At 41.4% G+C, this 129,133-nt stretch overlaps 1 protein-coding gene across 1 annotated transcript; it reads right to left on the bottom strand.

The window, feature by feature from the left end:
* Nucleotides 1–7,580: 7,580 nt before the first annotated feature.
* TMEM131L (transmembrane 131 like) lies at nucleotides 7,581–88,835 on the bottom strand. Its single transcript, XM_030816253.1, has 31 exons — nucleotides 88,768–88,835; nucleotides 87,570–87,686; nucleotides 86,296–86,406; nucleotides 63,855–63,932; nucleotides 63,196–63,349; nucleotides 61,534–61,592; nucleotides 61,110–61,218; nucleotides 59,851–59,944; nucleotides 59,176–59,329; nucleotides 58,408–58,578; nucleotides 56,970–57,039; nucleotides 55,785–55,902; nucleotides 53,619–53,760; nucleotides 52,227–52,336; nucleotides 50,953–51,025; nucleotides 48,477–48,604; nucleotides 46,128–46,270; nucleotides 42,498–42,684; nucleotides 42,109–42,294; nucleotides 41,377–41,526; nucleotides 40,399–41,027; nucleotides 32,465–32,613; nucleotides 23,678–23,802; nucleotides 22,709–22,875; nucleotides 21,484–21,669; nucleotides 18,317–18,395; nucleotides 16,886–16,968; nucleotides 11,742–11,862; nucleotides 10,311–10,399; nucleotides 8,721–8,860; nucleotides 7,581–7,991 (listed from the first exon to the last, which is right to left on the bottom strand). The coding sequence occupies exons 2-31, from the start codon at nucleotides 87,672–87,674 to the stop codon at nucleotides 7,716–7,718; spliced, it is 4,386 nt and encodes a 1,461-aa protein (XP_030672113.1). The 5' UTR covers nucleotides 87,675–87,686; nucleotides 88,768–88,835; the 3' UTR covers nucleotides 7,581–7,715.
* Nucleotides 88,836–129,133: the final 40,298 nt, after the last annotated feature.

Genomic DNA, 129,133 nt, shown 5'->3' with positions numbered 1-129,133 from the left:
AATCCTGCCTGTCATTCTTTATATTCAGGAAATACTAAAGTAAGAAAAGTGATTTTTTTTTTTTTTTTTTTTTTTTTTTTTTTTTTTTTTTTTTTGAGATGGAGTCTCACTCTGTCACCCAGGCTGGAGTGCAGTGGCGCAATCTCGGCTAACTGCAACCTCCACCTTCTGGGTTCAAGCAATTCTCCTGCTTCAGCTTCCCGAGTAGCTGGGATTACAGGCATGCACCACCACAGCCAGCTAAGTTTTGTATTGTAGTACAGATGAGGTTTCACTATGTTGTCCAGGAGGGTCTCGAACTCCTGACCTCAAGTGATCTGCCTGCCTCAGCCTCCCAAAGTGCTGGAATTACAAGCGTGAGCCACCATGCCTGGTTGATTAACTTTTAATAGACCATGCATTTAGGTTAATTATTTCTCTGGTTAAAAGCACTCCACAAAAATAGAGTTAGAAATAAATTTTAAAAGGAGGTGTATTTCTTTTTCTTGTTTGATAATATTTTATTGATTATAATGTTTTCTTGATTTTTGCTTGTCTTTTATATAGAATAAACAGTTTAGCTTGGACTTGTGTAATAACATAATAAAATGTAAAAATTGATGCTATTAAAGGGCTTAAACAATAAAATGATGGAAAGTAGTAGGTAGATTCTGCATAAGAAGCCTATCCACAGCTCTGAATAGCTGAGGAAGTCTACAGGACTTTTCCTATGTTCATATTAATCACTAGGGGGCAACATAGACTCTACCTTTAATAATCACATATCAGTCAGATTGTGCATACAGGAAGTGAAAGCAGAGACACGAGTGGAAGAAGTCAGGAAGATAAAAGCTGTAACTAAAATCATCAGTTAATTTTGTGAACTGCATGAAACCATCAGTAACCAGTTATTTTAGTAGGAAAACCTACTGAGTAAAGTCTTAGGAGCTTTCTCTTTTTATTTTTTATTTATATTTTTGGAGAGACAAAGTCTCCCTATGTTGCCCAGGCTGGTCTCCAACTCCTGGCCTCAAGCAATCCTCCCACCTCACCCTCTCAAGTAAAAGATTTTTCACTTAATTTTTGAAGAAAATCAAGTAAACATGATCATTGTGCTCTGAAAGTCATGCACAGAATCACGTAGCGCATTAAAAAGTCATGAAAAATGGAATCCTTTTTTTTTTTTTATCAAGCACACGTATCAATTACACGTCAGTACAATCACTTTTTTTCTGTCCAGAGTGCCCAGTCAATGTGGCCTTGTTTTGGTTTCCTTTTTTTTTTTTTTTTTTTTTTTTTTAAGAGACAGGGTCTCTTTGTTGCCCAGGCTGGTCTCAAACTCCTGGCCTCAAGTTATCCTCCCACCATGGCCTCCCAAAGCACTGGAATTATAGGTGTGAGCTACCGCACAGCCAGTTTTGTTCTTTACATCGTATAATATACATGACATGAGTCATGTCATCCTTGCTCAGCTTCAAAAAACATGAAGGAAGCTTCCAAATGGGGAAAGAGCCAGCAATGGAGGGAAAATAAAACACTTTAGGAATTGTTTTTGATTTTCATACTTACTAGTAAATTTTTAAAAATATGTTTATATCTACACAATGTTTTTGTTGTATGTGTTTTAATTATTAAATGCTATAAATCTCTTTTGGGAGAAAGTTAAAATAATGAATGTATTTTAAAAAAACACTAATACCTAATTGTTGTGCATATCTTTTGCTATTTTCCTGAGAAGTTACTTCCTAGAAGTTCTTCAGGTGCACGACATATATGGCCAACCAACCAATTTATAATCCCATCCCACGATGTATAAAAGTACCTGCCTCACTTGCCCCCACCAGTCCTGAGGCCCAGTTTTATATTTTTCCTGTTGTTTCATGTTCTTTCATTTAAATTGACCATAGCAATTTTATGGAACAATAATGTTACTGAAACACCAGTTCAGTCTAGGCCCCGTTGCTCACCAAACAGAGAGGCAATCACTGAGATGACAAGCGTTGCCGGGGAAGAAGGGTTTATTACATTACAGGTGATGTCAGCCGAAGAGGCAGAAGCCAAACCTCCAATCCGTTCCTTCCCCAGGCCTAAAGTTAAGGATTTATACAGCAGGGAAGGAAAACAGGCGGGGCAAGGGAGCAGACGGTTGAATGAGGAGTCTAGTGTCTCATTGTAACCACTGTGGGGAAATGGGAATTAGAGAGGGGTAAGGAAGAGGAGGCGGTCAGCAGGCAGCAGGTGCGTTTCATTGTAAGTTCTCAAGCTTCAGTTTTATGGGCACCCCGCTTGTGGGAAAATTTGGTCAGTTTCAATAAGACTAGTCAATTAGGGGTGCTATGTGCCAAACGCCATCTGAAACGCTAATTCATTAAACTTCACAACTGCATGAGATATGTTGCTATTATCATCCCCGTTTTACAGAGGAGGAAACTGAGGCACGGAGAGGTTAAGCATGTGGTGAAGCTCGAGTTAGAATCCAGGCAGCCTGGCCCCAAAGAATATGCTGTTTAACGGAGCCTCTACTAAAATGGAAAGTTCTAGAAACCAGCAGAGGTTTTTCTCCGCTGCCTCCTTTATTACTCAGGTGGTTCTCATTTCCCCCAGCATGCGCATAATCCAGTGTGTAATAATCATCACGTGGATGTCTATACATGGTGACTGGTGTGTGAAAGTTCACACTGTAAGGACTGTAGTCCTGTCTTTGCCTGTGGTACTTTGTCTCCCAACCATAGGATAATTGAAATACTCTCTAGTAATTAAAACTCACTTCTGGCCTGGCAAGGTGGCTCACGCCTGTAATCCCAACACTCTGAGAGGCTGAGGAGGGCAGATCACTTGAGCCCAGGAGTTCAAGACCAGCCCGGCAACATGGCAAAACCCCATCTCTACAAAAAACACAAAAATAAAAAATTAGCCGGACATGATGGCTTGCACCTGTAGTCCCAGCTACTTGGGAGGCTGAGATGGGAAGATCACTTAAGCCCAGGAGTTGGAGGCTGCAGTGAGCCATGATCACACCACTACGCTCTATCCTGGGCAACAGAGTGAGACTCTGTCTCAGAAAAAAAGACTCGTTTCTTTAACCAGTAGGTAATTGTATCCTTCCCCATACTTTTTCCTTCACATACACACTACTGTACACCAGATACCACCATGAGTACTAGAGACAACACTCAGACAAGCAGGCAAGGCTGTATTAGTTGTGATACTGCAACACAGATCCCCAACAGCAGTTCAAACAAGACAATCTGTTTCTCTTCCATTTCACAGTCCCCGGGGCAGGAGTCCAGGGTTTAGAATGGCAGGGGCCTCTCTGGTTTAGGAGGCCCAGGCACTTACCTTGTTGCTCTTCTATAACCTGGAGCAGGGGTCAGCAAACTTTCTGTAAAGGGCCAGAGAGTAATTATTTTAGGCTGTGTCTGCCAAAACTCTGTATTTGCAGGTAACTGTTTGTGTTCTAATACGATTTTATTCAAAAAGCAGGCCACAGGCCATAATCTGCTGATCCTTCCCCTATAGCAGCGCTCCTTAGGCTTTGATGTGCATACAAATCACCTGAGGAACTTGCCGAAATGAGAATTCAGGTGCAGTAAATCTGCATTTCTAACAAGCCCTGGGATGAAGTCAAAGCAGTGGGCAGACCACTCTTTTAGCAAGGCCCTAATGTGCTGTCCTCATCAGCACCCAATCTATTTCTCCCAGTGGATAGGGGGAAAGGGAAGGGAACACCCCTTCCTTAGAGTTGACCTATCACTTCTGCTCACATGCAACGCAGTCCCACCTGGGTACAGGGGAGGCAGAAAAATCCAGTCTGCAAGTTGAGAAGCAGGCACGCAGCTAAAGCGTCTCTTCCCATCATGAAACCCACCTGCTCACATTCTTGTCCAGACACATTCCAAAGGGCGAAGCGTTCCTGCTCCAGTTCATGCTTAGACCTCAGCTTAAGCCTTGGTTCCCGGCCCCTAGCAGTCTCCTACCGCCAGCTTCACATCCCCTCCAGCAACTGCCCTTTGCAGCTCGCCTTTACGGTTGGCCACCTCTGCATCCATCTCACCTTCTATCCTCTGTTCCACTTACTCCAGCTGGGCTGGCTGCAAGGACACCAGCCACGACACCACCCCAGCATGCACACCCTCTCCTTGTCCACGTGACTCAGTCTGTGGCACCGACACACGTGACCTCTCCCTCCCCTTCATGGCTTCTGCTCCCTCATCAGCGAGCCTTCTTCCTAACTCCCACAGCTGCCTCTCCTGCCCCACCTCTCAACACTGGGCCCCCAGATGCTCCTCCCCAGGAGGCTCCCTCCCACCCTCACTTTAGACACTGTCAACAGACCAAAGGCACCCCATTGATGTCTCCAGCCCGGAACTTCACAGAGCTTCAGGTTTGTAGGTGGACTGCCTGACTGCCTATCCACATGGATATGTTGGGCCTTTCACACGGAACATGTCCAGCCACAATTCTCCATCCCCTACCTCCCACCAGATCCTCCCCAGAGGAGCTTCCTTTCAGTGCAAGACCCAGGTCTCAAGGCCCAACCAGGATTTGCCTTCCTACTTCCCCTCAACCCCACTCCGCCAGCCCGAATGTGCGCATATAACAAGCCCACCCTCCATCATCTCCACTGTTGCAGCTGACCTTGGTTTCCTGTTACGTTACTCCTGAACTCCCAGAATCCTTTCTCCACTCAACTGCCAGCTGACTTTCAAAAAAATTAAGTCAGATAACGTTCTTTCTCACTTAAAAAGCTCCAATGGGCTGGGCTCGATAGCTCACACCTGTAATCCCAGCACTTTGAGAGGCCAAGGCAGGCTGATCGCTTGAGGCCAGGTGTTCAAGACCAGCCTGAACAACTTGGTGAAACCCAGTCTCTTAGCTGGGCATGGTTGGTGCACACCTGTAGTCCCAGCTACTCTCAGGGTCTGAGGTGGAAAGATCGTTTGAGCCCAGGAGCTCAAGGATGCGGTAAGCCATGATTGTGCCACTGCACTCCAGCCTGGGTGACAGTGTGAGATCCTGTCTCACAAAATAAAAAATGCTCCGATGGCTCCTAATTGCACTTTGAGTAAAACCCGTCCTCTTTTTGGTGGCTATAAGGCTTTATAAAGGTGGCCTCTGCCTGCCTGTTCAGCCTCACCTCCTTCCACTGTGGCCTCCTGCCTCAGGACCTTTGCACTTGCTGTTTGCTCTGCAGGGAAGATTTGCCCAGGGATCGTGGCGCACTGGCTTTTTTTTTTTTTTTTTTTGAGATTGTCTTGCTCTGTCGCCCAGGGTGGAGTGCAGTGTTGCTGTTTCGGCTCACTGCAACATCTGCCTCCTGGGTTCAAGCAATCCTCCTGCCTCAGCCTCCCGAGTAGCTGGGATTACAGGCGCCCGCCACCACACCCAGCTGATTTCTGTATTTTTAGTAGAGAAGCGGTTTGGTTTCACTATGTTGGCCAGGCTGGTCTCAAACTCCTGACCTCAGGTGATCCGTGTGCCTTCCCCTCCCCAAAGTGCTGGGATTACAAGTGTGAACCACCATGCCTGGCCTCTGGCTTTCTTTTTATTCAAGTTTTACCTCAAATGTACCTCTTCACAAACTTTCCCCAACCACTCAGAAGGACCGGCTGCCGCCTCCCCCAGTTCATCACATCACCATTTCATTGCTCTCACAGTACACATCAGTATCTGAAATATTGTTTGAACCTTTTCCTCCCTAACCTTCCCGGAATGTGACCCGGCAGCAGGACCGTGTCTGTCTTGCTCTCTGCTGTATCCAAGGTCCCGGGGACAGCTCCTAGGAGGTACCCAGTAAATGTTTTTCAATAAAAAAAACTTCCAGTTTCCATATTATTTTAGTCTTAGGGCTAAAGATAATATTCCAATAAAAGTGAGGATTTGTGTTTTCCTTTGTATATATAGTGCAATAAAATCTTATTTTGCTTTCTCATATTTTCCTGATAGGGAAATGAGGATTGATGAAAGTAGAAAAATAAATTAGAACAATAGCACCGAAGCAGAATAACATCTAATGTCTCACTCTCTCTAGCAGGGAGACATCACCACCATTCATCCGCAGAACTTCGTATTAATATTATCTCAAACATGCTGTGCACCCATCAAGTGGTAACTCCCTGTTCCCTCCTCCCCTAGCCCCTGCCAACCACTGTTCTTTGTCTCTGAATTTGACTTTAGATCCCTCACAGAAGTGGGATCATATATTTGTCCTTTTGTGTCTGGCTTATTACAGTTACATAATGTTTTCAAGGTTCATCCATAGCCTAGCATTTATCAGAATTTCATTCTCTTTTAGGGCAGAACGGTACTCCTTTGTATGGACACATTACACTTTGTTCATTATGTGTTAATGGATATCTGGGCTGTTTCCACCTTTTGCCTATTGTGAATAACGCTGCCATCAACCTGGGTGTGAAAATATCTGTCTAATCCTTGCTTTCAATTCTTTTGGCTACATGCCTAGAACGTAATTATTTTTAATGTTATTCAATACTGGGGGTGGGGGAGGGGAGTGTCTTGGGTCTTTCTAGAGGCGGTGCATGCCTAGAGGCTCTCCGTGCAGAAGGGCAGCCCCAAGCTTACAAGACACTTGTCTCAGGCCTCTACACAACCCCAGCAAAGAGAAATAAACTCAAAGAAAGCAAACCCTGCATTCCACTCACAAATCACGCCTACTGAATTTCTAATATAAAGACAAAACAAAATGTAAAAATAACTTTTTATTAAAAGTTAAAAACATATTCAAAGTTTACACATGCAAATAGATAACTCCACCATAATACGGACTTCTAAGATCAATGACAAGCAGATACAAACTGGTCTGGAAAACATGCATCAGCCACCTAACCCCCCCTAAGTTCCTATACTCAGGGTTAGCCTGCTCACTGGGAGGGAAACCACACACTTACCAGAATGTTCCTGCTGCTGTCATTGCCCCCAAGGACTGGCCTGACAGAGGAACAGCCCTTGCCTAAGTGGGATGGAGAGAACAGTTCTAGGGCTCTCTGCTTCATCCCAGCAACACACCAGGACTGGAAAGAACCCCCCGCTGCACCCCTAAGCAAAGTCCACCCAAGCAAGCAACTTGTTAAGCTGGGCTTTCCAGCAGTTTTCAACTGCTGAGCAACTTCATTTTTTGAAAGCTCCCCAGATGGTTGTGATGCTCAGGAGGAGGAAAACCATAGCAGCCATTTCTTGCTCAACTCCTACCTTCTTAGAAGTCTCCCTTGTTCAGGAGTTCGAGAGCAGCCTGACCAACATGGTGAAACCCCGTCTCTACTGAAAATCTCTATTAACTGGACGTGGTGGCGCACGCGTGCCTGTAATCCCAGCTACTCATGAGGCTGAGGCAGGAGAATTGCTTGAACCCAGGAGGCAGAGGTTGCAGTGAGCCAAGATCGCACCATGCACTCCAGCATGGGCAACAGAGCGAGACTCTGTCTCAAAAAAAAAAAAAAAAAAAAAAAAGAGACGTCTCCCGTGTTCAGATTTAAAACATTTGGCATGCCTGACACACTTCTTGACTTTTGAAAGTTCTGACATATGGATGCTTTGTTTTTACCACTGATTTATGAAGAGTTAAAAAAAATGCAGCACCCAGATTTCATTAAAAAATTTATTTTCATATAAAAGTGCCAAAATATCCACCAATGTCATAATCTATCTCAATAACCAGTTTACACTAGTAATCAAAACACAAGCCTCTTTATTCACATTGTTTAAAAATCCAATAATTTTCACACATTCCCACAGTAACTCGAGTCTCTAGACAGTGGGAAATTTGCATTCCTATTTGCTGTGGTAGTCCATATGTCCAGGTTCATATAGGCGCGAAATGGGTTGAACCCTGGGTAGTATTCCTTGCACACGACCGCTTGGTTTTCCATGTGGGTCGAATGTTCCGTGGTGGGGTTGATGGGGCAGCAATTTTCATACACATCGCTTTGCGGGGCCCAGATGGAACCAAAAAGTCCAGACATTGGAGACAAGCTTCGGGTGCTTGTGAGGTAGGGCTGAAGTATAAATGAGGAAGGAAAAATGAGTTAAAAAAAGAAAAAAGCCTTAGAAAGGTGAATACACATCAGCGAATACTACAATGGTATCAAGTTACTTGGAAGTTATTAGACTACTCTCAATTTAAATCTAGGTTGCTTTAACTCCATTTTTTCTCAAAGGCAGGATTGTGAAATCCTCATCTAATGGAATGAACTTATTCGCAACCTGGGGAAGAACCCACAGGCCAAATACCCTTTATCTGGAAAAAAACAAAAACAAGTGTCAAGCGGATGTGAAAGGAGAAGCCATCGGGGTTCTGAGCAGGGAGGGTGTGCTCACAGGCAGGGAGCTCTGGGACCCTGACCACCCACTGATCTTCCTGGGACTTTCATCTCAATTCAGTGAAGTAAAGATCAGTGAGTCCACATAAAGACAGCTGTGTCGCACAGAGGGCTGGCCCATGTTCAGTTTTATCTACAAAAGACCATTGCCTGGTGTGTTTGCGGATGTTTTTTCATTTGGGGTGGCCAGAATGTCAATGTCTGCAAGACCCCACCCATCTGATTATTGCATGTCAGTTTCCTTCACAGGGCGGCCAGCCCTGGCTTCTGTGATCTAAAAGAAGCAAGCCAGGCTTTGGCTGGTCCAAACCCAACGCTAAAGCTAGTTGAGACCAGGATTAAGGAAGCACTGGAAACAATTCAGAGCCACCCAGGGGTTCACAGCACAGGATGGGCAACACTGACCGGAGAGCTGATGAAACTGGCATGTCCCCAGGCAGCAGGCATGTTGGGTGGGGTGCTCCAGGTAGACTGAGAGTTGTGATCAATAAAGTCTGTCTGAACATCTGCAGGACAGGGGAAGCCATTGGCATAGTTCATGTTTTCTACAAAGAATGGGAGAATATCATCATAGGTAAACATTTTCATTGAGAACTGAATTCTCACTCTCAGGCAAAAAAGCTTTCAAGGCCTCACTATGCTGACAAGTTACAGACATAAATACTTGGTCCGTGTGGACCAGGAGAGTCGTTGCAACATCATTCTCAAGATTAAAACTGTTTATCAGACACACAACCTGGGAAGCCCTCAATGTGGAAGGTCTTCCTCCTGGCTTGTTTTTCTCTATTTGATCACTTGATGGGAATCTTTCTATTACACAAAATACATTAAACTACTACTAGAGATCTAAATAGTGCCAACGTTCTTGCCAGTCTTTAAAATGTTTTTATTACCTGTCATGCCAACCTTAGCCACCTACACATATATCATATGGGCTGATACAGCAATCTAAAACCAAGGACTCCTTAGATATCATTAAGAACATAATGAACACAGACCCTCACAATCATAAGAAAATTCCCAAAGCACCCCCTTGTGGTTAGCATGGAGCAATGCATGTATCAAAATCCAGATAAGAATGATACATCCCATCCCTGAAAGGGCGGCTCTAGTATAAGAAACCATGATCCGGTCGGGCGTGGTGGCTCACGCTTGTAATCCCAGCACTTTGGGAGGCCGAGGCGGGCGGATCACGAGGTCAGGAGATGGAGACCACGGTGAAACCCCGTCTCTACTAAAAATACAAAAAATTAGCCGGGCGTGGTGGCGGGTGCCTGTAGTCCCAGCTACTCGGAGAGGCTGAGGCAGGAGAATGGCGTGAACCCAGGAGGCGGAGCTTGCAGTGAGCCGAGATCGCGCCACTGCACTCCAGCCTGGGCGACAGAGCGAGACTCCGTCTCAAAAAAAAAAAAAAGAAACCATGATCCAACAGTAGTGCACAATAGAGCATTTTCCAGTTGACCAGGGAAATCCCATAGCTCTCATTTTTTTATTATTACAGATGCTTGAGCCCAAGCATCTGCAATGTTCCACAATTTCCCCTTCAAGCTCCTTTCCTTCCTTCTGCAGCACCACCCAAGGGCAGAGAAGTTAAGGACATAATAGGAAGCAGGCCAATGTTTCTATTTCACATGGGACTTGACTGCCTAAAAAGAACAAGAAGCAGCTAAAGCCCCAGCCTCCCAACGGATAACCAACAATGTTACATCTACATGGATCCAAATGACCTAGTTCTACCTAACTGGAAGGACTAAATGGATTAGGGTTATTTTTGAAGCCCCCAGACACCCAAAATTGAGGGCTTTTTGAGGGTCATATAAAATTATATATGGCATCAGTGCACAACTGGATCCACATGAAGCCATTCGGCAGCTACTGCAAGCTCATTCTCAAAGTCTGCTCGCTGTTAAAAGGATTCTTCTTAGTCCACACACTTCCTGCTTTGACCTTCTAAGAATAAAAGAATGGCGTTGGGATTGTCTGAAGAGCCCTTACCTTCTGGAAAGGCATTGTAATCGTTCAATTCCAATGGACAGTATGCGCTGGAAAACTGGCCTTCGCATGTTGCACTCCAATCAATGAAACTGCCACAAAAAACAAGCGGTCTAATCAGAAACAGGATGTCAAGACATCAAGTAAAGAAAATGAAAAAGGACTTTACTGCCTAGCATTCTAATCACTGTGAATCCCCCAATTTTGGAAAATAAAAGATGTACTTTCTCAAGTCACAGGATCAAAGGCTTACTAAATGCTGATCACTAATGACATGCCATCTGCAGGATGGATGGCTGGACTAGGAGCACACTTGTTTTTAACTATGCTTGTTAAGTCTAACTAGAGACAGAATAGAGAGCCGTGGCTTTATCAGCACTGTGAAAGAACAGCTGGAATACCTTTAAGTGTCTTTGTGCACATCTGAAGGACTTAAACATGTTCTATTAAAAACGTCCACTCAGAGCAAGACTTGCATTCATCTTAGAGAAGTCATAACTACAAAGACTATACTTCATTATACTTTGATCCCTATTGCAACCTAGATTCTTATAGAAATGAGGTAGGAAATACTGTTGTAATAAGCTGAACCAAGAAAACCGTCAAATGGATTCTGTGATTAAATATCTAACATTTTCTTAAGACTCCCTAATTGAATGACATATTAATGTCAAATAGCAAATTTGAGAAACTGCCATTGTGTAACTATTTTTCAATACTCAAATTATTTGATCTTTTAAAACTTTAAATTTGGGCCAGGTGTAGTGGCTCATGCCTATAATACGAGCACTTTGGGAGGTCAAGGCAGGAGGATAGCTTGAGACCAAGAGTTCAAGACCAGCCTAGGCAACAAAGAAAGAGCCTATCTCTACAAAAAAAAAAAAAAAAAAAATTAAAAATTAGCCCAGCACAGTGGCACACACCTGTAGTCCTAGTTACTTGAGAGGCTGAGGCAGGAGAATCACTTGAACCCAGGAGTTCAAGGCTGCAGTGAGCTATAATTGCACCACTGCGCTCCAGCCTGGGTGACAGAGCAAGACTCTGTCTCTAAAAAATAAACAAACAAACAAATACAATGTTAAATGTGTTCAAGAATAATGCCACAGAAAAATGAACAGCTTTGCTCTGCCAGGAGTTAGGAATTATGAGTGTTTTTTTTTCAAATCTGCCTCTAATATATGAAAAAATCGTCTTTTCAATTTTTTAAAAATAATGACACTGTCACCAGCTTTATTTCTTTTATTTCATGTTTCTCTCAATGCCTGGTTTAGTCCCAATGCAACTCTAAAAGGCAGAAGGAAACACACAGCTAAAGTACACCGAGGAAAAAGCCTAGCCCTCATTTTTGTAAGGAAACCCTAAGAAACTGAACTCAAATTCCAACTGCAAGGCCTTAGACTAAGCAAGGCACCAATCAGAGAAGTGAAGCTGTACCTATTATGAACCGGGGCTGGCTCCTGAATCACACAAGGCATGCCGTTCTCCAGGGTGCAGTTTAAGCTGCTTGTCACACACACCGGCGGAGTGGGCCACAGGTCTCCAGGTGAGTAAAGACCTACGGAAGAGAACAAGGCCTGAGTCCACCCTATCCTCACCTGGCCCTCATCCTACCCTTCCTGCACCTGCTCTTCCCTCCAGAAAACACATGCTGACTGACTCCTTTCGGGATATAATTTCAGGATATAATTCTGAAATACAGCATATTGTTTGGACCGTTTCTTCAGATGGTGTCCGATTGTCTCTTGACCTGGATGACAAGATGAGACTCACATAACAAATATCTGAGGAACTACTTTCTGCAAGGCCCCATTAGAGATACTGAGGATACAGCAGTGAACAAGCTACATTCAAGTGAGCAAAGATAAACAACAGTCAAAGTGTAGCATGGCAGATAATGTACGTGCCATGATGGCAAATACAGCTTTTTTTTTTTGGGGGGGGGGGGGTGGTCTCACTCTGTCGCCCAGGCTGGAGTGCAGTGGTGGCATCTTGGCTCACTGCAACCTCTACCTCCCAGGTTCAAGTGATTCTCATGCCTCAGCCTCCCAGGTAACTGGGACTATAGGCACACACCGCCATGCCCAGCTAATTTTTGTATTTTTAGTAGAGATAGGGTTTCACCATGTTGGCCAGGCTGGTCTCAAACTCCTGGCCTCAACTGATCCGCCCGCCTCGGCCTCCCAAAGTGTTGGGATTACAGGCGTGAGCCACCGCGCTTGGCCAAATACAATGATTTAAGATAGGATGGTCAAAGGCCTCACTGAGAAAACAGCTCCTCAAAGACGTGACTGACATGAGGAAGTGGGCCCAGTGGGTACAGGGAAGCCCATTCCAGGCAGCAGAAACAGTACCACAAAAGCCCTGAAGCAAGGTGTGCCTGGGGAGTTCAAACAGCAAGGATACCAGTGTAGCCAGGAAGGAGAGGGGAAAGCGGAAGAGTAGGGGATGAGGCTACAGAGAGTGGATTGGGAGCAGAGAAGACAGAGCCTGTGGGCCCCTTGAAGAATTCAGGCATTTACTTTGAAGCTACTGGAAGGTTTTGAGCAGAGTGACTTCTTGGACACAAGTCTCTAGGGATCTCTCCCATTTCTGCCAGAGGCACTGGCAACCTTTCTCCTGGACTATCTTTTCATAGATGTTTGCTAAGCAAAAGCCTTGGAACACAGTGTCTCTTTCTGGAGCAAAGGGCAGGCATGCTTGTTGCCTATTATAAAAGCTTTGGGGTTTTAAAGCTCAGGGTTCTTCTCCTGTAGCACAACCCACTGTGTGTGGCATCCATCTAGGGCTGAGTCACCCCCATATTAGATATTCTGTGATTAAATATCCCCATGGGGCTCAGGGGAACTCATGCAAAGAGGCTGGTGCTCATGCAGTGGGCTTGCCCCAGCTATATTTCAGCTTTATGTGGAAAAATGGCAGCTACCCCTCTAGGGAAACTTTATCCCCCACTCTGCACCTGAAGTGAAGTTGCTGGCTCAGTGGGCCCTCAATTCCCAGGGCCTCCCTTAAATGCCTGGGCCTGGCTCGCTGATGGCTGGGTCAGGCTGAAATCAGACAGCATCTACTGGGAGGCTGCAGCTGTCCCACCTCAATGCCCACCATGCATAACTGAAAAGGAACACAGCCATTTTCATCAGTGGTCAGAACCCAAAGCGGTTCTCACAGCTCTGGCTAATTCTGCCCTGATGAACCTTGCTAGGTGTAAACAACTCTTAGGCTATTGCCAATGGCTTAGGTGCTTGGTCTGCCACTTGGGAAGCAACAGATGGGCAGATTAAAGACATTGTTCTCTGGGACTCTGAAATGTGAAAATGGATCTTGGCTTCTGATTAAACCTTACAGCCACTCAAGATAGAGGTCCTTGGTAAGGGTATGTTCTCCACGGAGACCAGATGGAATCAAGATACTGATCAGGTCTGCACCACCCAGGCTGCCATTGTTGTTGCCTGGGTGCATCATTGCCCCAGACACGGCAACACCTCCAGCATCACACAACAGGCACAAAGTACGCTTCCTGGAAGGATAACTGGTTCATGCACATCCTATGGGCAGTAATCACTAGGAGGGAGCTGCCCAGTTAGAAACAGCTGGTATGGAATTTGCTGATATTAGCTGAAGTGATCAAAGACAGCACCTGGTCCCTGGAAGGCATTTGGATCAGCCTCAACTCACTGGCCGTGGTTGTTACAGATGACAGAATGGCTCCAGATGTTCTCCTTGCAGGCCAAGGTGCAGTCTATGCAATCACTAACACATCCTGCTGTACCTGGAGTAATGCCTCTGGCCAAGTGGAGAGATCAATACAGAAACTTAAAGAGAAAGCCATCTGGCTCTCTAAGGCAGACCCTGGTGGTCTGTGGGATTTGTTCGGCTTGTTGGGTCTGAGACAGGGGCATGGCTGAGGTCAGTACTGCAAAGTGGCCTCATCCTGCTGCGTAGGCTCCTGTGGACAGCCGCTGTTAATAAATGTATGAGACAGACAAAGCAGATTTGGTTCCACCTTCCCTAGGTCTGATTAAGAATTGCCTATGGAATGATGTACGCATGTGAAAATCTACCAGAAGCCAAGGCTACATAGAAATAAGGGGTGCGTATGTTGTGAGACAATTCTCCCTGGGTCTTTCAGGTTTCTGTGCTTCTTACGAGAAGCAGCACTGGCTCCTTTACTCTGATCTATCTTTCCCAGGGTATTTGTTATGCAAAGTCTCAGAAGGAAGAGTGTCTCCCTTTGGGGCAAGGCACAAGTTTGCTTCAAGTCCAGCACAATAGCATGAATGTCTCCTGCATATACATTTGGGAGTTGTCTGGGTCAAAGAAAGACTCAGACCTTTGAAGGCGGATGCGATCACCAAGAAAGTGTGCACAGACAGAGAAGAGCAGAGCACCACAGCCTGCTCTCTGGAGGGCTCCAGGGTCATGAGGTGGAGAGATGGGGAGAAGCTGGGTCAGGAACCTAAGGTCTACCAGCCAGAACAGAACGTCTAGTGTCTGTCACAGGTCAATATGGGGACTGAAAAGACTTAACCAAGCACTCAGCAATGTGCAAATCACCAGGGACCCCGACAGCACAGTTTCAAAAGAGCAATGGTGGCAAAAGCCAGATTACAGGGGTTTCCAGGGAGGACAGGAGGAGAGGAATTTGAATGGGCAACTCAGATAATTCTTCTGAGGAGTCTCCTAACGACAGGGGCAGAGAAACAGAGCAGCCACTGAAGAAGGCAGTCAAGAGAGAGCTTTGGCTACTGTTGAATTTCTAATGACAGAAGTATTATAGTAGATTTGTGTGCTGATGAGAATGACCCATTAGAGAAAAACTGATGATGCAGGAGGTAAATCTGCAGTAATACCCTTGGAGAGAAGGGTTGCACTGACAATTCTTCAGGCTGCAACAGGAAAGAGGCAGAGAATGGCATGACATGGTGGGCAGGTGGAGAGGGCAGTGGGAGCTTGCTGAAGGCCTCTAACCACTTCTCTCTCTTCCAGTAAAGTAAGAAGCAAGATCAAGTAAAAGAATGAGGCAGGAGGCATTGGAACTGTGGTGACAGAGGGGCAGGGTGGGAGGACACAGGCACTATGTGAAGTGGGTGGTGGGGAATCCACAGAGGCAGCTGGCATGGGGAATGCTGCTCTCCAGCTTCACTGGCCTGCACAGGGGCAGGTGGAGCAGGTGGGGCACTGGGCAAAACCATGGCTGGGGCTTTGCAATAAAGCAATAAAGGGAAAGGAGTCGGGGAAATGACCGTAACAATGGATCAAGCCATTTCAGCTGGGCAGGAAGGAAAACACAGCTGTGAGGGAGATGAGGGAGTACAAAGGTGATGGGCCCACAGCTTTGCAGGCAACAGACTGCAGACAAGATGTACTCTGTCAGTGGAGCCGAGGTAAAGGCACTTGAAGTACACACACAGACCTGGGTTAGAACACCAAACCACACGTAAATCTCCAATTGCCAGCAAAGCAGAATGGCACATGCCGAAGGGTAGATGCTCTGACAGTTTTTATTTTTCCACACCATTAAAATCCTACCTTTCTCTCACAGAAAAAAAGGCAGTACCATCTAAACTGCCCCCACATCTTGCCTGTGCAAACTATGGATTATTTAATTTTAGACTTTTTTAATTGAAAACACTTATTTTACTGGACTAGTCACTAGATTCACTATTTCTGTTGATAACTGGACAAGTCCAAAATTTATCCAAGGAACAACATAAAGTATTTCACTTTCATGGGTTAAAATTCTCCAATGTGCAGAGCAGCTTTTAAATCCAGTGTTAAATTCTACGACCAAAAGCAAGTATGTATATTAAAGACACAGAGAATAAAAATCAGGTTTATCCTGCCACAATTCCTGACCCACGTTAGGCAAGAAAGAAGCCCTAGAATCCAACAGGAAAGAAAAGACAAAGAGAGGCAGAAGAGGAGGAAAAGAGATGAAAAATGAGGGAGGACTGGAGTTCACCTCCCATCAGAGCCCCCAGGCAGGAGAGGTTTCCTTCCCACCCATTCCTACTTCCATGCACCCAGGCAACTGCCTTCCCCGCAGGCAGAAGGTCTCAGCACTGATGTCTGAGCAAGGAGGGTCCCCAAGGCTGCTGAGGCTGAATTAATAGGCTTCTAAGACAAAGTGAGTTGGGGAGGAAGGGAAGCAGGCCAGGGAAAGTGGTAAGCAGGTGAGGTGCTGCACCCTCAGCCTAGGCACACTCCCCAATCAGCCTCCTTCCCTTGGGCCACGCATCTACCTTCTGTCCTTTTCTGTCATCTCTGACTAGGGAAGGTGAACTAAATGCATCAGGAGTCTGCTGTGAGGGGCCTGGGATTATTCCAGGACATAGGGCATCTGTGCCTCAGCTGTAGGGAGGGGGCTCAGTATTGATGCACAAGGTCAGCTGGGGCCCCGATGATGCCCATCCACAGAGTAGGTGCCTTCCTGATGTATGAACGTGTGGCTTGGAGAAGGGGCTGGTGGGGAAACGGCCCTGTCCCACCCCGCCTGCTCTGTCTTCTCAAACTCATCAGCCAGAAATACAGATAGCACAGAACCCTTGGCTGATGTCTGCAGCAAGAGGGATGCATCTCACCTTTATCTTCTTCAACACCTGTAGGCCCGGCAGGAAGGCTGGGACAGGAAGGCTCTGCGTATTGTGGGAGACTATTCACAGTCCTGTGGGGAAGAGGGCAAAGGAGGAACGACTCATTTTGTCTGCACAAGGAAATACTGATATTGTATAACCACGTCTGATTGAGTTTTCACTCAACTGAAGTCTTCCCCAAGAAACATACAGATATAAAGGATGTAAAGTTACACAGCCAGAAAAGAATTGAGGAATATTAAATTCCCAAATCTAGCAAAGTCTTGTCATAACCAACAACAAAAAATTAACTAACATAACTATGAGGTAACCTGTGGTTTTAAATCTACCCATCAGGTAGATTTTCAGACAGGTAGCCCCCTGTCTGTATTTCCAGGTAGTTCACCTTCCCTAGTCAGAGATGACAGACAAGTACAGAAGGTAGATGCGTGGCCCAAGGGAAGGAGGCTGACTGGGGAGTGTGCCTAGGCTAGCAGTTAGCAGCAATTCTTACTCCTTTGTTGACAACCTACCCCCAATAAACCCATGAAGAGCTTTCCTGTGCACTAGTCAAGTTTCCTTCCTCACAGACTCACCCACTTAACTGCATCCTCTGTCTTCTTACCAAGAGGGAGGCACCTAAGAAACCAAGTTCATTTCGAACTCTCCTCCTTCTTACCCACCCTCCTCTTCTCTCACTCAATAAAACATACTTGTTTATTTTGTCCAGTGCTGCAGAAATCATCATAGGGCAGAACTGGAAACATGCATCTACTAGGTTCTTGCAAAATTTCTTCAATTATCAATGCTCAATTTCAAGGCCTAGCGAAGGGTAAATGATTCCCATCTTTATAATAACTACTGCTTCCTCCTTCTACATTCAGAAATAAGGTGTTCTTTTCTGAGACAGGATCTCGCTCTGCTACCCAGGCTAGAGTATAGTGGTGTGATCATAGCTCATTGCAGCCTTGATCTCCTGGGATCAAGTGATCCTCCCGCCTTAGCCTCAGCGAGTAGCTGGAAATACAGACGTGTGCCACTATGCCTAATGGAAAAAGAAAAAAAGAAATTCTTTTTAGAGATGGGGTTTATGTTACCCAGACTGGTCTTGAACTCCTGGACTCAAGAGATCCTCCCACCCTGGCCTCCCAAAGTGCTAGGATTACAGGTGTGAACCACCATGGCTGGCCTCAGAAATTAGGTATTTTCTAACGTGGCTACCTGTCTGAAAAAAACAGCGATACCTGAGCCTCTCCCACATGAACCATGTTTACTTGCACCACTCCTGAATTATTAATAAAATCAGATTTTACTTTCCTGCATCTTTAAAAAGTTTTCATATTTTAACCTGCAGAACCAAGTACAAAGAAGAAACACTTTAATTGGTAGAAAAAGCAGTACACGAAACATACTGTAAAAGCTGGAAAATAAAAAACTTACATGGGATTGCAGATGTTATGAGAAAGATTCAAGGAGATGGGAGCTTCAGAAGGAAAATCATTTTGTGAAACGCTGTCTCCTGCATTGAAAGAAACACATTATCACAAGTTTTAAAAAGTACACGTCAACTGTATATTCAGTATTAAAATGCATAGGTTATTAATATCATTAACGCATGACTGATTTTTCACTTTAAACTGATATTCTCACATTCAATTTTTAATTAAACATTAAACATGAATCGTGCAATTATACTACAATTATGAACATTTAGGTATATTTCTTTACAATCTCTTTTTGTTGTTGTTGTTGTTGTTTTTTGTTTTGTTTTGTTTTTTTGAGACAGAGTCTCACTCTGTCGCCCAGGCTGGGCGTAATGGTGCGATCTCGGCTCACTGCAACTTCCACCTCCCGGGTTCAATCGATTCTCCTGCCTCAGCTTCCCGAGTAGCTGGGATTACAGCCGTGCACCACCATGCCCAGCTAATTTTTGTATTTTTAATAGAGATGAGGTTTCGCCATGTTGACCAAGGTGGTCTTGAACTCCTGACCTCAGGTGATCCACCCGCCTCGGCCTCCCAAAGTTCTTTACAATCTCCTTTATGTGTGTGTATATGTATAAAATTGGAATCATATTTCACATATACATTGTCTTTTGTTTTTTTATGCCATTTATTACACTGGGGACATTTTCCTGCTATTATAATAACCTTCAAACACAACTTAAAGACTGCATACTATGCTACGGTACAGCAATACCATTAATAATTTTCATCTTTCTACTAATGTTAGCCTTTCCCTCAAGCAAAAGACACACTTACAGTTTTTCTTAACTAATGTACCGCCCTTTTTTTTGTTGTTGAGACAGAGTCTCGCTTTGTCACCCAGGCTGGAGTGCAGTGGCGATCTCGGCTCACTGCAATCTCCGCCTCCTGCCTCAGCCTCCCAGTGGCTGTAACTACAGGCGCTCGTCACCACGCCCAGCTGATTTTTGAACTTTTAGTAGAGATGGGGTTTTGCTATGTTGGCCAGCTAGTCTTGAACTCCTGACCTCAAGTGATCTGTCTGCTTGGGCCTCCCAAAGTGCTGGGATTGCAGGTGTGAGCCACCGCGCCCAGCCTCCATTTTTAAAATCCCACACTGGAATCATCAGGCAAACCTTCAGTCTTCTGTGGTAGATGCACATGCACAGAACGTATCAGTGCTGTGAACATTTTACGGGGGGCCATTAAGACAACAATGTCTAAAAAGGCTGAGCGAGACAAGATAGGGAAAACTGAAAACGTGGAGAACTGCTGAGTGGAATCGCATACATGCGGGCACTTCTAGGTTTTCACAGCTGCTACTGTACTAGTCCCTCAGACAAGACTTTAAGGTCTCACTGCTGGTGGGAGAGAGAAGAAATAGTACAGCTTGAAGGCTGCTGAAGGAAATTCTCTATGGCTTGTGTTCATCGCGTAGAACAGCCCATGAGGAGAATAGGAGATGAGGTGGGAAGTGCACTGGGATTTACGGGAAGAAGCCCCGGGTTCAAGCCTGAGCTACTGACTGCATGGTGTCAAAGGATCCGGGCATCCTCTCTGAGGCTGAGTCTTCACATGACAGTGAGAACAGGGACACCTGCCCTGCCCTTCTCACGGGGCGTGTGGGCACGCATGAGCATGCTTGACAAATGCAAGGTGCCATACAAACAGGAACTGCACAATCTCACCACCCTTTCTTTTTACTAAAGTTAAAAGTTTACTATGTTGAAAACAACAGTTAAAAGGAATGGAACTACATCTTCATATAGATGTAAAGGTAAAAATAACAATGGTGAGTGGGCCGGGCGCACTGGCTCACGCCTGTAATCCCAGCACTTTGGGAGGCCAAGGCAGGCAGATCACTTGAGGCCAGGAGTTAGAGACCAGCCTGGGCAACATGATGAAACCCCGTCTCTACTAACAATACAAAAATTAGACGGGGTGGTGGCACATGCCTGTAACCTCAGCTACTCAGGAGGCTGAGGCACGAGAATCGCTTAAAACCGAGAGGCGGAGGTTGCAGTGAGCCGAGATCCCACCACTGCACTCCAGCCCGGGTGACAGAGCAACTCCCTCTCAAAAAAAATAAATACTTAAAAAAAAAAAAAAAAAACCTGAGCGAAAAAGAGCAAGACGCAGAAGGCTACACTGAAGTATGATTTCATTTATGTGAGTTAAAGACTAACAGTCAATATTTTGTTGATGGATATATGAATGTGTAAAATTTAAAATGGACTAAAAGTACCCAGACCAAATTCATGATAGTAAACAGTGATTCTCTTGGGAAGGGAGAAGTGAACAGATGATTTAAAAAAAAAAAAAAGCAAATATGGTAAAATTAAGAGTTGTTAGTTCTGGGTAACTGAAACACAGATGCTTCTTTGACCTATCCTACATCATTAACTTTCTCAAACTTTCTCAAAAATAAGGGACAGCCAATGTTCACAGCAGCATTATTCGAACAAACCAAAAGGTGAAAGTTATCACCCAAGTGTCTGTACATACAATGGAGTATTACCCAGCAATAAAAGGGAAGGAAATGCCGACACATGCTACGATGTTTTTGAACACTGAAGACATTATGCTAACTGAAATGATCCAGTCACAAAAAGAAAACCATACTGTGTGATTCCACTCATGTAAGATACCCAGAGTAAGCAAATTTATAGACACAGAAAGTAGAAGAGGGGTGAGCAGGGGTTACAGGGAGGGAGCCATGCAGAGTTACTGTTTCATGGGTATAGCATTTCAGTTTTGCAAGATAAAAAATTCTGGAGATGGACAGTTGTGATGGTTGTGCAATGTGATGCACTCAGTGCCATAGAAGTCCACACCTAAGAAACATCACAATGGTAAATGCTGTGTCATTAAGAATGTACAAATGACAAACTAAATGCAGAAGTTCTCTGAACTATTTCCAAGACAGACACTAATAAACAATGATGATGATTATGACAAGGATGGAGGGAAGGAGGAGGGAGGAAAGAAAAAGAAAGTGAGTGAAGTCCAAAGCAAAGGTCAAGGCCACTGTCCCATCTGTCCTCTGCACTCCTGAAGGCAGATCGAGACTGTGTGGACTGGGTCCGTGGGAGGGCAGAGGGAAGGGGCACTGACAGTGTGCCTGGGGCTCTGCTCAGGACTCACCGGCAGGCAGGAAGTGCTGGGCGTCCACCATGGGCTTCTTATCCCCGTCGGAGCTGCTGGTGCTGCTCCAGCTCCCCCAGCTGCCCCGGCTGGCACGCACGCTGCCAGAGGAGCTCCCACAGTCAGAGCTGGAATCAGAGCAGAACTTGTCCACACATTTCTTCTCAGGCTTCTGGTAGTAACCCTCTGGAGGAAGAGTGAGAGGAGTCATGTTTCTCTGAAACAACTATCAACCTCATGCATTTCTAACAGGAGAGAGGTGACAGGAGGAGGAGGGCCAGGTTCACCTTCAGCTACCTCTGCTCATCTAGCAAGAAAGGAGGAGTTCATGGAAACTAATGGTTGCACTTTGAGAAATAATAGGGGACAGGCTGTCTACTCTGCCTATGGCAGGAGCAATTAGGGGTTAAGAGGGCCAACACCAACTATATAAGCATGATCTAATAATGATTCTAGAAATAACAAATAACTTATATCAAGAAGACTGAAGCTACTATTGCACCGGAGATTCACAGTGATTTTCCCCCTCTAATAAGATATCCACTAAGAGTTTCAAAATATTGATATGTGGATGGGAAGACTCTTCAGTAAAACCAAAAGCAACACACGTGTGTCAAGGGAATGAAAAAGAGAGGGTAGAGACAGAAACCAGCTAAGTGTGCTGGCCTGTGTCGGGACATGGGGCATGTGTCTGGAGAAAGTGGGTGTTGGTTGGGAGGGTTGCAACCCCCACCACCCCATACCCCACATGTACTGCCCTAGCCCCAACTATCCTGTATCAGACCCTGGACTCAGCACTGGGTGTCCCTCTACCTATCACTCCCAGGGACACTGCCCAGCAGGCCTTGCGTGGGGCAGCAGCCTGGCTCTGCAGAACTGCTGGATTCAAGTACGGGGGTAGCACTATCTCACTTGGCTACTCCCCCCTTTCACCAAAGGGGACCTGTCTGCAGCAAGCAAGCATCATTCCTTCAGCAATACGCCTGAGGATAGTTACGACCGGCCAGACTGGAGGGCTGGGGGGCAGCACTAGAGGCCTACTGAGATTCAACTGAATCTTAGTTTTCTGGTCTCACCCTGAAAGCTTTCCACTGGGGCTTTAGTTATTAGCTAAGTTGCCTGTGGAGATAAAATCACTGAGGTGTCATTTCTCTTATTAGATACTTCGTTGAGGAAACAAAAATTCCCACAGAAGCACCATTTGTAGCTCAGTATCATTACATACCTGCCTCTCTCTGGGCAGCAGGTAAACTGCTTGCAATTTCGGCATCTGCTTTACAAACCTCCCTAGTGCTTTCCTGTATACACCAGCTTCTTACGTTGATGTCACTGCTCAGCTCAGACCTCTCAAAGTCACTGCACACAAGCTTCAGGTCACTCTGTTCAGGAGGCCTGGAAAAGCCACACACACACACAAAACCACATCTGTATTTTATCATGTACACATGCAGACTTCCTTTCCATGAGACTTACTAGAGGTGAAAATACGAATCTGGGACAATAGCAGTCCTCCTCACTTTGGGTCTGGTAGAAGAGTATGATGAGCAGAAAGGGATACCAGTAAGAAAAAGATTTTGTCAGGGAAATTAAGTGTCTCAAAGAAGCAAGGTTTCCAAGGCAGAGTGCCATACTGCCTGGGTTCGAATTCTGGATCTGTCCCTTACCAGCTTGTCAAACCACATAGTGTGTGGGTACCTCACTTCCTGCAGCTGTAAGAACCTACCTTCCGCAGGACTGAAGCAAGGGTGACCTGAGGGGTAACTATTCTGTTTCATTATTATGACCCCAGATAGCGCAGGTGGGTCAGTGGCTGAACAGGGAACAGCAGAGGCCTGCCTGTGCCCCACGGTTTTCTCTAGTTCCTGCTCCACAAATGCCCCTGCCTCTCATAAGCAGAAAGAAGGTCTCCACACGGAGGGATGGCTTATGCTTTTCCCCTAAAAACTACCATATCTGTTAGCATTTCATAAAGGAAAGATACAAAATGGTCACTTTCAGGTATTTTTAACAAAATAAAAACATAATAGGAAAATGTTAATTTTACAAATGTATTTTAATCTTAAGATATAAACATCTACACTCTCATATTATCGGTATCTAATATCACCGAAATAAGTTTAAAAGTTAATAGCCAAATGCAAAATTATAAAGTGAAAAATAGATCAAAATATTACAGATAGTAAGAATTACGCACCTTGAGACTGGAGCAACACCCCTTTTCTTGTTCTTTCTACATGTTCGACTTTTACTCCAATTTAAATTTTGTAAATTTCCTTCTCTTTTCTCCTGAAGCTTTTTCTTCCTATAAGGATCTTCTTGCTAAAGAGAAAGTAAATGTTTAATGGTTTAAACTAAATATGAATAAGAACATGTTTAAACGTCTGAAGACCAACTCCATCTGAATTCAGAATGTCCCAGTGCTGTTGAAAACTGAGAAGTGTGTTTCTCAGCCTCTAGTTTGTTTTCATTTCCCCTCTTGCTCTACTTCCCTCAAGCTCCACAGAAAAAGAAGAAAAAAGAATTGTTGCCTATAAAATTCCTAAGAGGCTAAAAAGGAAAAACATCTGCTAGCCATTTATGACCAGCTTGCTGTTAACTTTGCAACAATAAATCCCCCAACCTTCACCTGTTAATTTGGTATGTGCAACTCACATAAATTACTGTACTATGAAGAAAAATTAGGTAAAAACTCGACTTAGAATCAAGTTGTGTCTTTACGTTTTTGTTTATAGGCGAACTTTAGGAGAACAGCCAAATCTCTATAGAATGCTCCAAACTAGTATAAGCTTCTTGGGTAAATAGGCAAGAATATGCTTGATGTTTTAAAAATGTGGTTCTGAAAAGCATCAGCATGAGATGCATAAACATTACATATATATATATGTATTAAATAAGTATAGTTTCCTCAGTTGGAGCCTTTTCCTCTTTTCAATGTCAGGTATGGTCTATTAACAGACCCAGCGGGAGAGGGATTCCCTTTGCCCTTTCAAACTATGAAGTAGCTCAAGTCTTTAACATATTCTAAAACTTATTATTCCCCTTCCTTCCACATGTTCCCTCTTCAAGCAGAGACACTCTCAGTGGGTAGGCGGTGGTGGGAGCTCACACACTGAGACCCAAGGGCTTAAAAGACACATCTCTTCAGTGTGTTAGGTCCTTTCAGGAGGAAGATATATCTTCTCCAGGCACCTCACAGAGGCAAATCCCCTAGATCCAGAAGAGTCCCCTTCCTACCGACTGAAGGATTCACGCTTCATGGAAAGCAAAGATTGGCTCATTTTGCCTTCTCTTTCAGAAGGTTGGCCCAGCAATCACAGCAGGAATTGTGAAGTTGAAACATACACTCAACTAACACGAGTAACTTGGAAGGAGGAAAAGAAAAGGTTTTAGGTAACCTGCAATACCTACAAGTTCTATGTCTGAGATATTAGAACCCTTATGCATCTATTAAAGCAATGTGCACACCACAGTAAATAAAAACTAGAAGCGAAATGGGATTTTTAACTGTGTAGGCAGTGGGATTATGACATTTTTTATTTCTCCTTTTTACACCTTTGTTTCCCCCAATAAGTATGTATTAACCTTTTTCTGATTCTGAAGGTATTTTAAAAACCTGAGAAGTTAAACATACAAAGCCCTATTGTACAGGACCTTATGCTAATTGCTTAAGTTTGAAGTTAAACTGAAGGACATGCAGACTCGGGATTTAATGTTAAACAGACATGCACCACATTTCTTCATGTATTGTTCCTTTGTGTATTTCTAACTTGGTGGGGAGGTTTCCCACCCCCGTCCACTCAAGGGCCAACAAAGGCTTGTCAACACAGCAAGTACTTGAGCCTATCCATCCCTCCAGGGTCAGGTACAAATAAAAAATCAGTCTCTCAGTGGGGTCTGAGACAGCATGAGCTGGTAAGCAGTCACTGATACTTGGCTGCCTTTCTCAAATCCGTCTGGTTGGAACTGTCATCCTGTGCAAGCAAAAGGGTGAGTACATTCAGGACTACTGAGAGGCGGGACTCGGAGACCAGAAGCATCAAAGAGTTCTCCGTGAGTATGACAAAGAAAAGGGGAATGCAGGACAAGCTAGATTCAGAGGCGTGAGACGTATCCCAGAAAGAGTGGCAGGGAGCACCTTCTGAAGCACTGGGCAGTGAGGAGGAATGTGGCTGAGAGAGAACAGGCCTGCAATGGAGACAGCAGGTGGAAAAGGGAGGGAAATTGAGCCAGAGCACACAGCAACTTGTCAAGAAATCCACGGAAGAGTAAAGCACCACCTGGCTGCTTTCTGGTACAGAAGATCCCAGAGAGAGAAGGACAGGACTAACCAGGAAACTGAAGAGTCACATGGAACGGCAATTAGGAGCACATCTCGGAGGCTAAACTGCCTAGTTTCAATCTCGTGCCTTGATTACCAGCTGTGTAACCTTGGGCAAGTTACTTAGCCTCCCTGCCTCAGTTTCCCGAGTCATCCTCAAAGCATTGTGTGGACTAAATTACCTAGCATCTCATAAGCCATTTAAATGAGACTTAGTTATTGTCATCATTATTATTGGGTTATTTGGAGGTTTTTTTGGTGGGGGTTTTTTTTTTTTTTGAGACAGGGTCTTGCTCTGTTGCTCAGGCTAGAGTGCATTGAGGCAATCATTGTTCACTGCTGCCTCAACCTCCCAGGCTCAAGCAACCGCCTACCTCAGCCTCCTGAGTAGCTGACACTACAGGCAAGTGCCACCATGCCCAGCTATTTTATTTTTTATTTTCTGCAGAGATGGGGTCTTGCTGTGTTGCCCAGACTGGTCTTGAACTCCTGGGCTCAAGAGATTCTCCTGCGTCAGCTGAACTATTTGAACTAGTTACGTTTACTGATCTCTCTGATAGAGGTGATGATTTAACAGATGGCAGTGTGGAGAAAGAGTTCCTAAGCTTTACTAAAAGCAAAGGAAGAAATCGAAGAAGAGAAATCACAAACTTACTGCACAAAGCCATTCTTAAAGCCACTGTGTATAAGTAAAATCAAATAAGCAATAACTAAGTTTGCTTAGTTTCTTAGCAAACTAAGAAAAAACTCTGATATACGATATTTGATACAGTTGATATCTTTAACACAGAAAGTGTTCTTACAGAGAATAAAATATTCAAAAGAAAAATGGGCAAAGGACATGAAATACAAATTCATGAAAGAAATATAAAAGCAAAAAAAAAAAAAACCAGGAAGAGCTCTTCCAAAATATTTCATCATAAAATAATGTTTTTAGAAAAGGTGAATTATAGACTACCTTGTGTCTCCTCTTTCCATTTTGGTTTTAGAAAACACAAATGTGTTTATGATGCATAAGCACTAGGAAACGGCTGGGAAAGCAGGATCCTGTTCACTGTGTCTGCCTCCGAAGTGTGGAAGCAGAACTAGGTTAGACTTTTACCTCTACATTTCCAGAATTTCTTTTCAGTGGTAGCATTTTGGATGGATAGTTTTTTGTGTGTTTTTCAGCCTTCTACAAAAAATGAAGGAAAATGCTCACCTTTCCATAGTAAGAAAACCAAAACACAACTGCTCACCTATCACACTAAGATTTTGCAAACAATTTTTGCCGCACAGAGAATGAAAGTAGCATTCTCAGAAATGACATGTGAACAAATCGGTACCAACTTTCTGGAAAGCAATCTGTCAGCACACATAGGAACTTTACACAGTTGATCCCTGTATTAGTCCGTTTTCATGCTGCTGATAAAGACATACCTGAGACTGGGCAATTTACAAAAGAAAGGTTTACTGGACTCACAGTTCCATGTGGCTAGGGGAGGCCTCACAATCATGGCAGAAGGTGAAAGGCAGGTCTCACATGGCAGCAGACAAGAGAAGGGAGCTTGTGCAGGGAAACTTCCATTTTTAAAATCATCAGATCTCGTGAGACTTACTATCATGAGAACAGCACATGAAAATCCCACCCCCATAATTCAACCACCTCCCATAGGGTTCCTCTCATGACATGTGGGAATTGTAGGAGTTACAACTCAAGATGAGATTTGGGTAGGGACACATCCAAACCATATCAATACCCTTTCATTCTATTTTTTGACATCTATAACAAAGACTTACCAGGTACACAGGTAAGAGGAACAAAATTGTTCATCACAGACTTATTTATGAAAGTAAAAAGTTGGAAACAATCTTAATGTCCAACTGCAGGAGAATGGTTTAAATTACGGCACAGTTAAATGATGAAATGTTATGTAACCACTGAAAACAAAGCTCCCTATTTAATTTTTATAGAAAATTTAGTTATAATCTTATGGCAAAGCTACAGACAATAATAATTATCTTAACTATTTTAAGATAATAGTTTTTAAAAATCTGCATAGAAAAGAATAAAAAATGTTAAAAGTGGTTTATTCTGGATAGATCTTTTTCTACCTTATTCTTTATGCTTCTATAATAATCATGAATTACTTTTCTAAGGGAAAAAAGTCTGCTTAAAAGAAAATAAAAAGCCAAAGCTAGGGTTAAAATTTAGTGTGTGGATTCCAAACCTGGGCTTCAACCTTCCTTGCCAATAAATCCAGAGGAATGTTCCACATGTATTATATAGACAGATTTATACAATTTTGTAAGCTGCAAAATTAGGCTCTAAGAATGTGCAAGAAAAACAAACACTGGGCACTGCACTTGGGAATGTACTTATTGAGAATGATTTTCACGAAATGAACAATGAAATGGAAAGTGTTAATACACTCACAGGATTTTAAAGAACAGTTCTACAAAACAAGGAGTGAGTTACAGACACAGGAAAGAAATGACAAACCACTGCCCCCAAATCTGCACCAGAGAATCCACCTTGGTTGACTTGGTTGGGAACAACCTTGGGCCACAAAGTACAGCCTATGCCATCCACATCCCTCAGATGGGCATGTCTCCTGTGAACTGAATGCCACCATGAGATGCAGATGTCTGTCCTACACAGGTTTACAGACCAAACAAGGAGGGAAGGTCTTATACAACCACAGAGATCGACAGCAAGAACCGCTTTGAGCTCTAGGGACAGAGGTAAACAGCAAGACCCATGCCCTCAGGGATCTAATGGTAAAGACACACAGAGAAGAAAATAACTTGAAGAAATTAAGAAAACTGCCATAACCAAGGGCACAACTAAGCCTAGCACAGACAGCCAGGAAGACTGCAGTGCTGGGAGGAGAGTTTGAAATAGGCGATGGCACCCACGCATGTGGCAGGTGGAGGCCAGTGGCAGCACCATTATTCCTTAGGGCCATCTTAGGTTGAAGGGACCTTGGGATAATCCATTCCAGCCTCTCCTCCCAGCACACAAGGCTATGTATCTGCTGGAGTCAGTGCATGGCAGCATCAGTTTCTATTTCATTGCAGGGCAACAGGTAAGACTCCAAAGCTCATATCAAAAAGATGTTTTTTGTTTTTTTTTTGAGACGGAGTCTCGCTCTGTCAACCCAGGCTGGAGTGCAGTGGCGCGATCTCGGCTCACTGCAAGCTCCGCCTCCCGGGTTCACGCTATTCTCCTGCCTCAGCCTCTCCGAGTAGCTGGGACTACGGGCACCCGCCACCACACCCGGCTAATTTTTTTTTTTTTTTTGTATTTTTAGTAGAGACGGGGTTTCACTGTGGTCTCGATCTCCTGACCTCGTGATCTGCCTGCCTCGGCCTCCCAAAGTGCTGGGATTACAAGCGTGAGCCACCGCGCCCGGCCTCAAAAGGATGTTAAGTTCAACTCCTAACTCATTCATTCCCACCTATCCCAAATTCAATGACTATTTCTGTTCCTGAAAGTGTGCCCTACCCTCACACCTTTAGGCCTAGCTTTTTGTATACTTGCTATACCTGCACCCTCAGCCAGTCTGCAAATTCAACACTGCCTCCTCCCCAAAGTTTGAACTCGAGGCCCTCGTCTTTTCTCTGTGCATACCTCACAGACTCCATGTCCAACCACCACATGGGTAACCCCCAAATCTCAAGCTCCAGGCCTAACTTGCTGCCGAAGCTCTAGTTCCCCACCTCCAGCCAAGTTAATACTCAAGTACACTACACATCTCACTTCAATGTTCAGCCATCCCTTTCTGTTGGTAGCAATCATTATTATACCTATCACTTTGAGACTTACTGCTTGTCAATACTTTGTAAGTGCTGCCATTCTAAAGCAATTCTCATATTAGCCCATTTAATCTTCACACCTCTTTGAGGTAGGTATACAATTATCATCCTTATTTTGCAGATGGAGAAAAATGCAATGTTAAGTAACTAACCGAATATTATAGAATGAATACATGACGATGCAGATTCAAACCCAGAAGAAGCCTGGCTGTAAAGTGCATGCTCTTAACATGATAACAACGTTGCTTTGACAGACATAAAAATGAGATCATCACCTCCATCAGAATTCCCCATTCTAGTCACCCAGGCTTGGAACCTTGGAGCTATCTTTGGTAAATGGCAATGTGAAAAAATGACTCCTCTCCTGTATGCATTTAGTGCTAAGAAGTCCTGATGGTTTTCTCTTCTAAAATGTCTCTTACCTACTTTCCTACCCTTTACTCCTGCTTAAATGTAAGCCTTGATTACATCATAACAAAGAGTAACAGCCTCTTTGTTAGAAAAGAGCTGGTATCCATTTCTTCCCTCTCAAATTCAATTTCCAAAACATTGAGAATGATCTTCCAATAATGTCTTATATTCACATTCATTCAAGCATTTATTCAACTACACTGGTTCTACATAACAGGCATCCTGACAGTCTTTATAAAACTGAATTGAACAATATCCAATTATTACCTTCAGGAAGATCACAGCCCAAAGGTTGCTTTCAATTTGTTAACCACTGTCCACCACCACCCCCCCCGCCCCCCACCAACTCAGAAACCTTCAATAGCTCCCCAAAATCTGCAGAAAGGTCCCAAAGCAGTAATCCTCAGGCCAAATCCTCCAAAACAACTTTTTGTTTGGACAAATATGCTTTTAACAAATTTGATTCTGAAATTCCTTAGCTGGCAACAATTCTTCAGTTCTCTACAGATACCACCACCTTCCTATTGCTTTCACTTAGCCTATGTCACCATTTGTGCTTCCCATCAAGACCTAGGGAAGAAGGTCTGAACTTTCAATCAGCATTCAATGGCCTTCCGACCTAGGAGGACTCTGACCTCTCCCTCCCATTACTTCCCCAAAGGTAGCTTCTTCCCAGTCAGATGGCTCCGACTGCACCCAATTATGCCTCAATGGTTCCTCCACCTGCGGGGCTCAGGGCTGCCCGCTGCCCATCTTCCCTTCTCTGTTCTTCCACATGCTACCTGCACAAGTTTCCACCTCCTCTAGGAGCTTTCCACGGCACCCTGGCCTACACAGACTTTTCAATCTCTGAAGTCCCCTCTACTATGAATCTTGGTGTTTGGTTACACAGAAACCTCTTGTCTTTCCAAACAGACTGTAAATTCGTAGTTCGGACTGCTTGCAACATACTTATATCATTTCCACTTTATTTGAATCAAAAAATTCATGTTTGTTATAAAGTTTTAATGAAAGAGAAGAAAATAAAGAAGGAAAAAGAAATAATCCAAAATCCCACTACTCAGAAATAACTAGGGTCTCCCATTAATTATTTTGCAAACCTCATTTGTGAGTATTTTTCTATGAGCCTACACGCATGAAAGAAGGGCAGTACAGATAATGGGAATAATTTATAACACTAGGAATATATATAATTTTTAACTAAAAATGTAAGGGTCAATTTTATATGAATTTAACATAAGAAAAATAAACCAAAGTAGAACCAAGGGAACTGCCACGTTTCGAATAATTATTTCTTCAAGACATGCGATATTAATTCCTTAAAGATCTCTCTAAGGTTAGGAAAAAGACTGTAAAAATATTTTCTTAAGTTATCACCCTTTTAAACTACACGTTTCATGTTTTCATAGTACTGGCCCTCTACTGAGATTAAGATTAAAATTTATTTTCACCTACCTCTCAATCCCACCTCCTGGTTTTTGCAGATTATATTACTATTTTTACTTGTTAAAATTTCAATTTTCCAGTCTGTTCTGTGGATATAATTGCCAAATTTTTAAGTCTTCGTTCTGGATACAAAATGGATTGAAACTTCAACAAGAGACCTCTATTATGCCTTCTTCCATCTGAGTGTTTATTTGTACTTCTATCTTGCTTGGCTAAATTTCATTAACTTGATTTTACAATAACAGCTTATGATTTCATTTGTATTTAAGGATGTCTGCCTGTTGCCTTTGTACTTGAGTATTAACTTGGCTGGATGCAATATTCTTTGTTTATATTTCCATTCTCTCAACGATACTGCTCCACTGTTTCCTGGTGTTAGATGTTCCTATCGAAAAGTCTGAGGCAAGCTTAAGTTTGTACTTCTTGATTTTTCTGTCTTTGCACAACTCTTCATGTTTGAAGTTCAGTTAATTTAACTAAGTGCCTACGCCCATTATGATGTATCAATTTTTCCTGTTGTACACATTGTGCCCTTTTGATCTACAAATTTAGTTCTTCCCTCATATCAGGAAAATTTTCTCCTATTATATCATGAATACTTTTCTCATCTTTTAGACAGAAGATGATAACAGATATGGGGACAAAGACAGACAAAAAGCAATACAACTCAGCAAGAGTATGCCCTAAAATATAGATGTTCAGTAATAATGGATAGACGGAATATGTTAGTCAAGTTCTACTCTGCCATCATTACCTAGGAATGACCCATTTGCTTAAGAACAGATTCTCTTCAGAGTAAAAGCTATCTGGTTTCTCTAAAAATTACTATAGTAACATCTATATAATTAGAAGGCAAATAAAATTCTCTGAACACACACACATCAAACTCACTAGTTATTAATATGGATTCAAATGCAGTGAAACATATGAAATATACATATTCACTTAATACAAAGTCCTAAAAATGGATTTTGTTCTTTTTAATAGGCAAGAAAAAAAAATACAGACCTCTACGAAAAGTATGTCCTGTTTCTCAGAACACATGTCTTCTCTAGATGTTTTGTGAATCTTCTTTTCTGAAGAAGGCTTTGTGTCCACCTTCTTCAAAGTTTCACAATGATCTACTTCATTCTTGACAGGTACTTGCTGGTTATTCCCTTTAATAAACAAAAACAATTCAATTTCTAGCTAATAGTTTCCACTCACATTCCCCATCTTCTTTCCTACACCAAACATCTAATTTGACTTCATTAATTTATTATGAAGTTAAATTAAATTTAGCAATGTTTTTAACATCCATGATGCTCTAGAAATTTATTTTGTTCATAGATGAAAGTATACTTATATTAAGAGTTCTACAAAAAAGTCTTTAAAAGAGGTCAAGGAAAAAAGTTGGGGGGGGGACACCAATATTCACAGCATCATTATTCATAATAACCAGAAGGTGGGAAAATGCCAAGTGTCCATTGACGGATAAATGGATAAACAAAATATGGTATATACATACAACAGAATACCATTCAGCATGACTCATTGCACAACAATGTGAAATACTTAAGACTACTGAACTGTATGGTTAAGATGGTCAAGATTTTTTTTTTTTTTTTTTCAAAAAAGGAATGAAAGTCTGGCACATGCTACAACATGGATGAACCTTGAAGACATCATGCTAAGTGAATTTAGCCAGATATGAAAGGACAAATGTTTTATGATTCCACCCATGAGGGACCTAGAGTAATCGAATTCATAGAGACAGAAAGTAGACTGGTGGTTACCAGGGGCTGGGGACAGGAGATAATGGGTATTTATTATGTAATGGGTGCAGATTTACTGTCTGAGATGATTAAAACTTCTGGAAGTGGAAAAGGATATGGACAGTGGTGATGGTTGCACAACAATGTAAATGTACTTAACGCCACTGCATTTGATAATTTAAAATGGTTAAAGTAAGTTTTCTGTGATGTATATTTTATATATACATGTTTTTAAGCTGGCGAAGAGGGAGAGAAGGATAAAGACTTGGATTCTGGTCACGACAGCCACTGATCAGTTTTACAGTCAAAGTTAAGTCTCTTAAGCTGCCTGTGCCTTAGTTTTCTTATTTATAAAATGAATACTACCCCAGCTTCCTTGCCTCTCTTGTTTGACAGTTACAAAGATGAAAACAGAACAGATACAAATGTAAAGCATCCCCACCAAAGGACACACGACTGTTTCATGGAAGGTCCTCCCTGCTACAGTGAATGCCCACCCTGCCCGTGTGGAGCAGCCAATCAGCAGAGGAGCCAACAGCTGATTAATCAGATGGCAAAAGTGGGTGCTGGGAGGAACCTTTTCTGAAAATATGTTTTCTTCCATATTTCTTTTAAGTGATTTCATAAGTATACTTCTTCTATCTCTTATCCCACAATAAAGGCAAATGAACTTCAACCCCACAATAACCGGCCTGTTTTCTAATTTGAAACGATGCATTTCAGTACCTTTTTCTTTTTTCTTGAACTAAGAATCCCTAACGATACCTCTGAAATCTGAGAAGTCTAGACGACCATAGGGCAGAGCAAATATTTCCCAGCAAAGCAGGCTGCAGGCTCTGGTAGGATGGACACCTAACCAGATTATCAGCAGAGGCTCCAATCCAGCCCTTCTGTGGGACTTGAGGCAGGGAAGGTCTCTCACCCACAGAAGGAAAGGAACAGTCAAGTCCCCTCTGACTCTGAAATTCTGAGGCTACAAATTAAACTCACTCAAAGCAAGATACATAAAGTTTTCAAATAACACTTACCAGGTAAACATACTTTTATTTGGTTAACAGAAAATTATATAAATATTATGTAACCATAAAAATGCCAGGCAAGCAAATGGCACACACCTTGTAAAGTAATGCAGGCTTTTATGGTTTAAGTACAACCAGGACATATTAGGTCTTATACTTTCAGAAAAAGGGGCTCTATCCCAAAATTAAGGTTATATTCTCCAAATGTCACAAAATGAATACAGAAAATAAATCCTTTGGCCAGACTCATTACATAAATAAAATAAAGCATCACGGCATGTTTTTAATGCTTTTGGCTGTGATGGAAATACAATGGCCAAAGTCAGATCCAGAGACAAAGCTGATCACTATCAACTGCTTCCTTTAATAACTGGGAATAACTTAGAGTTAGTGAAGAATCTGAATCAAAGGCTACTAAGGCTATTTCCCAGGAATTTCTGTCTCTATAGGACAGTCAACTATTTGCCTAGAGGGTTTAGATCGACTTCATTTAGAGGACTGCTGGGACACAACTTTCAGATCCCTTTCAAACCTGTGCATTTCTGAACCAAGAGCATCTAACAGCAGCCCTGTGGAATCATCATTACCCTCCATTTCCTACCTCATCAAAATTAAAAGTCATTCTTTAGCAGAGATCACCTTTGAAATTTAATTCCTTCTAAAACACAAACTGGCAGTTAGATATCCACAAAGGAAAACATCAAGCACTGTGAAACAGTAAAGCAGACAGCCAAAAGCAAGGCAGGCAGGGTCCGTACCAGAAAAAGAAAGCATAAGAAGAATATCCCTTTGGATTCTGGAAGCCATAAGTATGAAATACAATACAGATATTTGCCCCCAAAAATTAGGTGCCATTAATCTCCTGGTGTCCTAATTTCTGAGAAAATGGATTTCCTTAAGTTTTCTTCAGGCCAAGAATATAGTACTAAAAGTATTAGTCATCGAAGTTTCTTAGGAAGGATCCAAATTTAATAGCCAGTACAAAACCATCCCCAAAAAGTAATAATGTGCAGACTTTTAGAAAATTAGTAATGCCTTCTGTGGGGCCAAGAATCAGGACAAACAATAAAATGAATGTTAACAACAAGTTCTGCAGTGACTCTGAGAAATTCTAACATGAAAGTATCCAAGAATATGGGATACCAAATACATACGTCATTTACAAATGGGGTCAATCCATGCAATATGGTTTGGTTCTGTGTCCCCACCCAAATCTCATGTCGAATTGTAATCTTCAGTGTTGGAGGAGGGGCCTGGTGGGAGGTGATTGGATCATGGGGGCGGACTTCTCCCTGGCTTTTCTCATGATAGTGAGAGAGTTCTCATGAGATTTAGTTGTTTAAAAGTGTGTAGCACTTCCCCCTTCACTCTCTCTTCTTCCTGTTCCACCACGCAAGATGTGCTTGCTTCCCCTTCACCCCTCCACCATAACCGTGTTTCCTGAGGTCTCCCCAGAAGCAGAAGCCTGTACAGCCCACAGAACTGTGAGCCAATTAAACCTCTTTATAAATTATCCAGTCTCTGGTATTTCTTTATGGCAGTGAAAAACAGCCTAATACACCAGGTCATCCTATTAAGTGTGCAACTTCCCCATGACCTCACTGAGTAAGAGTGTTTGTGCCACAGTTAAAAATCAAAAACAAATGGAAAGAACACTAATAATAATAAAGTGGGCAGGAGAAGACGTTGGGAGGTGAATATGTTAATGCCCTTCACGGTGGTAATGGTTTCACGATGTATAGTTATTCCCAAACTCATCAAGATGCATACATTAAGTATGTACAGCTTTATAGGTCAATAATTCCTTTAAAAAGTGGTTAAGAAACAGAAACAAACGGAAGAACGAGAAACAAGTGATTTCCTCAGTAACCTGCTTAAAGTTGTACTGTCTCGAATCTAATCACAATCACGTGGTCTGTTTTGAATAAACCATTAAATCTTCATTTCAAGTTAATAGTATCTATAAGTAAATGGGAACATTTTTTGAATTTCTGCAAATACCAATAATTTCAGAAAGGTGAGGAATCTAATTCAGTGAAAACTTTCAGGTACTGTTAAGCTCAAGGCTTAAGCTATTATCAAATTTTCAGGTAGAAAGCCGTGAAACAGTTTGCCCACTATTTCTCCTTGGTAGTGCTGCGGCCAACCATAGCTTGTCTCTAGCCATAATTCTAAATCTACATTATTTTGATCAGACAGTGAAAATGGTTACAAACATTTAGAAAGAACAATATTCACAAGATCATTTACATTACACATAAAGCCCCACTCTTGTCAGATGACCAAGAGGTTCTGGAATGTGTAACAAATGTTTGACAAGTTTAACTGTTTGATAGTTGTTTGACAAGTTGATGCCAAAAAACAAGTGTAGAAAAACAGAGCCTTAAAGAATGTCAGCAGACTTTATTGAGAATTTTAATTAATTATTTACTACAGGCCTCTCCAAAGCAGGTAGGGGAAATGGAGTAGAAAAGGGATAGACCCTTTTTTTTTTTTCATTTTTTGTTTTTGCTTTTATTTTTGAGACAGGGTCTCACTCACTGCCCAGGCTGGAGTGCAGTGGCACAATCACGGCTCACTGCAGCCTTGACCTCCTGGACTCAAGTGATTCTCCCACCTCAGCCTCCCAAGTAGCTGGGACCACAGGCCCATGCTCATGTACCACCATGCCTGGCTACATTTGGCTACTATATATATATAAATATATATTTCTTTTGGTAGAGATGGGGTTTCACCAGGTTGCCTAGGCTGGTCTGGAACTCCTGGGCTCAAGTGATCTGCCCACGACGGCCTCCCAAATAAGACACATTTTCTTATTTGTGTCTTATTCTTATATTTATACTTACAAAATATTCTGTTTCTCGATGACAAGTATGTAGTCAAAGCCATTCATACATACCGTAGAACATTTTCTTCTCACACAATAAGCTACACCTGGGGGTGGGGGCGGGGGTGGGGGTCGGGGGGAAGCCTCAGAATAGAAGGCAGATTCTTCAGATGCCTCCAGGAGTTCTGATAGGTTAGGAAAATCACCTAAGGTATTCTTAAGAGGCAGGACTGTCCCTGCCTTTCCCTTTTTCTCTTTAAAGGCAATCTTATGACTAGAATGGTTTCTACAGACCATTTGTATACTTTGGGAGAAATGGCTAAAATGTGGCAAACACGCTGAGTGAGTTCCCATTCTGCTGGAATCCTAACTGCCAGTCACACAGGAGACAACGTGACTGGCACTTAGGATTCTCAGCTATCAGGCAGGTTGAGCCCAGCTCAAAGACCAAGCTGTTTTCTTCAGATTCTAGAAAAGATCTTACAATGGAAACAGCACACATTTCACAAAGTAAAATACTTTTCAAAACTAGCAAAGAACTAATGCTCAAAGCTGGAAGAAACACTTGAAGGTTCTCATATATATGGTTTTCTCATTCTCAAGTATTCTTTGCACTTGTGACTTACCTGTCGATTATACGCCTGTTTATCATTTGCCAAGTTATTGCAACGCTTTCCTCTGAAATTCAACAGAGCCCCAAACCCTTAATATTACTAAAAAAAACTCCAAACCCTCCCTTCAGACTATAATTATCTTTCCCTAGATTTCTCAGTCCTTTCTTATTTTTAATATTTTAAATTCTTGAACAATTCTAAATTGTACATGTATAGCAGGCAATTTATTCACTTTTTAACATCTCTGATATTTTCCTAGGAAAGTGCTATGAACATACAACAGTCAGAACAAAGTGCATCTCCATGAACAAACTTCCCTGGGAGGAATCTCCTGCTAACATATTACTTCTGTAGACAAGTAGAGGACTGTGAATTAGCACCTCTGAATTTGCTGGTCTGAACATGGTGGAAAGCAAAAGTTCTTTCCTCAGCTCTTATTTGATCTGATCAACAATCACTCTGTTACCACTTAACATGCTGCTGATCCAGCCAAACAGTATTTTTAAATTCTCGCAGTGAAAGATTTGTTGCCATTTAAAACATTATAAGCAAACCAGTAATCTGTACAGGAAGGAAAGATTCTGGGCAGGTTTACCATCTACAATAATACAGGCAAACCCTATGTTTCCAGACTCCCATATTAAATTTACTCATGCTTATTAAAGTGTTACTACCTGCTAATCTTGGCTCAGCTATTGGCACTGAATGTCAAGTACTGGACAGGAGGATCCTGAAGAAGAATTCAAATCCTCTGACCTACTCTGACACTACATTTCTCATTCATGCCTTTATATTTCAACTGCTTTAAAGTATTAAGGTATAGAAGGTCCCTCCCATCCATCTACCAGTCCCTCCCATCCATCTACCACACTGCCACGGGCATTGCATCTTGTAGGCACGTATCTCTTGTGGGCACAAGGGATCACAGAAGAAGCACTTCTGGAGGGAGGATTCCTTCAAACAACTCTAATTTCAATTGTGTGCAAAGTCATCCTATGTCAAAGACTGTGCCCAAGCCTAAAAGACTCACATAACAGGGGAAATGTGCAAGAGGGCTCACTCCATAATTCACCTTTTCACAAATGTTTTGTATTCTAGGCCCCAGAGAGTGTCTGGGAGAGAAACAGAATAAGACACCCAATCACCCCATCATAATACATCCACAGACAAGGTATGCCATGGTTTGATTTGAAGATCTGGGTGAACTGCATTACCAGGGGGCATACGCACATGCCAGGTGGAGGAGACACAGGGCACAGTGTCCACCCTGCAGACATTAGTCCACTTCAGGCGTGCGCACTACTGCCAGGGGAAATGGTACAAACGGGTTGGACTAAATGCACCAAGAATGCAAGTGTGCAGCTGCCTAGACCACGTTCCCCTCAGAGGACTCCAACTTTCTTTTAAATTAGAAATGTCCTTACACAGAACATTTAAAATTCAGTTTAGGATTTTCACCAAATGCATAAAGCTCATCAGAAGTAGTCAATCCATAACACTTCTGTACCTCTTCTCCGATATTAAGAAGTGAAAAAGATGAAGTTATATTTAGATGCTTCAAATAAGACAAAAGGTGACTGAGTTTTCCAGATTAAAAATTGTCAAAAATCTGACCACAGGCCGGGAGCAGTGGCTCACGCTTGTAATCCCAGCATTTTAGGAGGCCAAGGCAGGCAGATTGCTTGAGCTTAGCCTGGCTAACATGGTGAAACCCCACCTCTACAAAAAAATACAAAAATTAGTTGGACATGATGGCATGTGCCCGTAAGTCCCAGCTACTCGGGAGGCTGGGATGGGAAAATGGCTTGAGCCCAGGAGGTGGAGGTTGCAGTGAGCCAAGATTGCGCCACTGCACTCCAACCTGGGTGATAGAGCCAGACCTTATTTCAAACAAAACAAAACAAATCTGACTATAACAGGTACAGAAATATGTATATTAAAATGGTCAGGGTGGACAAAAAAAAGAAAATAAATAAGCACAGGCCCTTATGCTAGAGGCCAAAGGGATCTATTAAAGGATAATGGCAATTCTCAACGGAGGTCATCCTCCTAGTCTACTTTGGCTTGTATTTTCCTTAACTGTTTTTGCTACATGAGAACATCTGTCTTCTTTTAAAAAGGAATACAATGAGAGAAGAACCAGGGCCAAGCAACCTGAGATGGTGGCAGCTGTTAAATAAAACAGCTGAAGTTTTGTTCAGTCAGAAACATTTCATGGGCTGATTAATTTTTACAAATAGTCTGAAAATCTGAGTTAAAAAATAATAATTTAGGCCAGGTTCAGTGGCTCACACCTGTAATCCCAGCTACTCGGGAGACTGAGGCAAGAGAATCACTTGAACCCAGGAGGCGGAGGTTACAGTGAGCCAAGATCACACCACTGCACTCCAGCCTGGACGACAGAGCAAGATTCCATCTCAAATAAATAAATAAGCAAATAAATAAAATTAGAAAAAGGTGTCCATGTCATCCCAACAAGAAAATATGATATTCATGGTCTTCTAAACTTACGTGCTAAAACTTAAACCTCTTAGTCACATTTTAAAAACCTGAGGTCTTGTCTTGAACTTTTCATTTTATTTGTCTTTTTTCAACATTTAAACCTTTGCTAAAACTAAAAAACTCAGCATCCACAATCAAAACTAACGGTCACAGGTGAAAACAAATTTCATTAAAAACAGACTGGGGACAAACAGGAGAGAATTATCAAAGGGGATGAAAAGATTACCATTATTTTTCCTGGAAATTTCTGGCAAGTCTGGCTGGTGGTACTGAGGTGAGTTTCTTGGTAAATGGTTTTCAGGTAGTTTCTTGGAGGTCTTCAGTGGACAGAGCTCCCGTTCCTTGAACTCGGCTGTGTTCTCTGAAGTTTTAATGTCAGTTTCCTTAGGAAACATACATGTTTGTATTCCCTCCTTCATATTACATTCTGAAGAAGGATTATTGAAAATAATTGTGTTTTTCAGTGTGTTTTCTTCTTTATTCAGTAAGTTTTTGGGAAGGGTTAAACTCTTCTGCAGGTTGACATTTATGCCACTTGCATATTTGAGGCTGATCCAGTTCTCACCCATGGCATCAGTGCAAATGTCCTCTTTAGCAGCAGGCAGTGAGCTGCCCAGGGGTGAAGTCTGTTTTTCCTCAGTAGTCGTGCTGGTGCTGCTGGCCACAGCTGTGCTGGTTTTGTGTTTACTGTAATACACTGAGCATTTGTGCTTCTTCTGAGAATGACCATAGGTGGCTGGGCTCCTCTTTGCAGCATTCTGGATCCTGCTTTGGGGAGTGTTCACTGGAAGGCAGTTCTTCCCCCTGCCTTTATCAGAGGGGCCATATGTATCGAGAAAGTTCTTGCAATTGCTTCTGAATTTAAGAAGAAAAACATTTAGCATAGAGGCAAATCAAATCAAACGCTACTTCTCCGCTTCCATATCCATGAGAAAAGGGTAGCAATCAGTACTGAGTGTAACTTCTACCTTCCCTTCTTCTAAAGCTCCAAGAGTTTTCTGCCAATGAGAATACCCATCAACTAAGTCCTTGCATGGAGACTATCTCATAGTAATAATGGGGCAGCTGTTCACATAATGACTTAAAATTTTATGAAAGCAAATGTGGAATCAAAATTTATATTTACTTAAAATTAAATCAGAAATGAGTAATATCAAAAGTGAGAAACCGCCCCCGCTCCCAACCACACTATAAGAATTCTTACTTGTAAGAATGGGGGCTGATTACATCCATAGGACCATTGTTCTGCTGTGAAGAGGAGCTAGCATTTTGCCTCTGTCTTGTTTTCATGAATTCCATGAGAATGTACTGTGCTTGTTGGAAGGCTATTAAAATCACACCCAACAGGGACAAACTGAGGAAGAAAGCAACAAGGTTCAGTATCGCATGGTTCTGACTGGCATTCAAAAGACTAGTTTCATTACAGAAGAGTAGGGAATTATTTACAAAAAACATCTGAAGATGCAGTATTAAAATTCCCTAAGATTTATGACATAATTTCTGATGTTCCTTAAAGATTAAAAACACACACAAAAGTTACCAAAATTGTGCATATTTATAAATTTGACATTATAATTCCATTTTTATGAAATCACTCAAAAAAGGTCATTCCAGTCTCCCAATCTCAAATCATCACTGCATGAGCTAACACGAGTAATTAACATTCATATCATCCACCATGACTGCCTATGAACATACTATATATGGAGCACAACTGTCTATGATACTTCTAGGTCCTATGACTCTCTTACGATTAGTTTACTATAACCTTAAAGTGTACCAGTGAATATTTCATGTATGTCACAGTTCTCGAAGCAATAACAATTCCACTCAATTCATATATTTTGACTACACTCGGTCAGTTTACGTTTTCACACAACTTGCCTGGATGACTTCTCTACTCAGTGAGAGAACAAGGGAGACGGTAGTGGTTTACCTGACAAAGAAGACCGTGAGCCTCCAAAATGACTCCTCCCAGCTGGGTCCTGGAACCACGTCTGCACACAAGGGCAACAGGTGATGAGGGAGAGTCACATTGAGAGTGAAGCGAAATTCCAGGTCCGCTGCGGTTACAAGACTAAGGTCCCGAATTACCCAGGAAGAGGTAAAGTCTGGAGTGAACCTGAAAATAAAAGAGTCATCTTTATGAACTTTTAATCGTTTTAATTTTAGCCACAAGGCAAAATAATGACAACATGTCTTACTCCTACAAAAGAAATATTTACATTAAAACAACACAAGATGTCTTAACAATGGAAAAAGTTTTCCTCCTCACATTGTTAAATGCACCACAAAACTGAAATCACGTTAAAGCCCAATGCTTACACAATGCTGATATCGCGGGATGTGTTTGGGTCCAGGGAAAACTGATGACAATCCAGCACCTCAAATCCATAACCTTGGCAGTTATAACCATTAATTTTCAGAGACGAAACAGTTATAGGAAGAGGTCCAATATTCTCAACTTTAAAGTTCTTTGTAATAGATAAAATTTGCTTGCTGTCTTTCAGTTCTAATGGGAACCAAAAAAAGATATTTAGTATATGTGAACTATAAAATTTATTTAAAATAATTTATTGGATCAATATTTATTGAATAAACCAAACCATGATCTACATTACTAAAATGTGAAAAAAAATCCAACATAAGCTCAAAGTATGATTTCTACCTAATTTCTAGAACAATTATAGATTCTGTTCTAGGATACAACAGAGATACTTAAGTAGGCAAGACTTTTCTTACATGAAATGCTCTACCAAGACACAAAAAGTAACCAAAATCTCTTCTTTGGTCCTTTACTTGTTAAAGGTTAAGGTTAAAAGTTGGTTCTTCTCAAAAGTCAAATAGTTTGATTTACTATAAGCCACCATATGCCCCATGCCCTGTAATTTTCACTCACATTGAACCAGGCACCAGTTAAGAGGATGTATAAGTGCTTCTCTATAAATCCATCACAGCTGCTAGAAACAGTTCAAACATGTGCTATACTATTACGAGAACACATTTTATACTGAGTTTGAAAAAAGAAAGGTTATGACAATTTTTAAATATCCTTGCGAATTTATAACACGCAAGCTATCCCATATAAGGACTAATAGTTTATCTGGTTCTACAGGTGTTTGTTTGTTTTAGAGACAGGGTCTTACTCTGTTGCCCAGGCTAGAGTGTAGTGGTGAGATCATAGCTCACTGCAGCCTTGAACTCCTGGACTCCAGCAATCCTCTGAACTCAGCTTCCCAAGTAGTTAGTACTACAGGCACACTCTACCACAGCCAGGTAATTGTTTAATTTTTTGTAGAGATGGGGTCTCACTGTGCTGCCCAGGCTGGCCTTGAACTCCTGGGCTCAAGCAATCCTCCAACCTCAGAAACCTAAAATGCTGGGATTACAAGGCATGAGCTATGGCAACAGGTCTGGTTCTATAGTTTTTATATTACTTCTTAATTCTATCATTCAAAGTCAACTCTAAATAACTGAATGAATAAATGGAATAATAAATATCGTAAAGAAGAATTCTGAATGTAAAATTACTAACAAATCTTTTTTTTTTTTTTTTTTTGAGACAGTCTTGCTCTGTCACCCAGGCTGGAGTGCAGTGATACAATCTCAGCTCACTGCAACCTCTACCTTCCAGTTTCAAGCAATTCTCTTGCCTCAGCCTCCCAAGTAGCTGGGATTACAGGCATGCGCCACCACGCCCAGCTGATTTTGTATTTTTAGTAGAGACAGGGCTTCACCATGTTGGCCAGGCTGGCCTCAAACTCCTGGTCACAAGTGATCTGTCCGCCTCAGCCTCCTGAAGTGCTGGGATTATAGGCATGAGCCACCATGCCTGGCCTCTAACAAATCTTTTCAAACTCAGTGCCCATTTAGTATAGTTTTCTAAAACAAACAAACAAACAAAAATCTACTCAGACATTAAAATAGTCCTACAAATTATCCAATGGTTTCACCAGTCAGGTTTCTCTGTAGAAAACAGTTACACTAAAATGCTTTCTGTGTTTTTATAAAATTAAAAATAGTAATAGGAAAATAAGAATTTACTAAAAGCATATTACATTGTTTATTTCTGTTTCAGTTCCTGAGGAAGTTGCTGAAACTAACATAAGTAGTTTAAAAGCATTTCGTTTAAATACATGCATAATTTTAAAATTTTCTAGTGCAACATGTTAATGTATTTCTAAATCTGCACTGTCTGATACAGTAGCCATTAGACACATGCAGCTATTTAAACTTAACTAAAATAAATTTTAAATTAACTTCATCAGTCACACCAGTTATTTTTTTGATTTTTTTTTTTCTGAGACAGGGTCTCACTCTGTCACCCATGCTGGAGTGCAGTGGCATGATCGTAGCTCACTGCAGACCATATCTCCTGGGCTCAATCAATCCTCCCACCTCTGCCTCCTGACTAACTGGCACTACAGGCATCTGCCACCATGCCTAGCTAATTTTCTCTTATTCTTAGCAGAGATGAGGTCTTGCTTTGTTGCCCAGGTTGGTCTCAAATTTCTGAGCTCAAGAAATCTTTCCACCTTGGACTCCCAAAGTGCTGGGATTATAGGCGTGAGCCACCACACCCAGCAACTAGTTATTTTTAAAGATTTATTTTTTTTTCTTTTTTCTTTTTTGAGACAAAGTCTTCACTCTTGTCATCCAGGCTGGAGTACACTGGCACGATCTTGGCTCACTGCAACCTCCGCCTCCTGGGTTCAAGCGATTCTCCTGCCTCAGCCTCCTAAGCGACACCACGCCTGGCTAATTTTTGTATTTTTAGTAGAGAAGGGGTTTCACCATGCTGGCCAGGCTGGTCTTGAACTCCTGACCTCAGGTGATCCACCTGCCTCAGCCTCCCATAGTGCTGGGGTTACAGGTGTAAGCCACCGTGCCCAGCCATTTTAAAAGACTTCTTAACCACATGTGGCTAGTGGCTGTCTTGGAGGACACAGATACAGACTATTTTCATCATCACAAAAAGTGCTTATTGGTTAGCACACTTTTGATGTTTTCTCCAGTCATCATTTCAGTGGTTTTCTGTGATTAGGTAACTGACAGTCAAATTAACTGCTTCACGTATTTATTTTAAATATTTTAACACTACTCTGATAATTTAGCAATTACACAATCTTTTTTCCCTGTGTATCTTTTTTGTTTGTTTTAGAGAGGGGGTCTTGCTGTTTTGCTCAGGTTGGCCTAAAACTCCTGAGCTCAAGTGATTTTTCCACCCTAGCCTCTTGAGTAGCTGGGACTACAGGTGCTGATATGGTTTGGATCTGCGTCCTCACCAAAATCTCATGTTCAATTCTAATCCCCAGTGTTGGAGGTGGGACCTGATGGGAGGTCAATGGATCATGGGGGTGGTCTCTCATGGTTTAGCACCCTCCCCCGACTCCCGCAATGCTGTCACTGTGATAGTGAGTTATTGTGAGATCTGGTTGTTTAAAAGTGTGTGACACCTCCTCCCCTCTCGTGCTCCTGCTTTAGCTATGTAAGATGTGCCTGCTTTCCCTTCATCATCTATCATAATTGTAAGTTTCCTGAGGCTTCCTCAGAAGCTGAGCGGATGCCAGCATCATGCTTCCTATACAACCTGCAGAGCCATGAGCCAATTAAAACTCTTTTGTTCATAAATTACCCAGTTTCAGGAATTTCTTTACAGTAATATGAGAACAGACTAATAAAGGCCTGCACCACCATCTAACTTATGTCTATTATCTAAGTTGAGTTAAATATCTAAAGATACTACTCTAATCCAGGGGAATCAATGCATATATGTATATATGCTCAAATGTTTGCCTGATTTAATTATTTGCATCAATACAATGAATTTACTATAAATTTTTAGAATTTAAAAATTTAAAATTTTAGAATTTAAAATTTAGAATTTACAGAATCCTTTCACTCTCAGCTTTAATGCCAACCTCCCCTGTCAGAGTGCCACGCATATGAACTCACGTCTACGGCAGTCCATCAGCGTGGACTCAGGCACCTTAAATCGGAGTGAGCCTCCTGCACCAGGAAGTCTTCCACCCACTTTTAATAACTCTCTTGCTCCAAATCCTTCCACGCCAATCATGTCAATAACAGTCAAGTTATTCCTGTAGTGAAAGGAAATACAAATAAAAAGGCATTATATGGAGTCACAAGGTACAATGTACTTGAATTTAAATATTCCCAGTTATCAAGAATATTTTTAAACTTTTTTGAAGTTTTAAAAAAGAAAATCAATTTAAATGGTGTGATATCTTCTTCCATCTCACAGAATAAGGGTGCAGCCACAGGCAAGAAAAGCTACCACTGCCAAGTACCAAAGTGAGCTGACTGCAGCAAGAACATGCAAACAATGATGACCCCCTTCCAACCACAGCCCACACATGTAGCCTCATATATTTTTCTAATAACTAGAAACCAGGATAGTGATCAGACATTCGAGAAAAAAAAACTGAAGAAATAAACTGGGGGACACAGACAAACACTAACAAATTTAGACAAAATGATAAAACTTATTTACAGGGTGAATTAAGGTGTTTTCAGAGTAATCGTAAGAAATTCTGCCTTAGGGATGATACTAGACATAAAATTCTACTGTTTCTTTGGAAGTGAAGATTTAAAATATCACCCCATAAATAACATGTATCTAGTCAGGTTTATACCAAATAGTAATTCAGACTAGCATGTGTCTTTTCATTAGTTGAAATTCCAGGACAAAAAGGTGGAAATGATTTTTATTTTTTTTAATTTTTATTTATTTACTTAGGAGATAGGATGTTGCTCTGCCACCCAGGCTGGAGTGCAGTGGCATGATCACGGCTCACTGCAGCCTCAACCTCCCAGGCTCACACAATCCTCCTACCTCAGCCTCCCAAGTAGCTGGGACAACAGGCAAGCATCACCATGCCCAGCTAATACTTTGTATTTTTGTAGGGACGAGGTTTCACCACATTGCCCAGGCTGGTCTCGAACTCCTGGGCTCAGGTGATCTGTCCACCTCAGCCTCCCCAAGTGCTGAGATTACAGGCATAAGCCACTACAACTGGCCTGGAAATGATTTTCAAATGATGCATATTGGAGTGAAAGCCACTCCTCATAATGTAAATACTATAGAAGCAGCAAGATAATTCATTTTACTTTTGTAATTATATAGAATACACTGAAATAGCTTTAAATCTTTAAAGGATTAAAAAGCCTTTATTAACCATTTAAAAACCTTTAAGTGATGGGGCAATAGATGACTGATGTTATTTACAGGACAGAAACCACCAAAAGTAAATTAGTTTCTACAAAAAAATTTAGACTTTCTTTTCAAGCCTGAGATAGTTCAACCTGGGATGAAATAGTTTGTCTCTGCACTTCCTAGGACCTTAGTTCTTCAACGAAGAGTCAGTTTAAATGAAACATTAAATAAAAAAAAATTAATTAAAAAAAGAAAAAAATTAATAAACAGAAAAAAAGAAACACTAAGTCAACAGGGCATTAAGTATTTTTAGTTAAAATGCTTAATGAATAAACTCTTAAGAACTTTAACTTTTTTTAGTATCATTCATTTGCAGAAGAACAAACTTATATATTAAAGAAAATTCTGAATAATAAATTTTTTGCCAGGTGATCTGATACTACAAGTTTTGAAAAAATAACTCAAATGTCATTTATTAAAAATTAAATTTGTGTTGGACTTCTCACTAATGCAGAGAGCTTCAAGATACATCTGTATTTACTGTAAATTTTTAAAAGACTCTCAAGACTACCTAAAGACGAAAACAATTTAAAAATAAAACACATTAAGCATGCTTAAATCAGTCAGCAGTAACTCATTTCAAAGGAAGAAAAGGAATAAAAAGAGCCAATGGGCTCAATGAAACACGTTTTCTATCATCCTTTGGGCTACTGAGAATTCCACGAGCAAAAAAGAGATGAAAGTGATATAAGTTTGTTCAAATACTAAAGACTGAAAATATCTACAGTAGTCCTTTAAGGATCTCTCTATGCTAAGGACAGAGGAGTAGATCTGCGTGAGTGTGTCCTGCCTTTTGAGACAGCACTGGACGAGAAGCTGTGTGGAAAGCACTACCTCTCCTGGAGACATGCACGCACACTCCCTATTGGAGAAGAGAGGAGACTGAGGCCCTAGGGATTACATGTCAAGCCTCCAGTGACCTCTTTCTCAGCTTCCACTTCTTCCCACCCTGCAACACAGCCTTCATCCTGAAGGTCTGACTGAGAAGTGAATGTCAACTATCAGCTAAAGAGATTTACACAGACCAGTCAGCGAGAAAGAAACAGATTCTACAACAGGAACACACCTACCGGATTAGTATGAGTGAGGTAACTTTTCCATAGTCAGCGGGTGTGAAAACTACACCAACTCTTTTCATTTCCAAAGGCTGCAGATGTAAGTGGAGGATGCCAAACCTGGATTCCTCAGAATGCATACCCTGCAAATTAACAAATTAAACAATGTCATACTCCTAGAAAGCAAGCTTCCATTGTCATTAAGTGCATCCTAGAGTTTAAACATGATTGCTTTTCTTTTAATGTCCAGATTAGATCATCCTAATCAACCTGTTTGAACTTGCTTATCCTGAGAGTTCACTCCAATAAACAGCTTCTGAGCCATAGCTAAGAAATATAGGCAGAGACTACAAGACAACCTGACACAGATGCTGGAGAGGGGATTTGCTTCTTAGTTTGAATGGAAGTTGGGGCCAGAAGCTTTCTACACAAAGATGCTTTGAATGGAAAACATCAATCAGAAAACAGACCCAACAGCCTCTGCTTGAATGCTAGAGCAATCTGACAAGACCACTCACTCACCATTGGACAACCCAAAGATCTCTTTATATAAATTCTTTATACTGAATTTAAGTTTATATAGAAATCATCTTTATTATATTTAGTATCTCCAGTCAGAAGAAAGATCTTTCTTTATTCACATCTTCCTCTATTTTCTCCAAGATGTCTTTTTTTTTTTTTTTTTGGCATAAAACTTGTGCTCTAAGTTTAGTATCCAACGTCTAATTCTTTTTATCTTTTTGGTAAGTGGACTTTCCCTCTTTCCACTGCTTTTTCTAGCTCCATCTCACTAAAAACAATGCAATGCACAATTTCTTAGAGCTAATATATAATCCTGAAGAATATTATTTCACTTTGTTTTTAACTTTTATCTTTCAGTTATTGCTAGTGTTACCCATGCCATCTGAAAAAAAAGAATAGTAATAGTATTTGATTATTCGATTCATTTTTATTAGAATTATAAACTCCATGAAGGAAGAAACCCTGCTTTACACACATAATATGAATACTGAATTTAAAAGCTGCTGACTTTTGTGTTAAACTATAGTAAAAACAGCACCTCTATTAAATGGTTCTTATATGCCAGGCACTGACATTTTTAGGGTATATAAAAAATTCCAATGCTCTTAACCCAAGGAACTATATTTCTAAAAGCAAATCAGCAAAATCAAAATGCAGGAAGCCTTTCTTTACATGATGAAGAATTCTAATAACAATTTTGAGTTAAATTTTAACTCAGTGTTTTCCAGGCGCTGATATTAACTATTCTTTTTGTCAATGTAATTAATTAACAATAGTAATAATTTCTCGTATCCCAAAATGTATAATATTTCTTGGGAAAAATAGGTGCATCATTTGTTCACATCTAAATAGAATATTTAGATTTAAAATAAATGGGTATTATTTTTGGAATTTCAAGCTATACATGATTCAATACCAGTGAGGCAAGATATCATTTAGCATTTTGGACTAACTATCTTGAATAGCCTTGAAGACCTCCTGGTGGAGAAAATGAGAGGGAGAGAGAGGGGCAGCCTCACTAACAAGAATAAGACCACACCTGGGTGCAAGGCTTCACCACTCCCCCCAACCCTCGCCCAATGCCGCCTCAACACTTAAAGAAAGGAGAGTCTGTGGTAATGGGTTATCTGTGGTCTTCCTCCTTCTGTTATTGAAAGTAATCTAGAGCCAACAGTATATTTTTGGAGGGATAAAGATAAAGAAAGAAGAAAGTACCCAAGGCGCTTAAATATAGTGTAGTAAAAATAGAGTTATCTGCATATGTGAGTTTACATGTGTATGTATGTATTTTTTGTCAACAGATGCTCCACTTTTGAACTGATCTCAAACACAGAATACCTGTAAGGCCAACATTCAGCTGTATACAAATAGCCATGGAATGACTGAGTGGAAACTGAGAAGTAAGGCTGTCAAGTCCCCAGGCAAATAGCATCTTCACCATATGACATGTTTACTCCTACTCCGAAGTATTTGGGCAAGACCTCATGATTGCCCACAGGCTTAAGAATTTTAGAGTAGTCCTTTTTTATAGATAAGGTAAACATCACAAAAATTGGGTGACTTGCTAAAAATAGGAAAACAGTTTAGTAAGAGAAGATTTTTTTAAATGTATTTGTTTTTCCTTATCTTGCCCTAAAAAAGAATTTGAGGGCCAAGGAATCTTAAGAGAATTATAAATTCTGGGGTCTCAAGTTTCATGGTTTTCTACAAAGCTCTGTTAAACTGTTATTTCTTTACTCACATGATTCTAAATCATCAAATTAAAATGATTTAGAGCTAACATAAACCCAGCTCCTACTGCACTAGTTAACTGGAAAAATCTGCTATGTATTGTTAATGCCTAGAGAATCAAAATAAAAGAGCCATATACAGTACATAAAAGACATTTTAAACATAAATCAATGAGGCCCATATGCCCATGTGTCTAGTTTGTCGGCATTCTTTTTTCTGTTTTAGGATAACATCCTACCAGGTAAGGGCAAGCTTTGGTGAGCTGGAATTCACCAGTTGTGAAATTAATCATCTGCATATCAGTGCCAAACCTATAAGGAAAAAAGCAAGTGTTTAAAACAGCACTCACATCTGCCAGTAAAGAAAGATTTAATAAGTGTGTGCACATATATACATTTATACATAGGTGAGTATGTGTTTGTGCAAACACATACACACAAAATTCATCCCATCCTGTCACCACTGTGTCCCAGCTCCATCCCACATTCCCGCACCCGTATCTGCCATATTGTCAGTGATCAATAAATATTGTTAAATAAATGACTTTGGCATCACAGGATATAAGGAAGCATATGGTGACAGAAGCTCTAAATATAAAGCAATTTTTTGGAAAAAAAAGTGACTCTCAACCAAAGGCAATTTTATCCCACGGGATACACTGGGCAACGTCTGGAGACATTTTTGGTTGTCACAGCTGGGGAGAACTGGCATCTAGTGGGTAGAAGCCAGGAATGCTGCTAAACATCCTTCAACACACAAGATGGCCCCTCCCACCCCCACCAAACAGAATGGTAGAATCACCTGGTCCAAAATATCAATACTGTGAAAGCTGAGAAACCCTGGGATAAGGGTGGATCTTACTAAACGAGAAGCTGGAAACATTCTAAGTAAAACTGTGATTGTGTAAAAATAAGATATAACAGACATGAACCAATTATCATCTCTTCCTGTTTAATGCTAGACAAGAATATACATTCAGCCCTTCACATGTGCAGGTTCCATACCTGGAGGTTCAACCAACCACAGGTGGAGAACCCTCAAATAAGGAGGGCCAATTTTTCCATCAATGGTTTTAAAGGACTTGAACATCCTTGAGATTTTAGTATCCGAGGGGGTCCTGCGACTAATTCCCCTGCAGATATGGAGGGCCAATTGGACTAAAACACTAAACTTATTTATGCTGCCCAGAAATCACCATGATTGTGAGTCTAAATGTTAGGAGTATATGTGAAAAAACATCATGATAAAGGTTCCCTAGCTAAAGAAAAGGATGTTCTGTTGCTTAGTGGACTTCGCATAGTAACACTGAAGATGCCACATAACACACAGAGCCAGGTAGTTCCATCAAATCACATGTACCAAGGGGCAGGATGCCCAAGGTCCATGAGCTAATGGGTTAATACTGTGTCCACATCCACACACAGGTCCTGGTTGAAAAAGTGTAGGACATTCAGTAATTCTAAGTCTTCCCAGTACTTCCCAAACTGCCTCTCAGAAAAAAAGTCTTCATACCATCTGTGGAGCAGGTGCACTAGGGCTTCGGGTTTAGGGTACAAAGAGAGAGGCAGGAGCTGCAAGGAGACCGGCCAAGAGGATGGGTTCTGCACCACAAAGTACTTGACCTAGGTGTGAGGAAAGAAAAGTTAAAACCCCAAGAGAGACACAGCATCCCTCCTGAGATATTCTGGCCAAAAAAGCATAACCTGATCATGAGGAGACATCACGTTAACTCCAATCAAGAAACATCATAGGAAATAAATGGGCAGCACGCTTCAAAAATATCTATGTCATAAAAGGCAAAGAACAGCTGGGGAAGATTAAAGGAGACTAAAAAGACCTGCCAATGAAATGAGAAATCCTGGACTGGATTCTGAACCAGAAAAAAAAAAAATGCTGGAAAGTATGACAGTGGGATATCTGAAAACACTTGATCTACATATACTGTATATATGTAGTATATATACATATATACTGTATATATTTACTGTAGATTAAATAACAGCATCATGATTGTTGCATTTTCTGATTTTGATCATTATACTATGGTTCAGAAAAAAGCCCTCGTTCTTAAATAATTCACACTGCAAGTTAGAGGTAGAGGGTGTAACGTCTGACACTCAGATGGCTCACAAAGATACATGTATGCAGAAGGAGAATGTTCAAGCAAGTGTGGCAAACATTAAAAATTGATGAATCTTTGCAAAAAGATTCTTCTCTTTTTGCAAGCTCCTGATTTTCTTTTTGGGAGCTCCTGATATACTACTCTTGAAACTTTTCTCTAAGTTGAAATCATTTAAAAATAAAAAGTTAAAAAACAGCCTGAGGATGTCATCCCTAAGAAAATCTATGAGCACCTGATACGTCATACATTGTAATTCATGTCACATGTGGTATAGAGTTCTTAGCCATGAGACTTATGAGACATAAATGGAAGTCTGCTGGAGGCACCTCCTTCCCTTTGCCCAGTCTTCCCGCCACTGGAGCTGGACGAGAGAGGCACAGACAAGCACCGAAGTCAACACGCTAAGGATGGACAGTAGACAGGGAGAGGAGCCTCAGTCCCTGATGGCATCACAGAGAGCACAACCTGACTCACTCTGGACTTCTCCCCTTCGAGCTTCTTGTTATAAAATGACTCCTAATTAAGCCAGTCAAGATTTTCTCTGCTGTTTGCAGTTGAGTACTTTCTCAACTGACACATTTATGGAGGGCACACTCAATTCAAAGTCTATTTGTTTCCTGCATTTTCAGTCTGTTTAGAGTTTTACTGCTCAACTAGTTCTTTTGACATCGCCTTAATTTTGGCTTTGAAACAGTAACTCAAGGTGGACATAATCTGGTACTTTGAAAACCCAAGCACTGGGGAGTCACTGTCAAAGAAATGAAAAGACACAATGTCCTCACCACGCTGCTCCTAAGGGCAGTTGCGCTGAAGTTTAACACGAGGCCAGGCTCTGCGATCAAACGAGGCAAAAAGAAAACAAAGGATTCTGACTCCTTGGATTTCTTCAAGTGAGCAAATCGAGTTGTTCCCAAAACATTCCTCCTGTTTAATTGATAAACAAACTATTATGAAAAATATTTTGATATTTAAAAATTTAATATTTAATAATTTTGTTATTTAGCGAAATCACTAAATACTACTCCCACTTAAAGGAAAAGGGCTCTTGGGGAAATGGTTTATTCTAGGTCTGGGGATGGGAAAGTACAAGATTGATCCTGGAAGGCCCTCTTTTACTAGAAAGCAAGGAAGCACTCAAACAACAACAGGAACATGTCAAAGGGCCAGCCGAAGGGCTCCTACCAGCCAAATTTGGAACAATTTATCATCAAAAATAACAGTGATGGTAAGAGAGTACAACACTGCAACTAAAGAATCAGAGTGATGCTTAAAAGCAAGAGAAACACTTTTTTAGAAAAAAAAAAATCTGCCAATAAATGTAGAATGAACAAAATAATCAGAAACATCATTTTACAGCCATTAGTCTAACAATTGATTCTGGCAAGGATTACCAATAGATACTAAAACCATGGGATAAAACATCCTTAGGGAACAAGGCATTTATACGGTAATTTATCAAATTATCACAGCACAGATTTATTAACTACACAAGGAAAAAGGTATGTACAATGGAGTTCTGTCACTCATCACCTAAACCAAGCGACTCAATTCAGCAATGCCAATAATGGAACAAACTGACATTTACGTACCTCCTGATGTGATGAAATAATACAGACACAAGTTCAACCAGATAACTCATATTCTTGCCAAAAACATTTAACCAGAACATGAACTTGAGGAAACAATCAGAAAAATCCAGAGTGTGGAATGTTTTATAGAACAACTGGCCCGAACTTTTAAAAAGTATCAACATGATGAAAGATGATGAAAGGTAGGAACACTAGTCTAATGAAAACTAAGAAAACAAGACAACCAAATGCAATGCATGGCCTTTAAATGGATTCTGGGTTAAAAGATAAAGAAAAAAGCAGCTATAATGAACACTACTGGATCAACTAGGGAAAATTTTAACACAGACTGTATATTAAACAATCTAATTATATGAATGTCAAGTTTGTTGGGTATGCAATGGTAGTATAGTTATATAAGAAAATATTCTCTTTAGGAAATAATTTCCTTATAAAGTATTGAGAATTGAAATATGACATCTACAGCTCACTTTTGATGACTCGGCAAAAAGTCTGTGCGTGTGTGTGTGTGTACACAGAGAGAGAAATAAAGCAAAAGTGATAAAATGTGAACATCTGGTGAACAAAATCTAGATGAGGAATGTTTGCGAATTCACTGCACTATCCTCAACTTCTGAGGTTTGAAATTTGTCAAAATTAAAAGCTGGAGAGAAGTATCAATCACTGGAAACTAAGGACTGTAATGTCAATAAAATACTGTGTGCAGTCGTTGGCCCTTATGCACAGTTTTGCTTTCCAAAGTTTCAGTTACCTGTGGTCAACTGGGGTCTGAAAATATTAAGTGAAAAATTCCAGAAATAATTCATAACTTTTATATTACACACAGTACTGAGTAGCATGATGAAAGTTCAAGCCGCCCCATTCCATCTTGTCTGGGACATGCGAATCATCCCTCCGCCCAGCATATCCACACTGGATCCACTACCTGCCTGCTAGTCACTTAGTAGCCATCTCAGTCATCAGGTCAACTGTCCTGGCATCACAGTGCTTTTGTTCAAGTAGCCCTTATTTGACTTAACAATGGCTTTAAGGTGCAAGAAGAGTGATGCTGACAATTCAGATATGCCAAAGAGAAGCCAAAAAGTGCTTCATTTTACCCAAAAAGGTGAACGTTGTCGACTCAACAGAAAAAAATTGTATGCTGAGACTGCTAAGATTTACAGTAAAAATGAATCTTCTATTTGTGAAATTACGATGAAGGAAAAATAAATTCATGCATAGTATATAGGGTTTGCTACAGTTTCAGGCATCCACGGTGGGGTGAGGGGGGGTCTTAGAATGTGTCCCCACAGGTAAGGAGGGACTACTGTAACAGTGTCTCCCCAACACCGAACAAAAAAGAAGACAGTGGAGACGTACTTGCAGACGTCACCATTTTTATATTTCTTCCATCTTTCATACAATTTATTTGCAAGTTCAGAATCCACATTCCAGGTAGACTGATCCAGAGAAAGGCTCTCATTCCAATTAGGATTTCCTAAAAGTTAAATCAGATTCCATATTTAGATTTACAGAAAACATAATTCGATTAGTAAATAATGCCAAGGGCTGAATATTAAACTTCTTAAACTGAGAGGACTGTAGAGTTAATAAATGCCACCTCTGTCTCTGCTGCTTATTTATTAAAAGTCCCTCTAACTCAATGGCAAATGATATCAAATTAAACAAACATGTCATAAAACAAAACTAAATCGAATTATGTAAAGGTAATAACGTAAAAGACACATGGCTCATGAATACAGCCTGAAACAAAATTATACTTGGAACATGTTTAACAGCTTTAAATCTAAAATGCGAAACTCCTTCCACACACATGCTAATCATCAACGAGTCTTCCAGGTCACTATCTAGAGTGCTGAGGGAAAACAGTAGTTCTTGAAAGGGGGCACAGACCAGGAGCCGATCCTAGAGAAAATGCATGTTTATAACTGGTCTATTGTTCACCTCATTCTACCAACAGATTTGTTCTGTCTTGCTAAGGAGGGTATCAGGAAGGAGAGGTGGGAATCTTTAAAAAAAAAAAAAAATCTATACTTTAAAACTCTCCCTAAATATCTCTATAAATCAAAAGACAAAAAAAAAAAAAAACTCAAAACAAGAAACAGCTTGTACATCAATACTAAGGCCCTTCAGTCTCAAATCACAACTAGCACCCTCTGCAAGATGTTTACGCTCCTATAACTTAAGTCCTCAAATACAATTCCAAGTTATTTTTCCTAACTTCTAGTCAGTTCTTTTATAAAAGAATCAGAATCTTCCAGTTTTTCCTATGGGTGCTATGATGATCAAACAATGTTATTTGAAAAAAAAAAATCCCTTGCAGAAGTATAAACTACTAGATAATAAAGGGGCATTATTTACAGTACCCCAGGTGTTTCTGGAGGGTTCTTAACAATTTTAAGTCATTCTGTTAATGATCATCCTCTCTACAGAATATGATGCCTTTATAGAACTAATTATTGCATTGACAAACGCTAATTTTCCTCACTACTTCCCATCCCCCAAACTAGAGTTCTACAGAAAGCCTAAGGGCAAAATACTTACCTGCTTTTGATTTTCCCATGAAATAATGCATGCCACAATGTGCTATCACTTCAAAACCCAGACTCCCTTCCTAGATTGAAAAGTAATATATGAATAACTTAAAACACAGCACTAAACATAAAAATCCTAATGCACTAAAATTCAAAGCAGACATTGGCCTGCACCTCAGTTGAACTTCCCTTTAACCACAAGCCAAAAAATTACTTTCTAATTGTTAAGGAATTTTCAGAGAAATCTGAACTGTCTCTCCCTAGGAGGGTCACTGAGTAGATTCTGCAGGCACAATAATCAATGACAATAATGACCCTTGGGCCCACAAGACACCAAACTGCCATCGGAATTAAAGATTATGATCACATGGCTGCACTGAAGCCTGGGCAACAGAGTGCGACCCTAACTGTAAAAAAAAAATTAAAAATTAAAAAAAAAAAAAGATTAAATTGGTCTCAGGACACTCTCAGTGGTCAGAAGTTTTGTTTTTTTTTAACTGAACTCTAATCCTCTGGGAAACAGTATGCCAATCTATAACAACTCCTAGCTATTCAGGACATTTAATTTCCCATTTCCTACAGCTATACCTGAAACCTGCCTGCTCCTCCCACACTCTGCTGATATGCATCTCTTGAATAGAAAAAAAATTTCTAAGAAACCACCCCTGCTCAAAATATGGATAAATGGAATTAACCTTACATTGTTTAATTTTAGAATTCCTATCTGCACGCTTACAGCTAGTTAGCATGAGGCATTTCTAACTATGAAAGATCCACACTACAAGTGAGAAAAAAAATAAAGATGGTTGCATGAATGTTGCATAGAAAAATCAGAACCCAGAGTTATACAAAATAGCTTGGAGAAAAAAGAAGCAAAAATAATAACCAAATGAAAAGAAATAAATATTAAAGAAAAAAAGAGACATATTTAAGACGATCTAAATTAAATATAATTTACCCAGATTTTAGAAAACATTTTCTTAATGGTGAATCTTTTCAGGCTTTATACTCAGCCCACTAAGGAAATTCAAGGATTACGAGCAACTAAGAGTCACTTAGAAGAGATCCAAATAAAGCATTTAACAATTTAATTTATTAAGTCATTGCAAGTATGTACTAAAAGCCAACCTGTGTTTTCTACAGCAAACACATACTCGTTGCTCTACAAATTTTGGAAAAGAATGAAAATGACATCTATTAACCTATTGGTCATGCCTTATTTCATTCAAGAACTTCAAATTACTTTATAAAAAAGAAAACTCTTTCCAAATAAAGATTTCTACGTCTGAACAATTTATCATCCAAGATTGGCCTGGTAATACCCTTCAGTTTCTTAGCCTTAAAGAACATGAGCTTAACCCAGTTAATAAAACTCAAGCACTAAAGGTTAATAAAAAGCAACAGTAATTAAGAAAACTGTAACACACATATAGGACTGTAGAAAATACCTTGGTTGGTGCTGAATAAATCTGTAGAGGTATTGCAAAAATGGCACCTATGTTTGTAGTCAAAAATACATTGGTGAATAGATTTATGGCAATGTCTTTAACAGCAAGTTTCAAAGAAAATATATTCCAACAGCCTGGAGGTAGAAATAAAGGGCCAGTGAAATTCAGAATCTAAAAAGAAAAGAAGCAAGAGAAATTACTTTTCCTAACACTAATTATGATTAAAATCATTATAAAGTATGATGCTAACATTCTTCTATACTTCAGAAAGTATGATTTTACTCAGTTATTTCTAGATCAAAAGTTGCAATATTTTTATAGAAATGATAGGTTACAAATAATGCTTAAGATGACACTGTTTTAAATTTCACAGAAGTGATCTTGAAATTTCAGTAAGTGATATTTTGCAAAAAACCTACTAGTTTATCATGAACCAGGCTCATTTTTACTAATCTTTTTAGAACAATACATATACATAATCTTTTTGAATAATGGTAAGAGCAAATAATTTTGAAAGGCTATATTCTGGTCCCTTTGAGCTCTTTTAAAAATAGTTTTTTAAAATGAGAGAAAGAGAAGTCTCCTAAAAGTAATTCTGAAAACGTTAAAAGAAAAATACATGTTTTAAAAATCATAAAACTTTATATAAATAATAATTTCATAGCATTTGGAATATTTTTTATTATTTTATAGAAATAATTTCACAGCATCTGACCTTAAACAAAGCTTAAAATAAGCTAAAACTTGGGGAAAAAATACTATATGTACCTTTAACATGTGCTTGGTCTCCTTGGAAAGAAATACATCATTTAATACAACACTACGGTCAAAATGGTTGTGGTACCATATTGACCAAAGTCCTGATGTGTTCTCATGAGTCTCTATGTGAAACTGGGTTGCAGAAGAGTCCATTCTAAAATACCTGTGAACAGACGACATGCATGCTATCAGGCCTGAGTGTGGGACAACAGTCAGCCCTCTTATGAGCCTCTAATTGCAAAAACAGGAGCATCATAAAACGTTACTAAATGAAAGCTAGCGCCAGAGACCACCTTGGCAATCGCTTCCTTTAACCTTCTGGCTCACATAGGGAGCAACTGGAAGCCAGAGGGGAAGCAACCAGGCTGCGGCCAGCACAGCTCAAAGAGGCCGCCAGGACCAAACCAGAACCTGAAGTCAACTCAGAAACACCATGTGAATAGGTACTCTTTTCACACATCTGGAGGCCTGACGCTGAACCTATTTCATAAACTGAATTATTTCCCTTCCTTTTCCCCATTCAGTTAATATCCCTTTCACTGCCTGTTAGCAATGCTAAGGCAAGGGGAGGCAAGGCCAGAGAGAGAGAATCATACAAGTCATATCCCTATATTTTTAAACCATTTCTAGAGGGGAAAACAACAACAACAACATAACATTTCAGGGAAAGTGGAAGTAACCTACCCCTGAGCCACAGAAGAGAAGAGGCATGCTTTTAGTGTTGGAGTGTGTGTTGTTTTCTTCACATCTTCTATAATTCCACTGTCACATGATGTAGCTGCTTTGTGGTATAAAGAAATAAATGTGAAGCTTAAGTACCTTTTCTTTCATTAAGCCTGAACAAAAGATATATGTCTTATTTATAAATTTTTATTCACTTTTCTGTCTCCATTAAAATAGTGAATCAGACATAAAAGGTAACCACTTTCTCAAATTTTCCTGTCATCTTTTTTGTTGCCAATTATCCAGAAGCCCATACTTTTAAAAACCAACTTCTCTACCAGAAATGACAAAAGTGAAACACGAAGCTCACTTGGCAGAGTAAGGGGGAATGTGTGGAGGCACGAGCAAGAAAGGAATAAAACCTAAAGAGCAAAAGGGAGCTGACCAGCAGAAAGTGGGCTGCATTTGAAAGCACTGCTGATTGATCAAAACAATACTTTTAAGCTCTCCTTGATTTAGGTTATAATACTGAGTCGCTTGTGTTCAATTCTTAACTCTCTGATGCCAACAACCAACTTTTTTTAAGTTATATATATGGTTTTTTAAAATTCAAACACTAACAAAAAAATGTGAAAATAAAGTCTACCTTTCTTCACCCTGACTCCCAATTATCTTAGAGGAGGCAGCTGTTAGCAGTTTCTCCAACATACTTCCAGGTGTTCTGTGCATGTATAAGTACACAGATATCCTCTAAAAAAATTAAATGTACACACACTGCTAGCATCACTGTCCATGCATGTTTCTGAACACTTTCTCACATCTGAACACAGATGATCGGCTCTTCTGTCCTAACACACACTTTCTATAGGTACAGTTTTGAATACATACATATCTGGAGGATAAACTCTTAAAACTAGAATTAAGGATCAAAGAGTATATATGTGCATTCTAAATTTTAATAGAGATTTGCCGATTTTCCCTCAAAAACAGCCTGCATAGACTCCTGTCAAAAACCTAACAGTGCTTTCCTTCCTAATCATTATCAACACAGAATATTAAGCTTTAAACTCAAAATCCTACGTATGTGGCAGAATAAAAGTGGCATCAACAATAGTTTCTACATCATACTATCTTAGAACTATTAAGGCTGGGACTTCTTGAAATCAAACGCATTCCCTTCACTTTTTTGAAACCATGCCTAATCTGTAGTTATAGAAAGAGTTGCCATCATGACAACTAGATAACAAAAGTCAAATGACAATATGTTTAAAAATCTGTACCTTTGCAGGTAAAAGAAGCAATTTTTGTAAAGTTTGTTGTAGAAGTAGATAGTAGCACTGGTTCAAACTGCAGAGACAGAGCATCTCTCTGTGAGAAATGGCGTATATCCTGAAATAAAAGAAAAGTCCCATGTGACTACTCTCAGCTGGGAGAGTATTTATCCAGTTTGAATCAACTGTTAGAATAAATAGCACAGACCAGCCATACATAGCAACTGCTCAGCATCTGTGCCATAACCATATGGAGGGGATGCTGACAATCTTCATACAAACAGAGGTTCAAGCAAGGGCAAATGGGCTTAAATCAAAGCAAAAGAGAACAGAGATAGTGCTTCTGTCTCTGTTCCTGAAAAACCCTCACATTCTACAATTAAATGCACACTTGCAATTTTAAAATTTGCTTTAGGTAAGCATTTACAATTACCTGTATCCATATAAGGCTGTTTCCTGAATGTAATATATACATATTTACTGCTGAATCATCTGTCCAAAAGAATCAGAGTATTAAAGCAGAGTATTTAATCAGAGATTAAAACAGAGCCATCTCATTCTCACACCTTCATATAGTCATTAAAATACCACATTACACATTTCTATAAAGAATGTTAACTTGCTTCTCAAAACTGAAATCAAAACTAGGAGGTGTTTTCTTTTTCCTTTTTTAATCACAAGAAAAAAGATCCTTATAAAAATGCCTACCAACCTAAGCCCTCTAAATGATGAGGAACTACCAGGAGCAAAATTCTGAGTTTAGGGTCATACAATGCTCTTCTGAATGAAACTAACCAACTGGATGACTTCAAATAAAGCTATGTTCTCCTGTTGATTAGAAAGCTCCTCATTTCCTCATTTGGATAACCACATTTGGAAAGAAGAAAATCCTGAGATCTCAGGTTTCAGGCTTCCTTTTAGCCCTCACCAACAGAAATGGTCCCCATGGGTCAGAGATCTGCCCCTCATAGATGTTCACCTGGCCACTATGAGAATCACCAAGCACTTGAGGATAGGAGAGCTCTCCTGCTGATCCAGCACCACCACAGCCAGCTCTGAAGACTGAAAGGTAAAGGCTGTTTAATCAATTAAGACTGCCAAGGCACAGCACGGTGGCTCATGCTTGCAACCCCAGCACTTTGGGAGGCCAAGCAGGGAGAAATGCTTGAGCCCAGGAGTTCAAGACCATCCTGAGCAACATAGGGAGACCCTGTCTCTACAAAAAAAAAAAAAAAAAAAGTTTAAATTAGCCAGGCATAGTGGTGTGCGCTGTGGTCCCAGCTACTTGTGAGGCCAAGGTGGCAGGATCGCTTGAGCACAGGAGGCTGAGGTTGCAGTGAGCCGAGATCACATCTCTGTGCTCCCACCTGGGCTACAGAGCAAAATCCTGTCTGAAAAAAAACAAAAACAGAAACAAAACCAAAAAACAAACAAACAAAAAACAAAGAATAAAAACCATACTTTCCTTGAATACTAATACATATATACAGTCACATTCAGAAGAGTCTTGATAACCAAAAGATACTAGTATACTCTACATTACGAATTTCATGGATCACAGAATGTGTCTCTGAAAAAAGTTCTTAGGAAGCTAAACAGATGAACGCATTTATTTCTGATAGGTAGGACACACATTTCCAAAGATAAAATTCATAAAAGTGAACACTAAAATTCCACCTAACTTGTCAAGCATCCAGGAACAACCGCAATCTATTAGTTATTTAAAATACAAAACAGCATGACGTGGTTAAATGAGCTTAGGCAAATCATTACAAGTGGAACAAGAAACCCAAGACTTCAAATAAGTATTTATATTAAACTGTCATGCCCATTTAATTTGCTTACTGTCTCCAAACATCAAGAAAAATTATTCCTAAGGAAACTCAGAAGAGTTTGCAGTTGTCACTTCTCCCCAAAATAATACAGCCTTCTTAGCAGTTGTAGGTTGAGAACCAGTTACTATTACAATTGCTTAATAATTAAAGCAAATGCTATTTGTCTTGGTTTGCTATGATACAATCTATTCATAAATGTTATAGAATGATGATGCAGACTGATGAAAATATAATGAAAATTTTTAAACATTCCACCTTACCTGAGGTCTCAGATTCATCTGTAGCTACGTAAACAATAGAGAGATGATCTAACAAATCTTGTGTGTTTTCTTCAAATTCTTTCGAATAGTTTTCCATTGTTACCATTATGCTCATTTGTAGACGCAAAACATCATCAGATTCCAGATAACAACTCTGCGATTGGAGGCAGGAGGAAAAAAGGGAAAAACAAAAATCATCTCAACTTTGTGGTTTCAAACTATGGAGGAAAGGAAAAGCATTTAACATAATGACACGTGTGTGAGAACAGAATATGCTGTTTTGTGTTTTATTTTATTTTATTTTATTTTGAGACAGAGTCTCACTCTGTCACCCAGGCTGGAGTGCAGTGGCGCGATCTTGGCTCACTGCAAGCTCCGCCTCCCAGGTTCACGCATTCTCCTGCCTCAGCCTCCCGAGTAGCTGGGACTACAGGCACCCGCCAGCACGCCCAGCTAATTTTTTTGTATTTTTAGTAGAGACAGGGTTTCACCGTGTTAGCCAGGATGGTCTCAATCTCCTGACCTCGTGATCCACTCGCCTTGGCCTCCCAAAGTGCTGGGATTACAGGCATGAGCCACAGCACCCAGCCTTGTGTTTTATTTTTAAGCAAAGAGGCAGGAAGGAAAGCAGAGAGAAAACAATACATATTTTATTTTACCTTTAATTGCTGACACACTTTATTATGTAAACTGCATTCCAGTTGCACCTGCAAGAGGCTAGTATTAGTGGTTTCTGCCTAAAAGAAGAAAAAAGGAGGAAAAGAACTTTAAGTAAAAGGCTCAATCTCACACGTATTCAGAAACTACACTTTTTCATTTATTCAATAAATATTTGAGTATCTGCTAAATGCTGGGCATTATTCTTTTTAGTGGATATACAACAGTAAGCTAAACAGAGAAATCTGTTCTCAGGACTGTCACTGAACTTACATTCTAATGAAAATCATAAGTTCTCCCTCGGGCAACATGAAAATTCCTTATTACACCTATAAGCAGGTGAGTATGTTCTAAATATACACAGGAACACTGGAGTTTGGTGTTTCTAATGTTTGTTGAAAATGTTATTTAAACACAGGAGTCTATTGTTATTTTAAAGTAGGTTTACAAAGTAACAAAATTCTAACTGTGCCTTATATCAGTACAATGACCTAGAAACCATGACCCTCAAGTTAGACCAAAAAAAAAAAAAAAGATGTCCAAAATTCAACTGACTATCATTTTTAACAGGGAAGAGCTATGGATGAAAGAGACAAAAGTATATAAAAAGAATGAAAGACTCTGTCAAATTTAAAGATCTTAACAGCCCCTGGGATGATGTCAACGCATATTTAAGAAAAGGAAAATGGAAAATCCAATCAAGAGATACAATCTTGGGTTAGGAGGGTGGGGGCTACAGGAATGTGAATACAGCAAAAAGTTACTTAGTGCAGTATGTGAATCTAACAGACATGGGCTATGAGACTTCCTCTTTCGTTAAGTTTCATGTCTCTGGCATAGTGATTCCAAAAAGGTACTCCACCCGGGAGCCACAGTCCTAACATCAAATCTTGGCAAGGTAAGAAGGCATTCTGCAAAGCCTAGGCTGGCTTAATAGTGAGTACCTATTAAAAAACCCAGGAAAGATGCGTTACTAAGAAGAATCACTACAATTATGTTTGTTAGATTTATAAAACTTACCCAAGTACATTATATAAGAATACATTTTAAACTACTTCAATTATCATTCAGGCAATTAAAATACAGAAAAAAAGGGTAAGTCAGGCACATTATTGGTTCACATCCGTAATCCCGGCACTTTGGGAGGCCAAGGCCGTGGATCACTGGAGCCCAGGAGTTGGAGACCAGCTAGGCGACATGGCAAAACCCCGTCTCTACTAGAAAAAATACCAAAATTAGCCAGGCGTGGTGATGTGCGCTTGTAGTCCCAGCTACTAGGAAGGCTGAGGTGGGAGGATTGATTGAGTCCAGGAGGTCAAGGCTGTAGTGAGCCGTGACTCTTTTAATCTTTTTTTAAGAAAAAGAATAAAATATATTTTTAATGCAGTAAAAATATTTAAGGAGTTTAATTAAGTTTGTAAATGGGACCAAACATTAAACACTCTTTTAAAGAAATCATTGTTCATATCTGCTAGTATTCTTAAATAGAATAATATGATTTGTAAAATGAATCTAAAATCTTAAACTAGATTTTTTTGTTTTGTTTTTTGAGACAGGGTCTCACTCTGTTGCCCAGGCTGGAGTCGGGCAGTGCAATCTCGGCTCATGCAACCTCCACCTCCCAGGCTCAAGCCAACTTCCCACCTCAGCCTCCCAAGTAGCTGGGACTATAGGCGCACATCACCACCCATGGCTAATTTGTGTATTTTTTATAGAGACGGAGCTTCACCATATTGCCCAGGCTGGTTTTGAACTCCTGGGCTCAAGCAATCCACCCACCTCAGCCTCCCAAAGTGCTAGGATTACAGAAGTGCACCAATACACCAGCCTGAAGAACTAGATTTTTAAATTTGTCTATGAACAAATCCCAACATCAAACAGAAAAAGCCCACTTTCTGAAACTGATTTTTAATTTTTAAAATTTATTTTTAAAATTAAAAGAGACTTGTTAGGCTGGGCACAGTGGCTCATGCCTGTAATCCCAGCACTTTGGGAGGCCGAGGTGGGTGGATCATCTGAGGTCAGCAGTTCGAGACTAGCCTGGCCAAAATGGTGAAACCCCGTCTCTACTAAAAATACAAAAAAAATGGCCAGGCATTGTGGCTCACGCCTGTAATCCCAGCACTTTGGGAGGCTGAGGCAGGCGGATCACGGAGTCATGAGATCAAGACCATCCTGGATAATATGGTGAAACCCCGTATCTACTAAAAATACAAAAAATGAGCCGGGCGTGGTGGCGGGCGCCTGTAGTCCCAGCTACTCGGGAAGCTGAGGCAGGAGAATGGCACAAACCCGAGAGGCAGAGCTTGCAGTGAGCCGAGATCGTGCCACTGCACTCCAGCCTGGGCGACAGAGCGAGACTAGCTGGGCATAGTGGCGCACACCTGTAGTCCCAGCTACTTGGGAGGCTGAGGCAGGAGAATCACTTGAACCCAGGAGGTGGAGGTTTCAGTGAGCTGAGATCGTGCCATTGCACTCCAGCCTGGGTGACAAGAGTGAAACTCCACCTCAAAAAATAAAATAAAATACTTGTTATACTGCCCAGGTTGAAGCACAGTGGCAATTCACAGGCACAATCATAGTGCAATGCAGCCTCAAACTCCTGGCCTCAAGCGATCCTCCCACCTCAGCCTCCTGAGTAGCTAGGACTACAAGCGTGCACTACCATGCCCAGCTCTGAAACTACTTTAACCAAGGTTACAAATGATCCTCACATGGCCAAATCTAACAGAAACTTCTCCTTTTGTTCACCACTCTCCCTGCTGCCACCAGCCCCCTGTCCTGTTACAGCCTGAACCACTTGTCTCTCGGTTTTTCTTTCTCTCTGGTTCCTCTGCCAGCTGTTGCTCCTTTAACCATCAGACACTGAGTTATGCTGGATGCCGCCTATGCCCTCTTCACTCTCTCCCAAGGGGAGCTTGTTGGCTTGCTGAACCCTCCCACATCGATTCCTCCAGCTTAGTCCTCTCCATACCTATATGTCCAACCAGTGACTGGGCATCCACCTGAATCCTCACACACCCCAAGCTGGCCACCTTTGCTGTGTCCCTAATCTTAGCACCATTATTCATCAACCCTATCATTATTTATCCAGTTGTTTAAGCCGGAAACCTGAAAACCACTTGCACTTCAGCTTCTCATACTTTCCTCAAACAAATCCATAATCAAGTCATACTGATTGTACCTCCTTCATGAGCCCTTAAACCCACTCACTTCTCCTCTTTCTTAATACCCCAGGCATCAGGGGTTGGCAAACTATGCCCAGAGGTTAAATCCAGTTTGCTGCTTGTTTTTGTAAGCAAAGTTTTACTGGAACACAGCCATACCCGTTCCTTTATGGACTGTCTGCTACTGCCTTCGTGCTACGACAGCAGAGTTGAGTACTTGCAACACAGACTGTACAGCCTACAAAGTCAAAATAAATACTCTAACAACACGAAACTACACAAAAAAATTATGGTGCAGTAACTTCCTCCTAGTCTCCCTGCATCCACCTCTGCCCTTTCCACTCCATTCTCCACACTGCATCAAGAGTGAATTTACCCATATACAAATCTGGTCATGCCACTATTTGCTTAAAACTCTTCAAAGACTTCTCACTTGGCAAAAGTCCCAAATCCTCTGCTGTCGCTATAAAACTCCAGCACCTGCCTAGTCTCGACCTCCCTGCGCATGCTCCAACCTCACTGGTCTCGTTTCTGCTCTGCTTGCCTCACCACCTTTGAATTTTCTGTCCCTTTGCCTTGCACCCACTCCCCCAACCCACCCACCTCTCCACCTAGCTAAATCTGATTTATGCTTCATGTCCTGGCTTAAATATCCCTTTCAGACACCACAGCAACTTCTACCTGACCTTTTGTAACACTTCTCACAACAACATGGTCAGGGTCTATCTTGCCCAGGAGATTCTAAGCATCTTGTGCTTCGAATGCACAATACCTATCACTTCATCAGCACTCAGTAAACAGCTGGTGAGTGGATAGAGGTGGGCATACAGCCACAGATGCTACGGAATCGGCTTGAAAAGGGCAAGAAAAGCTTGAAAAGGGCAAGAAACAGAAAATAGTAAACGGTGCCTACAAAATAAAAGAATAAAAACCCGATACTCAGTGTGTATTTCTGATCTGAAACTTTCAAAAAACATTTAAAGAAAAAAATCGTATTAACACTTTTAAAGTACACATTTATAACCAAGTTTTTTTTTTTTTAAAGAAATCTACAACAACTTAACTATGTTAAGGTCTTAACCTGACAAGGCAATTCTCTACAATATTTCTTCAAATGAAAAGATGTTAAAAGTTCACAGTCATATTAACAGTTTTTGACACAATTAACAACCCTATTTGGCAGAGTAATTTGCTATGATTTAAAGCCTAATATTTTGTCATTCTTAGTAAATCTCTGGACGGATATATTTATAACTTGCCATTTTAATTAAGATTCCTCTATTAGCGGGAGGCATTTTAAAAATCACTATTTTGTTTCATTTGCTGTAGGACATATTTCAGAATCCCACAAGGGGGAGTTCTAGCACCTCCCAACTGCCCTTCAGAAGTATGCTAATTTTTCTAAAAGAAAAAGTTTCAAGTTCATATATTTCTCAAAAGAACAAAACAATTGGGTCGGGAGCAGTGGCCAACACCTGTAAGTAATCCCAGCACTCTGGGAGGCCAAGGCGGGCGGATCACGAGGTCAGGAGATCAAGACCATCCTGGCTAACACGGTGAAACCCTGTCTCTACTAAAAAATACAAAAAATCAGCTGGGCACAGTGGCGGGCGCCTGTAGTCCCAGCTACTTGGGAGGCCGAGGCAGGAGAATGGCGTGAACCTGGGAGGCAGAGCTTGCAGTGAGCCGAGATCAGGCTACTGCACTCCAACCTGGGCAACAGTGTGAGACTCCATCTCAAAAAAAAAAGAACAAAACAATAGCAATGTTAACTTGATAAAAAAGAAACTCTAACCAAAATGTTGGCCAGGGGGCAACCACACACTAGGGTTACAAGTTCCCCAACCGTCCCCAACTGAGCACACTGTGTGACAACAGGACATGCCCTCATCCAGAGTGAGTCTGGATTGATTAGACAGGAAAAACAAATAAAAACCTAATTCTCTAGTTTTGAAACCTCCCGTACTCCTTTAACAAATCAGATCAGACATTTTATAGAAAAAAGAATAAGTAACTCTATAAACAACTTTTTCTTACGTAGTCTTCATTGAAAGTATTAATATAGTTTATATATTTCATATTATTTCATATAAAGTATTATCCCCTTTTAGAAGATGGGGGAAATTGTGGCTTGGAGGGGTTAAGAGACTTATCAAAGATCTTGGGGCTAGGTAGCAGAAAAACAGAAAAAAAAATATCAGATTTTTAAACTGCAGTCAGTACTTTTTTAACAAATCAAAACAGATCAAATTTGTTTCTCCTAGGTACCTAAAGGCCTAAAAACCCATCAACACAGGGATATATATTAGAAAACCATACCAAGATAAAATGCAAAGGTCAAGAAAATAGAAATGTTAAAACTCCTTTTGTATGTCATGTATTTCCACAGTTTTGTGGTGAAGAAGTAAGAATTTAGGGAACTGGATACTAAAGTAATCATCTCCCTTCACTTGCTAAGGAATTTCTAGTGCCCTAGGCCACAAGAAGGGTGTGATTTGGGGGGACTGTGTGCAATTTAACAGAAAGGAAATAACAGACTTAAAGTATTAAGTCATTTTGATGACTTATCAACAAGAGTGAAGCACAGCCTAATAAATATATTTGAGAATCTATATTAATCCAGACAGAATGAACAAGAGGCTTGATGTTCCTGGTAATAACCACATGAAACCTTTTTATTTAAGGACTATAACTTATGAAATATGAAGGAATTACTTAGACAAATCCCAATCTTAGATTCTATTTTTCTCAGACATCTTTCTCCCCTTTCACAATTTTGAATGTGAAATATTAGAAGTCATTGTAAAAGTAAATCTCGGCCGGGCGCAGTGGCTCACACCTGTAATCTCGGCACTTTGGGAGGCCAAGGAGGGCGGATCACTCGAGGTCAGGAATTTGAGTCCAGCCTGTCCAACATGGTGAAACCCTGTCTCTAGTAAAAATACAAAAATTTGCTGGGCATGGTGGCACACGCCTGTAATCTCAGCTTCTCGGGAGGCTGAAGCTGGAGAATTGCTTGAACCCGGGAGGTGGAGCTGCAATTGCACCATTGCACTCCAGCCTGGCTAACAGAGTCCATCTCAAAAAAACAAGAAAAAGTAAATCTTTTATGCCAACATATGCATCTGGAACACTGATTCTGTATAAGCCATCTGACTGCTCCAGCAGGTGGCCCCCACACACAGTATTATGTACATGGCAAATGATCTTGTATAAAATGAGAGCTATCTTGGGTGCCTTCCACATAACACTCAGATTCTATAACCAAACTCCTAGTGTTTCCTGCATAACAGCAGGCTCAGCTGAGTTATTAATAAGTACCGTACAGCTATTTTTCCCTGATATTAAATAGCAATTGTGTTTCAACCCCCCCACCACCACCACTACCCTGTTATTCCTCAGATATTAACCACTAAAACAAAATCTAACTATACTGCCAGACCCACTCATGCAAACATTTGCAAAAACCTAGGAAGTGGCTGAAATTAGTTTGCTTTGAGGAAAAAAGAGGCTACTGCATATGGATAGCATTTTTCCTTATCCACATCATTTTAGAAAAGGCAGTGTGGCCAAGTGCCTTAGCCAACACAGATTTGAGATCAAACCCCAGCCATAAAAGCCTGGGGACATTCCCCACCCACTCTAAGACTCAGCTTCCTCTTCTATAAAATCAAGTTATTGAATTCACAGCAATATTATGGGTGCTAAATGAGATACATATGCAAACCACTGGGTACACAGTAGGCCTCAAAGGGGAGATCATATTGATTTGCTCATTCACAATTAATGCATTTATTTAATAAAATTCCACAACAAATAATTTAGGTGCTTGGCAGAAGCATTTTTCCCACATTAAAGCTTTTAGAAGAAAACTCTTTACCACTCCTTTGGTTTCTAAGAGATTTTTTCTTTCCCCTAAAACACTTCAAGTTCTTTTTCTTTCTTGATTGGAACAGAACTCAAGAAAAGAAGAAGTGTCATTTACTGGACACTACCTCCCACCCCCTGCAATGTGCCAGAAACCCTGAAAGACAGACAAAAAGCAATTGGGAGACTAAGATAACCCCTGTACTATCTAAACTTTTGGTTTGGCCAAGTGGAAGTCATCTGTGTTGGGCAACACTTTGGTTTTTACACCTGGATAACTAGCTTTTAACTATTACAGCCTGGGCTGGCAGCTTCAGTAGAGCCATGTGGGATTTTCACCTTGATAGGTCAGGCAGTGTATGTTGGCTCTGTCCAAAGGCAAGTAACTATTTTTATACAGTTGGATGATGCTGGGCCTCAAACAAATGACAAGTAGGCCCTGCACGTCTGGCACAGGCCCTGAAACAAGATCCAGGCTCGGCAAAGGTTTAAGCTTTGTGATGCAGGCTGCCGTCGCTTGACCTTGAGTAGCATGGGCACAGCTTATACTTAAGTAGGCATCGCTGTGGCGAGAATTAGGCTATAAAAGAAAGGACACTATGGTGGTTCCTCAAAAAACTTGAACAGAATTACCAATTCCATTTCTAGGTATACACTCAAAAGTGATAGCAGGGACTCAGATACTTATATACCCATGTTCATAGCAAGACTACTCATAAATGCCACAAGGTGGATAAACAAAACATGATATATATGTGCAACAGAAAATTATTCAGCCTTAAAAAGGAATAAAATTCTGATACATGCTATATAACATGGGTGAACCTTGAAGACATTATGCTAAATGAAATAAACCAAACACAAAGGGACAAATACTGTATAATCCCACTTCTATGAGGGACCTAGAATAGTCCAATTCATAGAGACAGAAAGTAGAACAGTGGTTGCCAGGGAGAATAGTGGTGGCTGAGGGAAGGTGTTTAATGGGTATGGAGTTTCCCCTTGGGGTGATGAAAGGGTCCTGGAGACAGATGGTGGTGATGACTGTACAACACTGTGAATGTACTTACTGTCAGTGAACTGTACACATACAAATGGTGAAAATGGTAAATTTTGTGTTAAGTATATCTTACCCCATATATATAGGGAAGGGGGAAGGCAAGAACGAGACACAGCTGAAATGGTTTGAAATAACCAAACTGGGCCGGGTGCGGTAGCTCATGCCTGAAATACCAGCACTTTGGGAGGCTGAGGCGGGCAGATTACCTGAGTTCCACCAGCCTGACCTGAGTTTGAGACCAGCCTGACCAACATGGTGAAACCCTATCTCTACTAAAAACACAAAAATTAGCCGGGCGTGGCCATAGGCGCCTGTAATCCCAGCTACGTGGGAGGCTGAGGCAGGGGAATCACTTGTACCCGGGAGGCAGAGGTTGCAGTGAACCAAGATCACGCCACTGCACTCCAGCCTGGGCAACAAGAGCGAAACTCTGTCTCAAAAAACAAAACAAAACAAAAAGAAATAACCAAACCTTGCTGGGTAACCAATACAAAGTTATAGCTAGACAGACAGAATGAGTTCTAGTGTTCTACAGCACTACAGGGTGACTGCAGTTGACTACAATAAAGCCAGAAGGGAGGATTTTGAATGTTCACGACACAATGAAATGATAAATGTCTGAGGTGATAACACACTAATTACCCTGAGTGGATCGTTACACATTGTATACATTATCAAAATAGCACTCTCTATCCCATACCTAAGTATAATTATTACATGTCAACTAAAGAGGAAAAAAAAAATAAAACAACATCTCGAAAGCCAGGTTAAACAGACATAAAAAGACAAGTGAAGATACTTTGAGATCTCATTGTACAGGTATTCAAAATGAAATATATCTTTGTGCTAAATGGAGCTTTTAAAAGAATCTAATAAAGGAAGACAGGCAAGATCTCAGCAGACTGGAATTGCTCCTCAAAAAACAGGCCAGGCATGGTGGCTCACACCTGTCATCCTAGCACTTTGGTAGACCAAGGCAGGTGGATCACTTGAGCTCAGGAGTTTGAAACCAGCCTCAGCAACATGGTGAAACCCTGTCTCCACAAAAAAATATAAAACTTAGCTGGGCGTGGTGGTACATGCCTGTAGTCCCAGCTACTCAGGAGGCTGAGGAGGGAGGATCACCTGAGCTCGGGAGGCCAAGGTTGTAATGAACCGTGACTGCACCACTGTCCTCTAGCTTGGGAAACAGAGCATGAACCTGTCTTAAAACAAAAGTAAAAATAAAAATAATTAAGAAACCACGACTGAGTTCTAGGAACTGTGAAGAAATACACTTAAATCCCCCATAGTAAACAATTAAGGAGCTCTACCATCAAAGACTGAGGCAGCTACACCAAGCCTTACACAAACCTGGACACGTGAGAGGAAACCAGGAAGGTGAGTGTGGAATGCTCAGTGCATTTTTCAATGGAAATACAATTACTGCTTGTGCCCTGAGGGAATACGCTTGAGAAGTTTATGGCATTTAGGACTCAATCAAGAGAAGGCGCAGCAAAGAGGAAACCATTAAAGGGGAACCAGGCAGGACAAGATAAACCGAGCCTGGGCCTGACTGGGACACTGGGCTGACAGGAGAGTATCTCTTACGTAAGATTATGCAATGCAACAAACAGAAAAAAATTTGTTTGAACTATAGATGTTTTTAGTAGACCCAGAACTTGATTTTATCTCTTTTGCTTTGGGAGAACACACCGAAAAAAATCTAGAGAAAGATCTAAAGGGAAAATAAATATCTAGACCAAAAAGTTAGGAATGCACTAATTTAAAAAGAAAGAGACTAACACAAAAAGCTGGTTAAATTGAACAGTGGAGAACAAGCAAGTCCTGGGGGCACAGCCGACTAACACAGAAAAAGAAGGAACTATCCCCACTAGGCCCTGATGGACTCACACTTCCAAAGTGTCAACAACTGCTCACCTCAGGGCATCTGCTGAGAACACCACTCCAGTTGAAATAAGTGGACAAAAAGGAAACAACTTTCCCTTAGAAGCAACCTTCCCTAAGAAGTTTCAGAAGTCCCCGCAAGTCCACAGTGAGAGGCAATGGAAACCACCCTGTGCACAGATCTCAACGTCACTGCCCACAGACTGCAGAAGCTCTGCTGCTAACACAGCCTCCATACCACTAGCACGAAAGTGCCGGGAAATGCCAGAAACAAGGGCCCAAGGAAGAAACAGAAATCCACACACAGAAAACAGAAGACAGGCAGGCCAAGTATCTGGGCTACCGCCAGGCAAATTTATAAACTCTGAGGGAAGGCCAGAGCATCTCAGGCGCCCCTTCCTGAGCAGAGCGGTGGTATGCACAGGTGGCTCCTCTCTAACCCCCAAAGTACCCAGATTAGCCTCCTGACTAATGGTGATCTCTCCCTGCCAAGCGTTAAGGGCAAAGGTCTAAGACTCGACAACCAGCATGGATCCAAGCGGAAAGCAAGGTGAGGCTCTCTCCAACTTCCTTTCCTCTCTTTGGTAAATATGAAATACTGGGGACGATTCTGCTTAAAATTAGTGCTTGGAGGGCTGGGGGGTGGGGGGACACGTTTTCCAATTTTTTTGGATGTGAAGTTAATAATCTGTTATTCTTGTGTGTTTCATTAAGACTGTAGATTCAAGTGAGGCTCAAATGACTTACTATTGAACCACTATAAATTCTGAAACCTTGGGGAAACCATGCACATTCTAGCAAAAACAAATCCAGCCTGTAGCTACTAAAAGTTCCCCAGCTGCACAGAGGCATGGAGAACTTCTGATTAAAATAAAAATAAAATAAAACAAGAAATTGAAGAGGACTTCAAATTCTTTGAATGTTAACTCACAGGCCAAGATAACTGGATACACTACCATAGCCTTGAACTTTCATGTCCCGTGGGGAGGTCGAATCTCTGAATATTAAAGTTCTCCCGGAATTTCATAATAGGAGAGGGTTTATATTCAGAAGCTTCCTTTTAAAAGTTAAATGATTAAGGCATTTCAGCTATGTGCCAGAGACTAGTTCTAAGCTCTTTACATAAATTGATTGATTCAATAGCTACACCAACCGTATCCGAAAGGGCTATTATTACATATTTTACAGATAAACTGAGACACAGGGAGATTAGGTAACTTGGCTAAAGTCACTCAGAACCAAGATTTTTAGCCAGGTGGTCTGGTTTGGAATTCACCCTCTTATTCACTCCCACTATGCATCTCTATGACAGGCATTTTATATGGCTGATATTTTCTACTGCCATATTTTAACACTGTTATTTAATCTCACCACAAAAGCTCTGATAAACTGTACTGGATATTGCAGTTGAAAAGAATTTGGCATGGGAAACAGAGGAAGATGTGAACTTTCAACCCTGGTTACAGCGTGGCCTTGGGGCAGATTATTAGTGAATTTATCTAATCCATCTCAAAGCTGTCTAGGGGCAAACTCAACAGCAGACCCCAGCAGTTCAAGGAGGGTCAATGAAGAAATCAGGGGAGGGGTTGGCTCTCAGGGGAGGAGGAACAGGTCTGAGAAGGTGAAAGCACAGGGCTGATCTCGGGCTTAACAGGTAATTCCAAAGGGTCAAGAGCACAGAAACCAAGGACATCACAATGAAAGGCTTCTCTTTCCCTAAACCCCAAGCCTTCCTCTCTCCTTGGAGGCCGAGGAATTCCCTAATTGGTGGGCAACAGACAAGCATCCTGTGCTGTAGGAAGGGGTTAGCAGGGGAGGGGGGCTCTTGGAGGAGTTGGTTTCTTTCCTCCTCCTCTCTACCCTTTGGGAAGCATCTGTCCTTCAGACCCAAACTTCCCCTCCAGTGGGCCACACCCCAAAGTCTACCCTAGGGGAGAAGGAGTTAGTAACTCCTGGCTCTCTTACCCTAGCTGATACAGGAGAATATGTCTTATCAGTAATACAAAGCCGGTTTTAGTTCTCTAACTCCAGATTCTTAAATATCCAATGATTCAGAACTTGGTCAGGAAGAAAGGTGTTATTTATAAGGTATCTCTAAGTCTTCTAACAAAAGTTTCTAAAGTACTCTAATAGAATAAATGAAAGTCAAAGGAAAGTCTGTGTGTCATGTCTTCATAAATAGCTTATTATAATGTTTTCCTTTTTAAGATTCACTTATCCAATTATCAATCATTTATTTACTACATGTTATATTGCCAGACTCTATGCTAGGTAATAGGAAAACAAAGATTAGGGCATAATTCTTGCTCTTAAGGGGTTAAATCTAGTACAGAAAAATTCATAAAAACAAAAGCTTTTGAGTATTATAGCTGCTACAACAGGGATCTCTTAGGGATTTCAGTAAGGAACTAGTCAATTCTCCTGGGAGGCAAAAAAAATAAAGAGAGACAAGGTAAACATTGAGTTAAAAGAGGGACCAGGAAACTGTGTCCTCACAGTAGCCAAGAAAGCCGAGATTTTAAAGCAGCAAACAAGGAGGAAGACGGAGCGTGAAGAGACACCACTGAGTCTGAAACAAAAGTGAGGGGAGGGAGAACACCCCTACTCACACATCTTGGTATTCTTTCTAGAGTCTTCACGACGCGCCCCTCCTTTCTTCCAGTCACCAACCCTCCTCTACCTCTCCCCTTCCCAAGTTCCCATTCCACAGAAGCATTCTCACTTGAAACTTCAGAAAATTTTTAGAAGTTTAAGCAATTCCTTTTAAAAAAAAAAAAACAACAAAAAAAGCTATATTCAGAAGTAGGTAGATAAGTAAATGTATATCACTTAATTTCCCCTTAACATATAATCATTTTCCAGAGATTGACAGCCTATCATTCCTATGTAAAAAAAGATCAAACAACTTTTATCACTCAAAGAAACTGAAAGGAGTGCTAGCTTACCTTAGGTAGATAGCAAGGGAAGGATTTCCAGAGAGCCCCCAGTTCAAGGGTTAGTGCCTTATTCCCACATAACATAAAAAGCAGCCTGGGGGCCGGGCATGGTGGCTCACACCTGTAATCCCAGCACTTTGGGAGGCCCAGGCAGTAGGATCACCTGAGGTCAGAAGTTCGAGACCAGCCAGGCCAACGTGGTGAAACCCCATCTCTACTAAAAATACAAAAATTAGCTTGGCGTGGTGGCACGTGCCTGTAATCCCAGCTAGCTACTTGGGAGGCTGAGGCAGGAGAATAGCTTGAACCCTGGAGGCGGAGGTTGCAGCGAGCCGAGATCGTGCCATTGCACTCCAGCCTGGGTGCCAAGAGCAAAAGTCTGTCTCAAAAAAAAAAAAAAAAAAAAACAGCCTGGGGGAAAAAAATCTAGCTTTCTTCTTTCACTTACTAAACTTTCACTCTAACCTCACCTTCATGCCGTGCTCCTTAATCCTCTTGGAGGTAGGACAAAAAAACTCCAGGTGTTACATCAAACAACAAAACACGGTTACATCTCGGTGCACTGCTAAAACTACAACAAAATGTTACTAAATACGTTATGTTTACACAGGTATTTGTAGGAATTCTCAGCTATCACAATACTACTTATTCCATTTAATTAATTATGTAAGACTATCAGGAAAATGGGACAGCTCTAAAGACCCTTAACCTTTCTCTGTTCTCTCTTTTTCCATCTTCAAATCCTAGATCAGGTATTTTGTAACTTGTTAGTGAGAAATGTGCCCCTTTCCATTTCCTCATCAAACTGTGATTGAAAGGCTTTCCACGTTCTCCTCCTTACGCTGATTTTACTTCCCTTCTAGATTGCCACGTTAATTGACAGGGATCAGCACCTTAGAAGGCAAGTAGCAGGTAACAACTTGGGGCACCCACCCCCAGGCCGAATCTAGCAGGCGCCACGCTGCAGGCAGCCCGGGACCGCAACCTTTGCCCAGCACCTGTCCCTGGCAGGCGGGCACGAGGGTTTGACACCACACACTGAAAGCAAGGGCTGTGCCAGTTTTAAAAGGTGAGGAAGTCCTGGTCTGAAATGTATTAGATATCACACAGAATATCCAGAGATAATCTCTCCTGTACACAATCCAGCAACATGTTGCCATGGTAGGGGAGAAAATCCCTCATCCACACATAAACTTAGAAAAAATACTGCAAGGAGACAACCAACTATTAATTACGATGATCATTGCCAAGTATGACTGTGGTCTTAAAGTTTATTTCTAATGTTTCATTTCTCTGGGTTTCCCATGTTTTCTTATAATCACATTATACCTTCTGATAATCCCAGAATATCGTTAAGAGCAAATCTCTTAGACAATTCAATAATTTGATACTATGTTTAGACACACACACACACAAAGACAAAACTACCTTTACTTGGCAGAACTCTGTGTCAGGGTTTTCCTCTAACTTTAAAACCAAATTTCAGCCGGGCACGGTGGCTCACGCCTGTAACCCTGGCACTCTGGGAGGCTGAGGCAGGCGGATCACGAGGTCAGCAGATCAAGACCATCTTGGCTAATACGGTGAAACCCCGTCTCTACTAAAAATACAAAAAATTATCCGGGCGTGCTGGCGGGCACCTGTGGTCCCAGCTATTCGGGAGGCTGAGGCAGGAGAATGGCATGAACCCGGGAGGCGGAGCTTGCAGTGAGCCGAGATTGCGCCACTGCACTCCAGCCTGGGCGACAGAGTGAGACTCCATCTCAAAAAAAAAAAAAAGTTTCCCACATTATCTTATAATCACATTTTTAACAATGACATTATTTACAATGATTCCAATAATAATAAGTTCTTTTCAATCTTTCAGACAAAGTGTATGGCCAATGATCCTAAATGCCAGATTCTGAGACAATGCCAATTTCAAATATTCTGTTTTGCCCAAATAAGTCACTGAAACACTCCCCAAATCTCAATGGCTTGAATCCAATACATTACTGGAGAGAACATTTAAATAATAAAATTTCTTGCCTTCTCATGAGCCTAACACAACATAAACCCCACCATATATTTAGTTACAACTGTAGTCTAATTTTAATACTTGTCACACATTCCCAAATAGGTATCATAATTATAATTAAAAGAACTACTTAATATTCTACTATGTTGATATACTTAAATTTACCAAATCCTTTTTCTACTGTTGGGACTTTAAGTTGCATCTTCTTTTTTGCCATAATAAAAATGCTTCAGAGAACACTGTATTTGCATTTATCTTTTCTGGATCATGGATTACTAAAGCAATAGATATGAAAATCAATACAGCATTTACTAAATTTGGGAAAAATTTAAAGCATACTGAGCTGTCATTGCCAAGGACCAAAATGTGCCCTTATTACAAAAATTACAAAAAGTTAATAATTATTCACTGGCTCTACTCTCAATCTTCACCAAGTAACTTAAACTCTAAGTCCATTCTATAATTTCTAAAATAAGAATAATACCACCTGCCCTGGTAGTAAATCTGCTGAAGGTCAAACTGGTTGATGTGGTGAAAAGGTGAAGTTATACAAATCTTAGATGTTATGACTAGTAGATATGCTATTTGGGGATCTCAACTCAGATGCCCATTGACTCATTTATCTATTAAAAACTCTGGGAGTCCTCAATGCACTAGACACGAAATTGATAGAGATTATAATAATGAAAAAGCAGGCCCTGTCCCTCCTGCAGAGCTTCATGGAAGAGCAGGAGAGAGACATCCGAGACTCTAAGCATTAAGGCAGGGCGTGGACCAAGTGGCATGCAGACCTCGAGCACAGGCTGCCTGGGAACCTGGAGAGGTGCCAGAGAGGCGATATCTGAACTGGGTCTTGAAGGATGGAATTAGAAGAATAATTAGAATGGGATACAAGCTTATGAGGCTAAGAGAGCTTGTGGAAAAGGGATGGCATGTTCTGGGAATGATGAAAGGTCTGTGGGGCCAGAGTTCAGAAAAGAGGGGTAGAAGCTCTGAGCCTGGAGGGAAAAGCTGGTCCCAGGTTATCAAGGACCTTGTATGCCAAGCAAAGGAGCTTGGACTTTATCCTGTAAACAAGAGAGGGCTCAGCTAATCCAGTGGCCAGGGAATTAACAACCAGTTTTGTGTAAGATGACATCACCAGCAGCAGAGTGACATGTGAACTGGAGCAGAAAGAGAATGACTGGAAGAAAACCCAAGTGACAAATAACAAGAAGAATGCAACAAAAGGAGGAGAGCCTCAGCCTGTCATTCAGACCCACCATGACAGTGACTTTCCTCGCTAGGAATTCTCTCTGCATGAAGGTCAAAACAATAAAAAAGAAGGACCAAATGAAAAGGTTTAAAAAAGCAATCTTAACTCCATGTTTTCCTATTATCTTGGTCCACATGGTCAACCATAAAAAAATGCCTCAAACTAGGTAGCTTACAAACAACAGAAATTTATTGCTCACAGTTCTGGGAAGTCCAGGATCAAGGTACCAAGAGATTCTAGTGAGGGCTGGTTCCTCCTAGATGGCACCTGCTATGTGCCATCTATGTCCTCAAATGGCAGAAGGGGCAAACAAGCCCCCTTGGGCCTTTCTTTTTTTTTTTTTGAGATGGAGTTTTGCTCTTGTCTCCCAGGCTGGAGTACAATAAGATGAGCTCGGCTGACTGCAACCTCCGCCTCCCGGGTTCAAGCAATTCTCCTACCTCACCCTCCCCAGTAGCTAGGATTACAGGCACGCATCACCACACACAGCTAATTTTTGTATTTTTAGTAGAGACGGGGTTTCACCATGTTGGCCAGGCTGGTCTTGAACTCCTGACCTCAGGTGATCTGCCCACCTCGGCCTCCCAAAGTGCTGGGATTACAGGTGTGAGCCAACGCATCTGGCCAGGCCTCTTTTATTAAAGGTACCAATCCTATTCATGAAGGCCCCTTCCTCATGACCTGGTCACCTCGCAAGGGCCCCACCTCTTAATACGATTGCATTGAGGATTCAACTCAGCACATGAATTGGGAGCAATAAGAAAAACTGAATGCATACCTTTGTGTGCAGTGTTGTAATAAATGTGAAGAGAAATACCACACGTGGTTCACATATATCACAACGCTGCACACAAAATCGCACATCCAGGCCAAGCTTGGTGGTTTACACCTGTAATCCCAGCACTTTGAAAAGCTGAGGTGGGTGGATCAATGAGTCCAAGAGTTTGAGACCAGGCAGGGCAACATGGCGAAACCCTGTCTCTACAAAAAATACAAAAATTAGCCAGGCGTGGTGGCATGCGCCTGTGATCTCACCTACTGAGGCTGAAGCAGAAGGATGGCTCAAGCCCAGGAGGCTGAAGTCGCAGTGAGCTGAGACAGTAACACTGTACTCCAGCCTCGGTGACAGAGCGAGACCCTGTCTCAAAAAAAAAAAAAAAAAAAAAAAGGGTACATATCCGTTTTCTCACCGCTTTCCTTTCTCATGATTGAATTTTGCTAAGTTTGCAGCAGCAAAACATCTGTTACCTTCTGAGATTATTCTGGCAACCCAAATTTCAAGTTTTGCAACAGATAACTCATAACGATCTTTTAAATGCCATTTGAATTATGTGTCCTCAACATACCACATCAAGCACATCTCCCATTTTACAATCCATGCTCCACAGTTTTATAAAATATTCCTGCTGCTTTTCCTTCTCTGATCAGCATGTCACAGATGGATGAGTCAAGCAGTAACTGCAAATTTTGGAACCTTCACCTTCCAGACTATTTATGTGCAGGGATCCTTGGGTACATGCCTTTCTACCCTCTGCCTATGCTGAAGCCAGATAATTTTTTAAATATTCAATGAATTATACTAAAATCCATATTTAGACCCATATGTAAGGCAGACCCAAACATATAATCAGCCTGTACTTTTTACCCACTCACATACAAAAATCTAAAAATTATATGGCCCTGTTGTCTCAGTGAAAATACTTTTAAATTACTATTATCATCTTAGTCTCAGTTTTCTTTTTCATAATGATTCAATTGACATACATAAAACAACTGTATTTCTTCTCTCAATTTCAAATTTTATTCCTAAACCAGAGTTATTTTCTCTTCACATGGCACTAAGGGAACAAGTTAAAGAAAAGCTGATGACATATTTCTGTCTAAACCTTCTTGCTTAGCTTTCTATCAGATATACTTTTTAGCTCTATACTGGAGAAGAGGCAATTATGCCTTTGGTACCTTCCACACCCTCTTATCCTCTTTAAGGGAGTCTGACCTCCTGAATCCACTAACTCCCCAACCCTGGACAACGGGCTCTTGACAACAGGCAGAGAGTAAAAAACGTAAAACCAGTAGAATATCAAAATAAAGACATTCCTTTCTAAGAACAGTTGACAACGTTACAGCCACTTAAAATACAACAAATAACTCACATAACGTATGCAATTTAGATGCAGAAATATTATAGTCAAGATTTTTTTCTTCTAGAGGAATGCCACAATTATTTCTTAGGTTTAAATTTTGTAAGTTTTTGTTTTTAGGTATAGCAAGCCTTAAAAAATACTTTAGGCTGGGTGCGGTGGCTCATGCCTGAAATTCCAAGCACTTTAGGAGGCCAAGATAGGCGGATCACGAGGTCAGGAGTTCAAGACCAGCCTGATCAACATGGTGAAACCCTGTCTCTACTAAAAATACAAAAATTAGCTGGGCTTAGTGGTGCATGCCTGTAGTCCCAGCTACTCAGGAGGCTGAGGCAGCAGAATTGCTTGAACCTAGGAGGCGGAGGTTGCAGTGAGCTGAGATTGCACCACTGCACTCCAGCCTAGGCAATAGAGCAAGACTCTGTCTCAAAAAAAAAAAAAAAAAAACTTTAAAATTTATTTTTCTAAATCACAGTAAAAGTGAAAGAAATTAACGTAACTGCCTTTTAAGAAGTTTTTTTTTGATATGCAGATTTTTAATACTTGTTTCTAACAAAAGACCAGCTAAAAAAATAAATTAAGTTTCATCTACAAACTCTGAAGTACTTTATACCGTAACATCACAAGAGTAGGGACACTGTGTGTGTTCATGGCCCTATCATTTACTGGAATACTCAATAAATAATGTTCAATAACTATTTTTGACTAATGGGAGAGAACTATGGGCAAAAGGAGCAGCCTTAGAAAGTGACTTAACTAAACTCACAGATCCTAGAATAAATGAAAAATGAAGGAAAGAATCTACAGCCAGGTATGGGGCCACAGATGAGAGGTCAACAAGGATACCAAGACAATTCAATGTACAAAGAACTGTCTTTTCAACAAATGGTACTGGAACTACCAGACATCTACATGCAAAAGAATGAAAATGAATCCCTTCCTCACACCATATGCTAAAACTTAAAGTCAGGATGCGTCATAAACCTAAATGTAAACTATAAAACTTTAGAAGAAAACATAGGAGTAAAGCTTCATAACATTAGGCCTTTTTAGATATAATATTAAAATCATAAAGTGAAAAAAGAAAAACAGAAAAACTTGACTTCATCAAAATTTAAATCTTTTGTACTTAAAAGGGCATCATCAAGAAAATGAAAAGACAACCTATAGAAAGGGAGAAAATATTTGCAAACCATGTACCTGATAAAGGTCCAATGTCCAGAATTTAATACATTTACTACTCAACAATAAAAAGACAAACACAATTTTAAAATGTGCAAAGGATATGAACAGCCACTTCCCCAAAGATGATATAAAATGGCCACTGAGCACATGAAAACATGCTCAATGTCATTATTCATTACAAAAACGCAACTCAAAACCACATGAGACACCACTTCATGCCCAGTAAGATGGCTATTTAAAAAAACAAACAAAAATGGAAGACAAGTGTTGGCAAAGTTGTAGAAGACTGGAATCCTCATTGCTAGTGGGATTGTAAAATGATGCAACCACTTTAGAAAACAGTTTTACAGTTCTTCAAAATGTTAAACATGGAATTACCATATGACCCAGCAAAATTCCACTCCTAAGTATACACCTAAGAGAAAAGATATGAAAGATATGTCCACACAAACTTACACAAGAATGTTCATAGCAACATTATTCATAATAGCCAGAGTAGAAACAACGAAAATGTCCACCAACTGATGATGAATGGTTAGGCAAAATGTGGCATGTCCTACGACGTGTATTACTTGCAATAAAAAGGAATGAAATACATGGATGAAACTGAAAACATGCTAAGGGAAAGATGCCAATCACAAAAGACCATACATTTCATTTATATAAGATGTTCAAAAGAGACAAATCTTTAGAGACAGAAAATAAGAGACTGCAGCAATGAAAATGTTCTAAAATTAGACAGTGATCGTGAGGGCTGCGCAACCTGGATATACTAAAACGGATGGTATACTTTAAGTGGGCAGATTTGTGGTATGTGAATTATATTTCATAACACTGTTTACAAAATACATTTTAAAAACACAAAAAAGAAAAAAAACAGAGCTTGGTATCTTCTGAAGCAGAAACAAAGACCAAGAAAAGCCAAGGCACTGCCAAAGCAGGCTACAGTGCAGGGAGAGACAGAGATGTGGCCTGTGAGGACAGCCCCAGAGCTACCTTGGGCCAAAACTCCACTCAACCACTGCTTCCCAGGTGAGGTGCAGGGAGTACAACGGGAAGCCCAATCAGACGGTCCCTGTTTTCATGCAGCTTCCATTCCATGGGTGATGGAAAGAATGGTGAAGCGATTGCATCATGTGGGCATGTGGTTATTTAATGGATATAAGTATGGGAGCGGAAGTCTAGATAAGTATGGGAGCAGAAATTAGGATGGGGAGAGAGGCAAAAGTCCCTGAAGAGCTCAAGCGCGAGTTGAAAAAGGAAGGATGAAATAAGGGTTAATTCGGAGAAAAGTTGGAGGTGGAGGTTGAGAACATTGCAGACACAAGGGACCTGTGGCAGGAGGGAAAATGGCACTGCACAAGTGAGCGGGGGAAGGCTCTTGTGGCCATGAGCTAGAGACTAAGAACAGGTGGTGAGCAATGGGGCTGAAGAGAGACAGCAGCCAGACCACGCAGGCCTTACAGCTATAAGCGGGATTTGGTTTAAATTATAAGACCTACGGGAATGCACTGAAGGGTTTCAAGCAGGTGACTAATGTGGTCCAACTTGAATTTTTGGGAAAGAGGTAGGAAGGGGCTAAAGTAGATCCTGGCAGTTAATGGGATACTATCAGTTGGCCATCAGAGAGATGAGGATGCCCCGGGTGTGGTAAAGGGCAGGAGGCATCATGAGAAGTACACAGGATCTGCCAGGCCAGGGGGATGAGAGAATGGGTATGCTGTTCTAGCTCTCTAGGAGACCACAGAGTCAGTTTCCTCTCTCCCTTCATTCCACTTATCCTTACATTAACCCCCAATAACTAAGGTATTCTGAATACCTGTCTCTATTCCAATATTTAGATCTCCACTGATGAGGCATCTGGCCCTCCAAAAATGCAAGCCACAGCACATCAGTATCAGTCTCCTGCTTAAAACCTTTCAACACATCCCCCCCTGGTTTTAGGATTTAAACCAAATATAAATTTGCAAATTAAAAGAAGTCTTCCTTAAAATTCTGCAAGGAGGGGCTTTTCAGTTTTATAAAAATAAAAATACTATTTAAAATCCCTAAGAATTATGTACTTGGTGATAAAGATCCCAGATATAACCCTAGAGGTAAATTAATTTGGTTTTTCTCCCCAACTGGAATGTAGGCTCTACGCAGATACAAACTCTAGACCAAAGCCTGGCACAAAGTAGAGGCTCAGGAAAAGTGCTGAATGAATGAAAGCCCCAGGTACTAATGGTACTAACTACAAATTCTAAGCAATGTTCTTTATTTACCAATCAGAAAGAACAGGTAAGTTTCAAGAGCTTTTCTCAATTATAAAATTATCCAGTTACAAGGAAATATGGATAATCAAAGGGAAAAAGTAGCCAACCCTATAAAATGATTCATGAAATGTATATTCAAAGAATTTAAACTTATCATTATACATCTACTACAACATCAGAAATAGTTCTTCCCACCAAGCCCCGTCCGGGCAGGGCTAGAAGCAGGACATCCTTAGGGGCCTGTTATTACTCGTGACCATGGGGGCTGCCTCCCTGAAAAGCAAGCTGGTAAGATTTAACAAGCTCTACAAAATGGTTCACAGTCTTTAACTAAAGTATCTCTCCTCTTTATGAAACATGCCCCAAGGAAACAGAGGATTCAGAAGGAAAATTAAGGAAACTTATAAAATAGGATATGGCCTAATGGTAATAACAGTGAAAAACAAGAAACATTTCAAAAGACCAACAGTAAGATTAAGCAAACTCTGGAATATCAACACTGTGAACTCCATAGCCATTAAAAAGAAGTTACGTGGAATCCACTGATATTTTATATATGTATATTATTTCTATATAATTTTTTCAAAAAGCAGAAAATAGTAAAATGACCAATTCTGAGAAGGTTACAAAGTTTGGTGGCCACCAGCATTCAAAGTAAATCTATTAAAATGACCTGCATTTGAGACAGCTGAATGCTCTGGACCTTTGGAAGCAGAAAATAAGCATTTGGTAGCTGCTTTGCAGACCCTTCTGTAGAGATTCTACGAGTGCCAATTCCAGACACCTGCAGAAAAAGAGAGAGAGAATTGCTCCTCTGTTAGAGTTTTAAAACACATCTGCCATAATGCTAAAGCACGTCTCCAAAGGAAATCTGTATTCATCAGCATGGCCTTCAAGACTCTACTAATCCAATTATTTTATTTATCTTTGTCTACAAAAAACACAATGTTTCAGAAATACAGAATGCCGGCTGAGCACGGTAGCTCACGCCTGTAATCCCAACACTTTGGGAGGCCCAGGGAGGTGGATCATTTGAGGACAGGAGTTTGAGATCAGCCTGGCCAACATGGTGAAAGCCTGTTTCTGCTAAAAATACAAAAATTAGCCAGGCAGTGGTGGGAGGCTGAGGCAGGAGAATCGCTTGTGCCTGGGAGGCGGTTGCCGTGAGCCAAGATCACACTACTGCACTCCAGCCTGGGCAACAAAGTAAGACCCTGTCTCAAAAAATAAAAAATGAAACAGATTAGAATGCTGTATTTAAGCTGAATATTCCTCACTATAGCAAATCTGTTCACAAGTAGGCAGCTCTTCTGATATGGGACCTCTTTAATGGAATCCAGTAAGAAATAACTACAAAAATTACTGTTCTTGGAACTTAAATTACTTGATGCCACATCTTGTTAAATGCCATATGAGGTACCATTTAAGGTAAAGATTCCTATTTCTGAGAATAGCAACAAGATTCTTCAAGCTCCCTTCCTGGTACCTTGATATGAATAGTGAGCTCCCTTGGAACCAGCCTCCAAGCACACAATCAATGTCTCCTCATCAGAAATATTCCTGAGCCAAGGAGGGAAGGTAGGCAAAATCACTAGAGACTGTCCTTAGAGCGCCTCCTTCTGAACGCCCGTGGGGTGAGAGCCATGAGTTTTGAAAGCCTTCTGTATTTTATGATGGGAAACTGTGTGACAGATTGCTTTGCTTTGTTCTAGTATCCTCCAAAGATCCACAGTAGGACTATAGCTCTGTCATCAGTAGGAAAGCCAGCCAACTGTGGCATGTCAGGCAGAAAACGGTGAACGCTGATGATTTTAACATCACTAACAGTCTTGTATTTTACCGACATAAACCAGGTGACAACATTTCCAAAAGTCTTCTTAAAAATATACACACACACCCCTACAGTTAAGTCACCAAAGTATGTGACAAAAGGAAAAAGTTACTCACATGATAGGAAAGGACTCCATACGAAGAGGTATTAATAAATAAGGAACTTTCAATGCTTCCTTCTTCAGTAGGTAAGAAAATAATTCTGAAGGAAGTTTTCCCCATTGCTGGAATTACCTGAAAGAAAGGTCCCCAATCAGCCATTTGGAATGGCCTCCTTTGATAAACTGTCTTTCACAGACTTTCTTTTTTTGACAATTTCTGTTAACAGACATTTGTATATCGTGCACCCTTGATTTATCAGTATCATGAATCCATAAGAATGCCCAAACTGATCAGCATCCAATTATCTGCTCTTAGATATTTCCTATATCTAAGAGGATATAGCAAATATTACCACTGACTTAGGATGAATCCTTTCGCTTCAGACTGGAGCTGTGAGTCTCACATCTTTCCTTCCCCTCCTCTTCCACCCCCACAGGTCCAACTGTCTTTAGCTAACACAGTTCTATCTCTACTTAAATATAGACAATAACCAACGTGCAAACATGTAGATATGTAATAAAAATCAGGAACAACGTTTACCCAGACAGACTGTCATAAACCAAATATTGGGCTTCCCCTTAAAACACATCCTTAGTCCCAGCTGTTTTTTTTTAAGTACATAATATCAGGCAGACATAGTAAGCAAAATAAATAAAAGCCTACTAGCAATTAGGATCTTCACTAAACGTTAAAGATCACTGAAATTAAAACTATGAGAAGACTAAGTTTGAGCCCTGTGTTATGGTGCCAATCAGCTTTACAAGGAGCCATTCACTATACCTTGCAGTTCTGCATTTAGAAAGGAGACCTAAATTTCCTAGTAGGCTTGAGAGATGGAAGAGGTCTCAACTATAAACTTGTATTAGTTACTAAATGCCTCAGAGTTTGTAGTCATTCAAGACAAGTAATACAAACTTTCTTTAGTCACAATAGAGCCATGTTAAATATATATACATTACTACACAGCTGAGAGTCTTCAAACTCTCCCCCAACCCCCCACCTCCCCCGGCCCCAGTAGATATCAAAAGCCACCAAAATTATAAAAATGAGCAACTGGAAAAGTAAATGCTAAGGTAAACACACAGAAGGAAAAGGTTTGGGTAGCAGAAAAAGGGGGAGACAGGGAGCAGAAAGTAAAAACTTCAGGCCAAAGAAAGCAAGAAAACCTGGCAGCCTGCCACGGCATAGTTTCCAGGAGTCCATCAACACCCACCCTGCAGGGAACAGGCGGCACATGGAAATGTCCAGCAGCTGCAAACACTGAATTCACCACAACCTCGCTGTCCCTACTAGGGTTGTAAGCATGGAGAATCTTTGCTGCAGGATGTCCCAGGAACCTAGGAGGAGAAACAAAGAGAAAAATCAATGTATTGTGTGGTTATAAATATTACCATACATATATATGTATTATTATATATATACACACATATTTTTAAACCCAGAAAGCTGTTGCTGTTCATCACAAAGTTAAATTATCCAATCGTGTTGGTAATAAAGCATTCAATTCACAAGTCAAAAGTCATACAACAAAAAACAATTTTATTTTATAAGGCTTAGGCCAACCCACAGTAGCACTCCATTGGTTTCAGTGTTAGAAAAATTTAACCCATCTAGGCCATTAAAATGCTTGCAAAAAAAAAAAAACAAAACAAAACACATGTAGGCGCTCACTGGCACTTCTCGGATCCGAGTCTCTAATTCAAATGAAAATATGTTTAGGTAAGAAACCGTACTCATAGAAAAACCCAATTTTTCTTAGGGTTATGTTTTCTGAGTAAGAGACTTTTTGGGGAGGTATGTATTTTCAACTCACAAAGAGATGTTACTTTATTAGGTCTTATAAAAGGAAAACTTAATTATGGCTAAAGGCCATTCTTTTGAGAAAACTGAAAATCCTGCAGCACTTTGCAGTAGAGGTTCTCATCCATTAAATTATGAGCCTTTCCAAAAACTCTGATGAAAGCTCTGGCTCCTCCCTCCACAAACATACACTTACAAAAAGTTTCATACACAGCTTCAAAACCTTCCACAAACCTCAGAGTAAGAATCCCTGCTCCGTGGCAAATACACTAATTCATGAAGGGCTTGATACTAATTCTTTTCGGCAGCACTCTCCACCTACAATGTCTTGGCTCTGATAAAGGAATTGCTAAGAGGAAAGGAGCTGGGCTCAGGCCCACCTACCTGGAGCCACCTACACGCTCCCTCTAATCACTTAACTGATTCCTACTGCTCAAGACCAAATTCAGTCTCGTTCAATTATGTTGCAATGAACAGAGAGCCAGCAAAAATTTCACTAGTCATTTCTTCAGTTTTAATAGCCTCAGTGGCAGAGAGAGCCAAATATACAGCTGTCATTCGGATGGCCTAGAAATAAAATTATATTCTAATTTAAGCTGAATGAATTATATCTATAATTGGAATAAAATTATAAAAATAACAGCATAATGAATGAATTAGGTAAAATTAGGTAAAATCTTTGATATTAAAAATGTATCCTTCAGGAAAAATGAAATGGATGTAGCTTCTCTTATATACAATGATTTCCAAAATACTATATTACTACCATCAAATCCTTGGAATTTTTCTTTTGGCTTTCACCCTTACTTTTAATCACTAGTCTTAACAAAAGGTTTAATATATCCAATGTGTATTTCAAAACATATTTCTTCACATCCCATTACAAATAAAATACCACATCAATGTGATTAAAATCCTGATTTTTCAAAGTGTTCTTAAGTAATATCATTTTTTAAAAAAATGTTCAACACTACCATACACATAAAGGGTCACTTCAGAAAAGCCTTACCTCAGAGCAGTGGGCTCGTATCTGCCTTTCTTCCCACAATTAAAATTAAATAAATAAGGACTTCTGTGGTTTTTGGTTTTAAGTAAATAATATCAATCATCAAAGTTATTAATACTTATCCTCAAAGCTTTATATCCCATTTACATAATTGAAATACAAGGTTTCTAAGAATACAAATGTCTATCAGAGAAATACATGAGAAAATAAGAATGCAAAACAGCAATGCTACAGAGCCAGTGACTGCACCACCAGAAATCTCTCCAGACCTAACAGAGAATGCCAGCTGAAGCCTAGTCACCACTGTGCTATTTTTATTCTATTTTTTAGATTCTATTTTTAAAACTGTTATGAGGATATAAATTTCCTTCACTAGTGACAACTGGAAGATACTCTGTTAATTTAACACTACAAAAGAATGATTAAAATCTCTAGGAATGATTAGCACTTTTTATCTTAGGACCAGCAGAATATTAACCCTTCACATAAGCCCTAAGAAGTAGGCAGAAGGCAACCAAGTAACAAGATCCCGATTTTACAACCCCCCAGGAAAATCAAAGCTATGAAGAGGGTTGGGATTTGCTCAAGGCCAACAGCAAAATAAACCATAGCAAAAGCTGAACTGGGACAGTGAAGAAATCAGGAGGAGAACCCTCAGGCTAAAGTTTTACTCTAATGTCTATATATTAAACCATTTGTCAGACATAAGGTAAAACTCAACTAATCTTAAATGTGTTCTAATTTAGGCTAAAGTTTGTTCTGAGTTTTTTTTTTTTAACTTCAGCAAAATGACTAATTCTCATAATCATATTCCAGATCTCACTAACAATAAAAATAGCATTATGAGAGCTCTTAGAAATCAGAAGATTTATTCTACCACTTCTAGTGAAATGACCTTGAACAAACTGCATTCCTTCTCAGCAACAAATGTATGAAAACATTTGTAGTACATGCTCAAACACAGAGATATTTGAAAACGATACACACAGACTCAGATAATGCCTGTCTTCACTGGACTGATATAAAATTCAAATGACAACGGACATGATTACACTTTGGGAACCATAAAGTGTTATATAAATGTAACTAAGTCCTCCAAAGGTGATTCACTAAAAGTCAGAAATCCTTTCAAATCAAAGACTTTCAGCATTCTCTCAGCATGCGTCTAGCTATTAGGACCAGAGATTAATGTATATTGCTAATTAACAAAAGTGTATCATATACAGTCGGCTCTCCATATCTGCAGATTCAACCAACCTTGACTGAAAGTGTTTGAGGGAAAAATAAATAAATAAATAACAATACCAAAAAAAAGAGGTAACAGTATAACTATTTACACAGTATTTACACTGTATTAGTCATTATAAGTAAACTAGAGTTTTTTGTTTGTTTTTGTTTTTTTGAAACAGGGTCTCACTCTGTCATCCAGGCTGGAGTGCAGTGGCATTATCATAGCTCACAGTAACCTTGAACTCCTGGACTCAAGTGATCCTCCTGCTTCAGCCTCATGAGTAGCTGGAAGTACAGGTGTGCACCACCATGCTTAACTAATTTTTATAAAAATTTTTATAGACACAGGGTCTCACAGTGTTGCCCAGGCTGGTCTTGAACTCCTGGCCTCAAGTGATCCTTCTGCCTCAGTCTCCCAAAGTGCTGGGATTACAGGCATAAACCACCATGCCCGGCCTCTGGAGATAATCTAAAGTATATGGGAAGTTGTATGTAAATACTATGCCAAGGACTTGAGCATCCTTAGCTTTTGGTATCCATGGGGGTCCTAGATCCAATCCCATGTGGATAACGAGGGACAACTGTAAACATACCCCCATGTGAATCGACTATAGGATTTTTTTACGTTACTGAAGAGTAAATATTTTAGACGGCCAGGATTCTATGAACTGGAATTATTATCCTAATAGCTATACTTACTGCTACTATTATTGTATCTACCAATCTGTAACATATATTCTTTTAAAGTAGGTCCTGAATCAAAATTTCTTTTCACAATAAAGACTTTTTTTTTGAGACAGAGTCTCCCTCTGTCGCCCAGGCTGGAACTCAGTGGCATGATGTTCTTGGCTCACTGCAACCTCTGCCTCTCAGGCTCAAGCAACTCTTGTGCCTCAACCTCCCAAGTAACTGGGATTACAGATGCTCACCACCATGTCTGGCTAATTTTTGTATTTTTATTAGAGTCAGGGGTTTTGCCATGTTGGCCAGGCTGGTCTCGAACTCCTGAGCTCAAGTGATCCACCCACCCCGGGCTCCCAGAGTGCTGGGGATTACAGGTGTGAGCCACTGCGCTCAGCCTCACAATAAAGATTTTTCACAAAAGTATAGCACCCTCTCAATTTAAAATCGATGAGGTTACGATAAATTCAGCTTATTTATATTATCAACTAAACTACTAAACATCCAGCTTCTATTAAACTTTCTTTACATAAGAGTAAAAATATAAAAAATCAAAAAAGCAGACACCTAGAATTTTATAAAGTCAGCAAACTCCCAGTTTTCTCTTCTTCCCTTTATAGAATCTTTTTCTAAAAAGCTTAACATGGTCCTTTTAAATTCCAAGTTCAGGCTGGGTGCAGTGGCTCATGCCTGTAATCCCAGCACTCTGGGAGGCCAAGGAGGGTGTATCCTGATCTCAAGGAGGTCAGGAGTTTGAGACTAGCCTGGCCAACATGGCAAAACATTGTCTCTACTAAAAATACAAAAATTACAGGCATGGTAGCGGGCACCCGTAGTCCCAGCTATTCAGGAGGCTGAGGCAGGAGAATCGTTTGAACCCAACAAGCGGAGGCTGCAGTGAGCTGAGACTGCACCCCTGCTCTCCAGCCTAGGTGACAGTGCAAGACTCCGTCTCAAAAAAAAAAAAAAAAAAAAAAAAAAATTCCAAGTTCTTTCTCCTTCACTGCAGCTCTAACATTTTGATGATTAGAAAGGAATGTAAAGCAAGTAATCCAGATGCATAAATGCATAAAGGAGGGCACACCAGGAGCCCACCCTAACCCAGCCCAGATGCTCTCCTATGGCCATGGTTATTTCATTCACAAAACTTTGCTTGTCACTCAAAAGGCTCTTCATGAAATTGAAGTGTTGTTTGCCAGCCCCGGAAACAAGCAGCGCTTTTACCTCTCGCTCTTGAAACTACTAATTAGAAGTTCTATCTTTTCAATGCTGCTATATTCTGCAACCAGGAAGCTTAACACTTGAAGATTCAAACTTTATCACAGACAACAAGAGTCCTTATGTTGCCTTCTCTCCACAGTGTCACCCTTCCTTAATTTTTCCAGGTTCCCAAGTTAGGCCCTCAACTGACACACAGATCACACTGTCTTCATCTTGCGGTTCTTTACAAGATACTGTAAAGTCATTACAGTTTATGCACTGCCTTCCCCATCTTGAGTCTCCAAAGTCTTAATCCTAACAACTGTAAGCATGGTGCAATTTTGAATCCAGAAGGCACAGCAAGAAGTAAAACCAAGTGAGTAAATGAATCTAGTGTACAAAAATTCAGAGACCATCAATATTTAGAGTTTTTCATTATAAAGAAACCAGATTTGTTTTGGGAAAAACAACATGACTTCTTATTAAATTCCAATCACTATAAAATATTAAAAGGTATACTTATTAAAAATTAAAGAAGGCCAGGTGTGGTGGCTCACGCCTGTAATCCCAGCACTTTGGGAGGCCGAGGCGGGCGGATCACGAGGTCAGGAGATCAAGACCATCCTGGTGAACACACTGAAACCCCGTCTCTACTAAAAATACAAAAAATTAGCCGGGTGTGGTGGCGGGTGCCTGTAGTCCCAGCTACTTGGGAGGCTGAGGCAGGAGAATGGTGTAAACCTGGAAGGCAGAGCTTGCAGTGAGCAGAGATCACGCCACTGCACTCCAGCCTGGTGGACAGAGCAAGACTCTGTCTCAAAAAAAAAAAAAAAAATTAAAGAAAGGGCTGAAACAATTCTTGTACTCTCCTTTTCACAAAAATATTTCTCTTAAGTCCCAGGATCAATATCCCTTCATATTATCAATATACCTAAAATTTAACATTGTACATATATGTAAAAAAATCCTGAAAATAAATAGTATCAATAAAATGAGTTTTAATTATAAAGAAAAGATACTTACTGTATTCCAAAATCTAAAACTGATGGCTGAAAATGTAAGCCTTTTCCACTAAATAGTTTGTCCGAGAAGCTAAAAAAAGAAAAGAGAGATTGATTTTGTTGTAGTTTTAACATTTAAATGCTGAGATATAATGTACTTAGACTAATGACTCTCAATGCATGACACATAATTTTACTCCCTTATAGATTTTAAATGATAAAATTGAACTATTAGAAGTCTGGTATAATTCTAGAGTTGTAATCCTTAAGATAATTTAAGATTATGGTTAGCAGAACTTCATATCAAATGTACAGATTTTTTAAGCATTCAGACAGAAATAGAGATGGATTTAATTTGTAATAGCCTTCATTTCTGGGTGAATTTGGATGACATGGCTATTTTCATAAACCCTAAATCAGGAAATGACATACAAGTAAAGTTGGCCTGGGGGAGGGGACTGTGGCCTCTGACTTTGTTAAGACTTCTTATAACAAGGCAAGGACAGTGTCGCATAGCTGGTGAGGCTGCAACCATCACAAGGCTGCAACCATCACAAGCCTGATAACAATCATACAGAATCTCACATGGCAGGTCACATTTCAGTTATTAATCATCACTATGATTTCATTTTCCTTCACAGTCAAAAGGCACAAATCAATATAGCAGAAAAACATATCAAAACATTTTTAAAAACATATAAAAGAAAACCATAATAAAGATACATGACATATAAACACACTTAAAAACATAAAATACAAAATATACATATGAGTATCAAAAAACTGTCAACTTCTATATGACATTTTAAAAGCTGTATTAATCTAAAAAGGTTTAACTGAAGAAGCTCCTAAAGGTAACACGAACAACTGTTTTCAAAGACTGGAACAAGCTTTCCAAAATAGAATCTTTTTGGCCAGAGGCGGTGGCTCATGCCTGTAATTCCAGCACTTTGAGGCCAAGGCAGGCAGATCACTTGAGTCCAGGAGTTTGAGAGCAGCCTGGACAACACAGTGAGACCCTATCTCTACTAAAAAATTTTAAAAATTAGCCAGGCATGGTGGCATGCGCCTGTAGTCCCAGCTACTCTGGAGGCTGAGGCAGGAGGATGGCTTGAGCCCAGGAGTTTGAGCTTGCAATAAGCTATGATAGCATCACTGCACTCCAGACTGGGTGACAGAGCAAGGCCATTTTTGAGACCTGACTCAAAAATAAATAAGTAAATAGAATTTTTCCATTTTCTTCTCCCACCCAGCAGCCATCAGCCAAGCTGGTTCAAAGGCTGGTCCAGGAGTGGAAATTTGACTTTTAAACCTGCTGGCCAATAGGCTTTGTGACCTTTCAGCAACTCTCTCCAAGGACCCATTTTTCTTGAAGGTACAAACAATGCAGAGACCCGAGAACCCTTCCAAAGTCCTTGTCTCACAGGAAGAATCTAGTTGCAATCTTTTCTTCCTCCCTTCACTTTCTGCCTTTATCTAAGCTTCTCCTTCTCTATCCTCTCTCCATTATAGTCTGTACCTCCTTTATTCTATCTCCAGCACCAGCTGTATTAATAATAAAGTGATGCCGCCAGACGCGGTGGCTCACGCCTGTAATCCCAGCACTTTGGGAGGCTGAGGCGGGCGTATCACAAGGTCAGGAGATCAAGACCATCCTGGCTAACACAGTGAAACCTCGTCTCTACTAAAAATACAAAAATTATCTGGGCGTGTTGGTGGGCACCTGTAGTCCCAGCTACTCGGGAGGCTGAGGCAGGAGAATAGCATGAACCCGGGACGCAGAGCTTGCAGTGAGCCAAGATCGTGCCACTGCACTCCATCCAGCCTTGGCGACAGAGCGAGATTCCGTCTCAAAACATAAAAAAATAAATAAAGTGATGCCTTGGGCTCCATCTGCCTAATTCTTGTCAATCTCTTCACTTGTTTTGAACATGGTCAGAGAAGAGGTATGCTATTTACTCAAACCCTAAAAGGCCAGCACTAATTCTACAACTGGCTTGCAGAGAAGTTGCCTCCGGAAATGATGTGAAGAACCACAGGTGGTAACGAAGGTGAAGAGGTGCCCACAGCAGGTCCACCACAGGGACCCCACTCCAGACAGAGCTGGCCAGGCTCAGTATTTCAGAAGCAGAAAAAAAAACAACAGGCAACTTCGTGTACCAAAAATAATCTTGAGAAAAGTCAGGCTACTGCATAGGATAAAGTAATTAATGACAGTCTTCTTCCTGTCTTGTGCACTGAAAAGTGAATTTGCCATCAGATTTTACACAACTTCCACATGAACAGACGAGGTTTGGAGGATTTAAGTAATTCACCCAAGGTCACATAGCTACTAAAAGGCAGAGCCCAGATTCCAATCCAGATCTGTGGAAGTGGGAAACATGAGCCCTGTGTCAAGTTCAGGCATTGTATGACCTATCCAAGGAACCGGTGCAGTCTGGCCTGCTGATGAGGGCTTGGGAAGCAGAGCACTCCAGGCCCATGGCCATCACCTTCCAGCCCTGAGAGTATCAGTCACTTAACCTCTCTCAAGTCCTAACCTTATTCTCTGTAAAATGGAAATGATCTACCCCATAGTTATCATGAGAATAAAATGAAATAACAGGATGAGATAAAATGATGTGCCAGATATGAAGCAAAGGCTTCATTAAGGTCAATAAATATTAGCTCATATTACTAAGAGGATGACCCTCATCTAATAAGAAAAGCAAAGAGAACAGACGGAGAAGCTGATTGAGCTTAAAGTCAACATCGACCTCTGGAATTAAAAGTCCCAAACGGGATGGTAATAATTAGCTCTGAATATTATAGAATAAATGAAATATAAACTTGGGCTGTCTCATATTCTGATAGAGGTTTTTAAATTCCACAATTAGAAAGTTTTACATACCCAGTAAAAATCAGACATTTAGGGCCAAACCTAGAGTAATATGGTAGAAATAGCCAGAGTGTCTCTAACTTCAAAGAAAACTCTATTTTGATCCCAAATAGAGAAATAAAACCATGCCAATTTTTTTTTCTCTAACAGTCATAAAATAAGTTATTTTTCTCATTGGCTGATTTCAGCTTAATTGACTTTACAGCTTGAAAAATACTATATTAAGTTATACGGAGTTTTAACGTCAGTATATAAATTTAAAAGCGCTTGCAGGTAAAACTATTTCAGACATAGGTAATGATCTGGAGAGTACTTACACATGCATATGTTTCAAATATCTGTTTGTTTTCTGAGACAGAGTTTCACTCTTGTTGCCCAGGCTGGAGTGCAATGGCGTGATCTCGGCTCACTGCAACCTCCACCTCCCGGGTTCAAACGATTCCCCTGCCTCAGCCCCACAAGTAGCTGGGTTTACAGGCATGCGCCATTAGGTCTGGCTAATTTTGTATTTTTAACAGAGATGGGGTTTCTCCATGTTGGTCAGGCTGGTCTCAAACTCCCAACCTCAGGTGATACGCCCACCTCGGCCTCCCAGAGTGCTGGGATTACAGGCATGAGCCACTGCGCCTGGCTCAAATATTTGTTAAAAAACTGGGGGAGTGTGGGAGAGAACAAACTGCTAAAATTTAGTCAGCTACAGACATGAACAATTATCCTCAAATATCAGTGCCAAGAAATTATATCCTGTTTGAAATGCCAAAGTTCACTTCAAAGAAATAACTTAAATCTCAAGAACTACAGCAATGAAAGATAAAATTTCCTTTTTCCTCCTTTCTTGCAAAAGTCAGCATTTCACATTTCACCCTTCTCATGTTTCACCCTTAGTAATAATGATTCATTTATGTCAAAGACCACCTGGCCTCTTTTACTCTTAGGAGTCCCCACAACTTGGTACCAAATAATTACATGCATCTTGTAGAAATCAATTATAAATTTATGCCACATATTTCTAATTTTCACCCCTTCTCCATCTGTAAGATAATTGTAAAAAAAAAAAAATGGACCGGGTGCAGTGGCTCACACCTGTAATCCCAGTACTTTAAGAGGACAGGGTGGGAGGATTGCTCAAGTCTAGGAGTTCGAGACCAGGCTGGGCAATACGGTGAAACCTTATCTCTATTACTATATATATAATATATATATTAGCTGGGCTCAGTGGCACACGCTGGTAGTCCCGACTACTGGGGAGGCTGAGGTGGAAGATCCCTTGAGCCCTGGAGTTCAAAGCTGCAGGGAGCAATGACCACACCACTGCACTCCAGCCTCGGCAACACATAAAAGGGGCCATTTTGCTTCTGTAACAGGAGAAAGGCACGAGGATAAGAAATAAAGGCAAGAGCCATCTGCAGTGTCTGAGCTCTTGTTGATACAGATCCTGTTCCACACACTCTTAGTCCTTATTTTGAAGACCGTCTGCAAAGAGCTGAGCTTTCTCAGCAGCAGGACCTGTAGACAAGGATTTCCACATATCCTATTTTGAAAAAACATTGATCTTTGCCTAAGATTTTACCTGGCCTTTTTTATCTTTTAAAAGAAAAAAATCTTTTTAAAAACTTTGGCCACATTTTTTTCTACAGACATACAACAAAGAAACAGTTTGGGCCTGGGACGGTGGCTCATGCCTGTAATCCCAGCACTTTGGGAGGCCGAGGTGGGCAGATCACGAGGTCAGGAGATCGAGACCATCCTGGCTAACACGGTGAAACCCCGTCTCTACTAAAAATACAAAAAATTAGCTGGGCGTGGTGGCGGGCGCCTGTAGTCCCAGCTACTCAGGAGGCTGAGGCAGGAGAATGGCGTGAACCCGGGAGGCGGAGCTTGCAGTGAGTTGAGATCGCGCCACTGCACTCCAGCCTGGGCGACAGGGCGAGACTCCGTCTCAAAAAAAAGAAAAAGAAACAGTTTGAAAAAGTGGCTGATACAAGAGAAATTTCACTGGAAATTAGAAGACGCTGGGTCAGGTCCTAGTGTGACGTGAACACCAATGTGACACAGGGATTCAGTTTCTTCTTCAGCAAAATGAGCAAGCTGCATTGGATGACTCCAAGATCCTTCAAAAGCATGTAGATGCCCAGATTTCTTATTCCTAGGAAAATTAAATCTGTCTGCTGATATCAGACACACTTTAAAAAATGAGTCCTGTAACTTAGACATGGAAATGAGTTGGCTGTAACCAACTGTTCCAGCTGTTCACAGATGTTATCCAACCAAAACACGTCATTTCAAAGACAAAGCTCCATCTCCCCAGAGTGAGAGGCAGGGCCAGAGACTGCTGACCCCACCTCAAAGCTCTTGGCAATTTAATAAGGCTCAGCTGCACGGAGGCAGGTGGTCAGCTCCAGGAAGATGCTCCCCTCAGGCTTACCATCCAGGAGGCTGGACTGCCTCATATGCCCATGATCAAAACCCAGAGATCAGGAGAGTCCAAAAACAGAAGAGGGAAAACCCACCTGAGAAACTCAGCAAAGCCTTTGGAGAATGGGGCTATCTGAGTGGGCCTCAATGAGCAGCTACCATGGAGGGACACTGAACAGAGGCTGCTTCCAGTAAGGCCAATGGCAGGAGTGAAGATAGCGTGGACCACCTTGGAGAACTGAGCACAGAAAGTGCACTCGCAAGCTGACCTGCTGGCTCTGGGGGTGGAGTGAGGAGAGTGAGGCAGGGAAGCCAGTGTGAGGGGTAAGGGAAGAGGGCCAGCCCAAGGCAGAGGGCAGCCTGGGCCCCACAGCAGCTACCCAGGAAGGCTTTGCTGGCCCATGAGGAGGGAAGCGAGGGAAACTCAGCAGACACTTCCCCAGGTGACGTGCTGTGGATGTGTGCTGGCCTTATTCCTAAGGATTTACTCAGCTCCTGGAGAACACCACAGTTTTTCAGAAGAGGGCCTGTCCTTTCGAACAACTGAAAAATAGCTTCACCTCCTAACAGGGATCTGAGACACAACAGTGAGCACCTACAGCGAGGACTGAACTGTCTGGGTTTCCATATTCCTCAGTGAACTGGGTTTCATCCATCTCTTGATGCCCCCACATCTAGCCAGCTGTCTTTGAGATGCAAACTCTTCCAACACCTGAAAGGACAGCGGGTGTTTGAAAAACAGAAACCTTATGGCCACAGCAACAATGGCTTTAGCCGCTGGATGTCGGCAAAAGGTTGCATGGACAAGCGGAAAGGTTTCCCATCCATTTCACAAACCCCCTCTGCCTCAAGAAAGGTAACTAAGTAGACCACAGTAACCAGAATAATGTTATTGTGTCAAGACTCTGAAGTGCTCAAGGAATGACATGTTATGCTAATGAGACACTTATTGGGCTGTTCTCATTATTCAAAGAAATGAGAGATCCCACAGCTGGAAATGCTGGAAGAGACCCAGAGACTCCATAATGGCAGAGATCCCTGCATTAATCTCCTTGGTCCTTTTCTTCTAAACAGTGTGTGTCTGATGGGATACTTAGTCAACCACCATCTTCCTCCGAGCAGGAGACAGGTATTTCTAAGACTCAGCTGCTACCTCCTGGGACCTTAGAGGAATTCAGTAGTTTTCCATTATGCAGCTGGACTTCAAATCGATCCCTGCACAGATATAAAAAGTCCCAGCCTGGGGGGTGTCTATACCGATGCATGCCAATAATCAGATTGGTTACTCCAGGCGGCGGCCTTCCCCAGGCTCTCACTGCCTGGAAACACCTATGAACTGAGGCAAGGCACTGAGCTTTAGGGCCTTGCTTGAAAAACAAATGGCCTAAGCTGCACAATGTATTAAATGAGTTACATAACTACATAGTTATAAAATTCTACATCATGATCTTAGTACAAGTCGTTTTTCCTGTTTTTATTTTTAATTTAAAAAATACTTCTCCCCAGAAGTTTACTGATAGGAAAAAAACATAAAAGACATAAAAGGCATTGCTACTTAAGTTGGAACTGCCATTCTTACCGGTCAATTAACTACTTGCAAAGAACCATTTAACAATGGAGGCAGAAACCAGTATTTTTCTCCAATAAAATCCCACCAATGAGAAAAAGTTTTTTGGTAGGACATGATTTTCCCAGTTTCTTTCACTGTAGAAAGCTTCAGGCTTCAAGGTCAGAGCAATTATTAAACCAAAAGAGAGGAATCAAAAAGTCCTTGGAGCAATACCAAGAGTGGTCTGTTGGAGGCGCTCTCGCTAACAACAGGACGGGGGATGTATAGCAGCCCAGCGTGTTGATGGCCGGCCTTCCTAAGACAGCGACAAAAGTCATCCACACTAATCTGTCCCTCACATTGCTGATGACCTATGCATCCACACTATCCAAGGAGACATTGCGTCTGTCAGACTAACCCCACAGTTCTCTTTCTGGATGCATCCCAGGCTCACGGCCCCCTGTCCTGCCCTCTCCAGGATTTCCATCTCCCTCTCAGCTCTGTCTCCTCCACTTACTTACATGAAAAGAATCATGCCCTGCTCACTTAAGATCCTTCTCCACCTTCCCTAGCCGATTCAAGCCCTCTTCTTCCCTTCGAAGCCAAACCACAGGTGATCTAACAATGACAGCAAGTAAATTTATTGAGTACTTGCAGTATACCAGATGCTGTGCCAAGCACTTTATTATATATAATCCTAAGAACCCTGTGTGGATACCAATTATCATCCATCCCATTTTCACACACAAAGATGCTTTGGGGATTTAAACAACTTGCCGAAGTGCACTTAGCTGTGGGGTGGCTGAATGGGAATGTGATCGTGCATTCACAGCCCCTTCACTACTCTGCCTCCACCTGACTGCTCTCTGGCTCCAGCCCTCTCTGCAACAACGCGGCCCTTGCTGAGGTCATAAATGATCACAGCCTAAGCAATCAAGTACCGAGCCGACTTGGCCTCTCCACTGGCTACCTACCCTCTCTTGAATGGCTCTCCCTGGGTTTCCAGGAAACCTCCACCTCCTACCTCTGTGGCTGCTCCTTCTCCCTTTCAAACTCCTCTTCCTCTGCCTATCTCTTCCATGCTGTCATTTCCAAAGCTCTTCCTCTACTCTTTTCTCACTCTAGCCTATTGCACCCATCCAGTGGGTTTGCCTATCACCCATAGATTAACGCTTCCTTCACTGACATTTGTGATTTCTGTAGCTGTTCAGCATCTTCCTTTACTGCATTGGTACATTTCCCACAGTCATCCCTCCTGGATTCGGAAAGGGCCAGAAACTAGTTTTACTTAGCCCCACTAACAGCTGGGGTGCTAGCCCATGACCCAGACTTCTCCAGATTTACCCGCCTGAGGCAGGGCCTCCGCAAGCTGATGCCACAAGGAAGCAAAGAAGTTGAAGAATTTGTCCTGGGGGACCACAGCAGTACTGCAGCAGGGTAAGTGATGGGGTGGGGTTCTCAGCAGTCTATTTCCATGGAATACTTTTGGCTGTGGCTCTAGCTGCTAATTCCTCTTTTTGCTGGCTTGTTTTCTGGGCCTGGTTCTTTGGTCTTCCTAGAGATTCTGTCAGCTGCCCAACATCTTTTCAATAAATTCCTTTTCAGCTCAAATCAGCCAGAGTTTGGTTTCTGTGGTTTGACTGATTCATTTCCCAAGCCTGTGTATCTGTGGCCTAGACTCTGCTGAGCTCCTGACTCGTGTTTCCATCTGTACCAGGCGTCATCCCGTGGATGGCCCACAGGCACCTCCCAATGGAATAAAAGATGCAGTTCACCATATTGCTTGCAATGCCCCTCAGCTGGCTGTACTATATTCCCACGCTGGTGAGTGCCTTGGCCTACCTGCCCAGCTGAAAGCTTTGTTGATACCTTGGCTCCTGTGTCTTCCTTAACTCCATGTGCAACCAAAGAAATCTGTTCCTCACCCCCCGCCATTCTATGAGGACCAAAAGCCATTTTACCTCCAACTCAAAGAATTTTAAAATACATTATTATATTTACATATTTACTCTTACCACATTGCACATACTATAAAGATCTACTTTAGCCAAGTAGTTAAAGGACTTCGCAAAACCCTATTAAAGAATAGGCCAGCAATTAAGCTCACATTTCCCCAACTCCCATTCCAACTTTCTCCTTACTCCAGCTCCCATTCCAACTTTCTCCTTACTTTCGTGGCTTCTCCTCTGTGGTTTAAAGATTTGACATCTTTCCTAGACACTAGGGTAGGTCACTCTACTATATGTTAAAATAATGAAATGTGACTATAAAATCTGCAAAATACAAAATACATTTTGCATTACCTTTCAGCTTTAGGACAAGTTAACACGAACATTCAGTATTAGATACCTCCAGCATTAACAGAGTTTGCCAGACACTATACATAAAAAAAAGCCAAAGCAGAAATTCACACAAACCCTAGCAGATAAGGGAGTCTAGGGATGAAGGACTTTTTCCTCTTTGATCATGGGTGGACAATGCAAGTTCATGCATTACTGTCCATGTTATTTTTAGAAAACCAACTTTGAGTTCTCAAAGTGTCCATAAAAATTTAAGTATTAGTTCCCTAATGGTGCACTAGCCATGTTTTAAAGCTCGTCTCTAACACTTTAAGCAACTTGGTAGCTGAACTTATTCATATTGTAAAGGCAGACATGCCAAATCCCACCGACATTCATTTCTTTTATCTACCCAAGGCAGTTAGATTCAGAAATCCAAAGGCGAATAAAAACGGGCTGCCTAACTTTCAGAGGCTCACAGTATTATGTATGTATCACGTATCTCCTACAGTACATAACACATATGATACAAGGGAGAGCACAGTCCACAGTACTTTAAGTGTCCACAAGAGGAAGAGATCATCACCCGGCATGGAGGAGGTTAGGAAATGCCTTTTGGAAGAGGTGGCATTTGAGTAGGATCTAGAAGGCTGAACATGCTGTCTTCAGGTAAGGTTGGAGGAAGAGTTTTAACAAAGTGAAAAACACAAGTTAAGGCATACAGATCACAGAAAGGCTGATAAGATAAAAAGTGAAGTACAAAAGATAATTAATTTCTAGAGTTTCTCAGTAGGACCAAAGAACAATCCTACATAACTTTATGACCCAGAATAATATTTTACTAAAATACACTGAACTGACAGATGTTTTTTGTTTTGGGGGTTTTTTGTTTTTTTGGCTTTATTTTTGAGACAAAGTTTCACTCTTGTTGCCCAGGCTGGAGGGCAGTGGCGTGATCTCGGCTCACTGCAACCTCTGCCTCCCGGGTTCAAGCAATTCTCCTGCCTCAGCCTTCCCGAGTAGCTGGGATTACAGGCACCCGCCACCATGCCCAGCTAATTTTGTATTTTCAGTAGAGACAGGGTTTCTCCATGTTGGTCAGGCTGGTCTGGAACTCCCAACCTCAGGTGATCCGCCTGCCTCAGCCTCCCAAAGTGCTGGAATTACAGGCGTGAGCCACTGCGCCCGGCCCTGACAGGTGTTTTTTTAAAAAAGTCCCAATATGAGCAAATATCTCAAAATGATCTTCAGACAAATACAAAGAATGTTAACAAGATTGCCAGAAAAATCTAATGAAAAATTTCTAACTGTTCTTTGAAGGACCAGCCTCATGAGGAAAGGAGCCAGCATGAGCGAGGGAGCCCCCCGCTTCACAGCAGCTGTTACAGTCAAGCACAATACTAACATGTATATCAGCGTTTCACTCCACCAGGGCCCAGTCCCATCTCTCAGAATACCTAGACAATATGTCATTATTCAAAAAGTTAAGTCTTCTCTCCTCAAAAAAAAAAAAAAAAAAAATCTAGCCTCTGAACATAATGTTTTTAAAACAGAATGCAGCAGAAACCTTTTTAATTGAAGTTTCATGCTGTCCATTCAGCAGACTAGCATAGACCACACACTTGCCCATAAAGTATAATTTACTATCACCAAGCTCACTTATATAATATAACCCCACTGTCAGAGAAGGGCTTTAAAAATGATTTTTCTTATGTGAAACCCAACAAACACTGGCACTGGAGAAACCAGTCTAGAGTGTGCCCAGAAAAACAAGGACTTCTTAACACAAGTCAGAGAGTTGCTGGGTGTTTGTTTTGTTGGTTTTTTTCCGCCTCCCCCCCTTTTGGGGGAGGTATGTGACTTAAACATATGTTGTACGAAAAGCAGTTTTTCCTTGAGAAATAATGGTAAAGATCTCATTGTTTCTTTCCCAAGGTTCTGTGACAGAGGTTGCTCTTTGGCCCCTAATATCCCCCCTTCTCGTCTTCTTTCCCATAATGGAATTTTTAAGTGGGCATATTTCCAAGGCTCCTTTGCATCTGGGTACGGCCACGGGACTAAGTTCCAGCAAATGGGGTGGAAGCCGAAGTATCGCGCTGGCAGTTTCCAAACTGCTGCCAGGAAAACAAACGTCTCCACCTTGTCCCACGAGTAGGAGATCCCAGTACCCTGGGGAAGACAACGTGGGGTCCCTAAAGACTTCCTGGAGCCAGCAGCTGCATATCTGCAGACTCTCTCAGGAGAGAGAAAAAGCTCTCTTGTTTAAGATGTAAGCTTTAATTCTAACTAGAACAGCTTCCCATTCTTTTCCAACACCAGAAATTGCCAGTGGCAGCTGCTCAGCGGAACTAATACTACATGGCCTCATCACTCCAGCCCCTGCTTGCCCTGAGGGAGGCGGGTTTTTCAGCCATGCCAGCCTTTCAGGGCGGCCAGAACCAGAGCATCCCAATAAACCAGAAAGCTAAGTGGCTGAAGCAATAAAAGTCACTCAAACATAACCCAAATCTAATGGCAAAACAAAGAAAATCCTAAGTGTGGAAAGGATGGTTCCTGCTGTCTTTCACTGGGAAAAGCCATTGGTTCTGGTGGGAGCCTAGGGTGGCTCTGGCCCTGCACTGATGTAAACTGGGAAGTGCCTGCATGTGACCGGTTCAGAGCCTATCCTTCTGCTTCATAACTAGACCTGCAGGGACGTGCAAGGACCTCCATGAGATGCTTCAGGGAACCAAAGGTGGGAGGGTATTCCAGACTGATGTGGCCACACCAGAAAGAAAAGAGGTGCTAGAAGGAGCACACAGGTGACATCCCCACCTGGAAGGAACAAAGTCCTAGAAGGAGCATAGTCAATAAGAACCACTGCCATTTACATTTCAGGGAAGGCAAGGGGTAAGAATTATCCTACTCTTTGAAGATTGCTTAGAACATCCTCAAATACCGATACACATTACCTCCTTCCTGTGGGGTGGCTGGCAGGAACCTTACAAGGGAAAATACTTGTATTCCTGCTCTACTTAAAGTTGTTCAGTGTTGTGTGAAACTGCAGAGTTCTTGCAAAATCAGATGAGAAAAAATCAGGGAAAGTTGCATCTTGCTTCCCAGTTAGTCTAGGGAGAAAGGAGTCCATCAGATATAACACAGCAGTGGAAGAAAGAATGTGGCTAAATTCCTACAGGTTTGTCAGAGGCTTTTGAACCAGAGCAACTCCATCTTAAATAGGAGCTAGGTAAAACGAGGCTGAAACCTACTGGGCTGCATTCCCAGACAGTCAGGGCATTCTAAGTCTTGGATGAGATAAGAGGTCGGCACAAGATACAGGTCATAAAGGCCTTGCTGATGAAACAGGTTGCAGTAAAGAAGCCGGCCCAAACCCACCAAAACCAAGATGGCCACAAGAGTGACCTCTGGTTGTCCTCACTGCTACACTCCAACAGCACCATAACAGTTTACAAATGCCATGGCAACATCAGTATGTTACCCTATACGGTCAAAAACGGGGAGGCATAAATAATCCACCCCTTATTTAGCATATCATCAAGAAATAACCATGAAAATGGGCAACCAGCAGCCCTCAAGGCTGTTCTGACTATGGAGTAGCCATTCTTTCATTCGTTTACTTTCTTAATAAACCTGCTTTTGCTTTGCACTGTGGACTCGCCTTGAATTCTTTCTTGTGTGAGATCCAAGAACTCTCTCTTAGGGTCTAGATCAGGACCCCTCTCCTGTAACAGGTTCACTGGGTCCCAATCAGGAACAATCTACAAAGGTGGAGTTAATCATAAAGATGAGTACAAGAGATCATCTAATGCTCTTGTGATCAGAAGTTCAGTTTCCACTATTATAAAATTAAGGTAAGACCCTGTGATGGTTAATACTGAGTATCAACTTGATTGAAGGATGCAAAGTATTGATCCTGGGTTTGTCCGTGAGGGTGTTGCCAAAGGAGATTAACATTTGAGTCAGTGGGCTGGGAAAGGCAGACCCACCCTTAATCTGGGTGGGCACCATCTAATCAGCTGCCAGCGCAGCCAGGATATAAAGCAGGCAGAAAAGCATGAAAAGGCTAGACTGGCTTAGCCTCCCAGCCAACCTTTTTCCCATGCTTTCTCCCGTGCTGGATGCTTCCTGCCCTGGAACAGACTCCAAGTTCTTCAGCTTTGGGACTCGGACTGGCTTCCTTGCTCCTCAGCTTGCAGACCACCTATTGGACCTTGTGATTGGATGAGTTTAATACTTTGTAATAAACTCCTCTTTATATATATACATAGGAGGGAGGGAGGCAGGGAGATAGACAGACAGACAGATAGCTAGATAGATCGATCGATCCTGTTAGTTCTGTCCCTCCAGAGAATCTGACTGACATAGACCCCCCTAAATCCATTGTAAGGATTAAATGAAATGTGTTTGTAAAGAGTTTTGCCAAGCGCCCAGCAAAGTGTTTCAGGATTTCTTTTATTAGAGGTTGTGGGGAGGTGGGCAGAACGCCTCCAACAGAACTCCAGTGCCCTGACAGCTACAGGCTGCACTGCAGGCACTGCAGCAACTGAAGCAGGAGCCTCCCTTTCAATTCAGCTCAGGGAATTTAATTGTTCTTAATTATACAGACGCCACTCATATGCAAATCATACACGAAGAGTTTTCCTTTTAAATTGTAATTTTTCTTTCAAACCCTTGAGGCACTGAAGTGTTATTGCTGAAGATGTCTGCAAAAGAAAGAATGGCCCTGCGTGGTCCCTCAAGCCCAGGAGTCCCTCTCCACAGGCCCTCACTCCCTCTGCCCCATCAGCAGCTTGTTAACCCCCGCAGTGGCCAGGTCTGCCCTAGTCTTGCTCCTGGATTTTCAGCCCAGATCCTAACAACTTCCCCTGTCTTTCCAGCATTCTCCACCCCTAGACAAAGCACAGTATGAATCCTATGCAGATGTGCAGGAAGGCAGAGAAAAGCAAAGATCAGCTGGTAGCAACGTGGTTTTGTCTATTCAATCCTTCTATCAATGAACACCAATTCCAAAAGAAGCAGAGCGCTCCAACAAAATTGTGTTTTGAAGATTGTAAACAGCAACATGAAAAAAGTGCTGCCGTTGCCAAGTAAACAAAAGGAAACAAAGCTGTTGTGTGCAACAAGATTACAACTAAAAAAAAAATACAAAGGAAAATGAGAAGGCAAATACCAAAATATTAACAGCAATGTTAGGATGAGTAGAATATCAGACACTTTCCTGTTGCCTGACTTTCCAAAATGGTTCAGAATCTGTGAGAATATTAAAGATGTTCAGAGTGATGTGCTTTTTGAAAAATCAAGGGCAATAGGAAGGTACACTCTTCCTAAATACAGCTTATAATCATTTCTTTTTTTGATTCAAACAGCATATTTCCACATTAATAAGTTATTTAAAAGCTAACAAAAGTTTCAACTCCAAAACACTTGGTTTTGTTATGTTGCTTCACTTCCCCTAACTCGCTGGCCACCTCTCAATCTCCTCTACGACCCTTCTGAATGCAGAGACACCCCAGGCTCCAGACCCTGGTCCTCTTTTCTAAGCACTCTAAAATGACTCAATGCTTATCTGATCCAACGTGAAGGCTGTAAACACCACCCCAAATTTACATCTCTAGCCCAGCACCCTTCCCAACTGCCCATCCACATGTGCTCTGGGATGTCGAAAAGACATCCCAAACTCAACAGGTGTGAAACTGAGCTCCTGATCTTACCCCCAAACCCAATTGCCCACAGCCATCTCCGCTCAGTTGTTCAAGCCAATACTTGGAGTTATCCTTAACTGTTCTCTTTCTCACACCCCGCATCCTATCCGTCGGAAATCCCATGAGCTCCGCTTTCACCAGGCCCACTGCCCCACCTGATCCAAGCAGCCATCATGTCTCTCCATCTCTTGCTTCCTGGCTGTAAGGGCCTCACTGGTTTCCCTGCCACCCAGGCTCAGCACTGCTGGCATGGCCTCTTTAAACCTAATTCAAATGGCATCACTGCTCTGCTCAAAATCCCCACAAGAACTCCCCATTTCCAAGGCCTCACGCTGTGCTCTCCCCGTGACCTCACCAACTCCACATCCCTCTCCAGGTCTGTACCCATGGTGTTCTCACCACAAGGGTCTTCTGGCTACACTGGGAATACCCCAAGTATATGGTCCTCCTACCTTAAAGCCCTCTGCAGTGGCTGTTCTCTCTATCTGGAACATTCTTCACCCAGACAGCCTCATGGCAAACTCCCCCATCTCCATCAAATCCTCCAACTCCTGGCCAGGCGCCGGGGCTCATGCCTGTAATCCTAGCACATTGGGAGGCCGAGACGGGCATATCACGAGGTCAGGAGATAGAGACCATCCTGGCTAACATGGTGAAATCCCATCTCTACTAAAAATACAAAAAGTTAGCCGGGCATGGTAGCACGCGCCTGTAGTCCCAGCTACTCGGGAGGCTGAGGCAGGAGAATCGCTTGAACCCGGGAGGCGAAGGTTGCAGTGAGCCGAGATTGCGCCACTGTACTCCAGCCTGGGCGACAGAGCAAGACTCTGTCTCAAAAAAAAGTAAAAAATAAAAATAAATCCTCCACCTCCTTCAAATCCTTGTAATATCTCACCCTCTTAATAAGCTTCAACCTCCTGTTTATAGCTGCAGCCCCCACCACAATCCTCATCCTCTTTTCCCTTGACCAGTTGTTTCAACTTTTTCCATACGACATATCACCTTATAACATCCATAAAATTTAGTTTTGCAGTTTTCTCTTTCTCACATCCTATCAGACTGCAAGGTCCACTAGATTTTGGTCTATCTGGTTTGCTGTTTTGTATTTACAGAACACTCAGTAACATCTGTTGAGTGAAAGAAAACCTTCCCAAACTGGTGTCATTGATTTATAAAATCACAATTCAGGCCTCAGAATATTTCTTTTTAATTACTCAGTATAAAGCTGGCTTCATCCTAGCATGTCAGAAACTGCAGAATCATAAAAAACGTTTCCCAAACTTCAACCAAAACCTTCACCAAATCTAATTTACCAAAACAATAAAAGTATGTATAGAATATTCTTAAAAACCAATGTCAGGTTGGTTATATTTCTTTTTCAGCTTAAAAAATATATCGGGTCTATTCATGCCAATCACAAATACAACATTTAATGGTTTACTAAATTACGAATGCTGTAAATGTTAAGAGGGCAAGACAACTAAGAAACTTAAAAATGCAAAAAACATAGGATCCTACTAAAGAAAATAAGGTACTGAACCAGGCAATGAAAAGTTTAGAAAGAGATTAAGCTAGAAATTGCGTGATCAGGTGGATCATGCTCAAACAGGACTGTAAGAGGAGGTCCAAGTTGGTAGCCCTTGGCTTGGGGAGAATCTTTTAGAAAGTAGCACCCACAGCCTGGGCCTGGTTCAAATACTTTGACTAACCATCTGAATCAGCAACATGGGTTATTGCAGCATGCCTGAGATGGTTCTTTTAGTTCCACTGCTTGAATGAATAGATCTGTAATCCAAGAATGAAGAAATAAATCAAAACCTAGAGTAATTTATAAGCCAGTGACACAAAATATAGGCAAGCTGAGGTGAGGCTCAGCACCTGATTCGCAGCCTCCCCTCCGCCACTGCTGCTGCAGATGTGCGCCCCACTCCCACACCCAGTCCCCCTAGCTATAATGGGGTGAACGTGATCAATGTGGAAATAAAAGAATTGAGAAAGAGGCTGGGTGCGGTAGCTTACGCCTGTAATCCCAGCACTTTGGGAGGCCAAGGCGGGCGGATTACCTGAGGTCGGGAGTTTGAGACCAGCCTGACCAACATGGAGAAACCCCGTCTCTACAAAAATACAAAATTAGCCACATGTGGTGGTGCATGCCTGTAATCCCAGCTACTTGGGAAGCTGTGGCAGGAAAATTGCTTGAACCCGGGAGGCAGAGGTTGTGGTGAGCCGAGATCGCAACACTGCACTCCAGCCTGGGCAACAAGAGGGAAATTCCGTCTCAAAAAAAAAAAAAAAAAAAAGAATTGAGAGAGAGAATACCTAAATCTACCTGTGTCTGAAGTTAATACCCCTGCTTCTTCCAGGTTACCAGTGCCAATGAGTTCCTTTAATGCGTCAGCTAACTGAGTGAAATCTGTCACTTGAAGCCGAAAAGATTCCAACTAGTAGGTACATGAACCCAGCAACTAAAACATAATTCATGAGGTTGTGTCCAAAAGTCAGGAAAGCAGGTACATTTTATGACTATTTATAAAAACAAATGCTTTCTGAGAAACAGTATAATTTTGCAAAAGGCTGAAGATGATCTGAAATTCCCACTTTAAAAAAAAAGAAAAAGTGTCCATCAAAAAGTACAAACTATATTTTCTTTATAAAAAAACCAACAGGTTATTTTAGGCGGGATAAAAGTGTTCTAAAATTAGAGTGTGCTGCTGGTTGCAAAACCTCACAAACACACTAAAAAATACTGAGTTGCACTCTTTAAGTGGGCAAATTGTATGCCATGTGAATTGTATCTCAATAAAGCTGTTTTTTTTAAAAAGCACTAATAGCAAGTAAGCACACACGCCAGACTCCTAATTCAATCATTCTGTCAGGATTCCATGTAGGAAAGAGGAGGCCATTTCTGCAGATGCATCTTCTCACACATGAACCCATACAAGCTCTACACAAGCTCATTCCCTTTCTGTGCACACATACGCCTCCCGTACATAATGAAAATGCCATATGCAGATGCATTTGATTAGCACCATCCACATTTCCCATAATTATGCAGTGCTTTGTAAGCTGCAGTTAATTCCTGACTATTATCCAAGCGCAAAATCATTCTGCCTAATTTCAAGCAGCCTGGCAGCTGCAGAGGAAGAACAGCTTTGGCCTTCAGTGGAGATCCATTTGACATATAACCCCTGCTGCTACAAGGACTCCAATCATCTAGAGCTAATCAATTTCAATCAAGCAGGCTCTACTAGACTGGAGAACAATGGTGATTTCCTTCTTTATCTGTTAGCATGCACCTTAAAAGGGCCAGAAGATGAAGAGAAGGGCAGAAATCAGGACTGGGGTTTGGTGGGGAGGGTGGAGAGAGGTGGGGAAATTGAATAAGAGAAGAACAAGTGCTTACACCAGACATGTGATCCTTAAACCACCTGGCTTCCACAGCTCAGCAAACTCTAACACTACAAAATTACCCTAAATTCACCAGTTCTCCAAATAATCCCTTGACCTCTCTTCTTAGGAGGCATTTCCGTATTTTAAATAACTTCTATTGTCTTTTTCCTTTAACTATAAACGGAGATGAGAAAATATACTAACAGCACTTTATACAATAAAATAGTGTATTATCCTGTAAAATGCCAGGCTTTATATAAGAAAATATTGTATAATAAAGTACTCACATGAATTTTTAACTCTCATTACAAACAACTCAATTTTTATTCTGGATTCAGTAACATTTTTGAAATATATTCCTTTCCTCCAGTAATAACAAAAGAGGGAAATCCTGTAGAGTTCACATTCTGACAGTATTTACAGGATTAATCCCTTTATATCCAAGAAAAGGTATATCCTCTGTAGTGGAATCTTTGAAAATGTGTAGCTCCTACACACTTCCTCCCTTTTAAAAAGAATTCTCATGGGCACTGGCTCCTAGAGTCAAGAAATAATTTAGTCCACTAATAGCCAATGTGGCCATCACTCAGAGGTAATATGGATTCAAGGGTTCCAGCACTTCCCCTGAATCAGAACTTCTAGGGATAGAGCCTAGGAATCTGTGTTTTAGGAATAGCTCTCTCAGGCAATTCCAGTGTACATGCATCCACTAGGGGAGCAGAAGGAACCTGAGTACATGCATTTGGGAACCACTGATCCATTTATCCATCTATCTGCTGCTCATTCCAGGATACTTGCAGTGACACTTCTGTTTCCAGTGCAGCTCATTCCCATTATAAAATTCTTCAGCCTCAGCCAGAGTCAGGCTGCAGGAAATGAGCTAGCTATTTTAAGCAGAAAGGGATTTAATATAGAGAATTAGGTGCTTATAAAATCACTGAAGAGTTCAAGGGAGCAGGCTCTATGCTGGGCCTCCAGGAAAGACTCCCAGAACCACATGGAACTGGCCCACGAGGGGTGCTGGTGCCTCTGCCACATCAGGAAAGTGGGGGGCCTCAGGAAGCTGTCTTGGAACTACTGAGTCAGCCACATCCTGTCAGCTGCGATCCTAAGACCTAAGAGCTACCTCTGTCACTGCCGCTGGTCCAATGTCAGATATCCACTCAGTCAAACAGTGGGACGAATCACTCACTTTTTGCTATGCTCCAGAGGTCGAACTTGCATGAGTAAAATGTGCTTCTGAAAATACCCAATGAATACCTTTTAAAGGTGCTTGCCAGAACCAAGTACAGCAAGCCAGCCTACCCTGAACAGAAGACCCTCAACTTTAATCTACACCTATGCAGCATTCTCTTTTCAAGCAGTCTCTAACAACCCTCAAGTCTCTCTCACCTACAGTACTTCCTTTGGGCGTTCTTCTATTTCCCCTTCCTGTGGGGAAACTGCTCATTCATGTCCCAGTACTGTACCATACCTAATAATACCTTTTGAATTTATTCTTTGATTCGTCTCATAATGCAGCCTGTCTAGATCAGGGTCCTGATTTATCATCCAATAAACCGGCTCTTTTCCCCAAAATGCCACCATCCACCAAATTAATGACACTTAAACTATCAGTTTAAGTATACTAACGCCACCTCCCCTGGAATATCCTGATAATCACATTACCAAGATCTGCCAAAATTCACCCAGCAATTTTTACACAGTATTTCCCGGACCTTACACCCAACACAGCATTAGGTGTAGTGAACGGATAAAGGTATAAAACACAGACCCTGACTACAAGGAGTTTGTATTCTCCAGGAAGCAGCAGAGACCTAAGAAAAAAGGACAACAGAGACGGCAAGAATTTTAGAGGCTGCAAATGGAATATTTGACACAAATAAGAACTATAAACTACTTAGATTTGAAATAATGATGGTCCTTAAAGCATGTGTGAGGCCTCGTGAAATGAACATATGGTAACATCTTGTGTAACAGCCTGTTTTAACAGAGACCATCTTTGCAATCAGATCTTACTTAATACACTGTGTGACTTCAAAACATGGGCATATGCCAAATACAGAAAATCTCCCACAGGTTATGTGAAGGGGGTAGGGGAGAAAAAGGGAGGTGTTTGAAGCAAATGAAATCATTCCTATCACAAGGATCCAGATCAGAGAGTATACCACAGTGTGACATAAAATGTACACGTACCCTTAAATTTTAAAATTTATTTTCCCTTGTGCTCAAACTACTTTTCCTCCTAGATTCAATTTGGTGTTATATTTGTGCTTGCATTAAGATTTTCCCCCCAAGGATTCAGTTTTCTCTTAAGTTTTTCAACTCTTTCAATCCACTCCCTGCCAAAGTAGCAGTATCTATTTCTAAATAAAGAGTCCACTATAGGTTTAGTTACTTTACATACTCACTTTCAGTAAGTGGAAACACATACACTGACTAAAGTTCCTCTTCAAGTCATGCTGAAGATGGAAGAGGTACACCCACAAAAGCTTGCCAATTTTAGTGGAAATTTTACTTTCATTTCTTTTGTAAAAAGGATTCCATCCCATCTACATTTTAGAAGTATGCTGTGTACCATTTCCTTAAACAGAATATTCAAAGTAATCAATCATTTCTTTCGCCAGTGCAAGTACAACTGACTCTCTATGGAACAGAATATTTCCATTTTCTACAGATGAAAGTCAAGGTTCAAAGACACTAGGTTAAGTGTCATTTCTCATAAGCACCGAGATAAAATTAATCACAAAACCTCCCAGCAATCACCAGTGATCACGGAACAGGCAACTGATGGGCGGTCTCTGGAACCCTCTGGACAGTGGGGATAAAAGCAATGGAAGGTTCTTCCTCAGCTCACTGGATCCCACCTCTTTAATCCGGAGGCCACAACCCACCGAGGCCAGACCCACAGAGAGTTACCCTACAGAAAGGGTGCCAAAATTCAAAGACTGGTGTGACCCACCATACACTGTACATGGTCAGATAAGAAACCACTGTGGATGTTTCCCTTGAGTTTCAAAGTCTACCCTATCTGTGGCCCACACTCTCCGAGGGAGGGATTGGCTCCCCCACCCCCAACCAAATCCCTCTCTCCCCCAGACTATTTCTATTAGGCTTGGAAGCTCTGAAACAGAGGCATACACTGTACCTGCTTTGCTTGTGGAACAGCAACTTTAATATGAACACATTACGAGACAGCCTAGGCAGGGAACCTATAAGAGGCCAGGTTCTGTTATTTTAGGGAAAGTAGGAAGAACATTAAAAAGAATGCAAGTGAGAAAGCAATTTCCTCCTTAAATTTAAAAGTATTTTCCTCCTTTACCTGCTTTTGAACTTACACTTTTTCTTACCTTATTGTGATTTGTTTTGTTGTTTTTAAAGCCCCTAAATTTCCAAAGAGGAATGGTTTATCTGCATTACTGCCACCAGACTTCACACTCTATATTAAAACTGCTATGCTTTTTTCAATATTGTAAAACATGTCACAGTTTTCCCTCTTCACTGGAAAAGGATACATCAAATAGAAAACTTATGTTTTACCACCCACGCAAATCTACCAATGCCAACTCCTGGGAGCTCAAATGCAATCTTGTGCTCTGTTCTGTTTTCGTAGGCTGGGTTTTCCCTATCAATAAGTCTCCATTTTTATGACTAAATAATCCACCTGAAGAGGCAAGCTGTAACATGTTTTATATTATGCCAAAACCTGGAAGTAAACTGAGGCTTTAAAAATGTATCATATCTATTTTCCTCTTTATTTCAGAGATGGGAGAACTCAACAAGGCGTGGCAGGCAATGCCTTTCCGCAGGACAAGGAAATTCAGACCAGACGGTGAGAAAAAGAACCCGCTCAGTTAATGGTATGGCTGCACAACACACAAACTGAACTAAAATACAGAAGCTTCTCGAAGTTGTATGCATATAGTACCAAAAAAGAGGAAACTGAAGAGAGACAAATGCAAGGTGGTCCCCCGAGGCAGGATGCAGTAAAAGGATGAGGTTAGACCCAAATGTTGCAGAAACAGCCTTCACCTCAGGGTCAGGGGCCCAAGATGACAGTCCAGGCTCAGCCAGACGCTGCCAGGTAAACGTGTTGGGTTCCCTTCCAGGGCTTCGTTTCCTCAAACACGAAAGACCCCCAAATTCTGATCCTTTCACTGGCAACAAGTTATAAAACTATGAAGAAAAGGAAGTAAACATTAAATCAGGGCAGGGGTGGGGTCACATACACTTGCCTGATTAGGATCAATGCACTATAAAAAAGACGAGAAGAAACTCAGGATTTGGGCCAGCGGCTCATGCCTGTAATCCCAGCACTCTGGGAGGCCGAGGCAAGCGAACCACTTGAGCCCAGGAGTTCAAAAGACCAGCCTGAGCAACATGGTGAAATCCTGTCTCTACCAAAAAATACAAAAACTTAGCCGGGCATGGTGGTGCACGCCTGAAATCTCAGCTACTCGGGAGGATGAGGTGGGAGAACAGCTTGAACCCAGGAGGCGGAGGCTGCAGTGAGCTGAGATCTATCACTGCACTACAGCCTGGGCAACAGAATGAGACCTTATCCTCCACCGCAAAAAAAAAAAAAAAAAACTGAAGATTTGGCAACAAGTCACCAAATAATAATTACGATGAAAATTACTTTCACCTCCCTCTTGCGAGATTCATTTGCTATTGTCAGTCACAAGTACCTGCTAGAATAACCCCAAATCCTAAAACATCAATGGACTGTAGCCAACATGAGCTTTGTGTCAGAGGTGCAATTGAAAAAAGATGGTCATCTGATTCCTAAAAAGGGATCTTCAGTCTTTCTAAGAGGGTTAAATAAACTCATGCATTCAACATTTAATTGCCATGTCTCAGGTATTATCCCAGACAAAAGGGACACAAAGATAGATACAAACAATAAATGCAGGCCCTCTCTCAAGACCCCAAAACCTACATGCCCGCTCAACAGAATAGACATGATGTGAACCCTTAATTACCAGAACAATTTCTCCCTCCTCTGTGTTTCTGCAGCATTTTACACCTACCTCTGTTATAGCACATTTCACAACATGACAGGAGCTATTTACAAGTGCTACTGGCCTCACATAAGACAGCAAGCTTCTTGAGGGCAGGGAGTGTGTCCTTCATCCCTGCATCCTCTATCCAATACGGTATCTGCAGAAGGGAGTGCTCAAAAAACATGTGTTGGAAACTTGAAGTTAGGGATAAATGACTCTCAGATGAACAATACAGGTAGTGGACAGAAGAAGAGAGGCCTGTGGATGAGAGGACAGGTGGACCAAGTGTGGCCTACACAAACTTTATGCTACTCAAACTATGATCCACACATCAGCAGCATGGCATCGCCTGGGAGTCTGTTAGAAATGTGGAGTAGCAGGCCGGATGTGGTGGCTCACACCTGTAATCCCAGTACTTTGGGAGACCGAGGTGGACAGATCATGAGATCAAGAGATCAAGACCATCCTGGCCAACATGGTGAAACCCCGTCTCTACTAAAAATACAAAAAAATCAGCTGGGTGCAGTAGCGCACGCCTATAGTCCCAGCTACTTGGGAGGCTGAGGCAGGAGAATCACTCTGCCGGGAGGCAGAGGTTGCAGTGAGCCGAGGTCGTGCCAACTCATTCCAGCCTGGCAACAGAGCGAGACTCCATCTCAAAAAAAATAAAAATAAAAAATAAAGGAATGTGGAGTCGCAGGCCCCACCACAGACCTACTTAATCAGCATCTCCAAGCTAACAAGATCCCTCGATGATTCCTGTGCACCTTAATATTTGAAAAACACTGATACAGAGAAGATTTAAGTGGGAAACCCACTAACAAATGAGAAGAATCAGTTAGACTTGGGCAGCAAGAGTAATAAAAACAAATTAAGAAACTGAAAGGAAAAGGGCTGGGCGCGGTGGCTCACGCCTGTAATCCCAGCACTTTGGGAGGCCCAGGTGGGCAGATCACTTGAGGTCAGGAGCTTGAGACCAGCTTGGTCAACGTGGTGAAACCCTGTCTCTATTAAACATACAAAAATTAGCCAGGTGTGGTGGCGCGCACCTGTAACCCCAGCTACTTCGGAGGCTGAGGCACAAGAATCGCCTGAACCTTGGAGGCAGAGGTTGCAGTGAGCCGAGATCGCGCCACTGCACTCCAGCCTGGGCGACAGAGTGAGACCCAGTCTCAAAAAAAAAAAAAAGAAACTGAAAGGAAAAGGATTTACTTATGAGGCTGCTAAACCTGTGATGAACAAACAGGCACTGGCTCTAGAGGTACTATCACAATCACTATTTCAAGTTTTTAAAAACGGAAAAATCCTTTAAAAAAATCCTAAAACTTTCCAATATATGCCTGATTTGTCTGCACCACTCAAACACATTGGAAAGAAGGAGAATAATCATTATGTATCAAGTCGCATCAGCCCATAAACCAGAGAAAAACGCTTGTCAAATACCTGGACACTATGAGTGTAATGATGCTATTACACTCAGCATCATTACGTATGCTTCACTAGCCAAACAGCAGTGTGGTCCTAAAACACGAGCCATCCAATGAAACTACTTACAGAGATAGCCCCTGCTTTACCTCCACGGAACATTCCTAGAACCCACAACATGAAGCCAATATCATACCTTCCCGTGGGAACTACACTGAAATTGAAGGGTTACATCCTGGCCAAAGGCACCAAATAAATCACAGCAATGACGACACTGCACAAAATCTATGACACAGCTACAAATCCTCTAAATAACATAAAGTGATAAAATCAGACTTCAACCCATAACATGGGAGTTTTATGTTAGAAGTAACCTTAATAGACCACAGGGTCTAAATTTCTCCTCCTCTAGGCCAGGAAATGGAAACCCAGAGGGGTGCTTGCCCTCAAGAATCTGGTTAAAGAGCTGAGCTAAGAAACAAACCTAGGCCTCCTACCAAGCAATCCCATGCACTACTAGACAAGCTTACCTTCTTTACAAAGTCCCTTAAAATAAAAAGCATGCATCATTATCGTATAAAGTGTCTTCAAAATAAGGCATACATAAAGCTCATAAAAATATAACTCTCCCTTGTGACATATTTACCTGCAAACAATGTCAGTCATTAAAACATATATCTGGGTCCTGTCCTTGTTATTAGCAACTATTTTTCTTTTTGGCCTTTTTAAAATTTACAAAGTGTTGTGGGAGAAGACCTGGACTGCCAGCAGGGAGTAGCCCTGGCTTATGGCCTCAATCCACACACACAACTTAGCTACTGCCCTTCCTTCTGCTGAGAGACCTAGGGCAGGTCCATCAGAGTCCTTGGGCTACACGCCCTGGAAGGGAACTCCTGAGAATGCAAAGCTCTGAGAATGGCAATCCAGAGCAGCCAGGGGCCAAATTCCCCACTAGACTTTGCAGCTAAGACAGAAAAAAAAAAAAAAAAAAAAAACCAGAAGTGAAACATGGGAAAGACAGAAAACCTAAAGTGAGACGTGCTGGTAAATCAGTTCTCAGCCAGGAGACTGGGTGATGACGACTTTTATTCTCTTTGTTCCTTTCTGAATTACTTAATCTTCCTACAATAAACATGAATTTTGTAATGAGAAAACTATGTCATGAAGTAAGGGCAGGGCTGATAATCAAACAGAACAGGCTCCCTTTATGGAAGGCTGAGGCCTCCGCTGATTAGGTAAAACCTTGGGTATCACCCTGAATATGGGGTACAAAACAAAATACAACTTTCTATATAATCTATCAGCCTGACTGCAGGAGTAAAGGCGAGATCTTTTCTGGGTGTGGCCTTGATTTGGAAATGTTTTAATTTTCTTTTAACACTAACTGCAGACTTTTCTCCATAATCCCATCAATAATAATATAACGATCCATGAAAATTCAACTATAAAACTTGAGGCCAATTAGAAGCACACAACCTCCTGAGTGCTTCACATTAGCACCCTCTTCAAAACAACTAGCCAACCAGCTCTGCAAATGTCAGCCTTTGCATTTTCTAAAACCTCAATTCTTCTTCCTCAAAGACTTCCCCTTCTTTTTACCAAGACTTACCTTCAGACTTATGCCACAGATTTAGTTTCCTCCTAAACAATGTAGTGCTATTTTCCTTCCAGATTTTAAGTTTTGGCTTATTATGCTTCTCTCTGGCCTCCATTCATTCCTAAAATGAATAGCTAGTCCCCTCTGCTAGCTTAAGGCAAACTGCCTTACCTCACGTCTTATAGAAGGAATTCCATTCAACAGACAGCAGCCCAGAGGGATACTCGGAAATTCATACGTTTCACAAATACTTCCACTTAAAAGGCAACATACTTCTGGCAGTTTTAAATAACATGGCTTGCCAATGCCTGACAAAACATTTGGGAATTATATTCACAAGAAACTATATTTCAGATTTTATTCTGACATAAAATTCTAAGGGCACAAAAGCTAAAAATACAGGTAATCCTATGGCCTTAAACTAAATTTTTTAAGAACTAAGAAACACAGTACATTGATGATTAGGTGAGCAAACTAAGCCACAAAAACCTACTCATCCTTAAGTCCTATAAAGTCTAACTACCATGTATCAGAGTGGACTAAGGGAAAATCCAAGCTCTGCAGCCTAGGCAAAGGCAATGGGGATTTCCTCTGCCTGGTCTAGATCACCCAAGGTAACTCAAGGCAGGGCTTCGAGCAACCCATTGCTCAAAGTAGTCTGTGGGCAGTGGGAGTAGGAGGATGGGGAGGCCCTCCAGGAAGGGGACTCCACAAAGGATGGGGATGGGGAGGGGAGGTGAGAAATGAAATGGGCTGCAGCACACGATGAGATAGGGGAATGACCACCTTCTGGACAGGCTCTCATTCTTTCATTCCAAGAAGCATTTATTAAAGACTGGCTAGGGCGAGGGAACCCTGCTAGGTGCTGGGGATAAAAAATAAGAAATAACTGAAGGATCTTGCTCTTAAGGAACTCCATCTTACTGGGTGGAGACAAACAAGAAGAGAGAGCTCGGTAGGGCACCAAAGGGTTCTGGCAGAAACAGCATGAGGCGGGGGAAGGGTCACGCTTCCTGGAAGAGTCACACGGACCCAGTCCCAGGGAGCCCACAGGGCAGTCCCTCTGCCTGCAGCACTGCCTTCACCTTTACTTCCATCCCGGTCTCCTCCTTCCCCCAGCGCTTGGCATGCAACATCCCTGCTTCTCACCCACCTTTTATTTAAGTCTCCTATTATCTGCACACAATGGAAGTTAGGACACCTATTTCCTACCAACTTATGAACTTAGAAAGTTGACATTAAAAGGGCACAAAACAGGAACTCAAAACCCACAAGCTCAAGCTTCAAAGGTGAGAACGTCCCATTTCACAAACGGCGGTTGAGGGATCCCACTTCACCACTCCACGTTTCTCCTCCGGCTCCTTCACCACAGCCTCACAGACCCACACTTGATTTATCACTCTCTTCAAAACTTACATTCAACAGTTCCTCTCATGCCCAAGAAAACCAGAGGTCCTAGGGCAGCATGTGTAGGATTTCACTCTAAACGATTCTGCTTTAAGTTGCAGGCTCAGTAGAAGCACATACACCAAAATGACAAGAGTTATGTTGGGTAGGGGAATAATGTAATCTTTTTATTCTTCTGTATACTGTTGAAAAACTGTAAAATAAACCTGCACTTCTTGTGTAATAACAACATGACGTTAAAAAAAAAACACAGAAAACACATGCAACAACATGAATAAATCTTGAAGACATTACGCTCAATGAAAGAAGCCACTCCCAAAAAGACAAGTAATGTATGATTCTCCCTCCTATGAAGCACACAGAGTGGTCAAATCCACAGAGACAGAAGTAAAAGGGTGGGTGCTAGGGGCTTGGTGGGAGGGAGGAATGAGGAGTTATTGTTCAATGGGCACAGAGTTTCAGTTCTACAAGATGAAAAGATTTCTGGAGGTGGATGGTGACGACGGTTGCTCTGTAACATGGGTATACTTAGCGCCACTCAACTGTACACTTAAAAATGGTCAAAATGGTAAATTTAATGTTACGTCTATTGTACCCCAATTTAAAAAATAACTAAGTAAAAAGAACGGTTTTCAGGAATGTATTTGGTCCAAAATAAGGTCCATCTAACAGCACGTGTCCTTTTCTACAGCAACGTACAACGGTTCTAGTGATTATAATGGAGACTCACTTCCTAGCTAGAACATCAAGAGTTGACACATATTTGAGACAGTCCTGCCTGGAAGGCCAGGGCCCAGACTTTTCCCTGGAGCAATAACCACCCTTCCCCTTCTCAATGATATCAGCACCATTATCCCTGACACAGCCGCCACAGCCACCACCCTGATGGTGCGGAATCCCTAATCGTTATTCACGTTACCTCCAACCTCACAGGCCTAGAAGAGTCGGTATCATCCCCATTCTACACATGCAGAAACAAGGCCCCAGATCACAGAGCTGGAAAGTGGCTCAAGTTAATGTGTGGGCAGTGCTACTCCCCAGTGGATACTCCCTACAACCACTCCCTCTCCCCCAAATCACACACACAAAGAACTGGCTTCCCAGGGAGGACTGCAAGTCACTTCACCTACTCATTCCTTTAATGCAGACACACTGAACAGCTGCTCTATAAATTCCAGGAAGTAAACGATCCAAACACGTTGATTGAAAAAGCAGAAGCTACAATTACCCCTGGGAAAGGGTCTCCAGTCCTTCCCATTAACTAATTCTAAACACAATGTACTTTAAGTCATGCTCCATTTCTTCACAGTTAATTATTAATCACTTCCAATCATGAATCTCTAGCACACCCATTTATATCACAGAAATAACTGCTCCTCACTAAACCCACTCAGTTATTAAGGAAAGAAGAAGAGACAGGGCACAGAGATAGCCCTTGCTAATCTCTCATCAGCGCTTTTCAAACTTTGCCCCCTAAATTACTGACAGAGGAGAACAATCTGCACTGGAGACCTAGGGCCTTCCCAGTTTCCTGCCTAAAGTGTGAAAAAATATTGAGGACTAGTCATCTATTTTTAAGATGTATGCAAACTGAGCACTCTCTTCCAGCTTTTCAGTTTTTACTTATGTATTTATCTGTCAGAGACAGGATCTCACTCTGTTGCCCAGGCTGGAGAGCAATGGTGTGATCATGTCTCACTGCAGCCTCGACCTCCTGTGCTCAGCTATCCTCCTGCCTCAGCCTCCAAGTAGCTGGAACCACGGGCGAGTGCCACCACACCCAGCTAATTTTTTAAATCTTTTTTTTTTTTTCCTTTTTTAATGTAGAGGTGGGGTCTCCCTATGTTGCCTAGGCTGGTCTCCAACTCCTGGGCTCAAGCAATCCTCTTACCTCGGCCTCCCAAAGTGATGCAATAACAGGCGTGAGCCACCGTGCCCGGCAGAGTTTATTTTAATGCAAAAATCTTCCTCCCAAATCTTAAGTAAAACTGGCACCAAGAAAGATGGACCATATTTGTTCAAAGCCCTAAGAGATCCGCTGACCCCCAAAGTCAGCCCAGATATGGAAGCAAGTCTACACAGACCTTCCCCAGGCAAATTTCTGGTTCTTCCCCTGAGCAACTGGCTATTGTGTATATCATTCACTTGGCATTTAGGATATATTGGGCTTCACCCTGGTAGTTTTGTTTTCATGTGTATTAATGTGTGAACTCCCTGTGGTCAAGGACTAGTAAACTTCCCTATTCATCCACAGTATCTAATCCTGTTTCTTGCACATAACTGACACTTGATATAGCAGGTTCTTCAAAGAGTCCTCCTGTGTAAAAGCCACAAGCCATCTTCCTAGAAATGCAGAGTGAATTTCTGTTTTACAGCCTAGCTTGACCCTCAAGCCTGTGGGGCTCATTTTTCCTTCATTTCTGTCTCTGAAATTGGCCCAATTATCTATGTACTAAATGCATGTCTCTGCTTTACAATTAGATTTGCCTGTTGTTTCCTTCCTATGTAAACCCAATTATTAAAATTTAAGATTGCTTGGTCATTCTCCACATTCTACATGTGATGGCAAATAGAGTCAGACAGGTAAGAATGTGCAAACTACTGTAGCAACTCAAAGCATCTCCATCCCTTTATCCCAGCTCTTCCCCTAACACACTTATGGTGTTAATGTCACCTAAAGTTTGAGAACACTTCTTCACAAAATCTGTAGCATGAAAAGAAAGTGAAAGATTCATCCATCTGGATTTGGGTATAAAGTCTTCAACTTCAAAAATAAGTACTATGCCACTAAATAATTTTCAGCAGTTTCCATGAAAAGCTTGGCCCCAAGCTGCAACTCAGAAAGATAATATTTACACATGACATCAGAACAACTGCTGAAATTCCAGAGAACTTTCCCTACCAAATCTCTAAGTAAAGAACAGAAAGTACCCCACACAGCCTACATCCCCCTAGCTCACCAGCACGTCTACAATGCTCATAGGACTTCTCATGTCCCCTAAGGCTGTTTGGTCATATCACCAATTTGACAAATCCTTTACATATAGAATTCCCCCCCCAGGAAGGTGGGGAGAAAAAGTATTACACATAAAGACTACAAACTGATCACAGCAAATATAGGAATGGTGGTCAAAAGTTTAAGATACAGCAAGGAAACCCCAGGTTAAGGTCTCTTGATGTCTTTGCCACCCCACTGACTAGAATTCTTATCAATGCCTGCACTGCCATGGAGCAAACAGAAAAGGGCAGGCACCGTTAGGATAGAACTAGGAAATCAGCATGTGTCCCCCAGAGTCACAAGTGCAATGAAAAGGCTGAAAGTCAGTTTTGATATCACCGAAGGAGAAAACAGAGCCTAAGCACCAAGTCAGGCTATTGATTTTTACAGTAAACACGTACCAACATATACAAGAGCCTATCATTATTTCTGAAACTGTCACACATGATTTCAGTCAATAGGAAATTTCTCAGTAATTGGCCTGATGTTCCCATCGCTCCTATGATGCTTAGAGTATCACTATTCTATATCCCTTCCCCGCAGCACCAAACACATCACACTTGTTATATACATTTTTCTCTCCAGGGTGATTTTGTGCTGAGACCAAAAAATCAAATGTATTCACTATGTTTTCAAGCTTTTCTATTCCATTAACAGTTTCTCAGGTATGATGTCTGCATCTTATTTTCATAGGCCTCGATACTAGGTTCAGCCTCTTCTGGTTCTTTTTTCTCTCTGGACCTGCTCTCGTGTGTTCCCTTTCACCCCTGGTGGACACAGCTTTCTATTATAGCAAAAACACTGTCTTTCGAAACGCGCAGCAGCATCCCACAAAAAGTGCTCGGGAAATGCGGAGGAGTTTTTAATGTGCAAGTGTTCAGTCCTACAATCACAGTGCACAGCATGCTTGGTTCCAAGGACCGTGTGAGAACGCAAGCACCTGCTGACTGACCTCAGCCTCAATTCTAAACAGGAAGCTGGCTGGAGTCAAGCCCTGCATGTTCACTCCCATTGTCAGGTCTCAGCTCTCACTAAAAGCAAGTTGGAAATTTTCTGTCTGTTAACAAAAAGGTTACTGTTTTTTTTTTCACCCCATTATAAAATACACACTCATTGTAAGTTCAAGGAATAAAGAAAACTAGTAAATAAATCACCCACCACTCAAATTGGGCAAATTTTCAAGCCAAAAAAACTGGGTCCAAAAGATTCTTACTCAGTCTAAAGGCTTTAAACAAGGTGAATCAAAGAGTTAAGAGAGAGGCTATTTGGGTGTCTACTGCCGCCATTGGGTTATCCAGAAAATCAAGTGTATACTAAAATAGGTATTTCATCTTGTTGTTAATAAGGTTTGGGAACACATGACTGCATACACAGACACTACACACAAGATTAATCATAACCATTTTCCAAGAGTCTTTCTTTCACTGCTACCACAGTTTTCAGGAGCCCACTTACTGGTAACCAAGCTTCCTTGAACAAAAGGCTCCCGACCTAAACATTAAGAGCGCTAAGGAGCAATACACTCAGTGGGTTCCATTCAATTCAGCATTACATTCAACACCTAATATGTCCCAGGCAGGGCAGAGCCAGGTTTTATGGAGCTCTGAAACTTATGTGAGAGGGCAAGGTGGAGTATTTTAAAGGGAAAAAAATACACACTATATATTACTTTAGAAGACTTAATGAAAAACATAGTCATGTAAAAACATTCCTAGGAACCCGCCCAGGGCCTTGTAAAGGACCCATGCAAGCGAGGATGACAGAACAGGTCTGTGCCTGTGCAGTTGAGGGAAAGGGTGGGAAATGCTTCCTAGATTAAGGGATATCCCAGCAGAGGTCTGGAGGCGGCACAGGAAGTGATCTCCAGGCACAGCAAACAAGTCCAATGGTGGAAACAAAGGAAACTTCAATCAACTTCATCTTCATAAGAACATGCAAACTAAAAGAAGTACATAATATCAATTTGGACCTCTTAGATTAAAATTTAAAAGATGCGCCGGCCAGGCGTGGTGGCTCACGCCTGTAATCCCAGCACTCTGGGAGGCCGAGGTGGGCAGATCATGAGGTCAGGAGTTCGAGACCAGTCTGGCCAACACGGTGAAACCCCATCTCTAATAAAAACACAAAAATTAGCCAGGCATGGTGGCACGCGCCTGTAATCCCAGCTACTCAGGAGCCTGAGGCAGGAGAATCGTTGGAACCTGGGATATGGAGGTTGCAGTGAGCCAAGATCGCCCCACTGCACTCCAGCCTGGGTGACAGAGCAAGACTCCGTCTCAAAAGAATAATAAATAATAAATAAATAAAATTTAAAAGATGAACAAAAAATACTGGTACCCAGTGCTGAGAGGCTCGTAAGAAACTGACAATCTCAAGACATTAGCATAAGGGTATAACTGAAACAACCTTTCTGGAGGGCAAGTACAGAATATTTTTCAAAGGCCTTGAAGCATGCCCATTTTTTGACCCAGCAATTCCAGTTCTAGCAATGTATCCTAAAGAAATGATTGCACAAGCATTCAAATGTAGATATAGCCTGGTGGGGTTTTCTTTCCTTTTAAATAAACTTCATGTATAAAGAATTTGATTTTAGGGCTAGGCATGGTGGCTCATGCCTGTAATCCCAGCACTTTGGGAGGCCAAGGCAGGTGAATTGTTTGAGCCCAGGAATTCGAGACCAGCCTGGGCAATATGGCGAAACCCTGTTTCTACAAAAAATGTAACAATTAGCCCAGCACAGTGGTGCACGCCTGTAGTTTCAGCTACTTGGGAGGCTGGGGTGGGAGGATCGCTTGAGCCTGGGAGGTGGAAGCTGCAGTGAGCCAAGATCTTGCCACTGCAATCCAGCCTGGGTGAAAAAACAAAGAATTAGATTTTAAAATTATAGGACATTCATATAATGAACTATAAGACAGTCAGTAAAACTGATGTACTTAGATATAGACATGGGAAGATTATTAAGTTTAAAAAGCAACTTACAAAATTATAATTTAATCTCATTTAAAAATACATAAAAATAACAGACCATTTACAGTACATAACTCAAAAATAAAAATACAATTAATCTAACATAAAAATGGGCAAAGGATTTGAGCTGAGACCAGTGGTTCACATCTATAATCCCAATGCTGTGTGAGGCCAAGGTGGGAGGATCACTTGAGATCAGCCTGGGCAACACAGTAAGATCCTATCTTAAAAAAAAAAAAGGGGGGGGGGGCGGTGCAGAGGATTTGAACAGACATTTCTCCAAAGAATATATACAAATGGTCAATGAGCACATGGAAAAGAGGCTCAACATGATTAGAGAAATGCAAATCAAAACCATGACAACACATCACACCCTCTAGAAGGACTATAATAAACTCATCTATTAACTGTTGGTTGGTGAGAATGTAGAAAAATCGGAACTCTCATACTTCACCTGTAGAAAAGTCATGTATGAAAAGTAAGGTATGGTACAACTACTTTGGAAAACAATTTGGCAGTTCCTCAAAATGGTACACATAAAGTTACCATACAAACCAGCAATACCACTCGTAGATATATAACCAATAGAATTGAAAATATATGTCCACACGAACACTTGCACACGAATGTTCACAGCATTATTCATAATAGCCAATAATTGGAAACAACCCAAATGTACAAATGATGAATAAAATGTGATCTATCTGTACAATGGAATATTGTTTGGCAGCAGAAAGGAATAAAGTATTGTGATATGCCATGTGGTAAATCCTGAAAACATAAAGTTAAATAGAAGTCAGTCAAAAGAGGCCACATGCTACATGATTCTATTTATATGAAATATTCAGAACAGGCAAATTTATAGAGACAAAAAGTAGATTAGAGGTTGTCAGAGGACTGGAGTGGTGGCCAGGGGCAGGAAGTGACTGCTTGATGGGAGTGGTGTTTTCTAATAAGTTGATGAAAATGTTCTGAAATTCAATAGCAGTGATGGTTGCAAAACTAGGAATATATTAAAAACCACTGAATTGTATGCTTTAAAAGGGTGAAG

Source organism: Nomascus leucogenys, chromosome 7b (assembly GCF_006542625.1).
Source record: "Nomascus leucogenys isolate Asia chromosome 7b, Asia_NLE_v1, whole genome shotgun sequence".
Taxonomy (NCBI): Eukaryota; Metazoa; Chordata; class Mammalia; order Primates; family Hylobatidae; genus Nomascus; species Nomascus leucogenys.
The sequence above is the reverse complement of the archived record's forward strand: the minus strand, read 5'-3'. Positions and strand labels throughout refer to the sequence as shown.

Bases quoted from the DNA above. Each gene is read 5' to 3' on its own strand.
- TMEM131L (XM_030816253.1), bottom strand. From the start codon at position 87,674: ATGGGGAAAACTTCCTTCAGAATTATTTTCTTACCTACTGAAGAAGGA. The intron at 52,337-53,618 runs GTGAGGACATTG...CCTCACACCTAG, and splicing joins CTGCCCTTAGGAGCAGCGTG to GTCAAGTACTTTGTGGTGCA. The intron at 42,295-42,497 runs GTAAGCATTGGG...TTTTATTTTCAG, and splicing joins TCCCGCGATATCAGCATTGT to GTTCACTCCAGACTTTACCT.